Source organism: Lonchura striata, chromosome 3, assembly GCF_050655825.1.
Source record: "Lonchura striata isolate lonStrDom1 chromosome 3, ASM5065582v1, whole genome shotgun sequence".
NCBI lineage: Eukaryota > Metazoa > Chordata > Aves > Passeriformes > Estrildidae > Lonchura > Lonchura striata.
In genome coordinates, this window is record NC_140705.1 from 92,192,909 (window position 1) to 92,337,087 (window position 144,179).

The 144,179-nt window shown below is 43.2% G+C and overlaps 2 protein-coding genes and 1 long non-coding RNA gene across 5 annotated transcripts in view; 1 reads left to right on the top strand and 2 right to left on the bottom strand.

The window, feature by feature from the left end:
- Positions 1–18,250: 18,250 nt before the first annotated feature.
- On the bottom strand, positions 18,251–76,725 carry SYNDIG1 (synapse differentiation inducing 1). 2 transcript variants are annotated; one of them, XR_013339657.2, is made up of 5 exons: positions 76,586–76,725; positions 66,594–67,159; positions 58,742–58,879; positions 29,416–29,684; positions 18,251–21,549 (listed from the first exon to the last, which is right to left on the bottom strand). XR_013339657.2 is itself a non-coding variant. In XM_021540260.4 (4 exons), the coding sequence occupies exons 2-4, from the start codon at positions 67,071–67,073 to the stop codon at positions 29,526–29,528; spliced, it is 777 nt and encodes a 258-aa protein (XP_021395935.1). In that variant the 5' UTR covers positions 67,074–67,159; positions 76,586–76,725; the 3' UTR covers positions 27,900–29,525. The 2 variants fall into 2 exon arrangements, 1 of the variants encoding a protein (XP_021395935.1); XM_021540260.4 differs by lacking the exon at positions 18,251–21,549 and having other exon boundaries at positions 27,900–29,684.
- LOC146768013 (uncharacterized) lies at positions 73,238–88,443 on the top strand. The gene is made up of 3 exons (XM_085576225.1): positions 73,238–73,258; positions 75,742–76,930; positions 79,113–88,443. Exons 1-3 carry the CDS (start codon positions 73,238–73,240, stop codon positions 79,130–79,132), a joined length of 1,230 nt encoding a protein of 409 aa, XP_085432351.1. The 3' UTR covers positions 79,133–88,443.
- Positions 88,444–141,984: 53,541 nt separating this feature from the next.
- Positions 141,985–144,179, bottom strand: part of LOC116183463 (uncharacterized) — a 6,211-nt gene continuing 4,016 nt past the window's right edge. For both annotated transcript variants that reach the window (XR_014953954.1, XR_013339588.2), the window contains exons 2-3: positions 144,089–144,179; positions 141,985–143,882 (exon numbers count right to left, since the gene is read on the bottom strand). The exon at positions 144,089–144,179 is cut by the window's right edge and continues 28 nt beyond it. This is a non-coding gene — a long non-coding RNA (uncharacterized LOC116183463). The remainder of the gene's footprint in view (positions 143,883–144,088) is intronic.

The window sequence follows — 144,179 nt, forward strand, 5'->3', positions numbered from 1 at the left end:
ACTTTTCTTTGTGTATCTAAGGTATATATTTCTGTGAGATGAACAAACCTGGTTTTTCCCACTGAGTCCTGTTTCATTTACTTTTATGAAGTACAGAACACTGTAGGACTGAATTTTACCTGAGGCTCAATTAATGCATTGATTTTTACTCTGTTATTCTCTTCTGCAGCTCAGTATTTGGCTGCAGAATGTGTTATCAAAGCTGTAAGAAAATCTCCTTACATTGTCCTTTCTTCCAGTGACCACAGGCCTGAAAGAAGACTACTCAAAAAAAAAGAGCAAATTTAGAAGGTGCCTGAAATGCAAGAAGGGATGGGAAAGCTGGAAAAATTGCTGATTTTATTTTTGACACAATGAAGACAACTTTTTAATAGACCTGCTTTTATACTAATGTTCATTAATACTGTCTATGCTGGAAAGACTGCTTTGATGAAAAGACTTAAAACTTAGTGCAGCAATTTTCATGCTCACATACAGGAAAATGAGCTATGCTTTGTGTTTCACTGAGAAAACTTGCATGAAAAGGTTCTGTTAGAAAAGCTCCTTTCTTCAAGCTTCACTTGTACAATAAAAAAAAAAAGCCTTCTAAGGAGAGGTGCAGAGCAGCATAGGGGTGCTAGAGAACAGACTGCCAGTGCTGAATTTTTCTGTTGAGACACATTTATGGGGCTGGAGCACAATGTGAAGGTTTGGTGTACGAAGAGAGGCTGGAAAGAACAGCAGCTGTAAGTGTGAGACACAACAAGCAAAGCCAAGAAACCCATCTCCTAGTGACTGTCCAGAACTTAGCTGGAAGTGGGATATACACGAGTGTGAAAGGGCAGAACTGTAGCCCTTAAATCAAAGATGTCAGCATAAGGGAGACTGGCTTCAGAAAAGCCATGGACAAAACCTCCCAAAATCACTCCCCATCAATCTGTTGCTGCCAGGGGTGGATCATAGATGTTGTGCTAAGCTGTTGTCCCTTTCAAGCCTCTGTCTTTAAGACCTTCTGTACTTTGCTAACTCTGCTCCTTCAACAATCATCTAGCATTGCTCTCTCTTCTCCCTCAGGATTTGTTTCACTGGTCACCTCCATTGTTTCTGTGTCTGAGAGTTATTTCCTTTACCTTATATTCAGGTGATGGGGAAGATCAATGCCCTAATTTTTTCTGGCTATTTGGGCAAGTCCAGCTCGGGCGAACAGCACAGGGTGCAGGAGTTGATGGGAACTGTGGAATTACATCCTTCCAACCATCCCACAGTGACAACAGCAGTGTCTGTGAGATGCTGCTTTCCTGGTCCCTCAGCAGTAGCTCCAGTAATCTAGGAAGGTGTAGGCATGGGATAGAAATGTGATTGTTTTCTACCCATCTACCCATTCTATCCTGTACCCTGCAGCTGTTGGGAGCCACTGCAGCTTCTGCATGGAGTGAACTTTGGTTCAGCAGCTGAATGAGCTAATAACCTGGAACACAGGGCTAAGCAAGGCAGTCCAACCTCTCTTCCTCATGTTGGCACCAGACACACATTAGGCACCTTTCAGCTGCCAAATGAGTTCTCAGGACTTCTCCATTCATCCCCTTCTACGAGTGAATCCCTTTAAGTGCCTGTTGCAATCAGCTTCCTGCCCAGGCTGATTGGATTTTCCATGGTGTCAGTGGTGGGTGTGAGAGCTGTGGCAGTGCAGCTTCTTGTCCTGACAGGACAAATTGTGTCTTTGAGCTCCTGCTGAAAGCCCATCTCCTGCAGCTTTGTCAGTCTTTGGACATAATCCTATCATGTCAGGCAAGTGGGCTGTGCTCTTCCCAGGTTTCTTTGCTAAGCATGGAATCACTGCTGTGATACAGAGAGGGATGGTTTGTGGCAGCAGTGTTGGGAGGCTCAGTGGGAGTTCCTATCTGTCCCCCATTCAGTGGGGTCAGTGAGAGGGTAGGGCTTGGTCAGAGGGTAAAAGTGCAAGTTCCTATGTCTTAAAGACATGATTTGACTTTTCTGTTGAGCTGGGCACCACTGAACTTGGTGTGCCACAGGTAAAGCAGAGATGGTTTGTAATTCTTAACATGCCTCTGCAGAGCACAAATTAATGTGTGAGTGGCCCTGGGCTTTTTGTGCAAATAGAGAGCAGAAAGAGCCACCAATGATTTCTCTTATTCTCTGTGCAAGGTGTAAACCATCTTTTTGCAAAAAAAAGCTGCAAAATAATGAACCAGGTCTATGGATCCCCTTAGTAAAGCTGTGAGTGAGCAGAGTTAAGTCTTGTACATTGGTCATTCAGCTCAAGGAGAGTGTGAGGGCACTGCCTTGGGTTTCACACTTGGTTTGTGCTTGTATGGGAGCCGGGGGTGGCTTTTGTCCAGCTATTAGGATCAAAATGTACCTTGGACACGGACCTCTACAACAGCTGGGCAACGTGACAAGGTTTTCTCACTGGGGCAATCCCTCAAATGTGGCAGTGGATAACCTAATGAGCATTATTGGTTTTTTACATCGGCACTGGGAGCCAATAATTCCTCCTGAAATCTGTGCTGAGGTGGGCAGTAGGAAAGTCTGACATTTAACTTTCCCAAAAAAAGTTCATTTCAAGGAGTAATTAGCTTCAGATTAATTTTAGAGCAAGTAATCTAAGAAGCCTGAGGAGAGTGGAAATTCAGGCAGTCTGGAGGCCAGGACATCAGGGGATTGCAGTTCTGGAGAGGTGACTCAGGGTGCTAAACTCTGCACAGGAGGAATGACTTTTTGAAGCTCTTTGCTTCAGGCACATAGGTTGTTATGTGGGTGTGAAGCAAATCAACTCTACATTTTTAGATCAGAAATTGTTTTCCTGACTTATTAATGTGTCAGGCACCATAACAGCACAATATGCAGAGGTTTAGGTTTATGTTTTTTGATTGTTTGCTTGTTTTTTATCTCCAGAAACTGAATGAATGGAGGTACAGGATAAATTGCTCCTTCTACATCTTCCAGAAAGAGTCAAGGGGAGGCTATGTAGTCCTGGGTCCAGCTCTCTGCCAAGGGACCTGTTGAGTATTTCAAGATCCCCACTCACTTTTCCCTGTGCACCCACATTGCCAGCTGCCTGCTATTCTGGTCTTCAGGGATGTTTTATCTGGTAAAATAAAGGAAAGTTTTCACATCTTCTGCTCTGGATTACAGTAGGCTTCTGGAGCCTGCTTTCTCCTCTGCAGAGGCCACAACTCTCTGAGGTGATCCCTAGACAGGGATGCTTGTCAGCAGCTGGTGTAGAGGCAGGGGACAAGCTGATAACATTCAGATCCACTTGATCCTAGAGCTGCTTTTAGCCACAGTGAAAAACCGGACTGCCTCCTGAATGCAGCCCAATGCCTTGTTGATTTGTTTCAAAAAGTCTGTCCCTAACCCAACAGAGCTGTGTTTGTGCAAACTGTTTTAATTGCACTATCCAGCTCTTCTGTACTTAAATACTTTGTCAGGATGGCTGTTTAGTATGCATTTGTGGTGACCTTCTTTTTAATTGTCTAACTGCTTGCAGTTCGTTTGGATGGCTCCAGTAGGGTATGCTAGCTTTAATTAAAAATGGTTTCTTTCTAAAAGTATTAAGTTACTTGCTCTCACTTCTTTGCAAAAGTAAAGTAAGTATTTAGATGTGTACTGAGAGATCTTGAAACATTGCTGTGGAGAGCTGAGCTACTTCACATGTCACTGCTTTGGGGGACTTGGGGCAGTTGATCCCTGTCCCCACAAGTCCTTGCCATCTGATCAGAGCTCAGGGACACGTCCAGTCCACTACCCAAAGGGGGAATAGAGGAACAGGGAAGGGCCAGGACCTGCCTTGTGTCATCCAGAGGTGCAGTGGCAGAGCCTGGATGCACCCTATGCTTCCTGGGAGTTTAGCATCGGGGCTTAGGCCAGCTTAGGCATGGTGGAGGCATTCAGTTTTGGAGAGAGATGTTGGAGGAGGTGCTGATGAGAAGTTCAGTGGGACACCCCCTGCCTTTGATGGCATTTGTCCTTTAAACTGAAGATATCACTGGGTCTGTCCTGCCTGCCTTTCAAGGGTTTGTGGGATTCCATCCTTGATGGTGAATTTCACAGTGGCTGGGGCTGGATGGGCCTGCTGGAGCCATGCAAACCCCTTGCTCATGTAGGGCCACCTAGACTTGGTGGCACAGCTGCCAAGGCTGGAGACTCCACAACCTCTGCCAGGGCTTGGTCACTCCTAAGTGCTTGCTGTGTTCAGACACAATTTCCTGTGTTTCAGTTTGTGACCAGTGCCTCTTGTCCTTACACTGGATGGCACTGAGAAGTGCCAGGCACTGGTTTCTTTAGAGCCCCTCTGTCCTTGCATATCTCTGTCCTTGGATATCTGTCTGGACAAGGTCCTAATCCTGGCTGGACCCACTTTGAGCTTCAGGTTAGACTACAGACTTCCAGAGTCCTTTCCAAACTTTAATTTCATGTGATTTTTATGGGGGAGACTAAGGGTTGTAGTTAACACTGAAGTGTATTTGGTTTCGTTTGTTCAATGGTGAGTACCATTCTGTAGGTAAAACCCTTTCTCTCTTTTGTACACTCTTTGTTATTAATATTATTGTGGCTATTGCCATTTTCAGTAAATTGTTATTCCAACTCTCAATCTTCTAGTGTTTCCCCATTATTGGAAGAGGCAGGAAAAAGGGAGCAGCTTGAGTGGGTTTAATTCTCCAGCTGTGCTTCAAACCACCACACAAACTCACCCAACAGCAGCAGCACTGAGCAAAACAATACAATTATAGGCAGTTTTGCTCGGATTCCTCTTTAGTCAGAGCATACTTCTTTTTATAAGAAGCCTTTAATTTTGATTACTGCAAACACTCCAGTCAAAGGCACTCAGCAGGTAGCTATGGCAACCCTGAGATAAGTTGTCTAAAATATACCAGGTAAAATAATGAGGGGATAATAACATGGTTTTAGTTCAAATAAACTATTAAGTGTGAGTAACAGTTTTACATTTAAAAAACACAACTTATTTCTAGGCTACAAATTAGTCATGGTTCAGGGCCCATTGTTCATCTCACTGCTGTAGGTGGTCCCCAAAGAATACTGCTAATATATGCTTCCTGCATTTGTTAACCCAGCACTCAGCAGAAAAAAAAAATATCTTGTAGCTCCAAAAAATAAAACTGTTAAAGAGCAAAGAGACAGGGGAGAGAGGTCTGGTTAGAAAGATTACCCATGCAGAGAGAGCAACAGGCCCTTCTCAGAGTCTGGCCTGGCTAATTTATTATGACTGTGCCCTTATTACTTATTTTTTCCCCAAGCCCTCTCTATTGGACCCAAATCAGAACTAGCATTTAGCAGCTGGGTCATAAGCGTTGTGCATATTCAAGATGGGAAAGTCACTACACAAAGAAAACTTATTATTTAAATAGCCTTGTATGGTTTTTTAACTTGTGGTGAAGGAAAGGAGAGCTGGTCACACAGAAATAAGTAAACCTGTCCTAACATCAAGGAAGAATTTTTTCCTTCAGACCTGGCAATGGCCACAAGGATTTTGGATCATAAATCCTTCAGCAATCTTTGCAGCTTTTTTAGCTGTTTCACCTTGAAGCATCTGGCACATAAAGGATTATTATGTCATTTTTTCACAAACTACTGGCACAGTACTGTCTGAAGCAGACACCATAAACAACAAATTTTATATATATATATATATATATATATATATATGCATGTATTATGTATGTATCTCCCTCTTTTGGGTATCCTCCAATATTTCAAGATAGTTATAGAGAACATAAATAATAAGCAAAGTGCCTTTGCTGAGTTAGCTTTCCTTACCAAAACCAAAACATAATTCCGTGTGTTTTAGGCCAATAGAGTTGGTCATGTGTGGAAAAACAGTTCTCCATGGGGTTGCTTCTTGAAATGGACATTGTCATTGACATTTTGGTCTTCAGAGGCTCTTCCCAACCAATTTAAATTCCTTCTCCAGGAGCTCTAAGTATCTCTGGGTGCTTGTTTTTGTCACGTATTGGCTCTGAAAGAAGTTCTCTTTGTATCACAGCAACAGTGTCTTAAATAATGCAGTTTGCAATGTTTAATCAGCCATTACCCAGGGCAAGATTTTGCAGGTAGGAAAGGGAGGAGAAGATGGAAGTCCTTCATCCTCTTCCAGGTGAGGGCAGATATACTTCCAGCTTTCTCCAAAGCCCAGCAGTGTTTCCCTTTGGCCTGTTGGGCTCTCCTGCTCTTTACCATCAGCTGTGCTTCATTATAATCCTGCAGTGCTTCGGATTTTGCACCATTCTCCTCCCTATAAGTTGTTCCTGGAGTTTCTAAGGCATTTAGAGATGAGGGCTCCTCACAGGAGTGTTCTCAGGAAAGCAGTGTGCTCTGTTAGGCCTGGGGTAAGCTGGAGATCAGGGTTCCACATCTCTGTCAGTCTGGACTTCAGACTTCCTTTTCTCATTGACTCACACCCCTCTGTGTTTGACACAGCACAGTCTGGATGTCAGGCAAGATGATGCTCAGGAACACAAACAGTTCCTCTCCAGCTCCTGCTCTCTTTGATCATTAATTGGTTTGGTTTATTTTATTTTATTTTATTTTTATTTCCTCTGATTTCCTCCTGTTGCCTCCATGCTCCCCCTTGGACCACAGTGAGGCTTTCTCAGCCTCTGCCACCGGCTGTTGAAAGGCTGTTCATACAGTAAACAAAGAAAGGCAGAGCTGAGGTCTGCTGTTGAATTTTAATCCTCTTGTTGGCTGGTGGCAGGGAATTAGCCAGTGAAAGTTGCTGGCATTGACACTTTCCTGCTGCCCAAGTGCTTAACTGAGTGTTCTAGCAACAACTGTCCAGCCATGCACCCCAGTCTCCCAAATCTGACCGTGCTCCATCTCTTTCCCCCAGCCCTGGGATGAAAGCTGTCTTGGTGTCCCTCCTCTGCCCGTGGGTGCTGACGCTGTTGGTTGTAGTGTGTGCAGCAGGAGACTGGGCAGGCATGGCTGGCCCTGCAGAAAATGCTAACAGCAGAAATAGTCTATATTTACTGTGGCTATTATTCACAAAGACTTACTTTTGTGTTAATGTAAACAAAGAGCTACAACATAAGGGGTAAATAAAAGGAGGTCAGATGGGGTAGTTCTGGAATTTCCCATAACATTAGAATATTAAAAGCCATTGGGAACACCAGCATGGAAGGCTGAGATGGAAAATCCTACCCCTGAAGCACTGGACAACCCTGCTGTGGGACTTCTGGAGAGAGGTTGCAGGTCTGGGAGAGAGACAAGCTGCAGGATTGTCAGCGAAAGAGCTGTAAAATGCCACAAACCCTGTGTCTGCCTTGCTCATTTGTGCTCCCTCCTGCAGCTGTCAGGTTCTGAGGAGCAGCCTGATTTAATGGGGGTGCTGGGAAACTGCCATGTCCTGGTCCCTTCCCATTTCTGGACTACCAAAAGCATTGAGCTCTTGCACACTGAGAAGTGCAGGGTTTTACTCTTGCCAGGAATCTCTCCCTGCTTCTTGGCTTCTGACTTCATCTGGGTTTTGCCTGGTTTCTGTAAGCAGGGTTGTATTCTATCATCTCCTTTTTTATTTCATGGAAGGATGTTGTGTAACCAAAATCCATCTTCCTATTAACCTGTGCTAGCAAACTCAGTGCCTCCAAATTTTTCTGAAGAAGCCAGGGAATCATTCTTCTTTTCCATGACAAAATTGTGCTCATCAATACCAGCATTCACTGCAATATGCATACTTCTGAGAATATTCCTCTCCCATGGGCAGTTTTATCCAGTCATGCCATGACTTCTTACAATGTTTAACCTGGGCTTGCTCATACAAAACACCAGTGCAGCAAACAAATAAATGAAACACAGAAAGGAAGAAAAAAAATGGAGCAAACATTCTCTGCCAGCAAGCCCAAAACAGAAATGAGAAAGAGCTGAGCTGCTGGTTCCTCAAGAAGAAAGGCAAGTGAGAGATGACAGCTTGTACACTCAGATGTGGAAGTGCACATCTCTGTGGGACAGAGAAAATTGAAAATATAGGAGTGTTGAGAGACATATTGAATTTCCTAGGCTGTAGAGCAGGATATTGCACAGAGACTGTCATTACACCATAAATTGACACTAGAAGAGATCAGTGGACCAAATCCAGAGCTGCTTTGAGTGAAGATAGTGAGCCCTTCATGGGTGCTATGCCTCCACACTGTGCTTTGTGCAGCAGAGAGCTTAAAAAAGAGAGTTGAAAGAACACTGTATGCTTCATCCTTTCCTGATAAAGCACAGCTGTCCATGGCTGTTGCAATATTCCATGCAAAAGTTTATAAAAAAACAAGTTAGGTAAACACTGTTGAGTACCTGCATGAGCACTTCAGAGAGGCAAATTTGGGATTCCCTGTCACCTTGAAATAGGGCAAAGCATTTCTCAGTCCAGCTGATGAAAGGTGCAGCATTTACTGTTTTTTGTGATATTGATTTAAAGTAATCCAAGCTCTGCTTAGCAGGAGGAAATAAAACAAAGTGATAAAAGATTTTGTAAAAATATCTGAAGTTCTCTATACTGACTGAAATGTGAAATGCAGAAGAGTTTTGCCATGGTGCTGTTAATGGCCTGGGCCACTGCCAGCTGATCCAGAAAAGTTGCCCTGTTTTCTGTGGCTGGAGTGTCCACCTGGGGTTGATTGACCCAGTTGTGTGGTGGTGGGTGGTATGAACAACACTGTGACAGTAGTCTAGCAGCCCTTCAGTGTCAAGGTTTTGTGTGTTCAGAACACGTCTGTTCTTCTAAGAACCTGTCCTGGACGGAGGTGAGGTCTGTGGTTAGCCTGCAGCCTATGTAAATGTGTTTTTCAAACTCCCTTTCAGGCCTGGGTGTCAGCAGTGAGCCTGCAGCAGATGTGAGCCTTGTTGTGCTAGAGGATGCTGGATTTCCTTGCAGTGATCGTGGAGCCTGCCAAGCAAAAGCAGCATTGAATTTTAAGGTGCTTTCTGTGCTAAAAGCGATTTTTGTGGTCAGGCATTGCCTAGCATAAATCAAAGCATCACTTGTTGCTGCATTCTTCTGGTGCCCAGGACTGAGCCAAACCCGTTGCTGCCTCCTCTCCATGCTCAGCAGCTGTGGGTGCACACAAATCCACACAGACTGGGGAGCTCAGTGGAGGTGTCCAATGTCCCCATCCATCAGTGCAGTGTGAGGATTTAAAGAATGCAGTTGCACATCTCAGAGCACTGTTAAAGAAGGAAGTTCCCATAAGATAAGCCACCACCACAGGAACTTGAGGTAAGCACAGATGGCAAAACAGGAAGGCATTAATTCCAGGTCTAACATTCATGTGGTGGCAAGTGTGGGAATGGTATCTCTACTCTGTGGAAACCCAGGACTTGGACTGAATAAAAGGGATACCCTCAAAGGAACACCTCAGGAATCCCCACTACCAAAGACCAGGGTGAAGAAGGACCAGCAGGACTCTGCAGGGATCCACGTGATGGTGATATCTTTCTACTTAATCTTTCTCTGTCTCTCTCTTTCTCTTCCCTCCCCACCTCCTTCCTCCAATATCTTTCTATCTCTCCACCTCACATTTACTCTTAAATGAAATCCATACTATTGACTTTGGCATGTGGTCTCTTTTTCACCTTAATTTGGGCAGAGGCATCTCTTATGGTGGACTGTAACATGCAGGTGGACAGTGTGTACTGCACCCAGGCCAAGCAGGATCCTGGTCTAAATCAGGGTCCCAGTGCTGCTGCCCTGGTGCTTCTCAAAAAACTCAAATGTGTTCCATTCTCTAGCAGGCTGTGGGGCTTTTGACCCCTTTTGACTCTAAACTCATCTAGCAAATGGGAGAAATATTGGATCACAGAATTGTAGAGCAGTTTGCAGTAGACTCAAACTGAACATTTTAAATGTTGTCAGTCCAACTGCTTAGCAATGAGCAAGGACATCTCCAACTAGACCAGGTGGCTCAGAGCCTTGTCCAACATGACCATGAATATTTCCAATGATCTCTGGGCACTTACACTTCACTGATGTTCCAGAGTTTCACTGCCACCATTCTATAAAACTTTCTTATTCCTACTCTAATTCTGTCCTCTCAGTTTGAAACCATGGTAATATAAAAAATTTTGGAAGATATAAGAAGCAAAATGAGGAGGCATTTAATGTTTCTCAAGTGAGAAGTCTGTAGGGAAATGGGGAGAAAACTACTTGAAAATGCATGCTGAAATGTTTGTAGCCAGAGAAAAGCTTAAATCAAGGCATTCACCATTTTGGAAGTGCAATGTGGAGAAATTTCCAATATTTTAATGGAAATGAGTCTATTAGCAATAGCCTAGGTTACCAAGTGCAGTGAGATGGATAACTTTACTGTTTATACCTGACCTGATATTGCACAGAGTTCTTAGATGTAGCTCAAATATTCTTTTCTGACACAGTTCTGCTTCAGCCAGGAAGGGGCTTGTGTCTGCTGCTTTGTGCTTCCATTTCCATTCCTAGCTTGTAACAGGTTCCACCTGATACTCTGTGGATAGCAGAGTAGGCTGAGGTTCCTGGTGCACTTCATGCCCAGGAGTTACATGAGATGATAAATTAAGATGTGCTGTGAAAACTCCATCTGGATCGATGCCGGTTTCACTTGTCACATTTAAAGGTGTAAGGATTTCTATGTGAAAAAATAGCTGCTGATTTAGAGATATTCATGTTATCAAGAGTCTGGTTAATTAAGAAGGCTTTATGGTGATAGTGCGTGGAAGATTTCCTTATTTCACTCTTTTTTCTCTTTTTGTCTCTTGGCAAATGTACTTGCTCAGTGTAGAAAAGCAATGTTTCTGTGGCATATACTGTAGTGAGTCAAGTCCAAATTTTGTGTGAAAGCATCAGTTGCCACGTTTCTGTCTGTGTGGCAAGGGAGATTTTGATTGTTTGAAAGAGAACTCTGGTTAGAAAACAGCAAAGAAGTGGCTTTCAGTAAAATATCAGGACAGAAGAGAAGTGTTCCCTGTGCTGGTCTCTTTAAGACATAAAAGTAAATGAAAGCATAAATCTGACCCCATTATGGAACTAAAATAAATCTGGTGATAAATCAGAGGCAGCTGATAATGTGAGGGTAATGCCTGTTTGCAATACAATCAGCACATGATAATAAAAGATAAGTGTCCTTTTACAAAGCAATGATGAAGCAGTTCTGGATGCCTTGAAGATCACCTTGTAAAACTGCTGGGTGAAAGCAAAAAGTTCCTGGATCCAAGAGAAGTGTCAGTCACACTGGAATATGTGGAAGAAACTGAACTGCCTTGTCTTGCTCAGCAAGGCTGGCATGAGAAATGGGAAATCTAAGCTGACCTCCCCAGCTTGCAGTTCTGAATCTGCCTTTGAGATGAAGAATCCTACCAAGCAAGAAGGACAATGGGTCTTTTGCAATGCTGCCAGATGGAAACCGTGCCTAAAATGCTACTGTGAAACCCTCATAAACCAAGTAGGAAACATAAACATCAGTTGTGACTGGGAAAAGATGAAGTAAAAGCAGTAACTAACAGCCAGGGTTAACAACCAAAAATTTCCTGTCACTCTATAAACCTTGGTCTGGGCAGTGGAGCGATGAACAGGGCTGCATAATTATAGCCAAAGTGTTCTCAGCATACTCAGTGCAGCAGAGTCAGATGAATATTGCTGAGTTTGGGAAGCTGCTAATTAGCTTCATTTCTGTAAATTTCCATCCCATAAGCTGTATCCTCAGCTGGTGTTCCCACTTACTTAGCTCAGATATAGTGTGTGCAGTGGAGTTCTGAGGACTTGCATCCAAGGCATTGTCTGCTGCCAAAATAAAAGCAGGACTCCATAGTTCCTAGATCTTAAAGCTGGATCAGCTCATTATGGTTCTGTATCATCCCCTTCTATAATAAATTCAAGCCTTGAAATGCTACACAGTGGTTTCTCTATCCGGCCCCCAGCTCCTGATTTAGTTAGGATGGATCCTTTACCCAGCTGTCTGTAGACTTACAGTGAGTGATTCTGCTCTGTCCTGAGGGAAGTTCCTGAGTGATTGATTTGTATTCCTTTTAGATATGTGCAGCTTTCAGTGCTGAACTGTATTTTGCTTTTTTTTTTAAGACTGAAAAATTCACACTTCTCAGTAACTTGGATAACCTACATTGATATGATTGAATACAGGGAAGAGCTCTGGAATATGTTTTACACAATAAGACATCTGTTCCAGAACTCTGAAGGATTTTTTCTCTCTTTTCAGAACCCTTCTTTTTTCTCTATCTTGAAACATGAAGTCTGCTTTGTTTCTATCTGGTTGTCCCTATATCATGGCCAAGAACAGGATTTTTTAAAATTTATTTTAAAAATTTGTATTTATTTCTTCTCTTCTGTAGTCAAAAATTCAAATGAGGGCAGCTAATCTTTTTTTGCTGAGTTCTGTGAATCAGAAATATTCTTTATGAGCTCTTTGCTCTTCTCTATCTTCTTTTTGTCATGGTTTGCAAGCCACTGTCTGTTAGACATCTGGGTCATTGTTTCCCCTGTCCTGATCCATTCACTTTGCTATCTGTCTTTGAGGCAGGCTGGCACATCACCAATGAAGCCAAATATCTCATTAACAGCTTTGACAATACTGTGTGTGATCCCAGTGCTTGTTGTTCTTCATTCCTTTATGCCCCAGGATCACACTTAGTGGAAAGCAGCACCTAAGAGAGATGTTCTGATCAGGTAAAGGCCTTATGTCTGGGTTTCCTTTCAGAGATTGTCTTCCCTGGCCCCCAGGAGTCTTTGGCCTTGTTCTAGGGGCTCTGTTGTGGCCTAATGGTGAGCAAGTGGATGGAGAGCATCTCCAGTGCCGCTGTACCCACTCCATGATGAGCTCCATCTTGTCTTTTCTGTGGAAGGCTTATCCAGAACAGCCTGGAATTAAAAGGATTCAAAAACCCACGGAGAGAATTCGTGTTTCATTTACAACTCTGATCAGACAGTTTCTTCCAGTTCCCTCTTGTAAATAATAGGAGTAGTAGCTGTCTTCTGCTTGCAATGTACTGAGAGTGTTGGAAAAGGCTTTAGAAAACATAGCCTGCAATGCATGAGGAGTTGACAAGCATCCCTTGAACTGATTAGACAGATTTTGAGCAGATGGATGGGCTAACTGACCTCTGGAGGTCCACGCCACTAAAAATTGTTCTAAAATTCAATGAATATGAGTCATCTGAGGCTGTGTTGCTATTTTAAAGTGCTTGTATGTTTTCCTTCTGAGACTGGCACTTGTATTTGCTGGATTCACTTAAGCAACTGCATTGACTTCTTTAAGAGTTTTAACTTCTTTTTGTCCAAGTGCCAAAGCAAACCAATAAGGATCAATTTAACAAACAAACAGGTAAAATACATAGTGGGGCATTGCTGGCAGCTGATAAAAATGCCAAAGTGCTCAGTGCTCTGTGCCCTGAACCAAAGCTGTGTCAAACACTGGAGCAGAGAGAACCTTAGGGATGTAGGTTGGGATGTATCAGCCACCTCTCTTTGCACTGTCGAATGCATCCCACCATGGTTTATTTTGGCATTTTCTGACCTGATCCTCTTCCCCCTTGTTCCAGACTTTCCTGTTGGTCTCCAGGGACTGGAGAAAAAAAGAATTAAAAATTTCAAATTTTCAAAATTGAATTGTCAGAATTGAACTTTCAAAAAATTCAAAAATTTAAAATTTTTGAAATTTATCTTACTAATAAAAGCTGAAGTTAAGAAGGCATTCATTCAGCACCTCACTTTCTTCTGTGCCCTGTGTCACCAGGTCCCCTACCCCATTCAGCAGCAGGCCCACATTTCCCTTCAACTTAAACAGTTTCCATACATGAAAGGTTGCATTTCTAATTTTTTTCTTAATCCTCCAGATCCAACTATTCATATTTCATGTTCACAGTGGAAGTTAGGTGCTCACCAAGAAGAACAGCAAATTGTTATCTTGGAGTTAGTGGACTTTAAAACAAGGGACTTGAAGAAAAGAAAAACCTGGGAAGTACAGATTTGGTCATGAGATGGCAGTCCTGTTTGTGGAGAGTAATTTATGCCATTTTTAAATGGCATTTTGACTCAATTTTGCTTTTATGGTAAAATTCAAATTATTCTGGCCTTATCCTGATTTTTAACAGGGAGATAATAGTTTTGAAGGATTTAATCTTCATTTCCTGAGTTCCTGTGCACTAATGCAGTGTGCTGGCTGGGGATAGAATATTATAAAGGGGAATTCATCCTGCATGTCCAAATATCTTACTTTGAACTGTTATATGTTTTTCTTGAGAGCTTATTTAGAAGTCTGTGGGTCAATAATTTAAATGTGGATGAAGCTATCTCTTTCCAGCATGTCTGATCTCCTCTGCCTTCAGTTTTTTTTTAGCATTCAATGTCTATTACAAATTAGATTCCTCAATGAATATTTGCTTTAGCTTCACTCAGAAAACTTGCTGTTGAAAGAAAGAAACTGTAAATAACTCTCCAGCTCCAGCACCCTTGCCAAGTGCCTTATAGCATTTTTCTCTTGGAATTTAATTTGTTCTGTGATTTAAGGTGCAGCATTCACACTGAACTGAGGAGCCTCTGTGCTTCCTCTCATCACTGTCTTTATCACGGTCAAATGAGCACTTATGGTGTGCAATGAGACTTCTCTACATTATTAATAACAGCTCTGACCTATGGGGATCCTGCTTTTTTCTGGCAGGGGAAATCTGTCTGCAATGGCCTAGGAGCAATTGTAGCTCTTTGTGCTTGCAGGTGAGCATCAGTCAGTTTTATGCACTCCACAGTTCTGCACAGCCCCTGCCCCCTCGGCCAGCTAAGAACACAAAAGGCAGAAATGTATTTTCCAGCCTGGCTCAGTCTGGAGCCTTCAGGAGGTATAAGTGGGCCATTGGAGGGAAAACGCTGCAGTGCAGCTGCTTTGAGTTGTACCTGATGTTCAGAGGGATAAAAACACTTCATTAGCACTCTACTTTCTTCAGGTTTCTGTAAGAATCCTATAAACCAATTTCAAAATGAAACCTTGGGCTGGCTCACAGGCCAGCAGACTGACAAACACCTGGGGAAGATTTGAGGGGTCTTTTCACAAGTCATCAGGCTCAATCTCTAAAACTTAAGTGTGCATTCTTTTTGATGTGTGCATTTTTTCATGTTTCATTAATGCAATCTACTTGCAAGAGAAGCTTACATTTAAAAGCTATTGGAATTCAGAGGTATTTATCATGTTTTTAGGTTTGGCTTTTCTTCTTTGAAAGCTGAAAAATGATCCCAGCCTGCATGAGAGTCTACTGTTTCTACCTTTTAAGTATAGCAAAGCTTTTAGGTGTTTAAACTGAGCAAGAAATTATTAAAATGAGACCTGGGTTACAGTGATAATTATGTTCAAAATACCTACTGTAAACATTGTGATGAAATTTTAATCAGTATTTTGAAAACAGAGAACAACATCTAGCTTTAGTGTTGTGAGCAGTACATTTTAGGTTTCTGAGGGAAGATGTGTGCCATGTGTTTTAGAACTACAAGGGCTTGGCTGTAGGGCAGCTTTTTGTTCTCATGGCAAGTGCATGGACAGAAAAATAAGCTTTCAGCCCAGGGATGCTTCAGGTTTAAAGCATGCAGGTTTAGCTTGTGAAAACCCACTATTCAGCTGCCATTTCAACCCTGCTCGCCCATATACAGGAAAAGCATACTGGACAGCCTTTCCCCACCATGTGATTTAGGATTCAATTTCTGCTATATCCCACCCACCTGATGAACAGCCCTGTCACATTCCCAGTCCTGATGAAATTCTCTCCTGAATCTTCCAGTCCTTGGGTCCAAGGACAGGTTTTGCTGTCTTTGGGAAGACAGAAGAGGACCCAGTTGCATGCCAGTTTGTGAGACATATCAGTGATAAGACCTTTAGGGGCCTTTCAACATTTTTTAATAAAACCTCTTCCTTCATCTCCCACATAATGGGGAGAGCTTTCCTACATGTACCCTCAGTGGTGGTGAGGTGTTTATGTTCACCAGAAATTATTGTAATGAAGAGGTGATGCCTGATCCTGACTGTAGGGCAGGGAACCTCTTTTTTTCCTGCACATCCCACTGCAATATAGCCTTCTCTGAGACAGAAATTCTTGTCCGTGTCTGCTGGAAAGAATTTCTTCTTTTTTCCTTTCCCCCTGCCCCCACCTTTCTTTAAAAAAATAAACAACAAAACCAAACAAAAATAAAAGCAAAGAAACAACAAAATCTTCAAAATAATGCTATCTAGGTGTCTCAAGGTAGCACTGCTGATCTCACCTTGGCAAGCTCCACATGGTGTAAAAGACACTTTTGGCAGTTTCTTGCTGCTGTTCTTAAAATAAATTTAAAAAGAAAGAAAGAAAAAAAAAAGAAGAACTGCAATTTTTGGTTGGTTAAGCCCCTAAAATGCCCATGTGAGATTACAATGCTGTTTTTTAATGTTCCCAAAAGGGGCTGGTGCTATTTTTCAGGACGTGTACTGCCCATCTTGCAATTGGTAGCAGACAATTAACATTCAAATGTCTCATTTGGGAAAAATTGCAAATTACAGTGGCTAGGAAGCTGTAAATTAGAAGTAGCACAGCCCATTATTCCCAGGCCTATTTGTGTGTCAGAGTGCACTGCTAATGCTTGATTATCCTTTCCAATCTCCCCTACCTGCAGCAAGGAGCTGTGTGTGAGAGGCTGGGTCTGGTCTGGATAGTTTATGTAGCATTTTTCCTCTCTGTCTTTGACATTTCCATGATTTCTTGATCTCCAGGTTCCAGAAGATTGCATTTTATTCCTGATGATCCAGAACTGATGTCCTCATCACCGCATGAAAAGTCAGCCACGTGCCATTGATTGGTAGACAAGGATTTTTGTCTTTCTGCCAATCCTTGTTCTGTGAGGCCACATTCAGCCCTACAGCCATTGCAACTCCCATTTTGGGACACATAACTATATTCAAGCCAGTTCTGATCCCTCACCCTCAGTGACCTAGATATCTTGATATCCCTGCCTCATCTTACCAGTCTCTGCTGACCGGCTGGATTTTGCTTCATTTGTCAGTTTTATCTGCATCAACACCCAGAGCATGGCTGAAAACAGCAAAGAGTTCTGGGCATAGTCCTGCTCTTCATGCCACCTCACCAGGGCTGTTCTGGCTTCCCCAGACTGGTTTCTTCTTGATATTTGTCAGGTAGGCAGTTCTTAACCTGTTTATTTCATGCTTTATTGATGCTACATAGTACAACATTTTAAACCCAAATATCATTTCATACTAAGTCAAAAGCACTCTGATGATCTAAGCCTATTACATCTGGACAGTTCCCTTTATCAACAAAATTTGTAATCTCATCACAGAGTGAAATCAGGTTTGCTTGACAAGGCCTATTTTCCATGAAAACCAATTGATTTGCCTTGTATTCCCTTTAATTCCTCAGAGAATAGATCCTGTAGGGAGATTTCTACAGCATTGTCCTGGATTGATGTTATTTATCCCTTTCACTCTGCTTGTGGTTTTACAGTTTTGTCGAATTGCTGCTAGCCTGTACCATACTATGCTGTGCTGGGCTCTGCTATTCTGGGAAGACAGAAGCAGGAATTTCTTGGAAACCAGAGTCCCAGCTGTGCCTCAGAGCAGGGGAGCAGGGGATCCCATGGGAAGCAGTTTGAAGGGCAAAGTGGGTTAGGTAAAGCTGATGGGTCTTGAAGGACAGCAACCTCCAGGTGCAAGAATGAGCCATCCTGATGTTGATGACCCGCAGGACACCTCCAACCAAGACACTAGGAATCAGGGCAGACCTGGGAATGCTATTTCTCTTCATCCCTTAATGAGGGAGGGTTTATAGCTCTCCTCAATCTCCTGGACTGGGCAAACTAGAAAAATACAGATGAAAGCGCTCATTTTGATGGTAACCAAGGCTTTAACTACAACTTCATACTCTGTGTCACTTCACCTTGCTTTTTTTCCCCAAAAAGAAGTCAGTTTTTACCCAAATTAATTAACAGAATGGTCTTGTGTGTTATGACCCTTTCTCTTTGCTGGGGGGCTACCAGAATTTCCACAGCCTAGGGAGGGAGGATGTCCCCTCAGAGTAGAGGAGACATTAGAGGGGAATGTCTGGAGGCTGGGACTGCTACTCATGCAGGGCTCAGATGCTTCTGCTGTTCAAGCTCACGTGTGGCTTGACTGGGTGGGCTGGGTCAGACCTGGGTGCTGAGATCCAGCCAAGCTACAGAGGTGGGGACATGGTGGATGGAAGGGCTCTGCTTCCTACAGGCAGGCTCAAAGTCAAAGGAAGGATGGAGAACACGAGGGCATTAACAGTAGATTTTATTGTGGGTTTTTTTCCAGTGGAATGTGTTTGGCTGGAAATTTTCACGGCATGTTTGCTTACGTGTTGCATAGGTGTAGTAAAGCAGAGGAGGAAAACAATGACAGGTTTCACAGCACAGTCTGAGTGGCACTGGAGTCTGCATTTTCCAGGTTTTTCAGACTGAAGAGTGAAACCTTAGCATGTCTAAGTGTCAGAGGGGGTCGTTACAAACTTCTGGAAGTGCCTGCAAGAAGGTTGGCAGCCCAGCTAAGCACCTCATCCAAGCAGGCTCTTGAAGGACTTATAACTCTCACTGTTCAAAAAAGCCTGCTTGTAAGGGAAGTGCAACAGTAAATCCCCACAGCAATCAGAGCTGGTTGTTCTTCATCACAGGAATTGTGACAGAGGTGTAATTGTGTGTGGTGTGAGAAGAAATAGATAAGGATGAAAAAACTTCTCTTTTTTTTTAAATTTAAATGGTCTGTAGAAGGTAACTTCACCACTCCTTTGTCATTCTCTGCTTATTTTATTTGGCATTTGCTGTCAATTCATCTTCACTTCAAGCTTTATCCTCAAAAACTTCATTTCCCTGTGTCTTTTTTTCTTCTTTTTTTTTTTTTTTTTTTTCACCTTTGAGAAGAAAACATGACAAGTCAAGATGAAACCAAACCTTGTCTTGGTAACTTTTACAGCCACAAATTTTGGAAATCATTAGTTCTTAATATTCCCTTAGCATTTAAACATAAAATTAAAAACTAACCAAGGGAGTCCAATTTGTAGATTGAAATTAAGTTATAAAATTAAATGCAACTTTTTTGGTCTAGCTTTTCAGCTGCTCCATCAGAGTCATGTACTAATTAGCAGGAGCTGTAAAGCTCTGTTTCTGTATAAACCATATAATTCTGTTAGCTGAAGTTCTGAAGTTTTAAATTATACTTATTGCTTCATTTGCTAAAAATACATACATATATATGTACACAGATACACAGAAAGTATGACTACTTGAAGAAGATAAGAAAGCTGAAATTCTCTTCAGCTTTGTATTCCAACACAACTTATGTATCATAGGAGATAAAAAGATTTACTCCTGTGAATGGATTTTTACAAAATAATGTTGGGATAAGAATCTACTGTCTTAAAGAGTAAGAACAGTTAGCACAGGTGAATGGAAATAAATATTTTGAAGTTGTCTGCAAGTGTGAAATGTTATAATTTTGGAATTCACAGCATAAAAGGATGCTCAGAAGCTCCCTGTAGTTTTCCACACAGAACTGGTGGCTGAAGAGATCCAAGCCCACAGACCAATTGATGTTTCTTGTTTCTATCAGATTGGTGCATGCTGCTCACACAAATCAGCTTCTGCTTGTCCTCTGCCCAAAGGTCAAAGAGAGCTGGTAGCAGTGGATCCTTTTCTGTTCTGCTGTGGTTGAGTGGCTCATGGAACCCAAGGACAGCAGGAAAAACCTAAAACCTTCTCTTTGGATGAGCAGGACAGACACTGTTAAGTGTCTAAGTGGGAACCGCTCATGGAATATTCTGTTTTCATGACAGAGGGACTAAATTTTTTTTTTTTTTTTCAAAAGGACTAAAACTTTATTAAAAAAAAACAACCCAAAACCAAAACAAATACAAAAAGTGAAAACCAAAGGACAAAAGGTATCATGGTTTAAACTTCTTCTCACCAGGCACTTGTATCCTGGTTTTGTGATTTGAGTGTTTGGCTATCCAAGCTCCACACTGGTGTATTCAAAGCTTTCTTATGCTGATGGCATTCAAGGCTTTTTTGTAGGTGCAAGCCACATCAACAACAGTGGAGAAAATCAAAGGAACAGAGGAAGAAAGAAAAAAATTAATTCTGAAGAAAGACGTGTAGAAAGGAGCAGGAGATGGTGGTATTTCAGTCCCTGCCTGTAGCTGAGCATTTGAAATTCATAAGCACTCAGCTGACATTCCACAAACAGAAGTACCTTTCCTTTCACTCAATTTTTGAATTCTCCAGAGGTAACAAGTGTTACAAACAGTTCCTGGATTTAGTTCTATTATGTGTGGTGAATGCATACAGCACACCCACGATTAAGCAGAGAAATTGAAGTCAAAGCAGGATCTAGTTAGACATTCAAGATGTATCTTCTGCTCCCTCCAATATATTCATTACCTGGTATTGTTCCACAGCTGCTTTCATCAACAGACATTGTGCAATAACAGTAAATTGGCATCCACAGGGTTATGCAGAGTTTCTAAGTCCCTCAGCATTTGCTGGAAGTCTTTTGGAAGGGTGAGTTTCACCATTTCTCAGCAGACTGGGTGCAGATGGGGCCAGGGTGTGGCAAAGGCTCTTCCACTCCCAGGAGAAGATGGAAATTCGCTGTAGCTGTTGCTTTGTCCAAAAACCTGTGGTTAGAAGGGAGGCACTGAACTGTCCCACCCACCTGTGGGTGATGGCTGCTAGGCTTCGCACCTGGGTTACCACGGGAAAGGACACCTAAACCTTGGGAGAACTCAAGTCTGGGACCTCAAAGAAAAAGGATTGCCAGGGAAGATACAGAGCTTATAGAGAACAGAGCCTGCCTGGAATTTGATAATCAAAAACTTTTGCAAAAAAGATGTCTTCTGTGTGAGCACTGAAACATTGAGCTCCTGAGTCCCAGGGGAGGAACTCTGGGAGAACACTCCTGCCCTGGCTGGTTTTGGTTGGAAGGTGTGTGCCCAATTTGTAGGGTGGCTGTTTTTAGGTGTTTTAAGGGTGGTGTGTGGCCACAGCTCCACTTTGCATGGCAGAAGGTCACACAGGGTAACTCCTAGTGGGCTGGTGATAGGGGTGGGGCAGACAAACTTGGATGCACATTTGGCTTTTCCCAAGTCAAGAGCAGCAGGAGTAACCAGGCCAGGAGAGCCTGAGAGCACCTGCTCTGAGTTTCTGCAGGGTGTTTTCCCAGGAGAAACATTTCCTTACATTTGTCTCACCCCTGACCTAGCTTCCAGGCCCACATCTGCCCCAAATATCATTCAGGGGACAGGGAGCTTTGTGCCAGCTATCTGTGCAAAGCTGGGAAGTGGGAGTTAATCCTGCACCTAATCCTGCCCAGAATTATCCTCATGGAGAGAGTTGTAGAGCTTAAAATGGTGTTCAGTCACAGCTTTTTTTGTTAAAAATCTTTCCAGAAAGAATTCTTCTTACACACTGGGAACTGTCCCATTCATTAAACCGTGAGCCCCTCTCCCTGATTTTGGAGAATTCCCCATTTTCCAAAAGCTGGAGAAAGAGGTTTTTTTCTCTTCCAAGGCTGGCAGATCATACAGCTGAAAGTAGAAAATCGGTTCATATTAATATGTGAACATTTTAATTTATGCATCTGATTGATATTATTCCGTAATTAAATTATATTCCCACAGTGCATATAACATCAGGGTTGCAGTAATACAAATAATTAGTAATTAACTCTAATCAGATCAGTTAGCAAATGCCAGATTCCAGATGAATAAGCTGACCAATGGTGTCTGTGGTGAGGAAAGCCAAGAAAGAAGGAAGAAAAGATAATTTGCGTTGATGGATAAGGGAGGAAGTGAAAGTAACAGGAAATCCATTTTCAAGATAACTCCCCTGCCGAACAAAGCAAGAATGCAGCCTTTAAAGATGCTCTGGGCCATGGCCATGAGCCTGCAGCTCAGCTGTTAGAAGGCATTCCACCCTGACCTCTCACACCCTGCCCTGAGTCCCTCCCAAATGCCTCTTAAGATGTTTTGGTGTTAGACTGAAAGAGGGGCTAGTCCAGAAACAGATACAGGGCATCTCCAGCTAATGGAACATTCCTCAGCTGCCCCCAGCTGACAATTCCTTGGAGATGAGAAGTGAGGATGGCACATCAGTGTCCTCCTCAAGATGTCTCTGGCACCTTGGCCTGGGAATTTAGAAATGGGCTCCTACTGAGCTGCTACCACTACCTCCAGGCAACTGCAAGGTGGCTTAGGACAACTAACACAAAGCCATGGAGAATTTCTCTATAGAAAAATTAAATACAAAAATCTGTGAATGGGACTTCCTATCTGAGAAGTTGATATTGCAATCTGAACAGTTTTTCTTGGCTCAAACCAGAAAAATATTGTGCTTTCCCTGTTCTCTCAAAAAAATAAACAAACAAAGTGTTTTAAACAATTTCAGTTTGGATCTGTCAAACAAAGTCAGTTAGAAAATTCAAGATGTGTTTTTGCTAGTCGAACTGCACTTGGACCAGTACCAAATATTTCAGACAAATAATTTCAAAAGGAAGTACCTGGCATTGCATCTCCAAAATATCAGTGTGAAATAGTCTGTGATTGTGAAAGGGATTTGCTTTTTATTTTCTCAATTATAAAACGTCCTTGAAATGAACACTTTCCTGCAGCCAAATTTCTCTGTGTTTAAATTTTATTTTGTGATGGAAAATGCTCTTAGCAAACACAAAACAATTGCTGCTGTGTGCCAGGGTAATGCCAACAGGTTCCTCTCTTTGAGGGCAGCAGGCAAAGAAAGGTGTGGTAAATTGTCACACCTGCTACAGAGTTGGTTGAAATCAGTGATGAATTAATGATCAAAAAAAGCCTGAACAGGGCTTCCTGCTGATCCTGCACCTGTCTTGAGCGAGGGCTAACAACAAAATGATGTCTGGGGTGAACCAAAGTGATTGTTTAACCTTTTGTATCCACCATAAATGATGACCAAAAGTAACCAAGACCCTCATTAAGGATTATTTGCGTATTAACTCTCACGGCCCTTAGAATGCAAATGAAGAGAAAAGATGGCATGCCTTACATGTATGACCTCTGTCACCAACACCCAGCCTATGACATAAAGTTTTCATTCTCTATGGGAAGGACTAAAAATTGTTGTATAAAAAAGAGGGGGTTTCACAGCAAAATAAAAGAGAAGAGGAAAAAAGGAAGAATTAAACAGGAGAAAAACACCTCTGTTTTTCTCTCTCCCTCTAACAAAGGATACTTTTAGGTGAGATTTTTGCCTCCAACTGCATTGGAACAGACCCAGAAATATTTTAATGTATATATCTAATAAATCTTTATTATGATACCTTCTCTCCAGAAACACTCTGTAGTTTGTGCATTTATCACCAGCAACCTCAAACTGCTTTCCCTTTGCTTCAATAAACCACACTATTTGTGAATCTGGCTTCTGGATGTTCCTACTGAATTCAGCCAGACCTATGGTATCAGTAAATCACACTATTCATGAATCTGTCATCATGAAAGTTCTTGTTGAACAGGACCAAAATCATGGTGCTGAATTGGTAATAAATGGAAATAAGGTCCATCTGCACCCTGCTCCTCAGAGCTCTGAGTGCCACCAAGAATGTTTATTTTATCCCAAGTTTCTGTCTGCTTCACATAACAGGCTTGGACTTTTTTTTTTTTTTTTTCAATTTGATGCTTCAACAAGCCACTGGCTACTTGAAAGTTACTGGTGGGAGTTCACATTTCAGCCTGTTTTTGGAAGTGCCACTGTTAGGTGTTATCTTAAAAGTCTTCCTCTTGCATGTTCAGCCTTCAATGAGATGTTTTGGGTTACTCATGATTGAGTTTTGTGGGTTGCCACTGGTTACCAACAATTTAGTAATAATACAAGCTGTTGGTTCATTAAACTGTTTTTGAAAGAAAATCTATACTAGCTAGCCTATGTTGGCTCCTTTGAGCATTTATTTATTTGTTGTGATCACTCTTGCTTCTTGAGTATGTCTCAAATTAGTAGAAAATTATAAATACACCAGGACTATGGCAGGTCTTCTAAAAACATGATGGATAAACCATTTCTAGGATGGAGCAAAGGAATGTAGCCCCAGGTACTCTAAAGTCCTATACACAGAACACCATCTTTAATCCTGGAGATTCTATATGGCAGGATGACTCCAGGGAGGTGGTAAACATCTTAGATTAACTCTGAAGGCTTAGCAAAAGACAGAGATTAAATCCATGGCCAAGCTGGATCAAGGCCTGCTTCCCTAGGGCTGTGTCCTTTCCATTGGAAAACGATGAAGGGATGGTGCTGAGGATGTGCTACTACCACTTCCATGCACAGCCACCAGTTTGACCCCACTAAGTGGCATCAAAAGATGCACTGGGAAAAGGTAGAAGGGAGTAAAGAAGCAGCAGACAGCTGACTCAAAAATACAGCTGGGAAAGTCCAGCTCTCACAGGCTGCCATCCCCTCTGCAGGTGATTATTGAGCAGCACTGCTGTTATTTTTATTGCTGAAGTTGCAGCCTGGTCCTTGATTGAGAACAAAATTGATATCACTTTCTCTTTCAGCATTTCACATATGCCTGTATGTAAGTATGGATATGTCTGTGTACAGGTACCTGTAAATATGTATATAAATGTATGGATGTGTGTCTGCACCTATAGAGCACTAAGGAAGCAGGAGTCTGAAAGAGGAGTGTGGAACACCACTGAGTGTTCTGGAAGGACAAATTGAATGTGTATGCAAACATCTGACTTTGTTTTGGGGAGGGAGGGCTGCTGTAATCTATCTGGTGTGTTCATTTCAGATGCTTTTCCTCTGCTCAAGCTCAGTCTCTTACTTGCAAGGAAATTCTTCAGAGGGAGGGTTTTGACCAAAGAAACACCAAGTTATCAGCCAAGAGAAGGTGGCTTTCTTCCCAGCCACATGGCACTCTGGCTGTGTACACTCATAAATTGGACGTAGCAAACTACAGATTCTCTCCTACCTCCCACCTCACAACATCTCACTCACTGAGCCTTTTCCTCCCCTTTGCTTCCTCCTGCAGATCCTGAAGAGTAGATCACCTGGATATAAGTACACTTGGACATGTCCAAACAGGGAACAGTGATGGCATGAAGAAGCACCACCCACCTTCTGACAATTGCTTGGAGCAGTTTCTCCAGAGATGCCTCATGATTAGTAAACAGCAGACATATGTTGTGCTCACCACACAGGCTTAAGCTTTAACAGTGTTGGCAGCTCCTGCTCTCCTTCCTCTGGCACCGCTGTGATCCTGATGTCTGCAGCACTGAGTCATGCCACCATGTCTGGAGCAAAGCCCAACGTTCTTTTGTGCACAATGGGAGCAGGACCTTGTGCACTAGTGACCTGACTGCCTGACCATGCTTTGTTGATTGTGTAACTACAGCAGCATCTGTGAGCAAAGCCATGAAGCCAGCAAAGAGCATCCTTTGTGCTGGTGGATACTGGGAGATGCTGCTGCAGGGTGCTGAAATGGGCTGGGTTGGTTTAATCAGTAAAACTGACACTGTTCTTGTCACCCATCTCCACCTCTGCCTCCTATCTTGTATCTGAAGCTCTCTAAGCCAAAGATAGATATTTAGATTGCATCTTGTCCTGAAGAAATCTCTCAGGTGCAACCTTTCTGCAGATTCTCATCCTGTGGTCTTGCCTTACTTAGACAAGTGTAATGATCTCTGAGATTGGCTTATTGTTCCCTCTGACTGAGGTCCCAGCACTGGCTGGGGTTTTCAGCAGCCTGAGTGCATGTTCTCTGATATCTAAAACACAGGGCACTGTCTCTTTGTGCCCTTTCTCATATCCTCCTTACAGTAAAGTTCAAAGGCACTTAATTGCTTTACATTTTTGGCTGCCTTTGAATTTCCTTTGCAAGTTAACAGGTGGCATTTCCCAAATTGTGAGAGATGTGTGGCAGCCAGCCCAGAGAAAGTGGCTGTCACTTCCTCTGCTGTTCCACCCTTGGTGTACAGTGATGTTCCCAAACTATGCCCTCAGACAATCAGCAGAGATCTCTTGCAAGCTGGCTCTGTGGTGGGAATTGCCTGGATGATGGGAGAAATTAATTTCAGACTGAGCTATAAAAATGCTCGAGGTTAGGAGATTCCCAAATGAAGGCACAAAAAAATCTATGGAGGTACCAGGGAATTATGAAATCCTGTCAGATGACAGATGTAATATTAGTCTCTGACCCAGCAAATTATTTGCTGAGTGTCTCAGTTCCCTTGAACTTTGAGACTTTTACAAAGAAGGATTTTTTTTCTTCCCTCTCAGTGACTCTCCAGCACTCCTCATGTATCTTTTGAGGTTAATGCACAATGACATCCTACATTATACAATTAAGTTGAAGCTTTCTGACCCTGGACGTAACAGTTTGGGATTTTTCCTTGCATCTGCTCTTAGGTATCACAACAGCTTGTCATCTGGTTAAAGACACCAGTGCCATTTCTTTAACATCTCCTCATTGAGCCAATACGGCAAAAAAGTCTCACTTCAGAAAGGCTTCTCTCCACTCTCTCTGGGGTGGAAGAGATCCACTGTAAACTAAAGAGGATGTCCCTGTATCCAAACACAGGATCTCACTGCATATGGACCCCTCCTGCTCTTCCCCAAGGATGAGGAGAGAATGACCATGTGGGTAAACTGGTGCTGTCTCAGAGAGAGTAGGTGTTGGAAGCAGTTTCTAGTCATCATGCCACAGGCTTAGAGGATTTTAGATGTTTAAATGATTGTATCTGCTCTGTCAACCAGAGATGTTGCAGCAGGCCATGACAACATCACTTTTCTTAGGAAGACACAGGTGCCTGTTCAGCTCCTCAGTGACTCACAGCTCAGACAATCAGCAAACTGGACCCCTACTAAGGCACAAAAGCAATCACTGGGAGCTTTATCCCCACTCTCATCTGCAGTGAGGCCTGGGTACACCTCCCAAGAATGCAAGCCCCCTTTAGCTTCCTTGATCATCACCCTGGACTGCCATTCCTAGTGCCAGCTCCATGTCACACTGGGGGTTGCTTCAGGATGTGAAGCATAAAAACATCAGCTTTCAGCCAGGTGATGTTTCCAGGAGCACTCCTGCTATGCAGGTCTTTCACACAGTGCTGCTGTTCCTGTTTGCTGTTCACTGAGGGGTCCTGGGGACATGGAAAGCTGAACTCCCTGTGTTTGGAGTGCTATTTTTAAAGCTGGGCGCAAGGGGCCCTATTGTATTTTTAAGGATGCCCTTGTGGGAAAATTTTTCCTAGCTCCAGAGCTGGCTTTTGCCTCTCAGGTTAATATTCAGTCAGCACAATCACCAAAGATAATAAGGCAGAGTCCTCAACCATATGATTAGTTTTAAAATTACATTACTCTTATTGTTGTTAGGCTTGCTTAATGACCTTACAGTACCTGTATTTTCTTTCTAATTTTTTTGAACTCCAGGTATACTTCAAATCAAGGCTAGGAAATACTAGTTCCTTTCCCTTTAAGGGAATAATCTGTGTTTTTTTATTCAATACCATGTACTCCAAAGCTCAGGCTTTATGAGAAAAACTGACTGATTTCCCATGAATCATGCATAATACATATGCAGAAGAGACAATGCAGAGTACATTGCCAGTCTCCAGGTTTAGCTTGTAGCCCAACACTTCGCCATCCAGTGTGGATGGAATCCCTATCCATGGCAGGGGGGATAGAGCTAAATGATTTTTAAGCTCCCATCCCATGAAAATCATTCAATGGTTTTGTGAATTCAATGGCAAAAAACCTGTCAGTGACTACAACAATCTTTTGGGTCCAGGGACAGCATGAGATGGTCCATACAAGCACCTCTCGAGGTAGCTGGACCAGGTGTCCTAGGCTAAGTTTCACTCAGACTAAAGCTTCACATCTACCCCAAAAAAAGTGTCACACAAAGCACCAGTAGCTGTATACCATGTGTTTTAATAAACCGTATAGTTACCAGAAAAATAGGATTGCATGTGTTTGTTCTCCCCACCCTAAAAAAAAAAAGAAGTCAAATTCAGACCAAAATAATGGAAACCTAAAACAAGAGAAAAAAAAAAAAAACTGTCTCAGAGCAAAGATGATACACAATACAGACTTGGAGGAAAACATCTTTGATGACATCCTTGTTCAAAGAAACCATGTTTGTAAAACACGAGGCAGTTGAATAATAAAATGGTCATTGATTTGATTGGTTTTCCCTTCTCTGTGTCTATATATATGTAGCTACATATATATGTCTATGCTGTTACACCCTGGGGTGGGACGAAATGGTTAGACAAAAAAATAGTTGACTGCAGGGAAATCTGTAAGACAAAAAACAGTTGAGTCCAGGGAGCAAGTAAAGAAGAAAATAAATGTTCATTTCAGTCAGTGAAGGAAGGACAAGGCTAAATTCCCCTACAATTTACCACTGCTCTGCTTATTGGGGAACAGACTTGTCTCTCCATGGCTATGCTGTGTCCCTGATGCACAGCTGAGCTCTGAGCTGCTGATCTGAGTGGTATTCACTGGTCTGTGTGTGAGCAGGACCCCAGAAATGTATGAAGCATTCCTTTCTCTGGTTAATTCCCATGCTTTACCGTGATTTTTTTTTAAATTAAAAACTTACTAGTAATTCAGTTTGCGTTTTTCCCCAGGTTTCTTGCACTGACTGCTGTGCAGGTCTCCACAGTAAGGTGGAGCCCAGATGAGCAATAATGCCACAGTAAAGTGCTGTAATCACAATGTGACTGGATGGAGGAATTAATTTTACAGCGGGTCTCACGTTACTTCAAAATTGTACTCTGTCTGCAGAGCCAAGTCATGCAGTTGTGTAACCCCAGCTGTTCTTCACTGAGTGGGCCTGTGGGGCACACCTTAATCCAAAAAACAAGGAAAGGAAGTAAAAATGTTTTTAATTTCCTTTTCTCCTTCCATGGAAACCTATCCGAAACAAGAAGAGTAGGTAATACCACTCTACACTGAGGTGTCTGGTTCACCCTTAGGCAAATGAGTCCTGCATTCAAAAGACAAAAGAATCCATGTTTTTCCTCTTGTTTTTATATTGCTCTTTCAGAGAACCAGTCGTTGTCCAGGCTTTCCCAGATCTCAGTGCCGTGCTTAACAAGCAAATTAAGCACAAGCTCATGCTGGCTGCAAAGTTCAGGTGACCAAGAAGGTATTAAGAAAACAGCTCAGTTTGCCCAATGCTTGTAAACACCATATTGAAAAGAAGGCAAAGGCAAAACACCTTTCTCCACACTTCCCCCATCTTCCTTCCCTTTATTTTTTTCTTATTTTCAGTCTTTGTCTCTCTTTTGCTCTTACTTTCCCTTTTTTGTACAGGGGTTGATGAAGATAAGCAAGACTTGTGCATCACAAATGGTGAAACTTCCCCCAGCCCCTCCAGCTTCCCACCCTACAACAATGCACAAGCCCATCTCATCCTGTACCTGCCCCCAGAAAGTGTTTGTCTCTTTTTGGAAAACCACGCAGTCTGATGTGCTGGGGACTTCTGCAGCGCAGGAGCCGGGTTGGCTGGTTCTTCCCCCTTTCCTGAGGCTCATAGATGGTTGTTTTTTGACAGGTAGGCAATAAGAGCCACAGCTACCCCAACATAGATGCCAGTTCCGATTGTGATGGACAGGACAGCCAGGAAGAGAGCTCGCCGGGAGCTGGAGCTTGCGTGGTGGAAATCCCCCTTGGCTACTGCTTTGTTTGTCTGCAAGAGATAGAACAATGCCAGATATTTATTTGTTTCACCTGGAAATAAATGTGTGACTCTAATTTCTTGGCTGAAACAGGATCCTGGGATGTGACAGGTTAAACTGGTCAGCAATCAGACATGTTTTAGTCACGTGAGGTCGTTTGCACAATTGAGACAGTGATGGAAGCAACAGCATCTCAAAGGAGGGTGTCATTTTTATAGACCATTGTGTAGTATCAAGCAGGGACACCTGGCAGGCAGTAAGAAGTCTGTCAGCTACAAGACAGGTCTTGTATAAGCAAATGAGCTCCTTAAGTTCTGAGACAGTCTTTCTTCCCTCATTAGAGTGAGGAATCCTCAATCCACTTTAATTGTATATCTCCACAGATGATTGATGTGCTGGGACACTTTCTTTTTCAGAGACATCTACCACTCTATTTTTGTCTTTGTTTTTTTTGTCTGGTTTGTTTGGTTTTTTTTGTTTGGGTTTTTTAATTTTATTTTTTTGCTACTCAGACCAATTTGCAGCAGCCAAATGACAAGCTTCCACACACTAAAAAAAAAAAACCCAAAAATTCTTTGGCCTTTCTGTCAATGACTTTATTAGGAGAACTGTCTCTTCTTATTCATCAACCTAATTTTTTAAGCATAATGCTTTATGAATATTTTAGGCAGAAACAATATCAAACAACACAGGCGAGGCTGTAGGCTGGAGGGAGCTGTTTCAAAAAAACAGGATAGAAATAACACAGGTTTACACACCTGCTGTTGTGTCCTTTGGTTTAGGTGGTGAAGGATCCTACTCACTCTACAAAGCCTCTCAGCAGGGTAACCAAAGATTTCATTATCTCCCTGTCTGGAACCACCAAAGACTCAAAAGATCACTTTAAAAGATGCCAGGGCTTTTTGGGATCATGTTAGGGTCTCTTAAAAATGTTGGCAAGGAAAGCAGAGAAAGCTTTAGAAAGAGGTGGTCATTCAGTTCCCCTCAGAGACTTTCCTCATGCACCTGCTGCCTACCACAGAACCAGTCTGGATCTGGAAGGTTCCTGTCTACTGAAGTTGGACTGAGGTAAATGCCCAGCAATGAACATAACAGGACTTTTGGATAGACCAAGGTTCAACCCCTCAAATGAAGGGAAAGTTTAAAAAATGATAGAACATTTTCAAATTGGCCTTTCTGAAATGTCACTTCATGTAACGGAAAAATCTGCAACATTTTAGTTGACCTCTTTTAAATGAAGCTTTATAAAGTTTTAAACCAGCATTTCTATACCTAAAAATAGATAGCAAGTCAAAGCCAAAAGAAACCATTAGTCAAAATGTCAAATAATCTGAAAACTTGACAGTATATCTTGATTGCTTCAATAGAAGAGGTTGGATTTACCAAAATTAATGAGTTGAAAGATCCAAAAGGATTCAGAAAGCTGATTTTTCAAATACTAGTAGCCCTTTTCCTGGTAAGATCTCCAGTGTAGCAATAACCCTGCTCAAAAACAACAGTTTTTTTTCCTTGATGACCTCTTTGCAGGACAGCCCTGACCTTTGTGAAAGGATTGGCTATATGGTGAAAATCCAGTTTCTTGTTAAAATGTTCACCCAGCCAAAACCAGGTATCTTGTATTAGTCATGTGCTGCCATGAAGATTTTGAATTATGCAGCTCCAGACATTATGATAAATGAGAGATTTTGCTTGGGGAACACACCTGCGCCTTCACAGAAATTCTAGTTTCCAATAAATTACCTAATCTGAGTGCAGATTTTCCTCTTAACTCAATGCATATTTTGTGATTTAGGAAAATTAAATCCCTCCTGTACGGGATTTTAACTGTAGACTGCATTGGTAAGGGCACATGGAAAGGACAATCCTATAGCTCCCCTTTATTCCGGTAAAAAATATTTACATTGAGATGGAGAAACCAACCACACAGAAGCCAACTTTCATCTGTAACAGAGTAATCTGGAGGAATTTGCTTAGTGATAAGAAAATTCTTTGATGCTTTTTCCTAATTAGTAAAACCCTCACATTGCTACTCAACGTCATTATATGAAAATTATAGCATTTCTGCAGGTTTAAGCTAAAAGGATCTGAAAATACTTACCAAAAAAAATGCAAATAAGGCCAAAAGGAATAGTTTATTGTCTAGCAAATAATGAACAATTTTTCTTTTTTTTCTTTTTTTTTTCTTCTTTTTTTTTTTTTTTTTTTTTTTTTACAGGGAACAGCTCTTTGGTGGTTTTGATCACTTTGAGAAAGTCCCTTGGTTTTGGGACAAATCCAACCCTCCCATTTCATATCTGACACAAAGAAATTACATAATTACATCCTGCTGAGTTTTCCATGAGAGATCCCTGTGCTTTGACAAAATCCATGAGGTCAAGAAATGTTTTGTGTAGATCAGAAAGCCACATCACACCCAGATATACCATCTTTTCCATGGCTTTTTCAGCAACATCTGTTTCAGAGAACAGTGTAGCCAAGACTGGTTCAAGAATGAAGACTCAAATGCTCTACCTGCAAGAGTTTGATTCACTACAGACTCATCAAGCTACACCAGGTGTCTTAACCTTTTCTAACATGCTTGAAAGTCGCTGCAAAAGTTAGTGTTCTTTATGAACAAAATTGTGTTTTCTCTGGAGTTTTATAGTACTTCTGTCCACTCACTTCTTCCCTTCCTTGCAAGGCTGTGGCTGGCAGCCAGATGATGGATATAAAAATTTAATGCAGCCTTTGGATAGGAGCAGGGAGCACAGGCTGTGATGAAGGTTGGGTGCTACAAGGCTGAAACAGGGATTTTTGCAAATACCAGCCACCAATCAATCTTCTCTTTAGAGGCTTTGGAAGTAAGCCAGAAAAGTGAGGAGGGGTAGGGGAAGAAGGGGTAAGGAGATCTGGAAAGATTATCTTCTTTTGTTTCACTAAAATAATGAATGTCTTTTTAAGAAACACTTTCAAGGAACTTCCCTGAAGGTTCAAGTTGAGCTTCTGCAGACCAGAGTCAGGGTGTCTCTGGGCTGCAGGTTTTACAGGCCAAGAGAAGATGAATAATGTACCTCCAAGCTGCAAGGCTAAAACATTCTGCTGCATCCCACAGTGACTCATATATCATACTCTCAAAATACCTTCTGGTATGAGTATCTGGAAACAAGAAACACACTGATCACAATTATTAATCATGCCTCATCTCCCTGAGGCTGAAGAGCAGGATTGGTTCCATGCAGGAGAAGAGATTATCCTGACCCCTTTGGTCAGGTGGTGAAAGGATTTCTTTTCACTTCATGGGAACAAAGAGCCAGAAAGGCCAGGGATACACAGGCTCCATGCAGCCACTAGACAGATTCTGAGTTTTACTTCTTCAAGTAACATTAAAAAAAAAACAAACAAAAAAAAAAAAAACCCACAAAAAAAAAAAAAAGGCACAGAATGAGAAGCATACTGATGTTGCTTCTGCTCCTGTATCTTCTATCTTTCTTCTAGTCAAACACTCTGTCTCCTCTTTTTAACTTGCCTAAACTTGAACTTCTGCATATCTCCAATATTTGGGCAGTAATTCCACCTTCAGGCTTACACCATTTATTTCCACTGACAGTGAGAAAAAGACACCAGAGCCTTTGCTAAAGACATGGATGGGTAAAAGGTGAAGTCAGGATCTGGCTCTGGACCTTGACAATGCCAGCAGGGAGGTGCCAGTCAGCTGGGGAAAGAGTGGGGCTGACAGACACTAGGCACAGGGACTGGGACATGGCAGGATGGTTTTCAGTCCTGAGGAGAGCATCAAAGGGTCTATGCAGTCCAACCAAACAGTTCCACAGGCAGAAATTATGAACTAAATAAAGGACAAATTGCTCTTTGCTCTGCCAGGCATTTGAAAATTGCATTATGCCTGCCATATAATGGAAAGGTCAGCCTGTGGTGGCAAAGAGCTCTTCCAAAGTTCCTGTAATTTCAGCTGGAAGAATGGTCTGAGGAATGGACATGAGTCTCAAACAGACCTCCTCCATCTGGAACTTACTGAGGAAACAATGGGGAGTGAGTGTCACCTGAAGTGCAGGTACTTCCAAACAGATCCAAACAGTTTAAGTCCTTCTGTAGTTTAATTTGACCTTTCTTTATCCAGCCTTTCAAGTGGTATTTCCTGCATTGTGAGCACCTCCTTCTTTTTCCTGCAATACAATGTTAAACTTCCAGCCTTTACAATTTCCTGCCAAGCTCCTGAACAGTGATGTGGCAGGTGAAAAGCAGTGGCCTGAGAAATGGTATTTCTACTGCCACCAAATTAAATTATGCTGAGTTGGTAGAAGGAGAACACTGGGAACAATATTTATTTCTGGAAATCCATGAAAGGTTCAAGAGAATAGAGTGTGAATGGGGAAGGGTGAGGGTGTAAATGAAGACCAGCATGAGTCTGTCTCTTTTCCATGTTCAACTTTTATAAAATCTGTATTTCAGCAATTGGTCCATTTTGGTATCAAAGTATTTCACTGGAATTTGAAAATATTGCATAGGCAAAGACATGATTCAGCCCCTGGCTGGTATTGCCTGTGGCATTTGACTGTGTCTCTGAGTAAAGATAAAACTACAAATGCTGGGGACAGCAGGCATAAAAGACCATAAATGAGCAGAATGCAGAGAGATGTTTTTAGACAAGCTCCACAGCAACAGCTGTTCATTTGATTGCAGTGGAGAGAATGAGACCTCAGCCAGAGACACAAAGGCAGTTCTCTTTTCCTGCCATATACAGGAATTTAGATGTTTATGGTAAAGAAGATTATTTTTCCCTTCCACTTTGCTTCTAGCTCTCAAGCAGATGTTTTGTAATGAAAGAGAAGAAAATTTGAAAAATATGACAGGTGGGAAGCCCAGTTTATACATACAAATTCAGAGACTTACAAGTCCTTGCAGCTGTACAAAGGTTTGCAAGGTGTTATTCACCAACTGCTTATACACAAATATGCTTGGAGAAAGTCTTCTCTCCATTTCACAAGGAAAAGCAGGGCTTTTAGAACCCTGTGATGATCTGGTGAAGGCCCTGCTAGAGGGAGGTTCTGGGGAAAGCTGCATTCATCTTTGTACCTCTAAATTGTTATGTAAAGTTGGTGTAAAGAGCAGATTCTCTTTGTCCCAATCCAAACCTGCTGCTCCTGCCTGCAGTATGTCCACAGGACCAAATGAGAGGGAACCAGCCCTGTGGGGTTTTTTCGGGGTTGGGTTTTTGGTTTTTGGGGTTGGTTTTGGTGGGTTTTTTTTTTTCGTTTTGATTTGGTTTGGGTTGGGGTTTTTTCAGGTTTGTTTGGTTGGTTTGGTTGTTTGTTTTTTCTTTTGGTTACAATTTTTTATCTTTTTCTTTCACTGTGGTTGCTTCTATCTGTCTCTGGTCCTCTTCCTCATTTGCGATGTCAAATGTGTGTGTGCTTTACATTCCTAACAATGTCTCTTCCCTCCAGCATGAGTCACACAGCACGGGAAAGGGTGGAGGATGCTGCTCAGTGCAGCCAGAGAAGATCTCAGTCCTCAGTCCTCACCTCCCACTCTTGGAACAGGCAAGAATGATGGGAGTTTCTGCCTTGGGCACTTTGAGCCACATTTTGGGGAAAAACAAGGGAAAGACAACAGGCACAGTTTTAAAACAGTCTCTGGGGTGGTTTCTCCTCCTGACACAAAGAGATTTGATCAGACACTTAGTTCATCAATTTCCTCACTCACAGGTGTCCCTCCAGAGCTCTAACTAAATCTCTGGGAATTATAAAGTCCCCTAGCATATTAATGATTTTTGAGATAAGATTAATAACTCTGGAGGTAAGGTTCACTCATTTGTTGATCACAGTACCTTTCCCAGCTTTTTTTTTTTTTTTTTGGTATTACAACCACCCATGATTTTCCTATCTGTGATCTGTGTCACACTGTTTATCTCGTCCCAATTTCATGTGTTGAACACTTTCAGAACAGCACTTTCTGAACTGTTATTGGCAGAACCTGGTTTCCTTAGGAAAGTTTGTTTTTTCCCAGAACAAGTTGGGAGTTCCACACCAGTTATATGGAATTGTCCCTGGAGGGCTGCTCCTGGGAGACCAGCCTGCAAAGTCTGCAGTTCCTCTGCTCCTCACTGATGCAGTTTCATTTTTCTGGGGCAGAGATCCATCCCAAGCTATTTCCTGAGAAAAATTTTGCAATTTGATGTGTTACCTATAAGGGTAAGAAGTTATCAGGCACTGTGGACTCTGCAGCACCTGACAGTGAATGTGAGGTAACTTATTCAACTTCCTTTCTGTTTACCTTGTATGAACTCAGCTTTTCAAGAGTCACTGAAGATTAAATGATTCAGATTATCTCTTTCATAGGAAAGCCTTTTCCCCTTTTCCATTCCTCTACTTTCTCAAAGTCCACCAAAAAACCCAACAATGGGGGAAAAAAATATTTTTTTTATTTACATTTTTGTTTTCTTTAAAACTTAATCCTCTTTTCTCCCTCTCTCCTGGAGACACAGCACAAGTGATGCAACTGGGTCCAGCAGGCAGGCACAAGGAGCTTCATGACCAGAGGGGTGATTAACAGGGAACAGTAATTATGGTTTAATAACTCCATGGATTGTGTGATTGGGATATGAAAAAAAATGCCTGACAAAAAAAACCACTGAAAATAAGTTGTTCTTGTGTTCCCAGCACTTTTAATCCATCAGAAAAAATTCTAAGGGCAAGAAGAGCCACAGGCTGTGAGTGTTTTAACCATCTCTTCACTAGGCCAGAATGTTTAGTCAATTTGCTTTATAACTGGAGAGAACACCAGCTAATTAAGAGCCTGATGATCCTGCAGCACTCTTGCCAGGCAAACAACTTCAGCAGGGATACATCCCACTTAGACTCCTGTCTGAATTAACATTAGCAGGCTGCCTTCGATTTCCCGGTGGCCAGGTGTAAGGACATAACACAGTTCCCTGTCTCCCAACACTGTCAAGGCCATGGAAGGAACTTGCCATAAGATAAGTCACCACAGTGGCAACTTGAAATAAGCAGGGGTGGCAGAAATTTATCCCAGAAAGGTGCTAATTCCAGGCCTGAGGGTGTGTCTGACTGGGACAAAACTTCCTCCTGTGGCATGATGTCAGAAAGGAAGCAATTGCTGATACACATATCACCTTAAATGATGGGAATGGCATCTGTGCTCCGTGGATACACAGAACTTGGATTGTACAAAGGTGGAATCCCCAGAAAAACAACTCTCTGGGTCCTGCCCCCCACCAAGAAGGGTGAAGAAAGACCATCAGGATACTTCTGGATCCACAGGTGGTGGTTACCTTTTGCTTGATCTCTCTCACCCTCTCATCTGTTCTATTTCTTTCTACCTCTCTACCTCACATTTACTATTAATTAAAACCTGCATTCTTGACTTTGGCATGTGGTATTATCTGCACATTAATTTGAGCAGGAGCATCTCTCACCCACTGGATCACAACACCAGGAAAAGCTGGAAACTTTCTCCAAAGGTCTGAGACCAAATTCTCCTTTGGATACAATGGAAGAATTAATGTTTTTTCAAAGTGGCTACAAAATGGGGCTCAAAATCACATTGTTTCTGAGCTTACAAGATCCTCTAGAGATAGATCTTTGTCTTTATACACTTCTCACTGGAAAAATCCTGCAAGGAAAGGTGGAGGCTTCAGCAAACTCAGGCTTTGGCAATGTATGCAGATTCCACTAAATGCCTATTTCAACATCAACTGGAGAGAAATCTAACTATATCACAGGGTCACTAGGATACAGAAAGTGTCTACACAGAATATTTGCTGGTTTAATTGTATTGATTTAAGATGAAAATCAGTTTGCACTGAGCTTTTTGTAACGTCCAGCTCTGCAATACATCACTTTGCAGGGTATGAACAAGATTCTTTTTCCTTGTAGAGAAAGACTTTGGTTTTGAAAAGATGCAAGGAGCCTTACTAATGTGTGTCAAGAAGAAAATTACTCAGTTACTCTGGATCTGGTGTTAGAAGGATGCATTTGACATAGCAGGAAACACTGAAGATTGATGATGATAGAGAGGAGACAGAGAAATAGCAGGGAGCCCTAAATTCAACTTCAAAAAACTCCTGGTGGTCTAAAGCCCCCAGGGCAAGTAGGAAGCACCAAGCCTGGCACCACAAAGCCCAGTCCACAAAAAAAAGTAGGGCTGCAGGAGCTTCAGTTCCTTCTGCTCATATCCACAGCCATTTCCCAATAGGAGCAGCACCTGCCTGCTCTCAGTCAGCATTTTCCTGCCTCCTGGCTTTGCTCCCAGCCAGACAACAGCAGCAAACACAGCTGAGTGTCTGGAAATCCATGTTTCAGGTGTCCCAGAGCTCTGGGATTCCTTCTGAGCAGCAACAGAAAACAACCCTGGAAAAAACTGTCTCTTTCTTGCAGACACTTAAGTGGTTGGGTTTTGTTAATTTCAAAAATGTATTGTGTTATATTTCTCTTCTAATTAAAATGATTAACATTTCCCTCCCATATAAAACAAAATGTCTGGATTTTGTCAATTAATTTAATTGCATTAGAAATACTACTGTGACATTCCAGAAAAGAAAAACACAGAAGAAAAGTTTTAAAATTTCTAGAGGAGAAGAAAAGAAAAAGAAGGAGATCTTCTAATAATTTTTTAAAAGTCTAACTCTATTGAAGATTAATCAGAGATAAAGGCAAGGAACTGATGAAAATCTTCATTTCTTTCTGACCAAAAGCAAAAAACACTGTAAAAAATATATTGAATAGAAATGTATGACATCAAAATTATTTTTTTAATTATGGAAATTAATTTTAGGAGTTTCTATACATAATTTGGAACTATTTTTACTGCTTCTGAGCTTTCCTGTGTGTTTATAAAGTTTGCAGATGAAAAGTTTATTTACAATTGAAAAAAAGAATTCATTTTGTTCTGCTTGAAAATGTATTGATATGGTATGCTAAAATATTTCAAAAATATTTTAGGACACCTTCTGATACAATAAATTCCTCAAAGAAACTCTTTTCTGGAACGGTATATATATATAGACACAAAGTCTTAACAAATCAACAAATCTGGTGCATAAATTCCTATCTGCGTGTTTAAGCATTCAGTTTTTAATTGCTTTTCAGTAGTCAACACAGGTTTCTTCTGCATAAATGTGATCTTACTGAGGAATCAACTCCTCTTGTTGAGACTGGCAGGTTTAAGAGAATAAACTCCTGGGAAGAGACGTTCTGGACCTAGGGGATATTTTGTCTCTGCTGCTGACTGCAGACTTGAGGATGTATTTTGGAAAACACAGAGCTGAGAAGGGAGACACTAAGGAAATTATTCCTGTCCAGGATGTTCATTCTGTGGGAGAGACCTGGTAATTGCATTACTTAGTGTGATCACTGCAGTACAAAGAAAACATCTGGCATCCTTCCTGCCTAGTCTCCAAAACTATCCTTGAATGAGGAAAAAAAAAATTAGGAGAAAAAAATGTTCAGTAAGACAGGCACCATACCCAGAGACCCACAAGCACCTGCCAGTGCCAGCAGCACAGGCTGCAGAAACTGGAGCACGTGTTCTGGAATCTCTGGGTTCAACTCCCTGCTCAGCACAGGAAGACTCAACAAGATCCCATTTTTCACAATGGGAAAATTTCACCAGCTGACCTGGAGCAATTAATTGCCATGCATCACCACCGGCCGTTGGCATGGAAATTGAAGGTCGAACCTTGTGTTAAGCTGTCAGCACCCTGAAATTACTGCTCTGCCTTTCCTATGACTCAGCAACTGCAAGACAAGAACTCCATGTTCTCCAGCAGAAACACATCCCAGAGTTGTCATGCCAGCTGATATCAGCCGCTCATCTCTTGTAAACAAAAGCCCTCCCTCATACAACTGCAGCACTAAGAGACAGGCGCTGCTGGGTTTCAATGGGCAGGGTTTGCCCCAGTGTGGGTGTCATTCAAGGAGATCTATCTCTTCCCCCACAGAAGAGCTGAGTTGTAGGTGTGCAGAAGACAGTCAGGTGTGTAGCTGCAAGGAGCCCAGTAGCACCAAGAGCCAGCCAGGAAGGCTTTGCTCTTCCTTCCACTGAGCAGAGAGCAGGGCAGAGAGCTGGTGATAAGTCAGGGCAGTTCTCCAGAAACGATGCTGTTGAAGAGTGAGTCACCTGCCCGAGTACAAAGAACAGCTTCTCCCAACATTTGTCTGCCTGCATCACAGGGAGAGCAGAGACACCCCTCCAACAGCAGGGCAATGAGAAAAAGAGTAAGTGAGGGAGCCCTGCAGGTCTTGTAGCACAGAGCTGCTGGTTTAAGTTCTATGATTTCATGAACATCCTTCTAACATGCCTCCATCATGCCTGAGTCAGCTTCTGTTCTTGACCTCAGGAAGAAAGCAAACTGCCTTGAGGCACAGGATCTCCAAGGATTCTCTGACTCTGGTGCTCTTTTCATCCAGCACCTCAGTAATGCCTGCTGTAGCCACCTCATATATTGTTTTCTCCATGCAGCCTTGCTCCCTGAATCTCCTGTCGCTGTACTAAGAGAAAGGAGTACAATGAAGCAGTGCTGCAGCACTTCCTATGTTGGCACTCTGGGATCGCTTCATTTCTGTTTTCCAGGATATTTGCTGCTTTGATCGTTGCTGGTGGAAGAAAGAGACCATCCCCAGAGTCTCTTCTCCCTTTAACAAACTGCTCCACAGGAGCAGGGGTTTTCCTCAGTGGAAGCCCATTAGTACACAAACATAAGTCCTCATTGCCCAACAGGGAGGGCAGAGATTGCTAACAAGGATATTTCTTCATGTTTTCACTAGTCATTAACAACCTGCTCAAGTTTTTTAATATAAAATTATTCCAGTGTATATAAACAAAACCTCTCATTCTTTTGCAAACATATAGGAATTATCTCCTCATCTGTGATTTAACTGGCCTGGCTGTTTATGCCAAGAGAAGTGAATAACAGGAATGAAGGGCTCTGCTCTCCAGCCTGTTGGCTTGTCTAGCAGCAGGTGGGTCAAGCCTGAGCAGCAGCTGCTGCAGCTCCCTGTGTGCAGGGCTGTTTGTCTGCGTCCCTGCCTGCACGTCCTGCATGGAGGGGATGGCTAGGCAGAGGCAAGAATGCACAAACACGTTCCCTGCAGGAGCAGCACATCCATATGGTGCTTGTGTGAAGAGGGATAAAAGCCTCAGCAGGACACCCTGGCTGAGCAGAGGACTCATCCTGTCAAATTCAAAGCTCAGGAATCAGTGCAGGCCTCGTCCTCATGGTGAAAGGATTTTGTTTCTTGTTACCCTGTCCCTTTCTTTTAAGGTATGGGGAGCAGGGTGGACTACCCTGGGCATCTGGCAGGATGGCAGCATCTAGAAAGGAAATATCCTTCCACACATCAGTAAGTTCCTTTATTTGGGCCGTCTCGTGTCCAAGATCACTCCGTCACACACAGTCAGGAAGAGGAGTGCTTCAAGTTTGCTTTTGTTCTTCCTGCAAAACCCAGCTGAAGACTCTCCTTCCTTGTTAAATACAGGATGCCACTTTTCCTGGCAGTGATCACATGCCAGACTGCCACAGCAAAAATGTCCATCTACCAGCTGAGACACTGAGAGTGCACGAGTCATGGGCTTCAGCTCAGCCTGGGGAAGGCTGGGAACCACTGTGCCTTAGGATCTGACAGCTCACAGGATACATATCTTGGATTTGCTTGTTGCCAGGGTTTTCCCAAGACCTCAGCCAGCTGGGAACAGATGGAAGGGGCAGTCAATGATAAGTATTTTTTAAAATCCACCTCCTGTGTGGGTTCCTAAGCAAGAGCAGAGTAGTGAAGGAATATCTGCTCTGCCTCTGGGGACCAATTTCTCAGAAGTTGTTCAGAGTGATTCTTACCTATTGTGGTGATAAACAGACCTGTCTGATTCACTCAGTTGCAGTTTTACACAAAAGGCTATGGAATATGGTGGGCCCCATCCAAGGCAGCAGCAAGTTGAGCAAGGTGAGAGTCTGGATGCAAAGATACAAACAGTGTGGATGCTTAACCTTCCACAGTGCAGATGTGGAGCTACAAAAGGAGAGTTACTCAGTGAGGCCCAAAACCTATCCTAGTCTGATGTAACTGTTGCATTCATCCATCAGAGGATTCCAGCAGGAAGTCATGCAAGTGGAAAAGGATTTGACGATTAATTATTTCAGAGTTTGCTTGTTTGCTTCTCCTTCCTCTTCCCTCTGTCTTTCCCTGTCATGTCTCCGCCTCACTGAGCTAATACATGTTTCATGACTGAAATACATTGTCTCTGAAAATTTGCCACTGAAATATTCATGAACAACAGTTTTAATTATTTGCTCAGTGCTTAATGACTTCATGGCAGCTACTCTGCCAGAGGCTTAAAACCACTGCCTGCCTTGGTGACCAGTACTTTCCTATTGTTGCCTTCTCCTTCTCTGTGTCTCACTTTTTTTAAACTGTAAGTCCTCAGGGATGTGTTGAAGCATTTTTCTTAATATTTCCAAGGTTTTTGATTTGTAGAACTCCTAGGAAAATAGGGACCCTTTTCCTGGACAAATGCTGGTGGCAGTAAAAGAGACACAAATGTAATCAAGAGCATCTTAGTGACACAAAGACAACTGTTCACACTTCTCTCTTCCACTGAAAAATAGCAGAAGGCCCCAACATTTCTTGGAACAAGATACAAATATTATTACAGTGTGGCCCTTTGAGGCCCTCTGTTGCCCTTCACTTCAGAGAGGAGGTTCTCACAGCAGCAAGGATGCCAACTCCAAAAACACTCTAAGGTAAAGATATATTGCACTTGTAATTACATTTCTGTCTCCCTCTACAGAAAAGCTGTCTGTTGCTGGAGGAGATATTTCCTTGTTGCAAAAGTAATTGTTCCTGCTCATTCGAGTGATTTGTTGATTATTGTGCCAACAGCAGCATCATAAGTACAACGTGCAGAGATAGGAAATCACCCTCCCAGGGCACAGCTCCGCCACTCCTGATGGCACTCCTGCAGGACTCTGTCCTTGACTCCCTCAGCAAACATCTCAGTGACATTTCCAACCTGCTGCTGAGACAGATGTAAAATGTGCTCTGTGATGCCTGCATGCTGGGGGCTGAAGAAGAGTATCCACCTGATGATACCCGTTCAGGGAATGTCAGCAAATACGTCCCACAGGCAAGCACCAGCCAGAAAGGGGGCCTTCAAATGTCCAGAGACATCTGGGATGATGGGGAAGGAGGGGAGCCCAGGAAAGGGGAAGTTTTGATGCCAGAAGGCTTCCTGACATCCCTGGGAGGTGGTGTGGAACAGCCACAACTGCTGGTGATTTTGACAGCCCTGGGCAGCAGGACAGATTGGCAGTGGTGTGCACTGAATTCTGCGTGCGACTCCAGAGCGGGCTGGATGTGGTGCTTGATCTCTTCTCTGTGCCATCTCCCCTCTTGGGCAGATTGATACTTCCTTCTCCAGCTCAGTGTTAGGCAACATGCCAAAGAGCACTGGGAAGGGGAAAGAGGATGATAAGGAGAAAGGTAAGAGACCCTGGTGCAATGAAGAGTCAAGAATAAATAGCTGGAGAACTCAAGCAGCAATCTTTAGTGACCTTTCACTTCTGTGGAATTTGAAATTTATTGCCATTTGTGTGTTTTATTCAAAAATCTCCTCTTGGCAAATTCAACAGAACATGAAGGCCTTCATAACACAGAGTGAGCTGGCAAGGGTGCTTTGATTCAGAAAAGCATTGAAAACTTGGTCAGATCTGACTTTTACCCCATTCTTACAGCAACCTTCCTAAAACCATGATAATTCCTTTCTCTGTAGCTCCAGAGGCCAGTGGTAGAAGTGTTATCCTGCCCTTGCCTTAATACTGATTAATTGACCTATGTGTTGAGCTAAATAATTTCTGTGAAGAACTGAAGAAATTGCAAGAAGTGGCACTGTGTCTGCCAGTGTCAGCTGATCCCCATGCGGAGCGGAGGTGGCATTCGTGTTTTGCAAATGGGCCTGAGCTGCAGCTCTTCTCACTGCTAAGCTTCTTTTGAAACTTTCTGCAACAGCTTTTTTACACCCACCCACGCAGAGAATGACATGCTCCCAGGGCTGCACGGGGAACTTAGCAACATTCTCCTGCTAAAAAGACACACAGGTAGCAACAGCAGTCAGATCTGAGGCACCTCTCAGTGCCTGCACCTCCTCTCCTCCCTGCCTGCCACTCCACAACTACAAGAACACTTTCATACCTTGTCAGGGGTCTTGCTTCAAAGAACACAATCCACCCTTTGCATCCATCATCTCAGAGTGCAAGCTAAGGGGCAAAGCAAGATCTCAGGCCACGCAGCAGGGCCAAGGACTGCTTTGGGTCCCCCAGCTCCAGACTCGAGCCTGGGTGACCTGCTCTTCCTGTGGTTGGTATTCCACCATAAATGGGTGGAAATTAAGTTCTCAAGAGCAAAAACACTTGGTGACAAGGCACAACTGCAGCTGGGAGAGCATAGAGATGCAGTAAAGCATCAGCCTAACCTGCACTGAGGTTTGTCCCTGTCCTTAGAGTGCAGTGGCATAGAGAGGCTTTCTCAAGTTCCTCCCATAAACACAGAGGTGAGGACATCCTCCCGCAGCAGACAAAGAGAGAGAAAGGATCAACGCACACCAACTCTCTTAAGAGGTCTGGACAAATGTGGCTCAAAAACCCATAGAATTCCCCATTGCAGACCCTTCTGAGAGACAGCAGGAGTGAGATATCCTTGTGGGATAACAAAAAAATTGCAAGAAGTTTGAGGAAGAGGACAGGAAGGCAGACTTTGCATTTGTGGTAGATATTACTGACCTCAGTGGGACAGACCTGAGGTGGTCCAAGGACAAGCTCCAGACAAGTTTGCTTCTGTGGTTCCCTTCTATGAAACAAGATCCAGTGCTCACGCTACTTTGTTCGTACTGAAGTAAAGGATTGACTAGAGTATTCTCATGACAGATATCTTGCTATGAATCCTTGGAAATCTCATCTCTAATGCTGCCAGGCTTGGAGGAGAGACCACTCTTTGGGATCCAAAAATGCTGAAGATCACTGCTTGCTCCATTAGCAGTACTGCTGTTCCTCAGCAAGTCTGAGGCTGGAAAAATGAGCTGCATAACATCAAAGAACGGACTCTTGAAGGGACAGTAAGTTTTCAGCAGTGGGAAACACCCCAGAAAGTGTAAAAAGGCTGGGAAAGTGCACTAAGCTATTTCCTCTAAACAGCCTTCTAGTCTTCAAGGAAGGTTGCCATGGAAAAAGAACAATTTAGAGATCTCAGATCCCCTTTGTTTGTTTTGTTACTTTGTTCATTCCTTTGTGCAGTGAAGATCCCAGCAGAACTATCAGGCTGGCTGACATAGTCAGTGACAGATCTTATATATTAATAAACAGATCTGCCTTCTGTAGTTTGGAGCAACCTTCCAGAGAGGGGTGCTCTGAAAGCAGCTGTTTGCTTGTATGATCTGGTTGAAGAGGATGTCAAAACGATGTGCAGGATCCAGAATTGGCACAAGAGGGTGATGAAAATAGCTGTGACTGCTGGCAGAGCACAGATTAAGAGTGCTCGGGTTCTAAGTGGATAAGTTTCAATGGAGGAAATAGCTGTCAGCTGACACAGACATAGAGCCCCAGCATCCCAGGAATACTGAACCCAGGGGGAATTTTTCACAACCCTTTCTTCACCAGTAAACTTGCAAGGCAGAACCTGAGCTTTACAGAAACAACCAGCAGGGTCTGGCTGGGAAATTTTTCTCTGTGTGTTTTCTGTTTGTTTGCCTGTATTATGACATTTGAGAGAATGGGACTCCCTGTGAAAATTTTCTTGGGGAAACGTAAAACTGTTCTGTGAAAAGGGAAATATTTTTGTTCCAATTCTCTGCTGTGGCTCAAAGGCAGCTCACCAGGATGCTCCTGCAGGGACTCCTACCACCACTAAAGAATACAAATAAAAACCAGGGTTGCAATTCTGTATGTTCTATTTAAGTTCTTTTTTTCTGCAGGGAACGGAAATAAAAGGAAACAGTCTGCTTTTGGACCAGCTGTCAACCCCTTTTGGTGGGGTTGACAGCCTCTTAGAATGAATTTGTAACTATTCTTAGATAAATGTAACTATATTAAAAATGTACCTATTTTTAGATATTTACTTTAGATTTACTGAGTATTAAGAAACACCTGAAATTCTTCTTCCTGCTGGTGGAGACTACTGATTATTTTCAAAGTGTAGAGGAGTTAACAAAATAAACCAGAAAATAACTAAATATTAGTCTAAAAATATGCAGACTTAATCTCTGCAATCCTAAAAAGCAGTAGGGTCACCATCTAGGAAACTCACCAAAATATTTTAAATGTGACATCAGACCAAGCGAACACAAACACAAGACAAATTGTTGTGACAGAGATCTCATATGACTTCACCAGCTGAAGGACACAAAAGTTGCATGAAGAAGTGAGAAATCATACAAAATGGACATTATACCTGAAAGCAAAGGAAGCATGCAATGTTTCATGGATATCAAGCATAATTCAGAAGGAACCAGCCAGGAGTCTTGATATGTCCCATTACTCAGAAACAAAGTATAGACCTTAAGTAGAAAATTAAATCCTAGAGCATTAAATGCACCCATTTATGGGAAATGGAGACCTCTTATCTCATAATGCAGGTTTTCCAGAGCTGCAAAGTGATTTCTAATAATCAGTCCCACCTCTCTCCCATTTCTTCAAGAAAAAGCATAGAAATGTCAGAGCTGGAATTTGATCCCAAGGAAGATTTTTGAAGTCTGGAAAGACCTCTTAGGTTGAAAAATTAGAGTTTGGTTGTTTTTTGGTTTTTTGTTTTCTCCTGTTGAAGGAGAAATTAATGGTGGGAGGAAAGAGGCTCCAGGTATTTGCTGCCAACACTTTTCTACTCTTTGAAGAAATGAGCTACCTTTCAAAGTCAGGCCTACTCACCTGCCTCGGTACCTTTGAAAGAATGTTGGCATTACATTTTCTAATAAAGTTGGCTAGGAGACACAGACAGGACAGTACTCACCAACCCCAAGTCTGTAAATAAGATCATTGGGAAAAGACTGCAAATGCACTAGATATCAAAGTAGCCAGTAAACTAATTTAAGAAGAAGATTGATTGCTGCTGTGTGAAGTTAAAAATTACTATGCTTTTTTTTCCCCACTGAAATTAGTCACAGAGAAGAGGCATGTTAATAAATCAGTTCTGGTGCGTAGCAAACAGGCATAAGGAAAAGTAATTAAAAGCTTGTAGAGATCTTAATCTGTGTCTATAAATGCTGCAAAGCCATTCCTGACTGCTCATCTAAACCTTTTGCCCATCTCTGCCCAGGTGAAGTGATACTGCATTTCACTTTTTTTACCTCTAGAAAGGTTTTTCTGAAATCAAACACATCTCACTGGACTGAGAGTGTTTTAGTCATCCTGAAGAGTGTGTGGAGAAGAACAGAAATACTTCCTGCCTTTCCCATGCTTGGAGAGCATTCCTGACTTTGTCCTTGTTCAGCTCTTCTCCACACTTTTTCCCTGCTCTGCTCTGCAGCACCGAGGAGCCTTAGCTGGCCTTCAGACATTGAATTTAATGATCCTGGTAACTGTGCCACACAATAGAAGTGCAGACAAAAGGAAGAAGGAAGAGCTGGCACAGGCAGAGATGTATTGTGCTGAATTTTACGTCAGGACCAGAAGGGTTTTTATTATATGATTCTCTTCTTTACAGCTCCCAGCAGAGCAGCAAGTGCACAGATAGGCTGTAAACCCATACAGTGCAGGCTGCATAAATCACAAATATAAAGCCATGTAATATTCCCTCCTGGTGATCCAGCCCCATCAGCCCTGTCAAAACCAGGGGGGCCCATTATTGCTTTTGGTGGCATGTCTCTGACATGCAGAGATAAGAGAAGAATCAAGAGGGGGCACAACTAGTGGAAGAAACCAAGGGTACTGGGGATTCCCAAAACAAGATCAATATATCCCAAATATAAGGAGACTTACTCAAGAAATTTTATGAGGCCATGAAAAAACAGATTTAAGACCTCAAGACCTTTATTCCTAGCTGAGATTTTGCACCAGAAATGAGATCCCTACCCTTCACTGTACAAAAATGCCCCTTCCACATACATCCCGACACTCAAGGAAGCAGATGGAATGGCTGTGAAAGATGCTGTTTGAAGATGTTTCACTAGGGGATAAAAAACCCCAACTGTTTTGTGAACTAATGAGCAGCCCTGGCAGCTGAAATGATCAGTGGCACATAATTTCATGTCAAGAAACATTTGCCTCCTGACAGCCATATTAATAGTGTCCAAATGGGTGTTGATATGGTAATCTTTTTCGGGTAGGTATAGAGATATTTCCACAGGCAGACAGGTTGCAGGCTAATAATGATCCTTCCTTGCTGGGGCTCAGAGGCAGCGAGCTCTCCCAGAGATCCCCATCACAGACAACTAATCAGAGAAGTCAGGCATCCATGTGGAGAGGGAGCAGCAGAATCCCAGTCACTTGTGCTCCAGAGGAAAGGATTAGCCCATGTCCACAAGCTGCTGAGGACACAGTGAAAATGTTCCTGGGAGCTGAGCAGACAGATGCCATGGGAGATGGATTGGGTCTTCACGTGATGCCCTGAGGATAATGATTTCCTGCGGCTTCTCACCATGTTAGAGAACACAGGTGCCATAAAATAAGTTGAAAAAGTAGCTGTCCAGCAGTGTAGGTGATGGTGTTTGCTCATGCAGAGCTACACTGCCAGCTCTGACAAGAGCTGCTCTAGGACAGCCAGAGCACATACGGTTTTCAGTCAGCAGCCACAGCAGAGACATCACAACAGCAGCAATGAAAGTGCAAGGAGAGGCAGAGAGGATGGCTGCCTTGTGTGTGACTGCAGCTCCTGAGAAGTCGCTGGTGTGTGTTCCTCAGCCTTTTACTTAGCTGTTTCAGGGTTGGAGGATGCCAGGTTGTGTAAAAGCACGTGATAACTTCTCTTCCACCAGCATTTGTTCTAAGGCCTGCCTTTCATGCTCCGTATTTCCAGCAGATCACCTTTATTTCCAGCAGACGTATTTTTTACCCTCCAACCTGATCCCCAGTCACAGATGTCACCCATCAGGGATACTCTAAGGCTTTATTGGTCACAGTGACTCATGAAAGACATTAGCTTTGAAAAGTAGCCCACTAAATGTAAAAGGAAATCAGCAAAACAACACATGACAAAGCAGCTGTGAGAAGTGATGTAAGCCTTACTTAGTGCTACATGGCATTGCATTCATTCACATCGATTTCATGGGCTCTGCTTTCACACCTGGGTGATGTACAAATATGAGTAAAGAATATTTTAGTATTCCCTACTCTTTAAGAGGACATTGTGTCTGTCTCTAATGTAGTTTCCCTGTTTACCATTCTGAATAAGAACACGGTCGTGACAGACAGATGGACAAGATGAACTTAAAAGTCCTTGCCATGTACAGTGTCTATGATTTCATGAGTCATTTCAGTCAGAAAGGGAGGTAATGAAACATTCAAATGGAGCTAAGAAGACATGACATCATGGTTCTCTTTTCTCTCTTTGAAATTAGTAGTAAATTAAATTAACCTTAGCTATTTATCATTAACAAAATCTTTATTTTGCTTTCTACTAAATACATGTCCCCTCTGTCTTAAATCAATTCACAAGAGAAAAGTGAGATGCTTTCTCCTGCGTATGCAAAGAAGAACAACGTGGTCTTTGAGCCACTTATAGAACTTCCATCATTACAAACAAATCAGCAATAGCTCCACCACATCTACATCCAAACACCAACTAAAATACTTAACTGCAGCCTTTAGCAGCAGTTCTTGTTCTGGCTGCTTAACTGAGCATCCTTTCCATCTGCGTTGGTTGAAATGGCCTGGTGAGATTCCCTGGGCACAACTGTTTATGCCTTTCAGAGCGCTGCTGTCTCTGGCTTGTTTCTTTTTCCCGGAAGAAGTCAGGATTTTCCTTGGGACATCGTAACTCACAGTGACACAGTTTTACAGTATTCACCAAAGATGCCTTGAGCTGACTAAAGGACTCCCAATGATTTGGGAGGGTTACACAGACAAGGTTCAAGTCCCCTCCCTGCAGGTCTCTCCTTTTCCCACTTTTGATTTTTCTCCTCTCTTTTCTCCTAAAACAGACTCCATGATTCTGCTATGCATGTGGTGAAAAAGAGAAGTAGAAAGTCACCTTGCCAGAGTTTACAAATTGTGGTATTTCTATATTTTACCATTCATCCTTGGGTTGCAAATTGCTAGGAAGAATGGTCTTACTTGACACAATTAGAATCGCAATATCTGAAGCTTTGGAACAAGGTTGATTGAGGAAAAATTGCTCAGATTTCGACAGAACAAAGTCAGATATGGTAAAAATAATAGACAATGCCCTTGAGATTTAAATATGGATTTTGACAGTGGAGGATACTGAATGTGCTGGGGGAAACAAGAAATTTGTGCTCTCAACTAGAGAGCACACTAGAGAGAGCCACTGAATGTCACAGGACAAAGTGGTCTGCACCACATTTAACAAAGTGAATCTTTCAAATACATGTGACATCCTGAGGACACATCAGGAAAGGCCCAGCTGGTTCTCAGGTCAGTCAAACTAAGACTGGGTGAACACACTGAATCTTTAGCACATATAATTTGGACAGTCTTGGGACCAGCACTTTGACAAGACCCATGAGGTCACAGAAGTTATTGCTTTACAACAACTTTTGTGTAAACCAGGGCTCCTAATTAATTGCTTAATTAGTTACAGCCTGTAGAAACCTGTTCAGAACAATGCCATCTGTGCAACAAGGTGAAGGAATGAGGACACTTTTGGAACAATGACTGAGTGTGGTGTCTTGAATTAAATTCAGAAATTTCAGGCTGGGACAGTTACTGTTTAAATTAGTTCAAGGTCCCACATGTCTCTGGAGCAAATCCCACTTCCTCTGGATCATCACACCTGTGAGGATTTGGAGTGTGTTCTCGGCCATTATCAGCCCAAGGACCACTGCCAGCTTTTGCAGCACATCCTTGTCAGAGCAAAGGGAAATGCTGGGAGAAGCTACTTGCTTTGGATCTGTGGAAAATTAATTATCCACAATTCCTTCTACAGATTCCCCATCAGATGAATGAGTCACAGAAGGTCCAAATGCAAGCCAGACAAGGCTCTCTGAACAGAACTGGGAAGAAAAATTGCCTTTCTTGCTCCCACCACTACATTTCTACCCCTCTTGGTAGAGACAGTAGTAGTAAGTAAAGATTCTGGGACAGACAGACACATCCACTGGCCAACACTGGGAATGGGAATTCCAGGTAATGTCTGGTTAAAATTGCACCCTTTCTCCTGGACTTCATGATGATATCAGGATGAAGAATGGGGTCAAGCAGAGGCTGACAAGCCCGTCTTTCCCAGAGGATGCTGTAAGACCTCTTCTTTTGCCCCTAGTCTTGCCCATTCTCTTGGAGGAAGCTGAGTCCTCCTGCAAACACATTTGGACTGGCAGGAGCACCCCTGACCCTTCCACGCCACTTGGAAATAATGCAAGAAATGGCAATAATGCAATATGTGGATATGCCATTGATAACTTCTTGTTCATCACAACTCATTATGAGTGTATTTAATACCAAACTGGCTAGGGGATGTGAAGAAGCTGACTTTTTTTCACCCCAAGCAGATAAAATTGCAGACTGGTTTTATTTCCAAGAGTAACGATTTTATTGCCAACATGACAAAAATGTATTGATAGGTATATTTGAATGTTTTAGATGCAAACTGCACAGATGCAGGTAGATCCTAGTCAATTTCTTTTTAGCTGGTTCTTGTAGATTTTCCCAAAATAAATATATAAAAAACTTGATCTCTTTCCTACGGCTAGGAAATCAGTCAATTCAATGAAGAATTACCATTGTCTGAGAAGCATCTTTGGTTGCCTAGCTCACTAGATGCAAATCTTCAGAGAGATACTCTGCAGCCTGTTTGAAAGAGATGTGTAGATTGAAATCAGAAGTAATCAATTTCCTTTGCTGTGCATTCAAACAAAGTAGTAATTCAGAAGCCCTCACCAAAAAAGATGCTGAGAGATAGCAAGCTGTATATTCAAGATTAGAATATAGCCCTGAGTCTCTGGTACATGATGTTAATCTTTGATAAGAATATTAAAAACTCTGTGTATGTTGCAGACTGATAAAATATTAACCTTAGGCCTCGAAAACATCCCCATCCATTTACTGCTGCATACATTGAACTTCAAGTGAGAGGGGCCTCCTTTTTAAAGGGTGCTGCCACAGCACTAGATGAAAGAAAGGTGTCTTCTATAAACAGCACCCAATGAACTGCTCCAGGTGAACATGCTGCTCTCCATGCCACAGCAGACTTCAATGCAGATCATTCTCCACCTTGTGTGTGAAGATCTTCAGCACATCACAAAGCAGCCAAAACCTTTTGGCCTTCCTTGACAATGGAAATAGACATTGGGATGGCCAGAAGGAAGGGGCCATGTTCCATTCCCAGACCTGCAAAAAGGTCTCTTCTTTTTTTTTCTCATGCCTCTTTCAGTGGGGCAGACATTGGGAGGTGCAAAATACTGTGCCCTGTTTCTGCCCTCAGACTGTGAACATGCCTCTTCTGTTTCCTCTCCTGAAATATAATTCTTCCTGGAAAATCTACCTTTGCAGATGGAAAAAAAAATTGAAGTATTTAGCAGAGATAAGTGAGGATTACTAAAAAAAAAAAAAGGCAAAACACTAAAACCCCACTGCCTAAGACTAGAAAGTTATTTAAACTTAGTCAGAATTGCCTAAATGTCACGGAGGCTGAACCCCTGATCAGCTCCTGTGGAATATTTATTGCCCTATTCTTCAGATGACTCCACCAGAGAGGCCTCTAGTGAATCTGTGAATACTACAGGCACTTCCAGCTTAGTGGTAGCTGTGGACTGAAATAACCCTCACATTCTCATAAAACTGTGACATAACAAGTCAATTGCAATGCAACAAAAAGTAACAGCAGGATGAAGAGGGTGCCTTCCTGGCATCAGAATATTTTATGTCCTTGTAGTATGACTATATTGACAAGTCTCTGGAGTTGAATCTGGCTTAGCAGAATGTGTGAGGCATAAATAAAGAAAAATTCATGTACAATACTTGCTATTGTGCAGGTTGCTCTTGAAAATAAGAAAAAAGGTCCCTCATCTCCTCAAATACTTCAAGTTGGTCTCTCTCCTGTCTCAAAACTTCCTTGTAATTAAACACCTGCATAATGAATTAAACTCTCCAGGGAATGTTATTTGCCAGCTACTTTTTCAATTATTTAAAATTAGCTTAAGGGCTAAAGCAATCAGGTCATTCATTAATTTAATTCCTTTTTGTAGCTGTACTTCGTGACTTGGAAATAAAACTACAAGATCAAAAGGACAAAGAGGAATGAAAAGGAAATTATACAAGACACTCATAAAGTTCCCTGGCCCATGACCTCACCCAGGATGCAGAGTCTCTGCTGGTACACAGCACACTCTAAATGGCCATTTTCCTGTGCAGACAAACACTTCTCTGGAGACATCTTCCCAAAGGGAAAAGTTGGCAGGAGCAGCGTTCATGCACACGCAGAGCACTGGCTGGCAGCCAGCTCCCACTTGGAAAGATGAGGATTGGAGATGCTGGTAATTCATCAGCCCCACTTCAGAGCAGCTATCTTTGTCTGCAGAACTGCCTGGGGGAAGAGGGGAAGAGATCCTCTTTTACCCAATCCAGGATGAAGCTTTCCTCTCTTCTCCCAAAGGACAAGAAGTTGCAAACTTCTTGAATGTATTAAACCACACCACAAGCTTTTTGCAGAGGCAAAGGATGTCACCCCAAATACCCCTACCCAGGGGCAGGGTCATTTATTTCTGAGCAGCTTTTCCAAGCACAGGAAAGCCAGCACTCTCTGATGATGACATGTGCACCTGGCTGCTTCAGCAGGCAGCTTCTCCCAGTGTCGTGGCTGGGTACAGAAGCCTTGCTATTTTATTCCCCTCTGCCTGGCAAATCTCTCACCTGCCTGATGGGAGTAAGGGGAGGAGTGTGGGCCAGCAGCCAGCTGTGACCTTCTGCAAGAAGTCCATGGCCAGGTGACCTCCCAGGACCAGGGCTCTTGCATGAGCACAGTGGCCACACCATCAGCGCTGTGCCATCTCAGCAAGACAGCAGCACAGAGCTCCTCTAGGACAACTTCTGCCACAAAAGACCTTTGCAGCTCCTTGTGAGGAGGAACTCTTTTTTAACTATTTTCATTCATTCCTAGTACAATTTGGTTTAATTGTTTTACATATCACCTTTTGCAGCAGCAAAACTGCAACAGTTCAGAAGGGTAAAAGGGCACCTGGGTGTGCTGACCAGCCTGTACTCACATGCACAGAGCTGGACAAAAAACTCAGGGATTTGCTTTCTGAGTGAGCAGCACAGAGAGCTCAAACCTTTGTGTGACAGTCAGCAGAGACTGGGCTGGGCATCCCCAGAGTACACCCAGTGCCCTTTACCCAATCTGTGTGACTCAAAGCAACAACCCTGCTTAAGAAAAAGAATTGTGTGACTTGGTATCTGGTCCAAGACAGCAAAACAAAGTCCTTTTATTTCCATTAAAGCTCATCATCTTTAGACAGTTCTTTTGTCCAAGCATTACTTGGACCAAGAAATAAAGCAGTGTTGAAAAATCTCTTGAAAATGCAAAAGCCTCCTGTCTGCTTTGCTAGCATTGCTTCAGCTATGCTGACCAGCATATCCTGCAAGTATAGATCTTGGCATGTCACTGCCAAGTAAAGAAAAACACCACATTTTTTGTTCTTCTTTTGCCTTTTCTTCTTTGATATAAGAGGTTGCTGCATCCCCTATACATGCTGCTGGCTGTGTGTCAAGCTCTTTATAACAGACCATATTCATTTTTTTATGGAGTAAAGTGGGACAGATAAGAAAAAAAGCAGGGTGGATGGATAAGAGCAGGGCATCACCAGCCAGTCTGGTGGAGTGTGGTACATCATACTGCTGTTCTGTCTCATTGTTCTCCCTGTTGATATGGGGACTACAAGCCACCTTTCTATGGAATAAACAGCAGATAGCAGCTGGATGCTATTTCTGTGTCCACTTCTTTTGCAGTTGGATGTCAAAACCTTATGTCAGAAAAGCAAGGACAGTGAAATCCATACATGTATGCTGAGCACTGAAACTCGGAAAAAATCTAGAATTCATATTATTTTCTACCTTCCAGTGGGAATATGAACATTCTTTCCTTCTTCTCCCCAGTGACTACTGAAATATGTCAGAATACAGATATTTTTCTAACACTCCTGTCTCTGAAAACTGGATGAAAAGTAACCAAATACTTCAGAAGTTATCACAAAGAAAGACAAGCTACTCTTTTCTTCTGGTCACGTATGCCTTGTTTCCGTGTGAAAACTGTAGAAAATCCTTTACCCAGCGAGACAATGCGAGCAAATAATTCCAAAGCTTTGCATCCCTGCGTGCCCCTGCGAGGGAGGTAATTACAGCAGGGAAGTGATTGCTCCCTTGTGCTCCCAGTGCAGTCTGCTGCCTGGCAGGGCTCACCTGCTGCTGGCGAGGAGGGAGGCTGTGGGCGCTGTTTGACAACCTAAGCACGTGGAGAAGTGTCAGAGGGATTATTTTCCAGGTGTGTGTCCAGGTCAGTGACACAGATCCACAGAGGGCTCATGGGAGCGGGGTGGAGGTGCTGTGCACGCTCTTGTTTCTGCCTGTAAGGGAGCAGGCACGAAGTGAAGCTCATTCATAGCATCAAAGGCTCAGCTCTCTCATAATGAATTTCTGTTTACAGTAGGGAGGGAAATGTGTGGCATGGTATTGCTCTCTTTCCTAAATATAAAAGCAGGGAGAAAAAGAGGATTCATGCAAAAAGACCTCTCAGGATTGTTACCACTACTCCCCAGCCCAAGCAGAAAGCCTGACAGCCCCTGAGAAATCATCTGACAAGTTCAATGGTAAACTTGACAAGACAAAAAAGAAAGATTTTTAAAGTTCTTTCTTTGATTTATGAGGCTTCACACTTGCCTACAATCTACAATGCTAAAAATATCTTTGGAAATAAAAACTGAGGAACCTGCAAGACTCCAGAGGGTAAAGATTTATGAAAAAATAAACATAATGAGGTGGGTTTTTGATCACACAGTCTTTGTGGGGAAGAATTTTTGGTGAAAGACATAATTTCCTTTCCTCTTTCCAAAAGTTTCCTTGCAAAATGCACAAAAACTCGTTTGATTGAGCCCTTCAGCTGTTGACTAATGAGACAATCCAAAAAATGGCAAGCTTAAAAACTCACATGCTCCATTCTGGAGAAGAAAATGTGAAAGAAGACAGGATACAGGGTCCCATCCTGAGAGTGGAACTGAGAGGAGCACAGGACTGGGCAGCTAGAGGAAGTGGGGGCAAGACTCTTCTGGGAAGGAAAACCCAAATAAAACCAGAAGGAAATAACTGAAAAAGTGGACAGCACAGTGATGGCCAGAAAGCTCTGCGTTTTAATGAGGTAAGATGAAAAGCAGCAAGGCCCAGCTTTGCTTGGGGTAAGATCACCAGGTGACATCAGGATTGGAAAACTGGATATCCCAATGGGGAAAAAAAACATGTAGAGTTTTCATAAAGCGCATTTCTCAATCCACTGCTCCTCTCTGCTGGCTCACCTGTGGAAGCACATCCTCATTTCCACCACAGAGGCACACCCTGCACAGCTGCACCCCTTGATACAGAGGCTCTGCAAGAAGCCTCAAGTCAGCAGCACATTGGCAAGAGCCTTGGTGGAGACAGTAAGTCCCATACAGAGCAGAAACATCACCTGCAGGAAAAACTTGGCTTTCGTGGAGCACAAACCCCCCAAAATTCAGTCATTCTGTTGGTAAGGAGCACCTCTGCTGTCTTACAGCATCCAACCCTGTGTAATTGTTTTGCAGCATGACACAGGCTTATGCATCATAAATGTGCTGGCAGGTAACGCAGGAATAAACAGAGCACCTATGCCTTTGGAATGAGCTGTACTGCAGATACATCTTCTGCAAACAAAGGCTTCATCTTCAAATGCATCCCACACCAGAGCAGATCAGATTTTTAAAACAAAATTCACTGCCAGTGCTGTATACTGCATCAAAGAATCCATCCCCCTTCTCTGAATTTCCTGCATGTTATGATTTATTCCCAGATGGCCTTTTTGGTACAACTGCTCAGGAAACTTTGGAAAACACAAAATTTTCAAGAGCTCAAGCAACTGCAAAAAAAGAGGTTTGATCGGGAGTAGCAAGAGTTGATTTTTAGCTATACCTCTGGCTTTTGATAAAGAAGGGGGAATGTTAAACTATTCTTTTGAATTAACAAGTGATCTCAAATGTTATGAAGGAGTTTCAGTTGAACAACCTACATAAACAAAAATCACATATATGGTTTATGTGTCAAAGCATGAGGTGACATCACTGTCAATATTAGTTTAGCAAGGAGCAGGATTTTGATGGTTTGTTCTCAGCCACAGGAGGTTTGGGCTTAACATTGGTTTCATTTTTCCCCCAGAAAATTCCAGTTTGTTGGATGTGGGGTTTTGCAGAAGAATCACTTTTCCATGTTTTCTCAGGGCTGTGATGGACCTGCTGAATGGAAAGGCAGGGAGAGAAAGGAGCTCCCTGGGAGATTGAGGAGAGGACAGAGAGATGTGTCTCTGATGGACTGGAACAAGCTGGACCATCTTTCTACAAGAGATTTGGAAACTGAGTTTAGGCAGCCACATTCAGCTATTCTTCATCATTATACTAAAAAAAAAATTCATGTTTTCATTTTCAAATGCCTAAATCCTTCAGCATAGTACCAACATTTTTCCCTTTATTCCTGCTTTTTCCATCCTCAGTATTCTCCCATGAAAGACAGAAATCCCTACAGACTCATGCTGGCCCCTGGGATCCATTCACAGCTGGATGTCCTGGCCTTTGCACACTGGTTCTCAGCACATTTATCTTCTCAGCCATATTGTTTTTTATTATTAATTACACTGTGGGGGTTTTGTATTTATTAGACCATACTGTGCTTTCTTTCCTCAGATAAAACTATCTCACAAACAACCAAAACTCTCACAAACAATCAGAACTTGTTATTTTCCACAGGAAAAACACTAATTGTCTCGGAAGCTTCCCAATGCAAAGACAGAGTCTTGCTTGAAGTTAAAAAAAATATAGTTCTCTATTTTTTGGGTTTTTTTTTTTATCTTGAAGAGTAGGATTCTTCAGATCTGAAGAGCCTGCTCTTGTTTGAGAAATCAGCAGGGCTGGTAGATGTTTAGCATAAGATTAGAAAGGCAGCTGAGAGGGTGAATGTGAAGGGTGCCATGGAGCAGAGGCTGTAGTTTGCAATAGGCACTAGAGAGGAATATAATCAAATGTTTCCTCGCAGTCACTGATGAGGCTGCCAGTGTGATGCCTTCTCTGTCACCTCACATTATCTGCCATGCTGGGAAACTCAGTAATTACATTGCAGACACTTATGAAGACATACTTGTCGAAACAAATGATGGGCATGAGGTGATTGCAAGTTAAGCAATGTTAAGACTGCCTCGTGAAGAAAACAAACCAAAACACAGTCACTTTGGTAAAAAAGATATTTGCATATTAAAATTTGAAAGGAAGAACTGTCTGAGCATTTTTTTTTTCCATGGAAAAGGAAATGGTTTCTGGAAAGCAAATTCACATCTGCAGAACAGAAATTATTTTTCTACTCCTGAAAGGATATTCTAGATTATCAGCTTGGGACAAGTAGATCTGTTTTCCCAATGGGAAAGCCAAGCACTTGAGCTATCAAGGGTGTTTTCTATTCAAAAGCTGTGTCCACAGAAGATTCTTAGCTGAACATATTACCTGACATGGAACCTGACCACTGCCAACTAAAAGCTAAACTAATTTGTAGACGCCTCCCTCAGCAAAGTATCTCAAAAGGCAGCCACGACTACCACAGAGACATATCCAGGTGGGGAAGATGCCATCCCCTTGAGCTGCCTTCCACTGCCCTCGAGAACATCTGGCATCCTCGAGGCAGGAGATGCTTTAACATTACCTCATGGGACAGGTAAAAGGCAGCAATTCCCAGTGGCCAGAAGCAACAGAGCATGGAGAACACAGTGAGGCCAAGATGGTCCCTTGGTGGCATCATCAGGAAGTTGTCTTCACTCTCGGTGTCGCTCGAGTAATCGCTCTGGAATAGCAAAAGAGAGAAATGAAGATGTGGTGGTTAATGACATCATTGCTTGTCCTCTGCCATCAGCCAATTCCCTGATCATTTGCCCATTTCTCCCACTCCACCACAAGCAGTGGCCAGCAGGTCTCCTCTTCCTCACCCACTGTGCCACAGACTCCAGCACTGTTGCATGAGCTTGAAAGCAAGAAATGACAAACGTAAAGTTATCACTGCAGAGAGCTGAAAAAGAAGCCCATTATAGGAAGGGGCTCTCTAGTCAGATGAACCACGATGAATATTTCCTTTCAAAACATAAAGGAGGAGAAGGAGAGCGAGAAAATCCACAGTAGTGCTGAAAACACCCGTTGAAATTGTGCACTCACCTGAACAGGTGAGATACAAAACAAAAAATGCTTTTGATTTTGCAGGTTTTTGATTTTCAGGTTTTTGTGTGCTGGCATAGTATCTGTGGAGACGACCTTCCTGATATTTCAAATTGCCTTTTCTTTCACATAAAGATGAAATGGGGAAAAGATTTCTCAGGTAACTTTGGCTATGGGCTGAATCACAAAATCATCAGTTCTGCTGCTTCCCAAAGGCCAAACTGACCTGCCTATGAATTACCAAGGGGGAGAGAATAATTCTAATCGTAAAGTCCTGACCATGCAGACCAGCTGTGAACCAGAAGGGTGAAAAAAAGTCAATAATCCAACAGCAGAAGGTACCTCAACTCTTCCAGTTAAACACTCCTTTCCCCAAGCAAACCTTCCTTCCCAACATTCTCTCTTACAACAGGACACCTCATCCTGAGCTTACCAAGAAATCTTCTCCCTTCAGAACCCCCACTGACACTGGGATTATTGATAATTTGGCTACCTAACTCTGTCTTCACTTATTCCTGGACCTGCAAGAGCTGCATACTGACACTGAAGAAGCTTGATAGTGTTGCTGAGAAGTCAGAATTATATTCATCAGTTAGGCTTCCCTTCCCTTCCCTTCCCTTCCCTTCCCTTCCCTTCCCTTCCCTTCCCTTCCCTTCCCTTCCCTTTCCCCTTCCCTTCCCTTCCCTTTCCCCTTCCCCTTCTCCTTCCCTCCCCTTCCCCTTCCCTTCCCCTTCCTCTTCCCCTTCCCCTTCCCCTTCCCCTTCCTCTTCCCCTTCCCCTTCCCCTTCCCCTTCCCCTGGCACTATTTCCCAAGTTTGATGGAGAAATCAGGCACTGGAATGCCACAAAAAACATCTACACAAGAAAGAAGAAAGAAGAGAAGCCAACTCCACTTTTAAGATGCATTTAAGATGCAGTTTCATCCCAGCCTGTAAGTGCCTGAGCAGATAATTTCTGATCAGAGGCAGCTCTTTCATTCCATAGAAAAGCTGAAGTGACTGAAAGAAGAATAGAGGAAGAGCAGACACAAGGTGCAGATTTTTAACAGAGATCATTATGAACACTTTTCTGCAGTTGTAATAGATTTTCTATTAAAAAAAAGACTTTTCTTAAATCAAAGCTGGCTACCCCTAAAAGCTATGAACTTTACCTCAACCAAGATATTACAATTGCTCTGTGGACAGCCTGCCAAGCACACTGGAGATGTCAGACAGCAGGGTCTGCTCTGAACTACAGCTGCCAGCAACCTCTGATGGATATTCAGGAAACAGCCCTTTTCCTTTTTTCCTTTAAAGCAAGGAAATTCAGCAACATGCACACGCTGCATGCAAAACTAATTCCTTATGTGGCCCTGTGGGATCTGCCTTCAAATCCAGATGGTCCAGTGGTCTGTCTTGACAAAGAGAAACACAATGCTGCTCCAAGTTAATATGTGCTCTGTTTTCCTCCACACAATGCCTGTTCCAGTAATGTAGTTAAACATGATGACCTGTTCTGACCAGTGCTCGGCATCCTTCTGCTCTCCTGCAAGTGTTTCGAACTCACCTCCATGCAACAGATGCTGAAGGCAGCAGCAGGATGGAAGCTCTTCTGCCAAAGGCTGTAGATTATCACTGCTCTGCCTCCACACACTCACTCATCCCTGAGCAGCATCTTGCTGATAATTTCTTAAGATGTGTTGTCTCTAAAGCCTGCTATTTATTTAAATTTACCTGTCTATCTATTTCTTTATACAACTTCGAGTTTTGCAGTTGATTGCCTTTCAGTTTTAAAGGCATTTAAAGGTGCCATAATTCCCTAACACTGACCTGCTTCAGATCCTCTTGTTTCCCCAACTCCCAGTCTAAAAATTGCCCTGTCAGTCAGGCAGCCAATCTTGCAGAATGGGCTCACAGAGTTCTCTCCCTGCTTGGAAAACTTTTCACATGTAATAGCAACACCAAAACACAACGGGCAAAAACTCCTGGATGTAGTTGCCCAAACCTATTCTTCCTCCTTGAGCCCTGGACATCCACAGGCCAGCCTGCCCATAGATCCTCAGGAACTGGCATCCAGCACATTGCCACTGGAAGGGGATCACTGCAGACAGCCATGAACAGATCTGCACTAAAACAAGCTGGGGTGAGTGCTGTGACCCTTCATGATTGTCCCCTTTTTGCTTCTCAGCTGACACAGCAGTCCTCAAAGTCGTATGCCAAGTATCCACCCTCCACAAATGACAGCAGGCAGCTCATCCAGGGCTCCTGCCACTCACAGGCTGCATCCCAGAGACATCACTGCAGAGCTTCAGCCTGAAAACTCAGGGAAGTGATGATGAGAAAGGGAATTGCTACGATTAACAAGATTCATATGAGGGCACTTGGACACTGCTGAAGGTGACTTCCCAGCCATGGTTCCTTCATCTGAAGCTGGCTAATAGAGGTTAATATCCCTTGGCAGGGCTCAGTATCTCTAGACTTGAGTGGTTTCTCCTTCTAAGGAGAAAAATAAGTCAAATGCAAAATGTATTCACTCTTGTAATCTGTTAACAATGTGCCTTTGAAGGAACTCAGAGATATAAAGTGTGTCCTATGCATAGGATGACTCAGTGTCATGCCTGCATACCTGAGTGCCACACCTCTTAGGAGCTCATGCCTGGGCCTCTGACAGCACACCTGTGCTCTTCTGAGCATATGCCATGGGACAAAACCACTGAAAATTACATTCCCATATTCTCAACACAGATCTAGTTGAGCTTGGGCAAGGTATTTATGGTGCTCTTTTCCTCCATTGCTCAGGTGCAGAACAGGAAAAATACTGTACACCTAATTCAGAGGAGAGCTGTGACAGCCAGTGAATCCATCAGTAAAAACAGGCTCCAAGACCCTGTTACCCATGTTGCAGAGCTCTCTGAAAAGGGAACTCTGCCATACACAGCCCCCAGGGGGTGTTCAAACATGCTTTCTGGATACCTACAGCCAGGGGAGGCTGAGGACAAAGTCCAGTGCAGGAACACAGGCTGGAAGCACTGACAGAAAGCATGTGTGATTTCATGGGGCTCGATGGGCATAAATTTCCTCAGGATCTTCTCTTCATATTGCAGAAAAAATGTGCCAGGAGGTGCTTGGGAATGTTGAGAAGAGTGATTGGATGGAACAGGATCCAAAGTCCATCTCTACAATTTCATGCTTAGGTCCAAAGGATGAGTTTTCACCACAGAACCCAGCAACTTCTAGTGGAAAAAAAAGAAGAAATGTATACCTTGAAAGCACTACATTTCTTTTCTTCTTTCACTCCCAGAATATTCTATTTGTTTTGCTTTTAGAGATTGTTTCAGACATTGCTGGGTGCTGGGAAAAAGTAAGAGGGTTTTAAGAGACAGCTCCAAGGTATTCTTTTATGCGACGTATATGAATAATTTAATTTGCTGCCACAAATAGCTTGGGTTTCTCTAAATAAGCAATCTACCTAGTGGCTAGGAGGGAAATTAGCAGGAGTATAATATGACAAATGCTATTTTTGGATAAAAGATGGTACATGAACTCTAACAGGAGGGTATTTCATCTTGTAACTCATTTCATATTTCACTGCTGCCACATTTGACAAGTTGTCTGTCTATTAGTTGTGGTGTAAAAAACTCATAAGATATTTATAAATTTTCCAGAGATACCTAAATAGGGAATCATTTGATTTCAGGGATGGGCATGGAAGAGAGAAGTTTAAATCCTGACAGAATGTGCAGCCTTCTGTTTTCATGCCTGGTAATTGCTGGAGCAAAGTGGGGCTCTATATGCTAATGAGAGCTGTTTCTGAGATGTTTTTCCCTCCAGACAATTATGATTTTCTTAGGCAGGCTGAACAACACTCCACCAGGACTTGAGAAGCACTGCTACTAAAAAATCCCTACAAATAAGTTGGTTAAACATTGCTGCAGGGTACAACCCATGATCAGGATGTCTCCTGCTCCTCTGTTGCACATCCCATGTTCTTCAGAGTCCCCAGGCTTGGGAAGTCAAGAAGGTGTCTCCTTCCCAGCAACTTGTCCAAGACATGCTGAGCTGGATAGACCCATCCTGAGGAGGCTGACAGCTAACAGAGAAGCAAACCTACAGCTTGACTTGGTCAATTCTTCAAACTAAAACCAAATTTATCAAAATGGCTGTGTTTTTTCCAGAACCTTTCTCTACTGCAAAGTAGAGAAAGGTTCTGGAAAAACCTGCCAGAGAACAGCAATTTTTCCAGTTATCAAGAGACCAACTCTTTTCAAAAAGGCAATCACATCAGAAGCAGTCTGACCTGCAATAAAATTATTTTCTCCATGTGTAGCTCCTGAGAGCATTGCATTGAGGTGGGGGGACACTACAAAGGAGAAGATTGATTTTTTGGCATTTCTAAGAAATTAAATATCCATCCAGAAAAACACTAGGCAGGCATTCTGGTATAATGCAGTGCCAGGGAGACATGGGGAAAGAGCAATGACTCACAACCCTATGGCTGGTGTGTCTTCCAGAAGGCATTTTACAGGGATGCTCAAGCTGGGACTCCCCTTGCCTTGCACTGACGTGGAGAACAGGAGGCAGCCCTCAGTTTTCAAGAGAAAGGAGCTCTTCTGCACAAAGCTGCCCTCTTTGACAGTGTTTCCAAAAAGGGGCTAGCTCATAGAGTTTTCTCCCAGATATAAGTGCCAAAGCAGACATGAACCTTGGTCTGCTCTGACACTCTGCATCTTCCTTGCCTTGATGAGTTGTGGCTTGACAGACAACATGACAAGATACACAGCAATGTCCTGTGCCACCCTCAGTGGCAGACTCAAACCTTTCAGGACTCTCACAGTGGGGAAGCAAAATTTGTTCCTCTGTTGTGTCACCCTCTTCCTCTAACTTCTGCTCCCAGTCATGGTACTCACTCTTTCCCATCCCATCTATTAATAACCTAAAAAAGCATTTTCTTCTTGTCAGTGACTGGCAGGGAAAAAATTCTTTCTAGTGTGACATTCTTGTGCTGTGTGATTCAGGTGCTGTTTTTGTGTAGCTAGCAACCTGGCATGGTTCATCATCTTACTCAGTGACTGCTTGTCCTTAAATAGTGCTCTTCCATTCCCAGCGTCTCCACATATGAAGTTAGGTCTCTAATGAAGCTGTGCTCTAGCCAAGCCCAGGAGGCTCTCATACATCTGGCCACACAGACACAGCCTCTGTCCACCAGCCTCTGTGAACCAGAAGAGCACAGCACAGCAGACATGTTTTATTCTGGTCTGGTGCTATCAAATTCATCTCTCCTGCATGACCAGCTGCATCTGCAGAATTTCGACCTTCCTGGAATTGAAGCTACTTGCCACGCTGAGCTACTTCTTGCTGCAAACAGCCACTCAGCAGGTTGATCCTTTGGGATCATGGAAAAGTTCATGCAAGAGTGTGAAAATTTCAGTGCTGCACAGGGTTGGTCAGGGAACACAGCAATGGAGACAGACCCTGGTCTCAAAGCAGAGGCTTCTAGCAAAGCAAGTGTTTCCAGCTAACCAGGTCCTTATCCAAACCATGCCTGGCCTTCTCCCCTGTTCCTAGCAGAGGAGAAATTTTGATGGAGAGAACAATCCATGGGTGGTGTGTACTTTGTGAACGTCTTCTTATCCTAAGCACTTTGTGCACGTAGGCCAAGATGGTTGTCCATGCACCTGTGTTAGCACAGTGTCACCCCAAAGGGTCAAATGAGACAGGGACTCTAAGATTCTACGTGCTCTACACCCATTCAAGAGCTGCCACGTTTCCACAGAAACAGTTCAGAAAGAAGAAGGAGTCAGGGAAAAGGATGCACACACTCTCAGAGCATGTTACCAAAATTTACGGCCTCATTTCTCCCCTTAAGATCAGGGGAGGATTAAGTTCTACAGCTGGTTTCTAAGACACAAATGTTCTCTGTGAAAAGCTGATCAAGTTCCTCCAGTACCACTTTGAAGAGGTTTTTTCCTTATGCTGATCATTTTCCCAGCCTTTTTTTATCTCATTCTCCAAAAGTTGACTCAAGAACGTCTTCTTGACTTGAACTGACGATAGGGAGATTTTTTTTTTTTTTTGCTGCCTGAATGTCAGGCCAGATGTGTCAATAACACCATGTGTGCTGCAGTCACTTATGTCACCACTGCATGAGAGAAACTGGGGCAAAAAGAGAGCAACCAGGAATTTTGTTTTGATTTAGAAAATTATACTTCCCACAGTCAATTCTGAAATTCTGTGGAAGGGTGTGATTTGAGCTAATACTCACACATGCTTCAGAGAGAAGCTTTCTGTCTCCCTGTGGAGGCATTGAATACTGCATTAATGGCACGCACTGGGAAAAACACTTCCCTCTTCCCACCTTATCAATACAGAGAGAAAAGAGAATAAAAGGGAAGTCAGGCTCTTGCTGGATTTCCCCTGTGCTGATCACAGGGTGAGACACTGGTATTACAGGAGGTGAAAATATAAATTTTAAGGCTTGTCAGATCTCAGTCCTAACTGAAAATTACAGCAATAGAGAAACATGACCAGTGTCCCTATCTCAGCTTGAAGGCATCGCTTTGCTCTAGACTGCCAGAAGGTCTTTGCTAGGTTAGAAGTCCCTGACCAATGGTGGAAGAAGTTTTCAGATCAGCATTATGTTCACCCCCCATTCTCACAAATGCTGGCAAATACAAATCCCTGCCAGACTTGTGCCTCTGGTTAAAATAAAAAAAATATATTTATATCATTTAAGAAAGAATGAAGTTGTTTCCATAGTCTTTGTACACACAGTCCCTGTTACTTTACAGTGAGCAATCAATGAAGCACAGGACTCCAGAAGAAAATGTTCTATTTGGGTCTAAAAAGTGTTTAGCTCCATCGGAAAAATATAATTTATTTCAGAGACATGGATTCACTGCAGCTTGAAACCCAAAGACTTCTGTTTCTGCATTCATTCTGAGACAGAAACATGTTGTGTCTGAGGCAATAATTCAAAACATTCTGCTCAAGTCAGGTGAAGGCAAGAGATTATGCTGGCCTGCTGAGTAAGATGGGCTCCATGCAGATAGACAGATGCTCCCAGCCCCAGCCTTACACAGCATTTAAGCACACGGATCTTCTGTTTCTGACCAGCCGCTTCAGAGGCAGAAGGGAAATGCTGATCTCCATTAGGGCCAGTGGGAATTTTGCCATCGGTATCCACAGATCTGGGACCTTACCCAACAAATAAAGATGAGCAATCATTCATTGTCCTAGTTGGAGGAGAAAGTGAAACAGCTGACCCAAAAAGCAGCTGATACCCTGCGGTTCAGCTCTAGGGGGTTATACACTTAATTTCAAACATGCCCTCCTCCTCCCAGCCTTCCCCACTTATCCCAAGTGACATCTGACCTCTAGTTCCTGGAAATCCTCCTCTTCCTCCACCTCATAGGAGAGGGTGTGGATCTTGATGTCATCCGCAGAGAGGTCGATGAATTTGCTGTCGGGGTACTCCAGGCTGTCTTTGGTGGGCGAGCGCTCCTCAATGAAGGTGGTCTCACAGCACTCCGAGCCCAGGCTCTCGCCCCACGAGCGCAGCACGTTCTCGGAGTAGAGGATGATGTTGGGCCTGTAGTGAGACTCCACTGTCTGCTGCAACATGCTGGGGTCCAGGAGCTGCTGCACGGGGTCACTCCTGCCATTCTCCGGGCGTCTCGGAGAGGACAGGCTGCCCGCTCTGTGGCTCTGGTACTGAGGGGTGGGGTACACAGAGACCAGACCATCTCGGCTCTCTGCCACTAAGTTCCTTGTGTTAATTAAACCATTCCTTTTCCCAGCCTCAGTGATCTTACTGTGCATCAGCACGCTGTTCTGCTCAACCAAGCCATCCATGCTGGGAGGTGTCCGAGGCAGCGGGACTGGTGGCCCTTATTTTGCTGTGCCTTAGAGCTCACACTGGGTGAGTGGCTCCCATTTTCCTGATGAAGAGAGGGAACAGAACCGAAGGTGAGGACAAAGACAATGAATTGAGGGACGCAAGTTAGCTTGCCTTCCATAAAGACTCAATAGAAAACAGAGCCCTGTATATGTGCACACCCTGATTTAGTTCTCCTATTATAGCCCCACTCAGGGAGGCAAAGAACACCTGCCCCACATCCATGGGACACAGAGAAGCAGATGAGGTGAGATGTCTTGATAGTGATGGACCCCATCAAAGAAGCACTTTGGTGCCTGCTCCAGCCTCCCACAGGTACACAGCTGTCATCCTGGGAGAAGCATCCCTTTCCTTTAAACATTTTCTATAAGAGATGGGAAAAAAAAACAAAAAATATCAAAACAACAACAAAAAATCTCCTAAAAGAACCATTTTTAGTTCTCAGAAATCTGAAATTGCAAAAGATGGGCAGGTGCTGTGTTCACCTGTCAGTGCCTGCAGCCACCCTTTGCCTTTCGCATGTGCTTTACTATCCTTTGAAAACCCATTTTTTCCAGCTCAAACACTTTCTCACCAGGCTGCTCATTTTCCTCAGGCATTTTCAAAGGAAAATGCCATTTGAAATACTTAAGTATTGGCCACAGGAACTGTAAATTCAGGGGTTTGTTTCTGGGCATGAGCATAAAAATTATAGACATGCTACTGGCTTCAAAGTTCTTCATATTAGATCCTCTAAGACCAAGTTATTAATGTAGGATTACCTGTCCCCATTGTGCCATCTGGAGGAAACCAAGAATGAAATACACAAACATATAAACATATGTAATTTTTTTACTCAATGCTTTCTCTCTATTTCCCTTTTATGTCAGACAACCTCTAACAGAGCAATGTCTACCAAAAGCCCAGTATTATTTCCTCTTAACTCCAGACTCCAAATACCTTCAGTCTCTCTTTTGGATGCAAAAGGTATTTAAACCACTTCTAAGAGCTGTTCTAACACTACCAATTAAGCAAGAAACTTGTTAAACATACATGAGAGCTTGACCCAGAGTGCCAACATGTTTACATTCACAGCACTTGGTTTAACACACAGAAGCCCCATTTTATTGTGTTGTCAAGTAGTTCAGTGCTTCTCTTAAGTGAACCAGCAGGAAAGCTACAGAAGAGAAAATCCACCGTGGTGTGATCCCATAGAAGTTACATGTGCAATCCAGGTAGCAGAAGCATCCTACTGGGCCTCCAGCTGCTTGACCACAAACCTCCCTGCCCCCACCTCCCCCAAAGAAATTATATGAAAGTACATCCCCACAGGCAGAAGATGATAAATACTCATCAACTAAAGAGTAAATTCTCAGACTTTGCTCAGTTTCTCCTGAGCTGGCTTGGAAAATGTAAGAGGCTCCCTGATGTGTACCATCAACCATCAATCCCGCTGAAGTTTTTGGGTTTTTGGACTTTACCCAAAAACTGTAAACCGTCTTGCAAACATTCTTATCCCTGCCACCTGTCAAGCAAAATGAAAGGGTCAGGAGGAATATGCCACAGATGTAGCAGAAATTAGAGAAAGATTCAGAAATCAAGCAAATGTCCTCCTAGAGAAATGTATGAAGAGGTCAACACTTCGTCACTGCATCAATGGCTAGAAAACTTGGGTCAGGCCTTGCACCTGCCTGTGGTCACATCATTTCAGCAAAGTCTGGCTTAAGTAGCACTCAGGAAAATGCCATTTTAGGGCAGTTTTACGGCATGCCTTGGAGCTGCATTGTTGTTCAGTCCTATCATGGATTGAGACATCTATATGGCAGGTCCTTGCCTTCTGTGCATTTAAACCAGTCTTGTAAACCAATATTGCAGATTCTGAGTGACACTTTCCCCTTGGTAACGGGAAAAACTGGGAAAAAACATCCAAAATGAGGCAAGGACAAGACAGGGAGCATGCTTCCCTCACAGAGCTCCTCTGATAACAGGGTAGTCCATGGCTCAGGACATCCTCCCTGGAGTCCCACACAGCAGGGCAGGCAGCATGCCTCAGGGAAGGTCGGCAGGGAGACGTGGATGGCAGCATGCAATCAGGGTAAATGCTTTGACCCCAGGTGCTTTTTAATCTGTAGCTGGCTGCCTGCCTTACCAGAGCCTGACCCAATGTTCTTGGCCCTGCAAGAGTATTGCTTAATGGGAAGAGGCTGATGGGACTTGGGTCTTTTCAGGATAATATATTAAGAGGGGAAAAAAAAAAAAAAAAAAAAAGGAAGAAATAATGCTGTTAGTATTACTCCTGAAATGGGATCCCCCAGGTTGGAGATGGAGGTGGTCACTTAGAGTGATGCTTATGGGCAAAAGGTACCTGTGCTTCTGCAGTGGCTGAGAGCCTTTGTCCTGCCTGCAGGAACCCCTTGGGCATGGATCCAGCCACTCCACTTTCACTAGGGCCTTTCATGGACTGGGCCAGGCTCACAGGCACGTCCTAAAATTAAGATTGCCCCAGTTTCCAGGTTTCTTGCAACCCCTGGATGGCAGTGCCAGAGCAGATAATGTCTGACAGACCACCTGAGGAAACTGGAGGGTGCCTTCTCTGCAGGAAGCCAACATTCAAAGCAGAAAAAAGCTCTCATTACCTATGACCACAGTGAGGTTTCAGAATGATGTTGACAGGAAAATGAAATTCATCAGAGCTCTTGAAATAAGAAAGCTTTTCAGTCTGCTCCAAGATGCAGAGTTAATTTTAATTGGCTGGATTCAGATTTCTTCTGTCTTTGCATGGTTTTAATTGTCCCACAAATCACTCACTGGCACTGAGGCCAACCAGAAATAATTCTGCATTTTCATACTTGAGACTGGAACCAGAAGGAAAAGCCAAGTTCAAGTTATTAACAGATAGATATATAATCAATATATCAACTTTCAATCTACTGTTTACCTTGGGGGTTAGACATTTTTACCCCAGTCTACTATAAAAAGTGAGTCTATTAATTATTTTACCCTTCACTCTTTTTCAATTTCTTGGATTCTCCCCTCCTCCTTTCTTATTTTAATAAGAAGCTGCAGGCAGTGCCAAGATCTTTAGTCTGCAATGCTGTGGTTTATTAAGCTATCACTTGTGCTACAGCAGAGCCCAGCTACAATGGAGAGCTGCACCAAGAGCCAAGCTCTGCTGGGTGTTCTGCAGCCTCCTGCTACGACGACAGTGCCTGACAAACTAATTAAGCAGAGGGTGTGAGACAGAGAAATGCCAGCTGCAGGGAGGGCAAGAAGAGAACAGCTAAATGCTGCCCCAGGCTCCAGCAGATAAGGAGCAGAAGCCAGCTCTGTTACTGCCCACTGTCCCAAACCCCCTTTGCTCTCCCAGGACCTGGTAGGATGCTGTTTTTCTCCTCTCTCCACGGGACTTTGCACAGCTTAAGGGCTCTTCAGCCTTCTGGAGACCCTTGCCAGGCACCCAATGTCCTGTGTTGAATAAGCAGTTGGGAAATTCCAAATACAAACCCCTGCATTCTGAACAAGCCATAGAGTTGTAACATTGGGCTATGACTAAAAAGCCCAGCCACCTCCTCACAGCAGACCAGAAGGACATTCATCCACATAGACCAAGCATCACCTGCCCAGCAGACTGGTTTATTGGCAAGAAAACTGGAAGAAGAAGGCAAGTGGGGCTGAAGGCAGAGTTCCCATCTGCTGTCAAATCCTGAGGCTGTACCCTCTGCCATTCCCTGCAGATTTGGCAGGTTATCAGCCAGGAAAAAAAGCATCAAAAACTCGTGTATTTCTGCATGGGGGTTCTGGATTTCAGTGGAAGTCTTTTCCCCATTAAGACAGTCAAGCACAGGAACAAGCTGCTCAATGAGGATTTGCAATCTCCATCCTTGCAGGTTTTGAAGTCCTAACTGAATGAAGCTCTGAGGATCCTGGTGTGATCCCAGAGTTGACCTCTCTGAGCATGAAATAGAATTGCAGACCTCCTGAGATTCCTTCAACTTGATTATCCCATGATTTGAATCCCTCTGATCCTTACAGATTCCCACCTCTTTCCCAGGCTACCCAAATGTACTGCTCCCAAATCCCTCAGTCATTTTGTATCACCAGAATGGCAAGAATTGAAAATAGTGACCTTTTGTGCCACCAGCAGAAGATGATTCAGCCCCAGGATTATCAGATTCAACAAAATGTTCTGGGTTTGAAGCTGGTTTCCCCTCTGCCAGAAGCAGAGGGGAGAAAGCTCTCTTGAAGAGCAGTCAAACCCCACCTAAGTTGCAGAATTCCTGGCATGAGCTGTCAGGTAAGAGGGAGTTTCTAAAGCACAATGCAATAGGCTTCAGCATGGTTTGAGGCATTCCAGACAAATAGAAACTGCAACAACAAATACAGGCCTTATGCATGAGAGAAATCACAGGCAATGTATGGATCTGGAGTGCTGATTACAAAGTGAAATATTTAACAAAATGAAGGAAAAAACCTCTTTCCCACTTGTATTTTTCTTCTTTGATTTAGCTGGGCTTATTAAAGTAGGTTTTGTTTCAAGGGAATGCTGTATTTCAGCAGCTGGAATTCCTTTTACTCTATTAAGTAAACTACAGGGAGTTTCGTAAGGCAGTGCAACTAACTCACACTGGGAAAATTAGGAATGCATGCATTAGTGATAGCTAAATGTTTCATTGCTAACAGTGGAATTAAAAAGACCTCCATGCTATTTTAGTACTACCCATATGCAGCAAATCTGCTGTTAGATGTGATCTGTCCTGCTAAAAACAAGGAACTTGGACAATGGTGAAATGCCCAAGGTCATGTCAAGACAGAGCTGGAAATAAAATCCAGGTCTCTTGATTGCCTGTGCAGAGATGTATGTTAAAACAATTACCATCTGCATATCGGCCTGAATAATTGATTGTTTAATTCAGTATCTGAATTAAAGAATGGAGTGGGAAAGAAAGGAGGAATTGCCTTCCGTTAACCTAATATATAATAATGTTTTTCCTGCAATAAAGTGTTTCCTTTTGAGCAGATGGAGGTATTTTGCCTGAGCTAAAATGAAATTCAATGTTTCATTTATTTATTTTTAATTGAATGAGCTGGCTTTTAATTCACTATGCCTCAAGTTGCCTCCAATAAAAAAAAAACAAAAAAAAACACATTCAGACTTTTCTAGCAATTCTCCTTCACTACTCAAAATTTTCAGCCTTAATTGTTAGTGAGGTTCAGTCTGAACTCAAAACTTTTTTCATTCACTGCACTTTCCAGATAATAAATAACTGGCCTGACTAAGAACATCTTGCTCTGGTGTAAATAATCCTGGCTGTTGTGGAAGGCACCAGTGTAAAAATGCCTTGACACCTGTACCACTTCTGGCAATTACTCTGCAGAGTGAAAGTAGTCAGAAAATCTGACTGAGTTTTTCCTGCTGTGTTTTCAAGAGGCTCCCCAGTACTGCAGAGCAGGAGTATCATATTCAAACTCCCCATTTCAAACTGGGGAGATTGAGCCATGAGGAGGAACTCTTACTTTCCAAAAGAGAAGCTGGAAGTCTCTCCCACGAATACCAACATCACAGCATCCCCTGGCCCTCTTGGTCTGTCTGCTGCCTGAATCCTGTGCGTCCCCTTGGACTTAAAATCCCTGTTTTAACTATGCTTGTGACACAGACAGGAACACCCAAATGTGGATCCAGGACTGGCCCCACTCACTTGCTCCAGTCTCATTCCGGATGGGCAGCCAAGCCCCAGAGAGCCCAGTTCCTGCACACACCCTGCTCATCAGGCTGCACTTGCTTTCCCACACTGCATGGAGGAAGCAAAGCAGGACAAGACTCTGCCTCACACTCGCTCTGCATGTAAACCCCCAGTGCTGTGCTCCAGGCTTGAGGTATTCCTGAAGCACAGATGGAAAATAAAGAGCTGACAGAACAGGAAGACAGTGTGGTGGTGCAGACTTGGTGCAAAATGGAAGTTTCTGTACCTCTTGTCCCAAGAAAAGTGCCCCAGGTCTGTAAGTCACTTTGCTAGAAAAACACTGTAAAATTACTCGAGTCAGTTCTTCTGGGCAAGAATGATTAGAGTAAACAGACGCTTCTGGGGCCATAAAATCAGCTGTGCTCCATAAGACAGAAAAATTGCAGAGCCAGGACTATACCATGGGACAAAAGCCTCACAGAGTAAGTGATTTTGCCATGACGAGAGTGGTAGCTGGAGGCAGATAGGGCAGGCAAGGGAAAATGAAGCAGGAGCATCAGTGGGGCATAGTCTGACCTTTACAGACCTTTCTTAACCCTACACTCACCCCTCCCTGCAGAAACAAAAATGGAAATGAGTAATGCTGATGCCTATTAGAGTTGGAGCATTGTCTGAACGAAGAAAAGTCCTGTCTTCTCTGTTCTCTGGTAGGAGAAGGGGTAAAGGGGTATAGGACCTCAGGGACTTCGGTATGGCAGGCACAGGCTTTGGGCTGGCAGCATATCCCCATCACAACCTTGCCTTCAAGATTTTGTGAGCCACATGCAGCTGAAAGATGGGAGGTTGTTCTGCTGCAAAGAGCACAAGGACAGGAGCTGGAAGCTGGGTGGGTGACACAGGGACCCCACCCGCTGGGAGAGGACTGGATAAGTCATTGCATGTAAGGGCAGCTGCTGTGGGAGATGTCCTGAAGCAGCACACTGAGCAGAGCTGTCCTGCAGGACCTGACACCAGGCTAGATGCCTTTCCTAGGTCCTTTCTCTAGAAGCTGAACTATTTGATTATGCCCCATCCCTGGAAGTTTTCCAGTTGAATGGGCCTTGAGCAACCTGGGCTAGTGGAATGTATCCCTGTCCATGGCAGGGGGTTTGGAACTAAACAACCTTAATATCCCTTGCAACCCAAACCATTTTATGATTCTGTCCTTTAGCAAATACCATTTTAGAGTTCTTTGTTCTCCCTGGGGATTTTTAAGGTATCTGAGCAGTCAATCAGAGCACAAAACCCCCATCAAAATTCAGCCAGAATTATGCCAACTTGGTGTGAACGGTCAGTTCATTCTTCTCATGCCTCGGTGAAGCCTCAAAGTGTAAGGACAGAAATGCAGCAGGGATTTGGAGAGTTATTAGTAAATGAGGGAACTTTGCACATTCAGGTTTTATAGACACACATATAGATACACATTCATAGGGATGCCAGGTATAAAATTGGCACTGCTAAAGGCATGCATGGACTCACACCACTCATGCACTGCACCACTGCTTCAAAATGCAGTCTTTGCTTGTGCAGTGAAAACAACCAGTTTGTCACTCTTCTGATTTTACAGCACCAAACTGAAATCACAGAATCTTTTGATTTTTAGGTGCTACAGGTTAGACCAGCTCCATGTGAATCCTCAGGGTCACAGGGATCTACATCTGAAGAGGAACATTTTGCAGCGACCTATTACTCAAAGTAGTTTCTAGCTTTTTTGCCAGAAAAAGGGCATTCAGAAAAAACTGACATGACAGCTGGAGGATGTGTACTCGGACACTTACACACAGCCACTATTCATGTTTGTCAAAGCAAAGCCAGTGAACACGCAGAGTATTTTTCTCCTGTGTGCACCTCTGCAGTTATTTTCCATTTTTTCCCCCAATTGCACCATAAAAACTATAACCTGCAAAAATTCGAGTCTCCAAAGTGAAGATGACAAAATTTGGATTCTTAGCAACCACATATGTAATCCGCAACATTAATAGCCACATGGACAGTATCAAATAACTCTACTTGGAAGCATTTTACAGCTGTCTGCAGATATGAATCTGTTGTAGAGAGAAAGAAAGAAAAAAAAAACCTTATCCAAACATGTTGCACATTTTCTCTAATACTGTCCTCAGAAGCAAAAGCATTTTAAATCCTGAGAGCATCCTTCCTTAAGTTAAACGTGTTGTGGTGGTGCCTGTGTACACCAGTACTGCATTACATCTGCATTTGTATAAGGAAGAGCCCTCCTCTGCGTGTGAGATTTATTCCAGAGTGTGTGGCACCAGTGGTGTGAGATATCTGCTTGCCCAACTAATGAGAGGAGACTTCATTTAATTCCTACAAATGAGTTTATCCTACACAGACCCTGACATGATCTGTAGTTACCAAAACTGCCAATAAAATGTAACCTTGTGCTGTAAAATCAGTCTTTGTCTTAGGAGCAAGGTAATTTGAAATTAATACAGACCATCTACTTGCAGCTACTTTAAAGATGACAGTTAATTAACTAGAATTAAAACTAAGTCATTTAAATACATTAATGTAAGAAAGTGTATTCTCTGTTCTGATTGCTTTTTAGAATACACAAATATCCCCCTCAATGTGCCAGTTAATGCATCATCTTCAGTTTAAGACCATCAAAGCCTCTTTTAATTGTTGCTAATGTTCTGTTTACACCAGATTAATATCTAATTAATTGTAATTTGAATATTTAATCTATCTGAAAAGTTTAGATGATTTTTTTTTTTTTTCTATCAGAGGCTACAGCTTCCCTCCAGTGGTATTGAAGGCACAGTTCAACAGATTGCTCTCTGGAGCAACTCCTGCCACTCCTGCTCCAAATTCTATCCAGGGGGGGTTATACCCCACCATCACGGCCGGTCCCAAACAGATCCTTTTGCCTCTCCCCTGCAGCACACTCCTGACTGGGGAGTGCTAGCAATCCTGTTCCAGGAAGGATTGTGCTCCTGGAGTGTCAGTTCCAGAAAGGTCTCAGTGCATTGCCAGCCTCTTCCTACTGAAGAACTGGTCCCTTGCGGGATGCTTTAGTGATACCCGAATACCCCATCCAGAAGGACGTGGCAAGTACAGGGGACTTCCCCAATGTCATCCCCCTGCCACCGATAGCAGGGACCACTGCCGCCTCTTTGCCTCAGCCATCCCTTTCCCCAACTTAGCTGTCGCTGCTCTCAAACTAGAGGATGGGAAGGAAAAGAAATTCAGTCCGGTGGCTCTCCGGAGCAGGATAACGAGGGGAACGGGCAGCTGCGGCTGCCAGGAGCTCAGCATCCCGCTGCCTGCCCCCGGCTCGGGCTCTGCCCCCGCAGCCCCCTGCACAACCCCTCTTCCCCTTCCCTGGGCTGGCAGAGCGGACGGGAGCTGGGAGAGAAAGCTGGTCTGCCACAGTGCGCTAGATGGGATTCCTCACGGGGAAGTGGAGGGAAAGGGAAAAGGAGAAACCCGCGCGCACTTTCCCTTCCAGTGTTCCCCATCTGCCGCGCACTGGAAAAGCCTCTTCTCCCCCAGACCCCACCGGGCAAGACCGGGCACGGTAATTTGTGCTCTCCGCAGGGCATTGGGAAAGCACCTCTGCGGGCAGCCCCGCTCCCCCCGCGCTTCCCTGCGCTCCCCCCGGGGTCCCTCCGCCGCGGCGGCTGCGGGAGCCGAGGTGCCCCCGCCTCCGCTCCGCGCTCCGGAGGATGCTCCGGAAGATGCGGCGGAGCGGGCATTTGGTGCATCGCTGCCCGGAGGGGGTCGGACAGGGTGGGCTGGGGGTCACTCACCTCCCTGCAAGGTGACCCGCGGCGCGGTGCTCCCGCTGCGCGGCCCGAGGGCGGCTCAGCGCCCCGGCGCTCCGCCCGGCAGCATCCCCGCGGCGGGGGCGGCGGCGGGGACCGGGCCCGGGGCTGCTCAGCGCCAGCGGAGAAGGGGCTGCGCCGCCTGCACCGCCTCGGCGGCACTGTGGGCTCGGGAGGAGGAGGAGGAAAAGGAGGAGGGAGGGAGGGAGAGAGAGGCAGGCGGAGGGAGAGAGGCAGGAGAACAAGCCCTGCGCGGCAGCGCGGCCAACTTTCCTTCTGCAGCGCAGCAGGAACAGCCTCCCATCCCTCGGTGTGTAACCCCCGCCCCGGGTGAGTATGGCAAAACCCTCCCCTCTCTGAGCCCCCTCTCCTCCTCTTCATCGTCCTCCTCCTCTCCAGGCCTTCTTCCCAGCCAGGTCTCCTCTGCCCCCGCACACCGGAGCGCAGCGAACCTTGGCGGGCACCGCGCCCCCGCTCCAGCCCGGCTGCGCCCACAGCTTGCCCTGCTGCGAGGGACTCCAGCACTGCTCCCAGCCGCCAGGGCACTGCCAGCACCCCGGGACAGCACCCCAAACCATAGGGAAGCTCCAGCACGTCTGGAGAACTTTCAATGTTTGTGGTTTATTTTTCAGCGTAATGACGAGCGCAATGTGCTGCAGCCCACGGCATTGAGGGGTGTTCCCTGTTTCCTAACAATTCTGCGTAACAGGGGCGAGCCGTACTCATTCATTCCTCTTTTCATTCCCAACAGGCCTGCTCGCCAAGTCATTTGCCTAAAAGCTTCTCTGCCACCACTTCTTTCTAGATACTTCGACATCCACAGCTCAAAATGCTGTTGGGAAATCACATGTTCTATTTAGATCACTGCTTCCCTTTGCGCCTACAGGGACAGGGACACGAGGATGTAAAGCCCTGGTGCATTTTTACTGCCTCCACCTCTCCGGGTTACAGCCTTTGCCTCTCACTGCCTGCTTATCATTTGTTATTCACAGTCCCAAAAGAAGGCATGCCAAATCTTTGATGAAGGAGAAAGTTCAAGAATGAAAACACACGTTAACTAACTTCAGCCCACCTTCGGGCTTTTCTCCAGCCCTGTTTTCTGCTCTTCAACAAAATTTTATTGGTGTTCCAAACTCACATTGTGTTTAGTATATCCTAGTGGTATTCATGGACGATTTTTCTCTCCTTCTAAATATCTGGTCCCTTGTTCATTCCTGAGTTGATCCAGACTGCAGGGAGGTTTTGTATCTCAGAGAAAACAGTTTCTTCCATAATGTAATAGGCACTGGGAGACAATTCATACATATCCAGCAGAAAGAAATAGCCCCAAATTATGATCACCCTGATTCTCCAGAGTGTTTTTCACCTTTACTTTCTTGTGAATAGAAGTCTCTAAATCACCATCATTATGCCTTTACCAAGTAACAGTTTCAGGCTTTTCCATCCTGCTTGTACAGGGACATAACTTTAAGGGGGATTGGTTTGCAGCCAAAGGTATTTCAGCTCCTACAGTGCAAATTCATCAGTCATCACTGCTATTGATTGGAGATACCAGCTGGTTTGAATGGATGGTGAACTCCTGATGAAATACATTTTTTTAATGACCAAATGTGTTTTTGAAATAGGGAGAAATCCAAACAGGTTTGTAGGGATTTTTTTTTTTTTAAGGAAAAAAACTCATTTATGCAGAATGGACTGAGGAAGAGATTTCTGGATCATCAAGTCGAATTTTCTTGCTTCCAGGATGTTTGTTTTCTTCTGATACTTCCAGAATATGTTGGGGTTTTTTCCATAATGTTTTCAAAGTGAGATTCAGTGACATCAGGGAAGTAATAATTTCCTCTAACACTGTTCTTCTATGTTTGCCAGTCTTCCTGAACCAAACTAAGCACGTATTTCCTTCAGTCTAGGATGATCATGAGACTTTGTATCCATGAGGAAATCTGGTTTCATTTGTTTTACTTGAATTCTGCAGCAGAACTAAGAAAATCTAAGTAGAGGAGCAATCCCAATCCAACAATGACAGGAGTTGCAACCATTGCTACAAACCAGGGCATACTTCTCCCTTTTTTTTAGTCCCCTTCTCTTGACCCAAACCATCAAAGAATTTACCAATAATTAACTCATAATTAACTGAAGTTAATTATGCCACTTTCCTATTGCACTACATTTGCCATAAATTGTCCTGTTCTTTTTGCTTGAAAGCTGATGGCTGTGCTTGGTTTGGTTTTGATATTTGCAGCTCACTGGTGCCCTGCAGATTTTTGGAGAAAGTTCTTCAAATAGTAACAGAAAAGGCCTTGTGGTGGGGCAGGTGAACTGCAGCAGGCTCGTTTGTGATTTCGTGGTTTCTTTTCAGGTGCAGCAGCGTCACTGAGAGTCCTCCTCAATTCCAGGTTGTGCAATGCATCCTTAATGCATTGTGCCAGCACATTTCACAGCTTCTTGTGACAAGAAACTGGGGGTCTCGTGTCTAGCAGCGGTAACTAACCCTTTATTTTTGTTTCTAAAGGTGCTTTCCTCCACAGCTGATGGAGATGGACCTCAGCAGGAAAGTTCCTGTGCAGACAGAAGCACAAAGTGCTGCGCTGACAGGGATCAACATAAAGGGATATCTGAAAGGGGCAAAGATGGGGAGGAAGAAAGTCCATCTCCCTGGCTCTGATGGCTGTTGGAGCAGGGCAGCCCATGATGGCTTGTGAGCCTTCATGGTCCTTCAGTTTCTGTCTGTGAGGAGCTAGGGACTGGGAGCCATCAAGGCAGGATGTCAAAAAATATGCCACCTGGAAGCAGAAATGACCAGATACATACAAACAGCTTTTCTTACAGAATGGAGGTTTATAGGAGTCAAGGAAGGGATGAGACTTTGCAGGCATATATCATTATAGCTTCAGGGAAATCATTTCACCACGAGTCACTGTGAGCAGGGCTGTTAAAGGGCTAGTGCTGACCCAACAATTGGCCACTGCCTTCAGTGGAAGCAGCCTAAGGAACAGCACCTGGCTGGGGAGTCACACAGTCCTGATCTTTGCTCCCCTGGGTGCTCTGCACCACAGTCTGGGAGAGCCCTTGGAGACACAGCTGCTCTGAAAGCCTCAGCACCAAACCACGCGGGAAGCAGCACAGCGTGAGAGCAGGAGAGAGTCCTGGTCTGGGAGCCACACATCCAGTGCTGCAGGAACAGCTCCGTGGTGGCCAACATTCCAGGATTTCAGCAAAATCATTAACTGGTGCATCCACTGATGTGCTAAATGCTCGTGGGAGTGTCACGTTACGCTGTGCTCCTCAGCTGTCCAAAGCCAGAATCTGGGTGTGATGCACGCTCGGCACATCGCGGTAAGAAGGTGGAGAGGCAGTGCCTGGCGAGTGCTTGGTGGTCTGTAGGAAGAGCAGCAGCACCACCTATCACTGGAGAGGGAAGGACAGAGGACACACCAGGTGCTGCTCCTCCTGCCTCTTCTCAGGACAAGACTAGAGCCTAGATTTTCGGGATCACCACAGAGAAACTTCCTTCTAGCAGAAGAACTCGGCTTAAATCTTTCACTGTACTCCTGCTAAATCTTCCTGTAGTGCACAGCTAGCAGAAGGAGATTGAGGGGATAAAAAGGTGAAGGTTTTGGAGAATGGCTGAGAGCTGGAATTTACAGTGGTAATGAACCAGAATAAAAATAATAACCTTCAGGTCTACAATACCCAAAGAATTGCTCATCCCTCAGAGGGTACAACTAGGCCCCAGGATACTGTGCTCCAAGTTGTGCAGGGCTTTTGTCTCATGGGTTCTGTCAGTCAAAAATCCTGGCACCAGAATTATTAGTTTGGTCTGAACCATATGTAGCTTGATTATAATTCAGAGTGATGGAACAGAGCAATCAGGAAGTAGCCCAAAATCTGTAATTTCTTCTTGCCAAAGGCAAAAAGAATCTTTCCATGTAATTGGATCCAACCCCAAAGGCGTAGCCAGGAGTGCTTTTAACTTTCTGAGAAATAAAAATTGGTTAGCTGGAATGGCTGAGCTGTGTGGGTGCCGAGGTTCATGTTGATTTGTTTGCTGGTAGTTCTGAAACCAGAATAAAAATGAGAGTTTGGATTAAGCCAAGCTGAGCACGTTTTATACGTACTCTGTATTCACAGCAAATCGACAAGCAAAAGATACAATTTTTTGGCTGAGTGAATGATGTAGCTTAGCTCAAGATCAAATGTTTCATTGCTTTGAACTCTTTATAAACTGAATATGCATACTTACTTGCAACAGAGGAAAAATCTAAACACAATCACTGTCTGCCTAATTAAACCAGAAGTGGCAGCTAGATATCATCTGCCAGGAGGATGAAGGAGGTCTTTGCATCGGGTGCTAAATTAATTTGGAGGGACCTGTTAGGAAAAGTGGGACAGCACTAATCTTTTATATATCCCAGTCTCTAGGAAGGGTTGTCTGTGTCTCCTTTGCTTTAGACAAGTTGCTTGAATTCAGCCAAAGCAGCCCAGTTTCTCATATGTCCAGGAGCTGAGAGACACAGAGGCTCAGAAAAAAAACTGCACTGCTTTTCTTTTGCCATCTGTGCCTTGCCTCACTGCATACAGTGCTCGTGTTTGAACTTCTTGGGATTCTTCCAGGAAGCCTTACAGCAAGATCTGGCACCAATGCTTTCCTGTCCAAAAGATGCTTTTTGACCAGTATGGGCACCTCCAAGGGAGAGGGAACTGTGTCATTTTTGTGTTGCCTTGCACTGGCCTTTGGAGGTAGAGAGGAAAGGCACAGGTTAGTGCTAATTGAGATGTGGCCATCTGTCAGACAGAAAACGTGCCAAGGCCACCTTGTGACTTTTTTATAAAGGAAGGAACAAGCCGCTGGTGAAATATTTAGATTAGACATTGAAATGAGTCAACAAAATATCTGAGATTATAAAGTTCCTCTTGGATGTGATTAAGGATCTTTGAGTTATCTAGCATCTCACATTTAATGCCTTTTCATCCACAGTGAAACTGCTTTGTTGAAATCAGACACTTTTTTGGAGCTGAGTGCCATGAAATTTGACCCATTATGAATTGCTCAGGCACCCAGTATGTAGGAACCTGTGTATAAACTTGGTAAGAGACAGTACTTTCCCCAAAAATCAGATACTTTTTGTAGCCAGGACAGTAAAAGGAGTTGGAGGCATCTAGTCACACAGGGGATCTCAAACCTGGATTTATATCTGGGCATGCGGATGGGTTAAATTAATTGCTGATGGGTAAAGTTAAATTAAATGGATTTCAGATTGTCACATTGAGTTGGTTCCCCTCCTTAAAGAAAGATTATTGGGCATGTGGAGGAGCCCTGGATCATCTGAGGGACTCAGCACAAGTCATCTGTGGGATTAGCAACACCCTGATGTAGCAGCTGGAAGCAGAAGGATGCTGAGCTGAGTCTTCTGAGGGTGATTCCCAGTGTGGCAATTATGATTTAAGGAGAATGCCAGGATATTTTCTTGCTGCCTGCAGCCTACACAGTGTAGGTGAAGCCCCATACTTAGAAGCCTCAACAGCAGCTGTGAACAAAGGACATGACGGGTTCCAAATTCTCCATCATCCTGAAAAATACCTATCTGCCAGGAAGGCTCATTGAATTAACTGATTGAATTGCAGAGGGGAACATAAATTTATTTTTATTATTAATTTCCCTGTGCTTACCTGTCTTTTAGATATGATGAATGCGGGTTTTTTTTCACATGGAGTAACTTCTTAAGAGAGAGGACAGGTTTTTTCCAAAGCAAATGTCCTAACAAATACCCTAGAGGTATTCTGGAGATTCTCTGCATGTCCTGAGTGATGGAGAAAGCCTAGGAGCTTGTGTTCCTAGTGCCTTAGCTCCCTGCTCTGACTATGGAGATGTTTTGAGGCAAGAATGCTCCTCATGTCCTACCCTAGCCAGAACTTCCAGGCTCAGAGCACCAGGGCATCAGTTGGGATGAGTACAGGAAAGTTCCTCAGGAAGTCTGGAGCCTCAAAGACCCTTATCATTCTAGGGAGATAATTTCTTTTTTTTTTTTTTTTTAAAGCATGGTCTTGACTAGAAGGCAGCTTTTTGTCTCTTGTCCTTCCTGTTCATGGGAAGAGGTCTGGATCCCAAACTCCTTTTCCTTTTCACCTTACTCATCAGTGTCGAAAAATTCAGATCTTTTTTTCCTTACAACAAAGGGATCACCTGTAGTTTGTGGTTCTCTGGTGGTCTCTTTGTATATTACAATATATGTTTGCATATATAGCAGAATTTTGGGATGTCTTCTCAGGAAAGAGATCTGTAGTGGAAAAGGAAGACATTTTCCATCTAGAGACAATATTAAAGGTGGACAGGGATATGTCAGGGCTCTGGTGTTCAAGAAAAATCTCCCAACTGAAATCAGTCAAGGGTTGTGCTTCCAAATTAATTGCATGCTTCTGTCCTTAGCATCTGGGCATGGAATCAAAACTGATGAGCCAACAAAGCAGCACTGAGCTGCTCCTCAGAGTAGTCACCATCAATAACGACAAATACTAGGAGAAGTACTCTTTGAAATTCAAATCACAAGGAGCATCATTTAAAATGGAACGCGGGGGGAGCAGAAATACCATGCACCATACATTAATTGTCAGGCATGTGACAAAATCTTCAGTGTTGCTGTTACTTAGCATCATAAAATTTATTCCCAGATTATTAATACCATACCAGGGATGAAGTAATTAAACTGGCAGTCCATTCCCTCCGAACTGGAGGCCAGGCCTTCAGCTGGTGTAAATCAGAACAGCTACACTGCAGCCACTTGGTTTTACAACCAGTTGGGAAACAGAGCCATTTATTCTACAAAAGGAGAGCTGAAAAAGAACTCACCACTCCATGTTGTCCCTTCTGCCCCAGAGTGAGGGTGAGCAAGCAGGGATAAAGTCACTGCTCACCTGGAACCGCTCCCAGAGCACACTGCAAACAATCTGGAAACAGCTCCCAGCGGATTTAACAAATTAAATTTGGAAGGTTAAATATTTAATAACATGCTAGTGGTTTCTTCCAAATTGGCACACCATGTATCCTATTCGTTTTATACCCAAACCTACCAGAAATACTCACAGATCTCTTATGGCAGAAATGCTGTGTTATGTGGGTAGGAAAAAAGCTGATTTAGAATTCATCACCCTGCCCTCCCCTTTCAAGCCCTCTTGCTTTCTGCCTGCCTTTCTGGATACATTTGGAGTCATTCCTTCAGTCTGACCCAAATTCTTAACCTCCTGTGGCATCCCAAACTGCCAGAGGTACCAGACATGCGTCATCTTATTGTATAGTTGCACAAAATGTGTACATGTTCAACAACCACTTCTTCCAGATGAACTTCTTTGGACTTGCTTTTTTTTTATTATTTTTTTTTATTATTATTATTATTATTATTTCTAAGATAGAGTTTTACACTCTTCTGTAGTCAAGGCTGAGTTTTTCAGGCACCATCTGGCCCTGAAATTTTCCATTAAAATTGCTTTTCAGCATAAATTCTTTGAGGTTTTGGGGTGTTTTGTGGTTTTGTTCTCTCTTTCTTTCCAGCAGGTGTTTGTTCTCATTGAGAACTTGGCATCTTCCAAAATGAAAATTTAACCTTTCTCCACAATGTTTAGGTGTTGCAACTCCTCATTTTTTCATTTATGGAAAACTGCAGTGTTTAAGGGCATGTTTTGTTTTGGGCCATCTTTTTGGAAGAAATATCACAATTTCTGATTAAGAACCTCTCCATATTTCACAGCTCTTTCCACATTCCACAGGGGGCTAACCAGTTAAAGACACTTTCAATGAATATCCCAATACTTTTGAAGTCCAAGTATCTGTATTTTTGGTGCTAGATCACTGCCAATCTTTTTCTTGTTCTTTCTTTTACTACTGCCAAAATATCACTATGTTACACCAGTTTTTATGGGTGTCTTGGAAATTTTTCTTTGCTTGATTAGTACAGATTCTCTCTTTCACAATAACTTGTCTCCATTTTAAATGCCTCTTACCTGCAAGCAATGAGTCTGCCAGCTTCAGCCACCTCTTGTAATCTACCTGTTCTATAAATTACTGGAATCACTGGGACAGGAGCCCTCCTCTTTCTTACATTTCTGTGTAATATTTACAATGGAGGCAGAGACAATCTAAGACTTTGGGATTTACAACAGCCACTGCTTCATAATTAATGAATGATAACAATATTGAAAAAAGTGGCTTTTCCCTCCTTTTTTCAGTCCAAAATTTTCATTTTCTCCAGGGAAATAGATGTCAGGGTCCCACTGGGGAATTGTCTACTGATCACCAAGAGTGACCATCAAAACTTAAGCAAATGTTGCTGAGCAGAAATCAGTCCAGGCTGCTCAAGACAGTTGACAAGGCAGAGCTGCCAGACCTGAATTGCCATGTCCAGCACAGTTTAACCTCAGAGGTGGTCAGTCAAAGCTTTGTCACCTCCAACTATTGGAATGTCCAGCTACAACATGCCTCCAGAGAAGGCAAGGAAGGAGACATCTGCATTTTGTGTAAAACAGCTTCGGCTGGGGTGAATTGGCATGGCTGATGTGATTTGACTGATATTCATTAGGTAACACCCTAAGGATCCTATGGCCCATGACCCTATCCTAACTCTACTCTTTCAAAAGTATAAAACATATGAACAGTTGGCTTTACACTTAACAAAAATGGAAGTGTGCCTATAATCTCAGTTTTTCATGCGCCAGAAGACTTGCATGCAGGCTGCAGAGGCTGTGACTTCAGGTGGTTTAGTAAGGGTTTATGTTTGGTCCATCTTTCTTCTCTGTCTGAACACATCATTATCATTGCTTCATATTTTTGTGGACAAAGCTAAGGAGTTTCACTGGAATCATTCTCTGGGCTGCACTGAAACTGTAATGTCTCATTTTTAGGGCCAGTTAAGTGGGATCAGAAAGTATTCAAGCATCTTGGAAAAATCTTGAGGAGATTGTTGACTTTGATCCCTGAAATCTGAACCTTCAAGGAAAATGTTTGCTGCAAAGCAAATTTAAAGACTGCTGAGGTGCTTTGATGGAGTGTGTGCCTTGGCTTTTCTCCTCCTGCCACTGCTTTGCTGCTAGACAATGTTATGCCTTGGCTTTTTCAAACACAGATTTTCCAATTGTCTCAAGTATCACCTGGAGTATTCCCCTAAAATCATTCCTAACACTCCTGTCCTGGGTAGGACACAATACTTCTCCCATTGAAGGATCATGAATTTCTCTAATTCCCTTGGACTTGGGGGTCTGCAGTTTGCTCCACAATGACCCTTGAGCATCGTTTTTTCTCCAAATGTAGTCATTGTAGAAGACTTGTGTCCATTTTCATCTTAACCCAGCTGGTTCTCTGGCATTTCAGTGTCAAAGCAAACTTCAGTGACGGAAGTAAGTTAATTTTCAACTGTATGTTTCAGTATTTCCAGCTCTTGGTTGAAGTCAGAATTTTAAAGACTCACAGAATCACAGAATATCTGTCTCTGAAGGGACCCATAAAGGCCATCTCGTCCAACCCCCTGCAGTAAGCAGAGACATCTTCCACTAGACCAGGTTGCTCAGAGCCCCTTCCAACCTGACCTTCAAAGTTTTCAGGGATAGGGCACTTATCACCTCTCTGAGCAACCTGTTCCAGTGGTTCAACAATTTCACCATCAAAAATTTCATCCTTATACCTAATCAGAATATCTCTTCTTTTAGGGCAGGTTTCTTCAGAGCTTTTTATTTCCTAAGGGAGAATAAAAATCACCTCAGTGACAGCACAGGCTTGATGTGGAGAGGCTTCAAAGGAGCCTCAGGTCCAGCTGAGATGCTGCCCATGGACATCAGAGGTAAAGGCATCACTCCAGGAATTAATGTGGCCCCTGACCAGACTGTCGGATCCTGGCACCAACCCACTCCAGGCTGGGAGATGATTTCCACTGGGACACTGAGAGCTGTAGTTTCCAGCTGACCCCAGATTTGGGCCCAGCAAGAAATGCAGTGCCTCAGAGAAGCAGCAACTAGAGCTCTGTAACCAGAATCTCAGCAGTTTGTCCTCACTGCTGGGTGAAGTTGAGTGGAAGCTGAGGCTGAGAGCCCAGTTGTTCTGTGGAGCTGGGACAGCCCTGGCCAAGTATGGGAGGCTGCGCCAGAGCAGTTGCTTTGTCTCCCTCGCCCTTCCCACAGGTCCTGTGTCTGTCCCAGCACGGATGCTGAGCAGGGGCCAGTGGAAACCCTCAGCCAAGCACTGAGCAGTTCACGCTGTTGCCTGATAGATTTTAAGCTGTGCTTACTTGGCAGCCCCCTCAGGACCGGTTACATAAGACTGGACATGTTTGTTCCTAACGCGGCGCTGGGGCTGGTAAATCCCTCGTGTGCTGGGAACAGCTGAAGAGCCTGCATTTAAACCTGGAGCTGCAGCACTGCTTGGCTCACACTGCCAGCTCTGCCCTCCACTCCCAGGGCCCATGGTGGGTGGGACAGCAGTGTCACTGTCCCCAGCAGTGAGACACTGTGGTGAGCAGTGGCCAAGTCTCAACTGCTCAGCTGCTGTGAAAAATGCATATTTTAGGATTGGCTTTTCACAAATATTAAAATGAATATTATATGTGTAATGTTAGAAAGTTATGCTGTGTTAATTCTCTTAAGTAGTATGTTAAATATAGTCTTAGGTTACAACATAATGTTAAAATAGAAACTCTGTGATGCAGAATTTTTTTACTAGCTCAAGCAAAGGATAAGATAATCAAGAAACTCTTCACACAGAGATAACAGCAACAGGACAAAGAGTTACTGCCTCCTTATTGGAAAAGGCAAACATTCTTCTACCTTCTCTCCATCTTTATGGAACCACCAGGATTAAGGGGAAGGAGTTGACAAAAACCAGAGAAATTCTTAATTTGCAAGGAATTTATGCATCATGTATGAGATATATGAATATGCAACAGGCTATTGCTTTTAAGGTTATTCCTTTGTTCACAAGGCATACTTGTTGTGGCTTAAGTGCCCGAGAACATCCAGATGTCCGTAAGTCTTTGCTTTTTATTGTCTTGTAATTGTCCTAACTCTAAATTTTTATTACTCTAATTGTGTTACTATTTTTACAACCATTCTATTATTATTAAACTTTTAAAATTTTAAAAACCAAGTGATTGGCATTTTTCAGAGCTGCCATCTTTTCCCCACGAGGGTGGCTCGAGCAAGGGACATCTGTGTCTCCATACTTGTGTTTGTGGCCTCTCAATGTCTTCTTGGGTGTTTCCCCACTTCAGGGAGCTGGTGCTTGCTTGCTTTTCAAGTGGCAGGTACTCCATCCACTAGGACTGGGTAAGAAAACGCATTGCAGAGTCCTCTTGGGATTTGTCCTAGATTGCAAATTAAGATGCATTCTATTTGCCGTCTGTTAGAGGTGTGGCAGTTATCTGCTGTTCACTGGCCAGTTTTCTTCATCTCTCCCACAAACCAGTCCTCCCCCTGAGGAGACATCTGCTGTTAATGGCCTATTGAATGTCACTGCATGGCTGATAAAAGTTACAGCATCCCATTGTGAGATGCTCCTAACTGGATAGAATCTGAGTTTTTGGGACACCAGACTCAGCCTTTCCACTGGATTCCCAGAGGAACAACTGGGTTTTTCTACTGGCTCTTTAGAGGAAGATTACACCCTTCCACAGGATCACTGTTCTGATAGAAGCACATCTGCCACTCCAGGAGGACTGCAGCCATTCCAATTTGGACTGCTATCAACACGCTGACCAACAGGGTGTCAGGTTGTATTCTGACTCTGTCAGTGTATTTTCTTTTGTATTATTGTATGTATTTTGTTTGTTTGGGTTTTTTTCCCTTTTCCTAATAAATTGTGTTTCTGACTTGGAGTCTCTCACTGGTTTTGTTTTCAAACTAGAAAAAGGATTGCACAGACCTGATGCTGCAGGAATCTTTAAAATCACCTTCACATGGGATGAGGAGTGTTTCAAACCTGTTTGCACTCAAAATTATGTTCAGTTGGAAAAAAAAGGCCAGGTAGAGGAAAAAACCTTCAAAGATCCCTTGTCAATACCACACAACCTCATTGTTTTAAGTTTTGCCTAATTATCTACAATAACACAGAAGGAGAGAGGCAAACTATGCCACCCTGGTGAGATCAGTTGTTGTCTTGCCAGATTTTCAGAACGAGCCTCTGAGGAGTCTCAGAAAAGAGAAAGGATGGCACAGCAAACATGGCTGAGTTGCAAAACAGCAGCTTTGATGTGTGAGATGGGAAAAGCTTCTTTTTGGAGGGAAAACAGTGTATTTTACTGCAGTTTTTCACAGTCCATTCAGTAAGTGAAGGACCAACCACTACAGCCAGCAGCATGGGCCAGCATCTCAGCTGCAATGGGTGACAGAGTTTGTCAATCACTCCTCGGGGTATCGCTGCTTGCTCTTCCCAGCATCCTGCCAGAAGTGCCCTGGCCAGACAGAGATGTTGGCAGCCCTCAGCCCTTTGCACAGCTGCAAGGAGAAAACAACAGAGCTTTCCCAGCCCCTGCAGCAGCCTACAGCACCCTCTGTGCATTTCTTTGAGGTTTCTAGTCACAGTCCCATCAGAGCTATGGAGAAACCTGAAGCTGCTGTGGGGCAGTGGAAGTTTTGCTCCTGACCTGCCGATCTCCCTTTTGTCATTACTGGTCTGCTTGGACCCTGGCAAAAAGAACTCCAAAGAACAACTGTTTCCTGCTGGTGATGTGAGATGCTATTAATCTGTGCCATGCTGGAGTTGGAAGCTCCCTGTCACACTGTAAATTTGTAATTGGCTGCTATCCCTAAGGAGAACCTGACTGGGCAGCTGCAATCTGATGGCACTACCCAAAGGGAGATGAGGAAGGGCCATATCTTTCCCTTGGGGAGAGAGCTTTGACTGTTTAGAGGATGATGAGGAGGATGGGGAGGCTTCTTAAACTTTTCTCAATAGCTCATTTCAGTAATTGAGACTCATACTAGATGCATGCTTAAGCAGCCCATCAATCTCAGCTCTATATGCCACCAAATTACTGACAAAAGGATGGGCTAGGCTTGAATAATAAATCTGCCCTAATCATCACATTAAGGGTTATCTTCATGGGTCTGCTGTTATAAATCTGGTTATAAAGAAGATACTAAATAAGGAACATTGAGGGGAGTTTTATCCATGTCAGAAAGTATTTTCTGAGTTGTCTCAGTATGCAAAGAAAGGCTGGGATACATGTATCTGTTGAAACATTTCAGTCAATTTATTTCCAGATTAGTTCTTTCTAACTTTTGGTCCTTGTGGGGCTCAGTCTTTCAGCTCTCTTGTTCCCCAGCTCGTGGCTGAGGGTCAAGGGATAGCAGAGTCCTCAGCACTTCTCCAGGAGATGATTAACCCCATGCCAAAAAAAAAAAAAAAAAAAAAAAAAAAACCAAAAAAAGCAACAAACAAACAAATTGTTTAGAAGTAAGAGGGACCCCAGAATAAAAAGAATTAATATTTAAACATCTGAGTTGTATGGACTGGATGATCGGGTGATGCCTTCTGCTTCCCAGGGGCCACATTAGAGATCTGGCCATGTCCATCTCTGTGTGGTAGTCCAGTGAGCAGAACCCAAGATGTCTCTTGGGTTCTGGGGCCTGCAGACATGGGATGGCAACTACTGTCAGCCCAAAACTTACTCTGAATAATCTTCCAGGTCCACTGAGCTGGGTCTGGCTTGGATCCCTCAGTCCCAGCCTAGGAAGGTTCTTCCAGCTCTTTTCCAACTCCTGCTCTTCCTGCTCTCTGGAGTGAGTTGGAGGAGTAATGAGAAAAAGCTATTAGCTTCATAAAGCTCTTCTCTTCACATTCATTTTTTTAGACATACACTGTTGGATTTTTGCATTAAGGAGGTTTGAAAAGCTATTCACACAAAAGAAAGAATCTGGAATAAAACCATCTCCACAGAATGCCTTTTGCATTCATTCTTTCCACTAAGACAGAAGGGTTTGTACTTAGCTGCAGGACCTCTCTGGCATTGCCTCCAGCAGCATCTGCCCCAGGTAGATGCCTGGAGCAAAAGCTGCAGACTGACAAGAGCAGCCAGGAGAGCTGGAGAGGGTGCTGTGACTGCAGGGCTGCTGGGTAGGGCTGATGAGAGTTACCTCATAGAGGGGTCAAATAGATAAATAGTCAAATTTGATTCATATTCTATTTGATTAGTAATCAAATAGATTAGCTATTTCCATTGAGTATGAAGAGGCAACTTACTTTTTAAATTATTTTAATACCTTAGACAATAGATATGCCAGGAAAAGTAGCCTGATTGCATGAACTGGACTACCCCAGGAATGGAAAGGGTAAAAGAGGTTTGCTGTATTGGGAGATGGAAGCAGTAAACACAAGGGCAAGTGGGATATGTCAGAGAAAAATCTACAGAACGTCATAAAGTAATGTTCTTGGGAGGATTCTGGGTAACAGGGAGTTTTACTTGGTCTATGTTATTTTGGAAATATAGTAAACAAGGTCCCTCATAAAATCAAAAAATGTTTTGACTCCCTAGCACAAAATTCCAGACGCTTCCCCTTACCATGGCTTTGACATATTCCCAAGCAACAGCATGAGGGATGAAAAGAGAATTTAGTGGGGCCAGAGCAGTGCCATTTACCCTTTGAGCATAGCCCCTGCTTAGTTATTGTCCTCATGCCTTTATGAATATCTTTGCATCTCCTAAAATTGTTCAGATTTGCTAATTTTTTCTTACAACCCTGTGTGCCCCAAAGGACAGGCTCTTCAAAAGGCAAAGACCAGAGGTAAGCAGCATCCTGCCTTTTATCAAAACCTTTCTTTTATGTGGAATTCTTGTATACACCTCCTAAACAGTGTGGAATTAAACATCCCATCTTACAGGTTGGCTTTAATTTTCATTTAATTTACTTGTGATCCTACAACTTCTCTTTTATTTCCAGTGCAGTGTGTCCTGAACGCATCAGTTTTATTAATATGGCCTGCTCACATGACCCCACAGTCTGCTGATCATCTTTGCCCTAAAGAATTTCATGTTCACAGCCTGTTTCTTGTGGTATCAATAAAAAACCCTCTTCTTCTTTTCTCAGAGAAAGGATGCTTTGTTTTCCACCTTCTTCTTAAGAATTAAAGAAAAAGAAAAGGGAGAAAGTAGGGAAAATCCAAATTCTCCTTTTGCCATTCTCTTTTTCCAGCAGTTCAGTCACTGTGTGCCACATTTGTTGTCTTTCTAATGTATCCCTACAGCAGGTTTCTGCTTCTCCACCAAAGTTTTGGCCTGTCAGCTCCCCACTGTTTATGCAGTTATCATTAAACGTTCCTGTCATATCCAAACCTTGTTGTTTTTTTCTCTTCATCTTTGCCACCACTCTGTAACCTGTTCTCACCTCAGCACAGGGTCATTAACATACAGAGCACGGCAGCTGCTGTTGTTCTTCTCATTATTACCATAATGGCTCAGGCCAGAGGAGAGAAGCAGCTTTAGGCACTGTGCAAATAACAGACAATCCCTGACAAAAAGAGAATGTTCAAAATAATCATTAAATCATTCCTGTGAGTATCCCCACTCTTCCTTTAAAATATTCATTTCTAGCCATTGGAAAGCTACTATTAAATGCAATGTGTTATCCTTCTGGCTTTTTGACAGTGTCTTGGGTACAGAGACAAAGGGGTGGAGCTTTTAGCCCTGTCTATTCTATACCACACACTCTCTTCAGAAAGTGGTTTTATTTGTTTGTGGTGAATACCCATCTTATGTGGGTAAAAATCTCTCTCTCTCTCTTTTCTACACTCTTTTATTTGAATATTATAAGAATATTCAAACTCTTTGTTTGAATATTCTTGTGGTTATTGTGATTTTTCAGTAAATTTGGGTTCCAACGTATAATTTCTCCCAGTGTTCCTCCATTATCAGAAGAGGTGGGGGGGAAGGGGGAGCAGCCTTGAGTGGGTTTAATTTCTCAGGTGGGTTTTAAACCAGCCCACAGAGCTGACTGTTGTGCACTATTCTTTCCTCAACACCTCACTTTCCAGCTACTTTTAGTAATGGCATTGGAGTTGGGGGTAGGTGAATCCCCACAACTCTTCCCTTGCACTGTTTCCCTTTCTCCTTAATTAATCTGGGGGATTGTCCATATTGAGCCACTCTACAGAAGTTTGGATTGACCAACGTGGCATAGAAGAGCAAGATTTGTGGCCTTGGATCGTAGTGTAACATTGGGCTGGCACTCAGGACAGACCTAGAGGATCAGTAATAAATCATGAAATAGGAGGGAGCATGGCAGGGGGGTGGAATCAGATACTCTTTATGGTCCTTTCCAGCCCAGACCATTTTGTACAATGGTTCTATGATTTCTCAGTGTGGGAGCTGGAGGACAGAAGTGGAGGTGAGACCTCCCTGGCTCTCAGAGCTGCAGACACCAGAGGAGGATCTCCTGGTCTTGGACAGGAATTTGCTCCCTCCATGCCTCCCCACATCCCTGCTTCATCCTCCTTCTGCAGCACATCACCCACCTATGGAGCAGCCAAAGTCCTAAGAGTCTTTTCCACCCTAAAAAAATCCCATTATTCTGTGATTGTATGATAATGGACATCCAGGAAGGTCCCCAGTGTCTCCTTTCCCCTGGTAATAATTCTGGGAGATTATTGCATCAAAGCTGTTTCAGTTCATTGCCTTACAATGCAATATTTCTTTGAATAGGGATGGAAGAAAGGGAGGGACACCATGGTGAGGGAACTTCAGGATGTGGAATTTTCAAAAACTGGGCTCTGTCCCTGGTTCAGGAGGTATTCTGTGGCCAAGACAGCATTCTTCACATCTTTAGGACAACCATAATATTTCTGGCTGGTAGAGGAACCCTTAATTGATCAATATATGGAAGACACTACATTAATGCAGTTATTGTCCCCAGAAAATAAAGAAAAGCTAAGAATAGCATAGTACATTTTGACAGAGCTTTTGTTTTTGTTTTTGTTTTTGTTTTTTTTAGGTTCAGTTCCTTCCAGTTTGTCTTTTTTCTCATCAGGAAAGCTTAATTGCCATTTTCACTTTCATTTCATTGCCGGGGCCAGGTTTTGGTGCTCTGTAGGCAGCCACTAATTGTTCAGTCCCCACATGAGATGAAGGTTTCTTGGTGCAAGGAGCACTGCAGGTATGGGTGGCACAGACCCTGCTCTGGATGGAGGCAGGGAATTTGAAAATTTTCATGGCAAAGGAGAGCTCTAGGATCCCAGCCATAAAGAAAGGCAAAGGCTTGATGGGGTAGCTTTCCCCACTTTTTAATGCTGTCAATTTGAACTGAAGCTCTTAAACTGCTTTGGTTTTCTATTGAAGTAATCCTGGGAGTGAAGACATGTCCTTAGGTCTGTGTCCCCAAGCTGCTGGATGCCCATTTCCATAGGTTCCCATTGGTGTGCCCAGCAGAGAGGCTGCACAGAGACAGGGAAGAAGATGACTAGGGAAGTTCAACCTCCAGGCACTCTTCAGTGGAGCACAAGAATGACCAGCTGTAGAGGGTAAACAGAAAACATCAAGTTCTCCATCCTGCCTCCCACTTGTTTTTAAAAAAGTATATTAATATTATATAAAATTATATCTAAATAAATTTTGTATAGTTAATATCAAAATTATACAGATACATTTTAACATATTTTTATAATGTTACATGAATTTTACACACAAAATTCCTGAATGTCTGTGAAGATTTTAGTAGCAGAGGAGGTATTTGGGGAACCGGACTGGAGGAGGAAGAGGAGGAACAGAAACAGGAGCAGGAAGAGCAGAAGGTCTACCCCTTCCTCCTGCCAGCCTGCTTTCCATGTTCCTTCTCACCAGATAGGCTGCAAGTCTGGGGCACACCTGGTACCTTGCTAACACTGCCTCTATCAGCAGCAGATTCAGAAGTAAGGTAAAATACTTGAAATTTATGAGGTTGAACATGTAGCTTGGCTCCCCTTCTCTGGATGGGAAGGGAAGTCCAGCCTGATGGGTGGAGTTACCTGTTAAATCTAAATAAGTAACGCTGGGAGGGAAGCTCGAGCTCTACACACTGGATATCAGCATTAACACTTCCCCCTATCATGGCCCATATTCCCAAGCAGAAGCATGAAAGAGGAAAAGAGAATTTAGTGGGGCCAGGGCAGTGCCATTTACCCTTTGTGCATGGCCCCTGCTTATTTACACAGTGCTAGGGGCTGCCAGGAGCATGAAGGTGGTGAGACACAGCAGACAGTCTTTATTTCAGCATCTGAGACAACTTCTCCATGTTTGTTGCAGCAAGCACCTTTGACTTGTAAGTACCAAACAGCTTTGGCAAAGATTTGAGATCAAGAAGCTTTTGGGGGTGGGATGTGCCTTCCCTTCATTTTCTTGTCAACATTGCCCCACAGCAGTGTTGGCAGTGGGATGAACGACCTGTCTGCATCTGGCAGACAACACCATGAAAGTTTTAACAGTACAATTAACAATTATGCATGGGCCGATTACTGGGTGCTGAAGAAGCTGTGTGGAGCAGGATTGTCTGCATGTGAATCTCTGTGATTGAGCATTGTTCTGCACACAGAAAAGCTGGAAACTTTGCTCCCTCCAAGCTCCTGCAACTGTTTGGTGATAGTGGAGCATATTAATGCTGCCACCTGGTATTCCTGACACATTTGAGGGCTCATATTGCAGTACAAAACTCCCTGGGGAGGGAATGGATGAATGGGCAGGTAAAAATGATCAAGGAATCTGTAGTTCACATGTTTGAAACAGGGTTCTCATTTTGCTCGCTTTGTTCTCTGCTAGACATTTGTAAAGATAATTCTTTCTGAAAATTGAACCTCCTTTGACATTTCTGAGAGCCCCCACACCCAGAGCTTGCTCTATTCCTTGGCTTTTGGAGGCAACCACAGCAATGCTACAAATGACTGAAACCCCACAGATCTTTAGATCTCTCTAGTGACCAGAACTTTAAACCTAAAAGCCCCTTGGACTAGATATAAATGCTTTTGCCTTATCCCAAAATTGGCTTCTACAGGAGCAGAAGATGAAGTGTTTGTCCAATCGTGGCTGCCTCTCACAGTGATGATATAAATTATTAGTTTGATGATATAAATTAGTTTCTAGCATGTGTGTGCCTCTGATACCCACTGAAGCTCCAACAGAGGCTGGGTGCATCCTACCTGAAACAGATGGAGAATTTCAGCTCCTAACTCCAGAGACAAGTAACAGTGCTTCTCTCAGTGCCTTTAGCTGTGTGACTCCCAGTATGAGGCTTGAGTCTGACTCTTTCCCTCAGCTTGGGGGTGAAACCAGCTAAACTGCTCAGTATTTCCAGAAGATAAATCCAGAAGCATGGTTGGGAACACCTCTGTGATTTCAGTGTCAGTTTTAGAAAAGAAGAAATTCTTCTGGTGGGTTTTTTCTTTTCTGCCTATGTGTTTTGTTTGCTGTTTGTTTGGGGTTTTGCTTTGTTTTCTAATTTATTTTTTTTTTTCTATTAAGATAGCTAAGGAACTCTTGGAACTACTGCCCTCAATATGGCTTTCCAAAACTGAAGCATGGACAAAGTTCTGGAGTGTGATTTTCACCCTCGACTCTCAGAGCTGTTCTTAACCACCTCTGGCAGAGTTTGCTTTGACTTTTCTATGTTCAGGATCAAACCCAGAAGCAAGATGAAGAAGATGTAGACTATATTTTTGGAAGTAGAGCCTTCTAGAACACCTCCCTCCCAATAGCCTGGGTGTTATAAAATAGAATTGAACCGAAGTAGGACTGAAGTAGGAATTGGAGGAAGTGAATGTAGATTTTCCAAGCCTCTGACTGTGGAAGCAGCAGGTTCTCCATATTTATTGATTACCATGTGCTGTACATCCTAGGAGGGGGGATTCAGAGCTTAAGGTGGGCATATTTATTGTGTCTGGTTCAGAAGTCAGCATGAATAAATATGAAGCAGTGGAATGCAATTGGACTGCTGACGAGTTATTTTGAACTTGCTTACATGCAAGAGGAGGGAGAGAAGGGAGGGAGGGAGAGAGGAGGGGAGGGAGTGAGCCAGGCTGGTCTGTGAGCTCTGCACAGGGACAGAGGGGCTGAGGGCTTGGTGAAGAGCACATTGGAAGGGACACAGAAGGATCTTAAAGTTCAACTCTTAAGTGAATGGCCCATATGGGATTGAACCCACAATCTTGGCATTACTAGCACCCTGCTCTGACCAGCTGAGCCAATTTGAGGGTCATTTGTCACTCTAATGGAGAAATCAGGGTCTGGATCCATGGGAAGCCTTGGTAATTATTTTTACTAGTTTTCGTTTGTTTTCTTTTGGTATATATTTGGCATGAAAATAAATTATAAAACATCTATCAATACAAGAAAGTTGTAAAGGAGTCAATTTTTTTTTTAATATTTTGTCTAACATGAAGAAAAAGAGGCCTTCCATTTGGATTACATACACAATGTATGGTCTTTCATTCTGCTCTGGAAGGATTTGCTTGGGGAATACAAAATAGTACATACCAATTGCTTGTGATAAATTTAATCCTGTCCCCAGCAGCAGCATTAGGGGCCTAATTTGGATTTACAGCAAAGCCTAGATAGCAATTTTTTTTTAGTGCAGCAGCATAAAGCGTTCCTCATGTGAGTGAGAATCAGGACAATTGTGTCCCCAAAAGTATCAGAGGACATTTGTGAGAGCTAAGAATTAATTCACTAACATCTTCATTTTCTTAATGATGTGTGGGGGTGTTCTTGTCAGATCTGAAACTGGACAAAAGAGCCCAGAACACTTCAAATCAGTGACTGGGAAGATGAGTGGGGGTGTCTGGAGTACTAAGGCTCTTCCAGGCAATAGGAGGCAGTGGCTTTTCTCCAGGATCACTGCCCTGTGCCCAACTACCTTTAGTGGATCCCTAAGACAAGGTCTGTGGGAAGCTGCAGCTTCCAGGGGAAAAGGAACTTCTGTGCAATCTGTGACCCCAGCTTAGGGAAGAAATGATGATGTCTGGTTTTAGATCAGAAGGCTGAAGGATAGTTTTATTAAAATTATACTATATGACATTAATATATTATTTAAAGAGATACTATCCTATGCTACGTACTTACTTACCTAACTCAAACTTGTGACTCTGTGCTGAGAGTCCAAGGCACAGGTGGATCCAACTGGGCATTGAACACAAGCAAACTTCACCAGAATCCAATCCAGCAATCACTTCAGGTAAACAATCCCCACCACATGGGGAAAACAAAGGAGCAGAGATAAAGATTTTCTCTTCTTCTCTCTGTACTTCTCCAAGAAATCCTGAGAGACAGAATTATGTCTCTCTGTCCAGAGAATGTGAATGTCACACAACTTCTCCATGGGATTTGTCACTTCCTCTCTAAATATGTGTGCAAACCCCACAGGCCATCTCCCTGATCCTATGGCAGGCTCCAGTGCCTGCAGGTCCAAGCCATGAGCTCTGCTCTGCTGTGCTGGGAGTAGCCAGGCTCTGAGGATGTTCTGGAGGCAGGACTTGTCAGGAAAGGTAATATTTTTTATGGGAGCAATTCACAGAGGTGAATAAAAGGGACAAGCTTTTAGAGCTCCCAGGTCCTTCTTCATGTCTGAAATAGGAGCAGCAAGAAACAAGCCAGGAAGTGCAACACATAACTCTGGACACTGAACATCAGGGCCTCAATAGAGATGTTGTTTTTACAGCCCTTTATAATTCTTATCCCCTCCTCTCAGCTTACAGCTTCTTGTTAAACCAGTAATAAATTACCTGCTGCTCTCATTTTCTCTCCCTCTCTTTCCCAGAGGACTGAATGACTTCTTTACTTCTCCTCGTGCTAAAAATGTTCCTCCTCCACTTCCTGGGTACCAAATACCCTTCCTCACCCAAGGTGTCACCAAGTTAATGAATCAAATTAAAGCCTAAAATTAAATTGAGCAGTTATTTTCAGTTTGTACTTAGTGCTGCAGCTTGCATTTATAACCTAGACCTAAAGACAGGGAGGTGTGTGTGCCTGAAAATCAGCTTGTTTCATAGAGAATGCATCAATTGCACTGTGCTTGGATTGACTTTGTGCCACCCAAATAAGGCAGGCAGAATTCCCATGGTGATGGAGAATTGGCAGCCACATTTGGAACTTTTCCTGGCATGCAGAGCTGCTCTGTGATTTTTGGGTCTATGGGGTTTTGGTGAGGCTGATCGGTCTCTGGGGGGCTGTGAGTTAGTCCTGCACTGCCAACAACATGTACAGAGGGTCTGATTTCCAAACTTGGTCACTTTTTACCAGAAATTTTAACACCCAGCACTGGATCCATCCCACGGTCTCTTCAGAGGCTTAATCACTGGGCAGATGTGATGAAGTGCAGAGCATCCCTTGGCTCTCCCCACAGATGAGCCTGGCAATGGCAGAGGGAGGCTCAGGTTTGACCCAACCCACCTGGAAGGATCTGTTTCTCTTCATTAGGCCAGAACTGTTAATTTGGATACTTCCTTAAGGAGACCTGTTTTGATTTTTTTTTTTCTTTCCTTCGGAACAACTTTTTAGGGACAAATTTAGCTCTGTGTATTTAAAATAAATAAAGAGCACTTAATGTGAAGAGTTACCACCTTATTTCAGTTAAATCAAATTTCTCTGCTCACTGACAATACTTGAGGGAGCCTGAAGTTTCATTTCAGAAATCTTAAAAATATTTCTACAATAATTATTTTGGTTTAGCTACTGAACTGGAAAAAGTATTTTTTTGTACAGCTCTGATGAAGGCAGAAAGAAACTTATTATGCTTTTTGATTAATTATGCCTCTATTCCCAGCTGAACAGAAGTGGGAATTCCAAGTCAAAGGAAAGTATTGCTTCTCTTTTCTTCACCACTTTGGTAAATGCATGTATTCCCTTCCCTAGGGTAAGGCTTCTGCATCCTGCTCGGAGTTCTTCATGACATTAAAGTCATTTACATTTTGTCTGTCCCATGCCTACTAGCCAGGTTTCAGTGGTATATTAATATTAAACAAAAATAATTGCACTGCTTTTCCACCTTCACCCTGTGGTTTTGCAGACCTCTTCACCTCATTCCTAAATATTTCATTGGTGTTGGCCTGCCTGGGAGTCTGGTACAAGAGAGAGGGAAATGAAGGGTGCAGATTTGAATACTGATGACAGTTCAGCTGAAAATTGCAATGTTTTGGTTAATAACAGAAGTGATTCTACTTGGAAAGGTGCCCTGTGCTGCTCTTTTCCCTGCCTGGTGGCGGAGCCCCTGCTGCACTCTCCTCTCCCCTGTGCCAGAGGGGCAGCAGGGAATCTCAGAGATATGCAGCACACCTGGGATGGGGACACGGGAGCAGGGGTGCCAGGGTCAAGGAAGTTTCTGGAAGCTTTTTGGGGACTGCAGGAGGAATAAAAATTCAAGAAATGAAGAGAGAAGAGCTCTGCCCAGCTGTTGGCACATCTGGCTGTGCTCCCATCAGTTGGCCTGCAGGCACTGGGGCTGTCAGGGAAGCCAGAGTCCATCTCTCATGCAGGAATGCTAAAGCTCTGCTTGCCTCCTCAACTTGCTTTAAAACACATCTCAAATGACAAATGGCCAATCGATACAGGTATGGCTTTCTTTCTTTTTTTTTTTTTTTTTTGCCTAAAACATTGATCAATAGATGTTGCAGCTGTCTGCTGTCAAAGATGTGATTCACTGTGCCTCCTACAAAAGCTGAACGATTCTGAACCATTTCTGTTCTCCTTATAGAGCATTTGAATTTCCCCTGAAGCAGCTGGTCGATGCTTGACCATTTCTCACAATTGGAGTTTTTTCACACAGAAAGGTGTCTTAAAGCCCTGCACTCCTTTCTGGCCCCAATTTCAGTGATATTTCTGCATGTGCACAATTCTACAGTTTTAGTAGACTGGATCCAGAGGAGCAGGCTGTTGTCACAGAGGTCTGAGAGAAAGCAGAGAGCTGTCATGGAAAGAAACACATTATTAAGGCTTTTGTTTTCAGCATTGACCAGCCAAAACTCTTTGGATGGCATGAATGTGCATCACCAGCTGCTTACACCCCTCAGTGCCTGTGGAATCTTGCCAGGAGAGCAAATTCCCTGCTTTCTGTCAGGCAGTTCTGCTGCTTTAACACTTACAAGAGCAGAATTGCATCATTTTCTTTGAGATGTTTTAAAATATGCATTGATAAGTACCTGGCAAGAAAAATGCCACTTTATTTTCTGGACATGATTGATAGAGGGTGACTACAATAAGCCTTGGCTCTCCTCAAAGAGAGATGTCCCTCCACAACAGAAATGCAGTGAAACAGAGGTAACAGAATGACAGACAGAGGTGGATGTCCTGTGTGAGCAGCTCACAAGTCCTCCTGATCCATCCTTTTCACCTGCCAGACAAATTGCAATTGTCAGGCACCAGGCAAAAATGACATTTAATGATACTGAGCACCTGTAGCCCCCCTCTCACATAAGAGGAGACAAGAAAACCACAGACTTGCAGTGGTTCCTTGCACCCCTTGCAGGGATTTGGCCCCACACTCCTGTCTTCCTTTCCAGAAAAAAAAAAATAACCACAAACATGAGGTGCTATGATTTTATTTGAGAAGTCCAAGAAACAGGCCACTAATAAATATCCCATAGGTAAAGAGGATCTCTTATGCACAATAAAAAACATCACTAATCCCATGCCCTTTCCTCACCACTCCCTCAGGGATAGGGAGGCACATCAGGAAACTCTGATGGGATCAGATGAGTGAATGACTGGGTTTAAATGCACAAATCCTTTAAATGGTCGAGGAAATGGTACTTTTTTTAAATATGTGGTGGTCCTGCACATCATTGTAATTTCATTGTAAATTTTGAAGGCTCCAACAACTACAACTCCAATAATTGCTAGCATTTTGCATCACTCAGGAGCAGGCTGACCCAGCCTGGGATGTACTTCATGTTTCTGCTGGTCTGCTTCCCATCTCAGAGCTGAGAAAGTAAACAGGCTGAAGAGTGAATAGACAAATAATTCTGAATTTGATAGTGATCCCTCTGGGTCTTTGTGCTGGTGAGGCACAGATGGGCTGACAGACAATTTCAGGTTCAGCACTGATCTCTGCAGACCTCCATAAGCCAGGCAGATAAATAAATAATTTCAGTTTCTCTGCTGATAACCCTGAGTAAACAGATAGATTCACTTTCTGGCCCAGTCCCTCTAGCAGGCCAGGGGATAAGCAAACAGAGGGACAATTCAGGTCCTCCTGTGAACTGGCACGTTCTTCCAAATCAGATTTTGGATGTGAGCAGATCTTGCTCTTCACCTGCTCCCTTTGCTGAAGTGGAGTTACAACTTCAGCTGTCAAGTTTGATTTTAAAAAACAAACTTTGTCCCATCTTGTAAATCAACCATGCTGAGAATGATTATCTTTATTTTAAGAACTGCTAGTTTTTTGAAAGGTCTGGTTGGAAATGGAACCACATCTCCTCTATTAGTTCTGGTTCTCATTTAAGAATGCTTAGACACAATAAAATTGTGTACTTGCAGCAATTCCCTCTTTAATTTAACACCCAAATATAGTGATGCTAATAATACAAGACATCAGATTCAGTTTCCTATTTTGGCATTTCTTTGTGTTTTTTTTTTTTTTATTATCCTCTCCCCTTTGGTGCTGGGGAGGAAATCCCTGACATTTACTCCAGCCTCAGCCCATCTTTACAGTCCTACATGTGAAGTCCCAGATGTGAATCTGCCTCTTTGTCCCTCAGAGCTTGGCTCAGGACAGCTGACAACTGAGGAGTTCCAACAGCCTCCCAGGAGCTGTAATCTGCTCCTACTGCCCCATTCTTTTTTCTTTTATGTTTTCTTGTGGAATATCTGTTCCCTTTTAAAATAGCTAGTGAAAAAAAACATTTCATGAAATTAAAAAAAAAAATCAAGATTATTTTGGCCTAGGACTGTGGGATCTGTGGTGACAACTGCAAACTACAATTTGACCTCATGTCCCTTTTTTCTTTTCTTTTCTTTTTCTTTTTTTTTTTTTTTTTTTTTTTCTGGAAAGAATTCCCTGTGTACATTTATCACTCTCTCTTTTGGGAGAGAGTAATAAACATGACAGAGTTGAAGTACACAGTACTTTTTTGAATGTTTCCTGAGATCCTGACTCAGGTGATCTTGATTCAAGAGCTTAATTTATCATTATAAGTTATTAATATATTTATTAAATACTGGTTGTTATTATTAATAATAATAATAACGGGTTATTTATTAGCCAGTTATTAATTAATATATTGGTTTATCCAGTTCTGAATTTAAAAATAAATATCTAGAAGAGGTGAGGTCTTTTCTGTATCTTCTGGATTTGTAGCATCCAAGGAACCTCCTTTTCCTGCCTGATTCCCAAGGCTTAGCTCTGTCTCATCTTGACTCTAGGGACTGGGTCTTTATGAGAGAGACTAACAATCAGATGAGCTTATTACATGCCAGTGATGCAGTGAAATTCAATTAATTTGTTTGCTCGGCTTCCCAGAATGAGAACTAGACATGGCATAAATGTGAATGATGCCACCACTCTGCTTCCCTGTCAGCAGATAAATGCAATCTAAGGAGCTTTCCAAGTCACACCTTGCACACCCCTGGGTTGTGTGGTGCTGCAGAGGGTGGGAGGACACTCCCAAAAAGAGAGGGAGGACACTGCACCTTCCCTGGCAGAGTGCTGTGGGCTTTGCACAGCTTGGAAGGAGAGGTTCCCTTTGTGTCCTGAGGGAACCTGCAGGAGGGACCAAGAATGGAAGGTCAGAAAGCTGCTGTGTCCTTGGCTGAGGATTCTGGCAACTTTAGCAGGATGAGACCCTGGTGTGTTACTGATGTGAGGAGGCAGGGCAGTGGGAACTTCAAAAAGAAAATCCCAGGAAGAGTCAGGTGGGAAAGGTCATCATTGAAATGGTTTTACTCCAGCTGTCACATTCTCCTCAATAAAGAGTATCTAATAGCTTTTTCCCAGAGGAGTGGAAATCTCTGTCCTTATATTCATCCTAAAGAGAACAACTTGATAGCTCTGAGAATTGGCAGGCTGTGAGTTGAAGGTATTTGGTACAATTGAAACATGAAGTCCATCTGCAGTCCATTAAGTACCACAAATGCTGGAAGTCAGTCCAAGGTAAAAGTTCTTTTTCTCTTTTTTTCAAGTTATTTTGTAAGAGAAGCAGTGGTAGTGGCACCAGGAATTTCCTCCAGTTCTCTTGCCTTCCATTACGTTTGCTGTTTTGTCTGCTGTTTGTTCCTTCTCTTTCTCTGTCCCACATATCACAGACCTTTTCCTGCTCATCACTGTTCCCTCATCCTTCTCCCTGGCCCCTAGGCATAACTTTCTCCTCATAACTGGGCATACCCACTGTGATTTATGTCTGACCTCACTTTTTGGACTGTCCACAGCACTTGGGATCTCCCATCTGTATTAAACAGGACACACAGTAATGATTTTCCAGTGGCTCATCCATTGAAGGGATGTTTATCTGTGCATCAGCGGATTGCTCCTCCACTTTTTCACCTGAAATAGCAATAACACTACAGACTCTGGAGGTTTTGGAGCAGAGTGTGAGATTTGGTGGTTGGGAAAGAGGGCAGAGAGAGCGAGAGATGACTCACTCCATGGCAGGTCATGGAAATGTGGATAGGGATTGCCTGAATTTCCCTTCATTTTGAAATTGCAAAAGAAGCAACAAATGGAGCCAAAAGGAGTTGGATGCAAAAAACTATCAGGATATAAACATCATCCAACATGGATGGTGAAGCTCCAGGTGCAGAATATTGTGAAAGCCATGTGCTTGTATGGTTTCAAGGAAAGAAGGGAATGGATGGAGGAGAAATCCTTTCAGGGTAAGGAAATGTACAGAAAGCATTTATGGGCCAGGAGCCAGGCTTAAGGGGGCCTGAGACAGAGCCCCAGTAAAACTACAGCAGTTTGGAATATAATGAAATCTTTGGTGTTTTCTGCTGTACAGGGCTCACCTCCCAGGAGAGGAAAAAAGTTTGCAGGAAAATGGGTGGTTCCTGAAAGATATTCCAGTACTGGCTCCAGACAAGCCTTTTGTGGCTGTTGGACCATAGCAAAAATTCAAGAGTGAAATAGTAGTGGGGAAAAGAAGTGAACTGCTGTGATTTCAGCTGTCCAAGAAATTAACTTAGCGTAGACACTACAGTTCCAGGAAAGCTGTCAGCAAGCAATGAAAGCAAATAGGGATTTTCTTTTTTAAAAAAGTTCTGTGTTATCTGAGAGAGGAAAAGCAATCAGTTTAGAAGAGAATGACAGAAGATCTTTTTTATACCTGACCTCTAAAAACCCTGGAGTCTATTGGCTAAGGAAGATTTCATTGTGTGCCAGCAGCACTGCTGGTAGAGAGTCAAGAAATTTCACCTGGAGTTGGGAGAACTTCTATAGCAGATTAAAGATAAAGGGATGGGGGGGGGGAGGGGGGGGGGGGGGAAGAAAACAAGAAAACAAGGAAGCCAAAAAATCCATCAACTAAATCACCAAGAAAAAAAAAAAAAAAACCCAAAAAAAAAAAACAAAACAAAAAAAAAAAAAACCCCACACTTTTCTGACACTGTGTTTCTGGAACAGATTTTAACACCATCATAACAGAAAATAAAGCACCTCCACAAACCTCCTGTACTTTAATGAAATTACAAGAAATGGTAATTGTGGTATAGAGTAAATAGATAGGAGTGGGGATTGCCTAAACTGCTGGAGCTAGAAAGCTATATTTTATTGCTCATGAACAGAGTATAAACTATCAGTAATGACAATCCAAAGAGCAGCATGAATAATGAAATTTGCTTGAATTAATTTCAAGGAATCTTGATTGAAATTAAACCCCAAAGTCCTGTGAGCAAGCTGTTGTGCTAGCCCAGGAAGCAGAATAGTTTTGTGTTTTAAAACTGATGAGTGAGTGTGAGAGGATGCTTCAAACCAAAGGCCTTCTGCAAGCTGTAACCCAGCAGTGTATTTTAGACTGAATCTTGGGCATTACTGAGAGAGGGAAAACTGATATGGATTTGTTGATGCCAAGATACATTTTGAGGTCTTTGTTTCACAAGACACATAGCTGAATGCTGGCATCCATTCTCCAGAAGACTGCAAGCAGCAGCTTCCTGCCCAAAGTTCTTGATTTGGGGTAGAAAGTAGTACCTACAAAAAAAAAAAAAAAAAAAAGAAAGAAAGAAAAAAAGAAAAAAAATTATCTGTTACTGAATTGATGAGATGGAGGAACAATCTCTGTATGGGGAGGAAATGCTGGTTGGATGATGATGCTGAACTTTCTTGCAAAGCAACCACCCTTAAAGAAAATCCAGTGAAGAGATGGCATGGGGACAAAAGGCCATCCAACTCTGGTGCAATTACAGGTGCAAAATCATGACTTGGCCCATTAAAAGCATGCTAGGACCACACAGGTATCCCAGGCAGTGATAATGATGTGAGGCACCTGGAGTGGGGCAACCACAGAGAGCAGAGTGTGAAATGTGCATGAGGTCTGCTGATGGTGGCATTTGTGAAAATGGCCTTGGGTGTGAGCAGGGAAGATCCCAGCAGTTCCACCAGCATGGAGAAGGAAAAGGGAAAGCTGGGAGCTCTGCAAATGCTGTGCTGGTTTTTGTCATTTGAACAGGAAATAAGAGTGGGTAACTTAGTTGGGAAAAGCAGTTTGGCATTCTGTTTTCTCAGTAAAATAAAAGCTTACAGCTTTCCATCTACAAAGCACTGTAGCAAGGGGCTTCGTGGTCTTTAATCATAGTATTCATTTGCCAACAGGGGCAGTTTTAGGGAATAAAGGATGTGCTTGATCTTAGAGCTGTCACTGAAATGCAAACCCCTTGGCAGAGGATGGAGGAGAGTCCAGGTTCCAGTAAATAAAAATGGTGATGTCTTGGATGTTCCCATATCAATGCAGCCTTGTAAAGAACTGGATCATTAGCTGTGATATTACTGAGGAAAGCTGAACACCACTGTAGTGCTCTCTTTTAAGGAAGGTGATATTTCAGTTCATTTAACAGGGGGATGTGTAGTTTTCATTACACTGTTGTGACAAAAGTGGAAGTGCTCATTAACTTTTCTGGGAATCAGATGCTTCTTCTGGATAAATATGCTTGTCACAGCTTTACCAGATCATTATGAGGGGATGAGCTGTCCTGGAAAATTTGCAGCAGGTTAAGTTTGAAATTCAACTGGATAATCAAGAGATAAAACCTTAAAAAGTTAAAGAATTGTAGAAAGCAAGGAACAGAGGCTGAAGGTTCACAGACAGAATGGGATCTGTGAGCAAAAGGAATGTTCTGCATGTCTTGGGGCCAAGATGAACCATTTGTCAAACAAAGGAGGGCACCTGGCAGGCACACAGAAGATGGAAATGTAGAACAGATCTCTCATCTGCAGATGTTTTTTTAGCAAAACAGACCAAAATATTTTTTAGCAGTCAATCCAGACCAAAATGTTGGCATCTTAATATTAAAATCTTCACAGAGAGAGGAATAGAAATTACCTACAGTTTACAAACACTGCACGAGTGGTTGACAGAGCTGAGATCTCTATAAAGCAAATTGTCTTAGGAAGGAGCAGCAGTCTGCATCCAGACACAGAACTGGGGGAAAATGGAGGAAGAATTCTGAGCAGCAGCTGTTCCTGGATTCTGAGTAATCCAGAGGGTTTGGGTTTCTACCCTTAGAGGAGAGGGAGCTGCTGCTATGCTGGGGCCATGGCTGAAGGCAGTTGCAGCATTCCATGAGTGTGTCATGAGATTCTTACAGCTGGGTCACTTTGTTAGGTTTGGGAGGGTTCTGTGGAGAAACCTGGAGGAAGCTGGAGGCAGCTGGAGATACCAGCAGAGAGAAAGAGAGAAGGAAATGCAGCTCTGGGAGAAAACTATTCATCCTTCTGCAAAGAAACCACAGAGTTCTAGTGGGTAACCTGGCTCTGTCTGCTTGAATTTCCTGTGTCTGGGGCTTCCCTGAAATCACAGGGTCATTCTCTGAAGGAATGACTGACAATAGCAAATGGATATATTGGATTTCAGAAAATAAAATCAAAAGGTGGGGTCAGGACTCTGGGCAGATAGCATTTTAAGAGTTGGTTATTTTTTGTGATGCTGTTAGATGTCTTTGGCAAGCTCATGACCTCCAGGTAGAGTCACAAATCAGAATTAATTTGTTTCCTCCTTCCCTTTCCATTTATTGTGTATGTAAATCTCCTGTTAAGAGACAAGGCTTATTTTTGTACCCAGTGAAAAATATGAAAATTGTAGCAGCTAATAAGTTGTGAAGAGTCCAGTCCCTGTAAGCATTCCTGGCATTGCTCAGAAAAGTGGAGTTTTTAGCTTTGAAGGGACTATAATTGGCAGAATGTCATGATTAATTTTGTTTAGTGGAATCCTTTGTGCTTTGTAGGTATTTCAGTGTATGAACTGGTGCCTTCGAGTCTGCAGAGGCTGATGTCATAGTGCACTGCAATTAACTGATGTTTTTAAAAGGAATAAACTTCCATTTAAAGAAAATGGAAGTGGAGGTGGAAGAAGTGGAGGTGGAAGAAGTGGAAGTGTGAGTTACTTAGAATACTTATCATAAAACAGCAGAATTAACTGAACTTCATCAAGACACCTTTACAAAATCACTTTATAGGGTCCGTTAGCTTTGAAAAGGGGCAGCAAAGATATTATAAGAGTAGCTATTGACCTCAAATCTTTGACCATGTGGACATGAAATGTAAAGCTTTTTTCTTGACAAAAGTCATCCATATATAAAAAAAAATCTTACAATTAAATTATTTCTTTAAGGGCTACACAAAAATTTAAAGCAATACAGGTTTTTTCTTCGGTTAATACACCAGCTCAAATGCAATTATCATGATTTAATAAAAATACAAGTCAAGGCTTTGTCTCAAAATATCCAGAAATGTGCCAGGTAAGAGCTATATGAAGAGATGGGAGGTGAAATCTTGAAGGCACTGCAGCGGCCATTGCGGATTTTCCGTAGGGAAACGGGACTGCTTCATCTCCAGCTCTGTTGAGTTTTTACAGAATATCCCTGCCAGAGTTTGCCTTGTCCAAGCTGGCTCCTGATCTGCGGGGAATGTCTGTGCCCGTGCCAGGCCCAGCAGGTTCCCACTGCTCTGTGCATCCTGGCACGGGCAGCTGTGGGTCCGTCGCTGTGAGCACCCACTCCCTGTCTCTGCAGGAGAAGGCACCTCTTGAGCTGGGGCAGAAAACACCAACTCCTTCCCGAGCAGGGTGGCAGCTTGCTCATGTTTTTTCTCAGGTGAAACACTGGTTTTGACAAAGGTGTTCTTGTTGTTTACAACAATGGCTCTGCGCAGAGAATCTCTGCTGCTGCCTGAATCCCACTGGAGGATGCAGAGGAGCCCGTTCATCCCGTTCCTATGGAAACTCATGGAGGGGGTGGGGGCTGCGGGACGACAGGGGAGGAACAGGGAGAAGCAAAACAAAAACTAGAACAAGTCGCTGACAAAGTACTCTCATTCTGTGCCGTTTGTTGACATTTGTCATTGAAGATTTTTTTATCACTGAGATGAGTGCAAGGCAGTGTCCCTAAATCCAGAGGCAAAGAAGATTTTAACAATGCAATAGTGGGCTCGCAGAGACAGCTTAGTGCTAATTGTCCTTTCTCCAGTGACTTCAGGAGCACTGGATTGGAGCCTATAATTTCTGACATGCCCATAAGAATAAATGTTATTAAATTTCTGGGATGGAGTCTGCTACCAAGTGCAACTTCACTTTTTCTTGGCTCTGCTGGGGAGATCTTTGTAGCTGAGCACTTCTGAGAAATGATGCAAGGATCTGGAACTGTAAATATGTATTTTTGAACCTCTGCATCTTGTGTAGAAGTCCTGGTTTGCAGAGCAGCTTTATCATCAGATCTGAAGATGGCTAAACCTCTATTTCAGGAATTTGCTAAGGCTCTGGTCAGCTGGAGTTTGAATCATTAAGAATGCTGTAAGATGCAGGAAAACTTTTGAGATATCCAAAAGGCACCCATAGATTAGATACCAATTGGTTCATCTGATCCTTCTGGGCATCCCAAAAGCCTAAGGATGCAGATCTACCTGCACCTTTAGATATCTACAAAATCTTTTCAGCTTTGTTCACAGGTCAGTTCAAAAATGGGATTTGGACAATAATATCCCATTTCAAAAATATTGCAGGCTCTCCTAGGCAAACCAGGCAGGAGAAGAGCAAAAAAAAAATCCCACATATTTTTTTCCATCTCCTGGTTAAATGCCCACTGCAGCACATTGTGCTCTGCCTGTGGTCCCTGTGATGAAATAAAGCAATCAAAAGCAATGTATAATAATGATAGCTGTTTCCAGAACTGTCAGAGCTCTGCAGTGTCCAGGCCAAACATCCCCAAAAACCTTTATTCAGCTATTTTTTCCCCATACGCTGCACAGATTTATTACCTTTGTTGACTTTCCAAATGTTTATACTTGGAACATTCATTTGTCAGGGCTGCTTGCTGCATCTGCAATCAATCTCAGTGGTTTCAGTGCCACGGACGGCAGTATGAAAGCCTTGTTTTAAAGATGACCTAAACCTTGCATTAGTCATTGTTGCAGAGTAAAGGAAGCTGGAATAATCTACCCCAAGTGGTTGTTCAGAATTGTGTCAAAGAACTTGATTTGTATAAGTTGTTGTCACAGCAGCTCAGGCTTTCTGCACAGATAAGTTTCTCTGCACCTTTATTCAGACATGGTAAATTGCTGACACAAAGGACAGATGCAACTTTGCTTCCCACAGTGCCTCCAACGAGGCTTGAAACTCTTCAGAGTAGGGAAACTGAGACTCAGTTTGCTGAGTATTTCCTCAGATCATCTACCAGTCCCATCAGCACTTCTCCTACAGGATCGTTCCCAACGTCTTGGCAAATTTCCACAAGTCTTAAAACCCAAACTGCAAGGCAATTGATCCATGGCTGAGAGAAGGCAGGCCCCCTTTTCCCTGTGAGTGCCTCTGGAAATAAGCCAGTTTACCTGGCTATTCAGCTGTACTGAGGGGCTCTGACCTGGATGGATGGGCCAGCAGACATTGTCTTTCCCAGGAGTTCACAAGCTGCAAACCCATCTGCAGAAAAATCCATTCTGCATTCCTGGTGAGCTTAAGTGAAGTCTGCTTGTTTATGTTTTGGAAAGCCTCTGGGCTATTTTTGGCAATCTCATGCATTTATATATCTCTCTTCCCCGAGTGCCAGAGAAGCTCCCAACTTCCTGCAAATCTCCTCTCAGAAATCCTTTCAAGGAGCAGCATAAGCAGCTTTGACTTATGGATGGCCCAGACTCAGGCTATCAAATTTCCATCAGTATTTCAGGTGTTTTGTTTCCTGCTGGCTGTTTCCAGGACACCACACTGTAATGAGAAGCACCAGGGCTTTGGGTGGATTTTAGGTTTTGTGGTTCCTTCAGCCCTTAATCATGGCCCATCTCATCCCCAGGGTTTATAGCCTTCATGTCCAGGCTGCCAGGTGACCTCTGAGCCTGCTTTGCACAAGTGGCAGAGCAAGGAATTGGACTGATATCCAGATGGAAGATGGCCATCTGCCATCCATTTCAACAGCAAGAAATCCAGGGGTTGACAGATCCTCTGCATCCTCAGCCTGACAACCCCTCCCTGCTAGAACAGGAAATTCTGACTTCCTGCTTCATCCAGCCAGAGGTACAGCACACCCTGGGTTTGCTGCTCTTTGGGGTTATAGATTAAAGCTATTTCTTTCCCACTAAACCCACTCAGTTGTGATGAAGAAATGTCTCAAATCTGCCCATGCCCTGTTCCATGGTTCATATCTATTTATGCATTTTGCATTAACACTCCCACCCTGTGCTTTTGGGGCACTCTGAGGAGAAGTTTCCATGGATAAACCACGTGCACTAGTATGGGACTAGCATGGCTTTGCCCATCCCTCTATCCATCCACCTGCTCACTTATCCCCTGTTTCTGTTATATTTTTACATATCTGAGGATCTTCAGCCCCAGATATCCCAGCAGGTGACTGGAAAAGAGACAGAATGAAAGGGCATTACCAAACAATTTTCCTCCCCATTACCTCACTTTCCAAGGAATTTGTCACTCTGGCTGCTGTTCAGCTGGCCTTTCTTGGGTATTTTTGGTGTGAGATGCTGTTCCAAGCACTTTGTGAATGTCCAGCATCCTCGTGCTGCTTCTTTCTCTAAGGAAGAAGAACAGAGAACCACACTCACAGCAAGAAAGGTGGGTGCCAAAAGGGTAAAAATAGACTTGGAAAAACTTTTCCTGCCCACTCCACACCACCCAAGCTTTAGTTCATTTTTCACCTTCAGCTTTGCTCCCTTCTGTATCTGAGCCAAAGAAAACCTGCGCTATCTAATGCCAAGCTTCTTTTGGGAAAAGAAGGTTCTTCCTTTCTTTGGAAAAATAAAGTTCCTGCATTGGTTCTACCACCCACAGAACCATGGAAAAAGGTAACTTCTGCAACCAGCTACCTAATCCTGAGCACTGTAGGAAAAAACGTCCAGAATTGTTCACTTGAACCCCAGGCTGAGCCCTGTCTTTGTCACCAGACTTTGCAACAGAGATATTTACTTTTCTCTCAGAGAAAACACCTGCAGCCTGGATTTCTTCATGCTCCCCCTACAGCTGAATTGTGACCCAGGTGTTCCTGGTGTATGGCCCAGAGGTGCTTCTCCTGCCTGTGGGACTGATTTCTGAAGACACCTCCTGACTGCCAGGAGAGTTCAGAGCCAGTTCTTTCTGGAGCTCTAGGAGACCTTTATATAAAAGCTCAAGCCAAATTTTAACCTTTTTCTCAGTGGACAACCTGAGACAAAGCAGAACAGCACCAAATTTACAAAAACTAGAAATTTTATCCTTACCCCTCTCTCTTCCCCATCAAAAAACCTTTGAAACTGGCCATTAGGAGATACCATTAATGCCAACAATGTAATTAGGAGACAAGCCCACATTAGCTGTTTTTATTGTTAAGGAGAAAGTGCTGACTTTCAGCAAAGAAAATTTAGGTAACAACTCTTTGGAAGGAGTTGGAAGGAAGGAACACTCTTTAGAAATCCACAGCTCTGTGCCTTGCAGCATCTACTCGTTGGTGAAAGTCAGGAAATCATTTTGTTTTGGACAGATTGCTGTTTCCTAGGAGGGGTTTATGCCTTCCCAGTTATGAGCAGCTATTCAATCCTGTCTAGCAATTCTGCTTTCATTAGCATTTTATGCTCTGCTCTGATTTCCTGCTGCAATCACCTGTGTCCTGGGGACTCGTGCTGCTTAATCACTTGGCATTATGCTAAAGGTCCTATTTTGATCAAGCAGGTACCTTATACAATACCAAAAATAATTTCTGTTTCCAGGACCTTTACTAATTCTTTCAGTGGTGTTGGTGACTTGAGCAGTTCCAGTCTCTCTGTCCCTCTTTGGTGACAAACTCTGGGAGGAGCAGTGGCTCCTCATGGCCAGAATAAATTCATTTTTCTTCAGCTGCTATTCACAGAGTGCTCTGAATGGCAGGCAGCTTGGAGAAGAGTTATTTGGCTTGAACTAATGAATCTTTGCTTTAGATCCCATGGGATATGTTTTCATGGATGCTTTGTTTTGTAGTGTAATTAATGTTATCAGTGTTAATGGATTCTTCAAATCCCTGTGTATCCTGCTGCTGCTGTCCCCCCAGCATGTCTTACATGGAATATGTACATGAGGAAAGGAATAATCAGAGAGAGGCAAAGCAGAGGCCATGAGGTGTGGGATCAAAGGCATTGTACTGAGGGAAATCCCTGCACAGGGAGATCCCTGCTCTGAGGGGGGACTCACTTGGGGAAACCTTACTGGAAGACCCAAGGATTTATTCCTAAATGTGGTTGCATCCATCAGGAAAAGCTTTCTTCTGGAAGGTGTGAATATGGAGACAAGGAGGTGGTCAGCTCTTGATTGTTGTGTTCAATATTTCACATTATAAATGCTTTCATCCATCAGCCATACTTTTTCAAAGTTAGTAAATAATCATACTTGGACATATTATCTTTTTCAGAACAGAAGTTTTCTTAAGGCTTCTCTCCAAGTGTTAATTTAGGAATAAATAAACATTTCTACGGACATGATAAGTAAAATGTTGGTGTTCCTAAGGTTCATCCTTGCAGATATAATAAATTATTTCATAGGTATTGCAACATGTAGCCAATAAAGAACATATTGCTTAAATTCACCATAATAATCATGTTTGGCAGTGCAACAGAAATTAAACAGTACAGAAAACATCAAAACTCACTGGCTTTTCCCTGTCCTCCCTCAGGTATGGTGTATATTTTTTCGAGAAAGCAGGAGATGTTTTGGGAATCTCCTAGCTGCTGAGGTGAAGATAGTGGGGGAAAAAGGCTTATCACAAGGTGTTTGTGGATCCAGTTCTTTCCACCAGAGATGATTTGATAAGCCAAACAGTAAATTGTGAGCTGTCTTGTCACTGTCTGCCAGCACGGCACATCTCCAGGCAGCTGCAAGCTTTGAGGTTTGGAATCAGCATAATTTTCACTGTAAATCTTCCCTCACCTCGATGTCCATGAGTGAGACAGCCCTGGCACTGTGGCAGCCCTTCCTTCACTGTCGCTGTCGAGGCAGGATGGGGATGAAGAGAACTCTGATTCAGAAGGCTGTGAGAGTAAAACTCCGATTTATTCAAAATACACTGCTCTTTTATACAGAGCTCCTCAAGGACCAACTCCATTGGTTCTGAAGTGAAAACAACCTACAGCATTGGTGCAGAGTGCTTGACGCACAGTGATAGAACTTAACTATAAAAAATGTGAATAACAAGAGAGATAAAGAATTATTTACATTCTTTCCCAGCAGTTTCCCAGGCCTCTGCCTGGATAGAAACTCTCATTTTCTTTCTTTGACTGAATCTGAGACCCACACTTCACCTCCTGGGTCCAGCACTCAGCTCTTCCTGCATTCCCAGAACCTTCTAAGGGTGCTATTTTGCATCCCATGGATCTGCCCTCACCATGCTTCCCGTTCCCATTGAGCTCACCAAGAGCTGCCAGAGCTGGAGCAGCAGGAGCACCCAGAATCACAATGCACAGGGTGGGCTTGGCACACTCTGGGGCCTCTTCCTGCTGCTTTTCCCCCTGCCTGAGTCTCTTAGGCATTTCTGGAACATGGCTCCAGAGATGGCCTGATGGCGTCAGAACCTTCGTGTCACATCCCTAAGTGTGCATCCAGCACATCTTTGCCTTAGACCCCTCCCCTCCTGGCACTGCCAGCCCCATGTGGGATGGCACACGTCGATGTGTTTTTGGAGGAGTTGGGATGTGGGGCTGAGTGCTTCCACAAGCAGCTCCACCAGGCCTGCTCAGATCGAGCAGGACAGCATCAGCACATGGCCTGAAGCCCCTCTGTACTCTGCTGGACACAGCACAGAGCTCATCCTGCCCGAGGGCCACAGGAGCTCATTTTTAGAATTGTCCCCTTGTTCAGAGCTGATTTTTAGGATTCCTGTACCTCTGAGTCTCGCTCTTGCTGTCCAACTCCAACACACACCTGCAGGGAACATCAGATGAAAGGCAAGCAAAAATTCCCTAACTTGTGTACAGACCTATTTCTTATGATTAATTGAAGAAAGAAGCTGTCCTGTATGAAAAAGAGACATTCAGCTTAGTTGCTGAAACAAAAGATGCACAAAATAATTAAGCTTATCTTGAATTTATTTTGCTTGATCTCAGATGGAAGGGCTTACTTAACAGCTTTTCAGCGCAGCTCATTTCTCCTCTGTTCTTTTTATTTCCTTCCTCAAAGACAATTCTAAACTACAAATGCAATTCAGAAATTATCAGCATTTGATACAGCTGAAATGATACTGTGAAATGAAAGTGATTTCATGCCTTAAAATATTTTCTCACATTTTCTGCTGAAGTAAATTCATAAACAGATATTTTTCATCCTCTCAAATCTCCATCTTTTTGTTCAATTTTTTTTTTTTTTTTTCAGAAAACAAAACAAAAGCTCCTCTGCCATCTTACCATCTCACTTAGTTCTGGTTCGGTGGGTGTGCTGCTTGTTGGGAGCGTAGGGAATGTCACAACAAATTTGTTCATTTGAGATTTTTTAGAACAAACATACAGAGGAAGCTGAAAACTCTAAGTGGGTATCTGCATTAAAAAGCCCACCCAGTTAAATATCGAGGAAAATGAGCTTGCTTAGCAAAAGGACATATCTCATAAAGCCAGCACTTGCTCTTCCCAGAGGGAAATGCATTGGTACATGAATAGGAACCCATGTGGGAAAACGTATTTATTTATGTGAAAGCAGGAGAAAATTGTTTCTCAATTAAAACCTCCCAGCTTACATATTCAAACATTCACAAACCTTATCTTTTACCTTCAGGAAATCCTTACCACAGCATCAGATCAGGAGCAGCATTACCAAGTCAGCCCCACTCTGCATTAACCTCTGCAGGAAAGGTTTGTGTAAGGCAAACCCTGACTGGCTCCAGAGAGAAACCCAGCAGCTCTCTCCAGGGAGGAGCATGCAATAGCTGGAAGCCCTGGGGCTTGCAAAGCAATTTCCATCATAGCCTGGAGCAAATCAGGGATTGACTCACCTCCAAGGCTGTCCCCACCAAGCTGCAAGTTGAAGGGATAAGTTTTGATAGAAACTAAATCCCTACTATCCCTCTGTTTTTAAGGGCCAGGAGGAAATTTGCTGCTCCTGGAAGGATGTGACTCACATGGCTCTCCTCACCCCACACCTTGCACCTGGGTGACTGCCAAAATATTTCCAGCTCTATCTATTACCGTGCCAGCTGGCCAAGAAGCAAAAGTAATGGTCCCTGCTCTGGCCAGAAGGGAGGCAAATCCAGTCCAATGAGCTGACCAAGAGTACAGATCATTCAAGTTGCATTTTCAGCACATGCCTCTGGGTTTTGGGTTGGAAAATGACAGTTTTGCCTTCTGAGAACCTCTTCAAGTTCAAAAATACCCTTTTTTTTTTTTTTTTTTTTTCACAGAAAAGTGCAAAGATAACTCAGTTATTTGAAACTCTGCACCCATTCCTTAGAAGGAGAGGAGCAGGTGCTTTTATGAGAAATAAGTGTCTCACTGCCATCAGCACAGACATTTTACAAGAGGGGCTTGCATAAAAAAGTTAATTTGCTGGTCTTAAAATGCAGGCAACTTATCACAGCCAGCTGTGCAGTAAGCACTGAGCAGGGAAGATAAATTTCTTCATTTTTACAGAGTTAAATCTTGCTAATTAAGACCACATGGCTGCTTGCTAGACAAAATTTGCATTGATATCTAATATTTCCCACATGTACTAACCAGAAATGGATGTCTCAGCCTGTCTAAAGCACAGGCAATAACTTCCTCTGCTTCCCCAGAGCATTGGTTTGGAGGAAAGGGCCCTTTATTAGTGCGAAGGGCTGTGCCTCTGTAGATCTTTTTGGAGGAATACCCCTCCAGTGGTGTTATTTGTAGGCATTAAGACTTGTACCCACCATCCCCATCTGAGAGTGAGGATTTCATGGGAGTCAGGAAAGAGAAGATAGGAGTCTTTTTCCAATACCATTTTTCCATTTAACTAATGCCTACATGGGATTAAATCCTCTTGTCCAGCTAGTCCACAAGGAGCAGAGATGCTTTCCAGTGCAGAGACTTAGAAAGGCCAAGGGTGGGATTGCACATTTCCTTCTGTACCCACTGTGTGACACCTCCCTAGGTGGTGTTTCAGAAGAGCTTTGTACCTGATACTTTGGTTGTGAGAACCTTTCTAACAGTATGGAGCTGGAGACTCAGTGTCGGAACCCAGGCCTGGTTCAGGGGTTCCGTGTGGTGGTAAAGTCTCTCCTCCAACCCGTGCTTCCAAAGAAAAACTCCGCAGGCTCTTGTTGTTCGGTCTCATGGTTGTTTATTGCAAGCTATCTAAAACATTGTCTTCTCTGGCTACTGCAGTTTGCTCAGCAACTCAGGCAGAGGCACACACACACCCTGACATCCTCTCTGTCTGCTGTCGTCTTCTTCTCTCCCCCTTCCCAGGGCTGCTGCTATCTTTTATATGGTACATTACATGTTACATATTTACAGTTTTTCCCCAGTACCTACTACCTATGTTACAAGGTGCTTTTCTACTCTAAACCAATCCATAAGTGCCAGCATCACCAAGAACATGGAGGTAAGGAAGAAGAAAGAGGAGGAACAGGACCGGCCTACATTCCTCCATCTTAAAACCACTGACCCCCATGTACAAAGTAAAAACCCCCCTGTACAGGTGTTAAAACCCCCCTGTACAATACTAAAAAATTCTTCCCTCTACTTTGTAACTACTTCTACTACAATATCTAAACTTTTGTGACTTCTTGTTCTTCCTGCAAAATTGGTAACTCATTCCATGGCTCAAACTCAAAATCACAGCTGTTTCCAGCTGCCTGCCAGGGTCTCAAATGCTTCTGACCAAGGCCTGGAACCTCCAAAAATGTCTGAGGGACATTTTGAGTTCCAACAACTCAGCACAGGGCTTGGCAAAGGGAAGAGAGGGAAGAAAGGGAAAATGCTCTCCCCTGAATGACCCACTGAGCTGGACATCCTGGTCATGGAGCAAGGTGGGTCATGTACTGCCCAAGTGCCACTTTCCAGCTGGCCAGGAGGCAGATATAGAGAAAGGCAGGGTCCAGGGAGCTGTGAAGAAGGGAGGTGACCTCACCAGACTGAAGGAGCTGAGGAATGAAACATGGCTCTGGGAGCAGTACTCACCTTAGCAGTGGGCTCAGGCTGAAGGAGGCAAAGGAAGGCTTGGACAGCAGAACTGGGACAGTTCTGGGCTAAAAATCTTTGTTAAATTAGCACCAATATGCTAATTTGTTGAAGACTTTTGAATGCCAAACCACTTGCCAGTGTTTGCAGCTGTAGGGACATGAAAAAAGGATCTTCCATCACACTGCAGGTTCTGTTGTTTCCAAGCTCTCTTTAATCCATAAATGGAACAAACTGTCAAAAAGCTTGAGATTTTATTGCAAAATCCCTCTTTTACAAACTCTCAGTACAGTCCAGCCCAATGCTGGACAAACATGTTTCACAAATTTGGTGATAATATTTATGGTTGTTTGCATCCAATAATGCCTAAGTAACCCTTAGCAAAGTAGACAGCACACATTTGGCTCTAAAAATGTTGAAGCCAAAACAATAATGCTGCAAATTGCAAGGTCCATTTAAATGAAAATGAATGTTAATATGTTTGTGTAAAGCCAAAATGGAATTTAACAGAGAAAGCTGTGAAGCAGGATATTTTGTCACTGGAACAAATCATCAGGAGGACTGAAACGCACTGGCTTGACATTATCAGAACAACCTGGGCAAGGTGAAAAGATTTGTCTTGACATTTATTCGTGGATGGATAATTTTGCTGAACGGATTTTTCTAAGGGGAAACCATTTTTGACTGTTTTGTGAGAGGTCTGCCTAATGAGCCAGCAGGAAAGACCAGTGAAGGGCACTAGAGCAAGCCCTGAGCTGCTGAACCTTCCCTACTCTGCTGTCACTGGCAGCAACACTGATATTATTGCTAATTCTTTCCATTCAATTATGAGCCTTGTTGGTTTTCAGCTTGGGTTGCTTTTCATTTTTTTTTTTTTTCCTTAAATTAACTGGCTGGGGAGTTTTCATGGGCCAGGCCAGGAGAGATCCAAGATGCTGCTGCAGACAAAAAAAATCCGTGATTAAAAGCAGATAACTGGCTCCTTCCTCAAAGCATTCCAGCTTTTTCCACAGAAGGTGAATTTCCCTGCAACAGTATGCATGGTTTTCCATCTTCTGGGATATTCTCTAATTATTAATAAATTTGATAATTACAGTGTTGGGCTGGACTCCTGCAGAGACAGGTGGTTAATAGCCCTGTAGCCACAAGTGATGGCAAGTAGCCCCTTCCATGTGTAGTTCTGCACAAATTGGTCCCAAGAGCTGCTGCATCCAGACCAGGGACAGGTGGGTCCAAACCTGGTGTCTGCAAGCAGGCCAGTGCTGGATAAATGTGCTTTTCTTTCTCCTGGGAGAGAGTGCTTACTGGTGACCTGTGTGAGACAAGTCACATCCTAAATGGCAGGTACCACCAGGTCACAGCCCTCAGAGGGGGCTGGCAAAGGGGAAAAAAAGGGCAACCAGAGAGCAGAGTGTGGAAATGAACAGGAGTAAAGGATCCTAGAGAAGGCAGAGAAAATAAACCTGGAGGTGAGCCTGGACAAATGATGAAATACATATCCTCCAAGCAGGCAATTAGCAACAAATCTTCAGGTTGATGAGTTTTTCAGCCTTGCTCAGTACAGCTGTGGTGAGGAGTGAACCAGGGTGCTGTAATTGCTCTGGGAGGCAGGTGATGAACTGACCCTCTTCTGGAAGAATGTGCACCATAACTCCTGTGTCTCAGGGCCTTGCACCTACTTGGAGCTGTGGATAAATCACCCTGGAGAAGGTCAGGACCACATCATCACTGCAGTGGTGAAGGACAGAAAAGGAGTTTTGTGTCAGTCACCCTCAGAATCCAACACTTTTGGACTTCTGCCCTGAACTTTGGACTAAGCATGAGCAATAAATAAAACCAGAAGATAAATGTAGACCTTGTTTTGTTTAGAGACAAGATAATTAATGAAGTAAGATTGCAGCTGCACTCTTTCAGCAGAGCTGAGGGTAGACAAATCTGTGCTGGACTCCTCCTCCAAAATAAGTCTGCCAAGTATCTCTCAGGGGCCACTGCAACCTGGCAGCAGGAAAACAGGTGGGATCCCTGAAAGGGGATCTCAGAGAAATCTCCTCTCAGCCTCTCCAGAGATCTTTGCTTCCTGCTTCCTCTGCTCCACATTTACCAGCAGACTTTCCCAGGTGGTGTCTCACCTGCTCAGCTCTTTTGTACCTCTGGCCCCTGCAGGGGAACTCAGCTCTTGCAGAAAATCTGCAATGAAAAGAGTGGAATGAAAGCCTGTTGACTCCCATGGGAAGGTCCTTGCTGTTTCCAGCAAGCTTTGGCTCGTGCCGATTCATTTCTCTTCCCTATTCTCAGAAAATAAGAGAGGTTGAAAAAATCAGGGTGAAACAGGGTTATGTACTTCACTACTGATGTAGCACAAGGAAAATCCATGCTGTCCAAAGAATAAATGAAGTCACACTCTCGGTTCTTAACTTACTTTAATTGAGTGTATAAAAGAAGACTAAATTTCATTATCAGACTCAGCAGGAAAAGCTAAGCTGAAGGGAAGCAGTTCTTTATTAATTCACAGGGCTGTACATCACACATTATGTCTGGCAGAAAATAAAGTGTTTTAACTTGAGGGGAAATAGTAATTTTAGATGGAAAGAAACAGTGTCTAATATGAACACACCGACCTTTCTTCAGCAATAGGGATTACAGTCTTAAGGTAAATGCTCTAATTGTCAGCTTTCTCTCTGTAATGCCCTGATGTTTTCATTCCCACGACTGACAGTGGCACGAAGCTCCACAGTGCAGCCACATGCTCTGTGAGAAGGCAGTAGAAGCAGGGTTTCTTGGTGTCCTTCTTTTTTTGTCTCTCCACCCAAAAAGCATCTTTTGAAGTGGAAAAAGCTTTCAGGTGTTGAACTCCAGCTGGAAGCCAGAAACTCTCCTTTCTCTCACTGTCCTGGTGCACCAGTGGTGCTGCTGCAATTCAAAGTAACCTTCCAACACCTGTGAATTATCTTATTCTTCCTACTTTTGGGGTTTTTTTCTCACTTTCTCATTTCTCTATTTCCTCTTGCAAGAGAAGGACTGGCAGGCTCTACCTGGACTGCCACCATGTGTTAGCAAAGTGACTGGTTAGAGGCATCAGAGCTATAATGCAATTTGTATTCATTATGCCTCTCCAACCAAAGCAGGTAATTTGAGGGAAGATTGAGGCTGTGGACAATTCATTAAATGCTCATCTCAAAGGGAAGTGTGTCAGACAAGAGAATCTGATATGCTCCTGAATACCTGGAATTGATGCAATGTTCCATATTAAAAATACCTCTCAGTTATGTATTGTGGAAAATTTGCCTTTGACTGTGGGGAATTGTCAGCTTGTCAGAATCATGGTGGATCTGAGCTTCACACAGATGAGTTAGCATGGATGCATTAGGAAATGACAATCAAAGCCCTGTTCCCACCAAAGCATGCCATGAAACTTGGAATAAATCTTCTAATTGAAAACTAGTTGGTGTTATACTGAGGAATGTCAACCAAGGTGGTGCCAGTTCAGATCATTTCCTTTCTCAAGCACCAAGGACAAATTAAGGCTCCCCACAGTGTTACACAGTGAGATGTGTTTGCATCTGGCACTGAGAAAAGAATGCCCACTCTGGGAGCTGTGTAGGCAGCTTCTCTTCAAGGCTGTTCCACCACTTCTTGCAACAGCAGACACAGAGTTCCACAAAGACTGAGAACTCTGAGGTGTCCTCACCCCCCTCACACATTGCAGCAGCTCCCTGGTGCCCATCTTTACAGAGACTCCTGGCAGACCAGGCCAAACTTGTCACCCCCAGGTAATGTGGCACTCTGAAACACACTCAGCTCCCACAGTGACCCCACAGGAATGTGAACAGGAAGGAAACCAGAATTGCATTGCTGCAGATTAATGAAGGTAACCCACACTGGTGGGATCAGCACCCCTCTTTGAGGTCAGCTGGTTAGAATGAGAGAAAGTGCAAGACATTCTGGTGAAAAATAGAAGTTTCTGCTGTTTTTTCCATTTTACCTGTCCTAGGCCAAACAAAGAGAGCAATTAGCCTCTTATGTCTTCACTACCACGTTTTACCTACTAAAAAATAATTGGAAGTCTCTTATTTTCTCAGAGAACCAGTTCTTTCCTCTCATACTCTGTGTTACAGATGACCCCTCTGTCTTGATCTTGGTCCTTTCTCTGCACTGGCATTTTGGCAATTCCCCTGCATCACTCTTGGATCACAGCTTCACTATCAGGCACAACCCTTGATTCAAGACCCTCCCATCCCAGAGGGGACCAGAACAAAAGCTCTGTATTTCCAGCTGCATTCCCATTTTCACTGTTCCAAATCAGCTCTGCCTTTTTGTTAGAGCATCCTGCAACCCCAAGAGTGTCTGACCTTTGCATCTCGCTTCCTCTCAGTGCCATAATCCATATGCCATCATCTCAGACTGCTGAATTCTCCTACACCAAGTGTGTCTTTAGCCCATGCCACCTGAGAGGCTGCAGACCATCTTCCTACTTCACCCAGGCAAGTCTCACCAAATCCTGTCCCTCAGAGTCACCCCAAATCTCTCAGACTTTGTTTGGGACATGTCAGTTAAACATTTCTGTATTTAATAAATCTATTGACTGGAATTGTTTGCACCTCCTAGTGACTTCATCCACACTGTGTATTAACTTACTTTGCTGGAGGCAGCATAACAAGACCTCACTCATGTTAGCTGATACACTCACTGATATCCACCACTTTCCCCTTCCCCTTCAGGCAGACCACCCAGGAAAACAAATGCCATCACTGGCACTGCCATTGCTCTGGCATGACCTGATAAATGCAAGTTGACTGCTTTTAACCCTCTAATTTGTCTTTGTTAAGGACTTCGGAGAGAAATGAGTGGATGTCAGTGTCATTCTGGGCATCACAACTAGACTGATGACTTTATGAGTGTCTACCTCCTTCCTTTCAAAAAAAAAAAAAAGCACCATCTCTGGCGCTGTGGGCTTGCAGCCATGCCCTAGGAGATCTCAGAGATAACAAGTTTAGAAAGGAATATTTGAACTCTTTTTTCCAGCCTCATTTCTAAAAAGAAACTTTCTTTTATATTACTGCATTCGGAATTAGCCTATTATGATGAAAAGTCATCTTCAAGGAGAAATACATTCTGTCACACACTTTTTAATCAGCTCTCTCCCTAACTCATTTGAGGAATAATGCAATATTTTTCATCTTGTGTTGTTTGGTAAAGCTGAGGTGAAGAAGATTGCTTGTATTTCCCCTAATTATGCTGTCTGGTTTGCTGATGAAGTTCTGTTCTCTGTGAAAGAGTTTGGGCTCAATACATCTTAAAATATGAAATACGGGAACCTTAACTGATCTTGGGTAGAACTAAACATCTAAACGTAAGGATGATTTCATCACTGTCTTTGCTGAGAGCAGTTAAACTAGAAAATGTTTGAACTTGTCACAAATCAAGTGAGTCAAGAGGCTTTCAATACTGGGTGATAAAATCTGAATACATGATCAGCACAGAAAGCCTCAGCTGTGCCATCTCCTTCCAGGGGCTGGGCCTCAGATGTTTAATGCAAAAAAGTCCTTTTTAGGTGGCAGCCTGTGGGTCAGTGCTCAGGTTGGGTTAATCAACAGAGCTGGCTGGTGTTTGCCATCTCAGCTCTCGTGCTGATGATCTCTGGGTGATGAACCAGATCTTCAGGGAAGTGTTTGCCTGCCCACACTCCATGGCTGTGACAATTTTTATAACAATTTTTTCTTGTTTTTTCCTGTCAGTTTTTACAGTGCCAAAGCACCAGGGCTGCCCCTGCCAAGCCAAAGAGCACACTCAATGTCAGGGCACACACCCATTGCAGCAAAGATGGGGAAGGTCTGCCCTTCTGCCTGACCCCTGCAGAGGAAGCCTTGCCCAAGTTTTTTAGCTTGGATAGATGTGTGTCTGTCTCTCTCTCCCAGCTCCTTGTGCTGTGACCCAGAGTTTCCCATCCTTTTGACCCGTTGCAAATACCATTTTCATCAATGCCATTCCACAGAGACACAGAGCTTCCAGCTGGAGGATGGCATTGCAGCCTGGCTGCTGCTGGAGTGGGAGGGATCCTTTACCACACTGAAGCTCCTCTGCACAGCTTTCTAGGACAAGGTCCCTGGTCACAGCTCCTCAGACACAGCTTTCAGGGAAAAAGACAATTAGATCTGTGCTAGGTGAGCTGCTGTATGAAGTTGTGTGAACTGCTTCCTGTACAGAAGAAACATCAGTCTGTAGAGTTTCCCCATGTGGAGGGCTTTTTGCAAGGATTTTTCACAGAATCACAGAAGGGACCCCCAAGGAACACTGACCCCAACTCCTGGCCCTGCACAGGACCATGCCCAAGGGTCACACCAAGTGCCTGAGAGTGAAGTTATCTGAGAAGTGTTATCCAAACACTTTTTGGATTGTCAGGCTTGGTGCTGTGACCACTGCCCTGGGGAGCCTGTTCAGTGTCCCACCATGCTCTGGGTGAAGAATATTCCCTGATATACAACCTAAACCTCCCCTGACATTCAACCTAAACCTCCCCTGACACACATCACAGGATGTGTTCATCCATCTGGGGGTTGGACATTTTGCACAGAAGGATCCTGTGAGAGACAGTACAGAAAGTGGCATTGAAATTCAAAAAGATCACATCCACTGGCTTCCTCTTCTGTCTACCCAGCAGATCGGTCTACTAAAAAATCCTGAAAACAATTTCTCAGCAGATTCAGCCTAACAGGCCCCCAGGACCTAAACACCCAGGCACTCTGCTTTTATGGGAAAAGCCCAGGGTGTTAGGACCTGTCATATTGACATGCTCCAACTCTCTACATTCCTACTACATGGAGTTCTGAAAACTAGAAAGTATTCCAGACATCAAAATAAAATATTTACATTCCCCTTCCTTATTGGAGACTGTTTGCTGGCCCAGCCTGTTGTCAGACTCTTTTATCTGCTTCAGTTCACTTTACTGCTCACTGTGACTTACATAGGATTTATGATTCAAGTCAAGAGCTTGATTGCATTTATTTTGCTGGTGACAGAATCAATTCATTCCAGGTAGGAAGAGTGATGCATTGCTTGCCAGCCCCTCACTGGCCCACAGATTATTAAGAAGCTTAGTAAGTGCCTTTTTATGTTTTGGAGTCATGGAGGTTTTTTCTCTTAAATAACTTCATAATTACTGAAATTCAATATAATTCTCCTCAATGGATGTTATGGAACAAGAAAAGCCCTGGAAGAAGCTCTTGGCAAGTTTCTTTTGATACCAAATGGTCTCATCCTGGTGAAGTAAATAAATTCCTATTTCAATTCACTCATTTCCATTAATTTCACTTGAACTTTTAGGATAATATGAAACATTAATTGTAATATAATATTTCCTGTTGTGTTATTAGTACTATTAATATTTGTTGGTGTAATACTTATTATTATAGAATGACAATGTGTGTACCTTATGGAAATGGAGCATTTAGATATTGTTGAAACAAAATTATTTTATGCTTTCAAGACCATTTAATTTGATTATTCTCATTAGTAATTTCTGGAGGAGGGAGAAGGAAGAGCATTTTTTGTTGAAATTTGATTTAAAACAAAAATGACTTCTGAAATGTTGGGATTTTATCACTGGCTAAAACTGCTGGTATCTGGAAGGCATTTCTGCCAAGAAAAAGCTGACAAAATTAGACACAAAATGAACAAGGAAAGGGTGGTTGCTGATGGTCCTGTCTGGGGGCTGCAGAGGTTTCCTTGCAGGTCAATAGATGAAGCAGAGCTGCTGTAGCACATTAGAAAACAAGGGTACTCAGCTCTACAAATTAAATGTCTCCATTTCTCTCTCAACATCTTATTGCCTTTTTTTGTCCCTCCCTGTGCTGATGGTGTTGTTTGAGTTCTTGCTTCCCCGAGAGAGAGACTGAGAGAACGTCCTCTCTTTCATGCTTGCTACAGGGCTCTCCAACATTTTGCAGACTGGTGAGCAGGTCAAGGTGAAACACAGGCTTGTGCAGCCCATCCTCGTGTCCCCATAAACAGCCAAATTCACTGGGCATGCAGGACTGAGACATCAGGCTGGAACTGAGGAGGCCTGAGGTGCTTCCTGGAGTCCTTTAAATAACCCAAGGCTGTCTGACCTCAGGCTGCTCTTGCCAAGTTACCTGCCAGAGAAAGTTAATTCCTGTGTTGTCTGTCTTTCTGGCACAACTCTCTTATATATGCCCAGTGAAGACACAACCCAAAAGAAATGTAACTTAAAAGTGCCTTGAAGAGGAGAGCTGGATGCAATTAACACGTGGGTGAGGGGAGCTGGATGACCTTCACTCCCTGATGGATTCACTCCTGAGCTAAACACATCTAAGGCTCTGGCTGTATCTATTCATCAAACTAATGGTGTGTTGGTAGTTGTGCATATTGGATTAAATCCTCACTGAGCCATGGGTTCAAGCTAACAAACAGCAAGCTCCTCCAAGTCCTTGGAGTGGGTGATGTGTGCTGTTCTCCAAACACATTGGACACTGTATCAGAAGATGCACCACAGAGTGTTGTAAGGACTTTTTAACATATTGTAAAGAAGCCATATCAAAAGTTTACCAATGCTGGCCATGTCTGAGTAAATGCATGCCAAAGTCTCAGATGTGATGGCTCCTTGCTCCCCAGGAGATCCCATAAGCTGTAGGTCTGTTGGTGTGGCAGCATTTTACACTGGCCTGCTCAAGTCCACTCTTTTTCTTCCAGTGGTGGGAAAGAGCAGGGGGGGAAATGGATAAGTGATAAGTGTGGCATTTTGCAAATCCTTCGATGACAATTGCTCAAACCATCCTGGTGCTTGAGTGTCACTATTTTCTTAACAGAAGTTTGGGCTGAGGCACTCCCAGGCATTATTGTCCATTAAATTTTGCCTCCCCAAAAAGTTCCCCCAAAGGTTCTTCTTTCTTATTCTTTATTAGTGACATCTAGTGACCAGCCAGAGACATGCAGCAAATTAATAAAATCATAACTAATAAGTTAGACTGAACCTACATGACAAGAAACTAGTTGGACTATTAGTTTAACAAGTATTTCTCACTGATGCCAGTAGAGAAATCAGTCAGGCTCTTGTGCTTGAAATTATCCTTTGCTCCTCAGCCTTTTGCAGAATGCCAAGGGCTGCCCTAGCTCCTGCAGAAGGTCCTATGAAGATGGTCCTCAGCTGAGAATTTCCAGAATGTTTTATGATCCACACAACAGTCCTGGGGTTTTGAATTTTGATGTGCTTTAAAGGTTCTGATTTTCAGGCATCAAATTTTCATCTTTTCTCATAAATCATGTTTCCTCAGGACATCTCAGTTGGGTGTCCAAAAGACTTGGCAATTTGTAACACCTCCTTTCAACCTGCTCTCCTGCTAAAAGAATATTTTATTGCATTGCCACTATCTAAATGAGTCTCTACTCCCTATCACCTTGCAGCCCAAGCAACACAGTAGCAGATATCTCTGAGGTCATGGTGCTCCTCGAGCTTTGTGCAAGTAGGAAACCATGCAAAGTGCCTGAGATGACTGTACAAGTATTGAAATCCTAAGTAAACTAAAGGAATTAATTTGGGGAAGGAGGCAAGTAGGAGAGACACTTTATAGTGCAGCTACAGCAAAAAAAACTTGATGTTCTTGTTTTCTAGCATACAAATCTGATTTGAGATGTAAATCTAGGGGGAAATGGGCTTGTCTTGGTCTGGTGTTTGCTACTGCAAGATTAATCTGTAAAAATAACCTGAGAAAGAAGCCTCCTTTTCCAAAATAATGCTGCACTGGGTGAACAACAGTGCCAAAGTGCAGGGCAGCCCAGGTGTGAGGCTGTTGGCGTCCATGGAAGATGCCTCTGCCCAAACCCAAATTCAGATGTAAATCAAACCATAGGCCAAACTCAATTGCATGGATTTTATTTAGCACTAAATGTGAGTTAGAGAGATAGAAAAGAGGAGAGGGAAGGAGAGAGAGAGAGAGAAAGAAAGATCACTGATAAGATAACCACCACCCCTGGAGCCAGTGGCATCCCACTGGTCCTTCTTCACCCTGGGCTTCTGGGCAATGGGGATCCTAGAGCCCTTCTGGAAGTGCTCCCTTTTTACAGCCTTAGTTCAGGGTATCCACAAGGGTGTCACAAACATTCCCAAAACCTTGAGGTGGCATGTGCATAAGCAGTTTGCCTCCTTTCCCACAGTTTGACACAGTGGTAGTTTTGTCTGGATGCATTAGCCAGGATGAGCTCAGCAGACCCCAGCTCAGCTAGGCCTGGAATTAGCACCTTCTTGCTGTGAATTTCTGCCATCTGTACTCAATCCAAGGTGCCTCTGTGGTGGCTTATTTTATGGCAAGTTCCTTCTGTGGCTTTGACAGTGTTCTCAGACAGGCAGCTCTATTTTTTAAGTCTTTTTAAGAGGCACAACAGGGAGACAGAGATGTGAATGCCCCAGAGTTTCTATTTTTTCTTGCCTCTTGGGGAGATGGGGAAATACCAGTCTGGTCCTTGCCAAGTGGTCCAGATGAGGAATCCAGCTCCCCAGCAAGATTTCAGAAAGGTTTCTCAGCAACCAAGCCTCCAAACTGAGTGGAGATTATGCCTCACATAACAGGCATTTAAAAGGAGCTGAATGCACACTGGGATTTGCCATGTACACTCACCAGGGCAGGACAAAAACTCTGTGCCATGCCTGGCCTGCTCCTGATACTGCCACAGTAAATGGTGTGGGATGGGATGGCAGAACTGGTGTGGGATGGGATGGGATGGGATGGGATGGGATGGGATGGGATGGGATGGGATGGGATGGGATGGGATGGGATGGGATGGGATGGGATGGGATGGGATGGGATGGGATGGCAGAACTGGAGACACACCCAGCTCTCCATCCTGGGCACACTGCTGGTGCACCTCTGCTGCTGAGAGAATCTGAGGGTGAAATGCCAGCTCAGCATAAGGGAATCTGCAGGGCTGACCTGAGCTACAAGCAAAGCACAGCAAGGTAGGGGAGAAGGAGACTCAAAGCCCTCTCTGTGTCAGTCCAGTCCTGGGTCCACACAGGTTCCCAGGGGTGGCTCAGGCTCTGGGCTCTGCAGGCTGAGCATGCTCCAGCCCACAGGCTGGGGAGGGGAATGTTTGAGCATCATTTCCTCTGAGAGATGCTGCAAATGATAGGACTGGTGGCAGACTGAATACAAAAAGTGTTGCAGCCTTGGGCAAACCCACAGCCAAAAGGGCCACACCATTACGCCATTAGTCAGAGCAGATGCTTTTGATAGTGGCAGTGACCTGAAACTGCTCATCTTGTTACTCAGGGAGGGCTTCAGCCATGGGGCTGGCAAGTGTGGAACAAATAAACCAGGCTCTTCTTTCCTTCCTGAGCTGCCTGCCACACTCAGATCTCACTTAAGGCAAAGAGAACAGTGAAGCAATGGTGACAGCTGACACAACACTCTTTACAGCCAAACCACTGCTGGAAACAGCTGCTGAAACAAATTTTGGACAAAGATGACTTAGTCAAGGTCTTGTAACTTTTATCTCCTTTACTCAGACTCTATCCCTCTGCCTTTTTCTGAGGTTTCGTTACACCACCAAGCACCTCGGGGCAGCAACCCCAGGTTGCCACTGGCACGTCCACCCTCAGGTGCACTTGCACAAGAAGTCAACACCTTTCCTCCTAGGTCCCCAGCACACTGACTCATGGGACAAGCATCCCATAGGAGTCATGTTCTTTCCTTTAGGGCCCCTCTCTGCTCCAGGGCTGACACATCTGCTGGAGTAGGTGCAAACATCTGGAACAGCTGCTGTGAAAATAGGCTCAGAGAAAGAGCAGCTGGAGAAGTTTTGCTTTCTCTCCTTGAAGAGGACATGGAGAAAGGGGTGGGATCTACAGCTTGGGCAGTAAAGAAGGGTCCAGTATGGAAATTCTCAAACCCCCTCTCCAGGCCATCCATCTTGTCTTGCATAGGACACACCAGAGTCTCCTGTTTAATATAAATTGTTCCCATCTCCTAGGAGGTGACTCTCCCTCTCACAGTCCCACCCTTCACAGTGAGTGTCATTCAGGGCAGAATTTGAAAGACCTACTACAGCCTTCTTGAAAAACAAGACATCTGCCATTGGTGTTTTGCTGGGTACAAAAATGTTTGATGAGTGATGGAATTTAAGAATGTGGAAGGCCTCAGACAGCACCAGGCTTTGCTTTCTGCCCTCAAGATGACTGAGAAATGTACTGTGAGAATTGTCTCTTCAGCAGCACACCAGGCTAAATGCCATGGTCAATACCAGGGCAAGAAGAGACATGGGGATTTAATTTTTATATAGTTTATCTTTAAAACTCACACTTTTGATTTAGAGCATTTCCTTATCTTCAAGAAGCAAAGTAGCAAGCAAACTGTGTAGAAACTTCCAACAGTTCTCAAAGGAAATTACACTACCTGCAATCACAGTATGCCTCTGCCTTTGGAAAGTGTATAGACAACTGTAGGCACTAAGAAAAATCATCTTGGATGAAAATTGCATTTATTTTTTTTTTTTTTACCATCACCTCCCTGCCTCTCAGGCAATGTTTCAGGCAGTAATTTACTGGAAGCTCTGAGTAAATCCATGAAACACTTGGCTGCAGCAGTCTGCATCAGAATGCCTTTGCAATTTTCATTTAATCAGCTGGCAGCTGTAATGAGAGAGATGGGTCTGCAAAGGCATCTCTGTCTGGGGAGCTCTGACACACAGGTCCTGGCAGGCACAGGTGCCTTGCTCCCAGACAAACTACAACAGGAGGTGTGGCTGGGAAGGGCTGGAAAGGCTTTGGCAGCACCTGGTGCACAAACCTGAGGCAGGAGAAGTTGCTAGGAGATGTTCAAGAAGACAAATGCTCCACAGACCTGTCACCTTATTGTGGAAGTCTCTATCCATGACCACCTCCCTCCTGGTCCCTGCTGGCTCATGTTGATAATAGTCCCCCCTTGCCTTCCTGTCTGTAACTTGGCTCCACTTTAAAATCCTAATGAAAACAGGCAAACTTTTCAAAGCTGCTGCTGCAACCATGTCAAACTGCACAGTGTTTATCACTAGCTTAATTATTCTTAATTGCTTTACTTACTATGGCAGGATCTCATTAACATGGCTAAAAAAGCAGTCAGACAAAAAGCTCCCTGTATTTTACTGGGTATCTCAAGAACATAACACAGAATGCATGAGGGCAGACTTTTGCCCAGTTTTCTCAAGGAAACGTTTTTGTGTCTGTCAGCAGCTGCTGTTGAGCCATTTTCCCTCCTTTAACATTTTTCCAGTGTTGTGTCTCAAGCTGGTTTGATATGAAAGATACAAAAATGCTGATTTCTGTCAAACACCATGAATATACGTGGGTGGATAGAGAGGAGAAAATACAACATGGCAAACATTACTAGCAATGATTTCATATTCACTTTAGCCCTTTAGTGAGAATATAAAAGTGTTTTGAGCATCAGATTGATCCTCTAAGCTATTTTATGGCATGCAACACCACATTCCTCTAAGATATTCTAATTCAGGTCAGAGTGTACTTTTTTGTCCATGTGGTTCCTTTGCTCTGCTTTACTCAGAAGCCCATATGAAGAGGAAAACAGCATTTCTATGACAAGACCTAGTTTCCATAAGACCATAGTGGCTGTCATTAAACCTTATTTGCATTCTATCATTATTTATCCCCTCAATGCTGCATTGACTTTCTTCTACATTGCTTTATGCTGGGGGGTTCAGTAGTACTTGGATCACCAACAGCATCATTGGGAATTGTTCTGGGTACCCTGAGCTGAGTGAAACTCCTTTCCTGCCAGTTTTTCCATCCTGGGACTCCTCAACCTGGCAAGACCAGACAGTGGCAGGAAAGACTCAGGAGAGGTTCATAAACAGCCTCTTCTTTTCTGCAAGGAAGGAGATATTCCTTCCCACCTTACAGCCTTTACAGCAAACAAAATGTGTGCTCTCCCTCTGGCTTTTCTCAGCAATTGCTGATCCCTCTCGATGGGAGATCCCTTCACCCACTGTGTTTTATTCCTCTCCTCAAATGACTTGCAATACTGCCTGGAGCAGGGCAGATACAAAACTGCCCACTTGTAAAGAAAGGTGTGAAAAAGACCCAAAAAAATTTGCCTTCCTTTACAAATCACAGGTGAAAATCTCTGTCCTCTTCCCAGAAATGGAGATGTTTCCTGTGGAGAGCAGCTGGATGGTCAGCAGGGAAAATCCTCACCAATTTCTACCCGTCCAGATGCCAACATCAATTGCACCATGCACATGAATTTCTAGTTTGGCATTTTCTACAATCTGGATCTACCTTCAGGAACTACTAAAAAACCTTTTTGTTCCTCAACCTGAGAGATCCAGCTGGAGCATCTGGAGAGCTCCAAAAATGTTTTTAGAAACACTAGGCAAGAGGAGTCAAATTCTCAGTCAGATAAGCATTATGTCCCCATTGGCATCAACAGGCTCTGGCCATTCACAGCAGCTGATGCCAGGTCTGGCACCAGAAATTCTCCAGCTTTACTTTTATGAGGTCTTGAGATGTACTTATGGCTCACAGCAGAGCTTTGTGCCAATGTTGCCTTGCAAAAAAAAAAAAAACCCAATGTGTTAGTTTAACATTATTAGTAAATATTTAGCTCTGCTGCAGCAGCACTTTGTGGTTATTTAATACCTCCAGGGACAACTTCCTTGAAATAATAGGTGAAGTGCTGGGATTTGAGAGAGCTGAGTGTAATTCTCTGCTGTTGCAGACTCAGATCTTTGGCAGATCAAAGAGCAATGCTGTGCTGTGATAGGGCATCTGTGTACATCCCAAACCCTTGGGAGAGGGGGTACAGAGTAATGGAATTATGGCTACACAGTTATTTTGTAGTGAAAGTTATTTTGTATGAAAGTGTAGTTATTTTGTGTGAAAGCATAGAAAGCAGTTCAAATGTTAAGTGGGTGATAAAACCTAAGAGTTTCCAGGAAAGCCCAGTCAACCCCAAAATGCAAAAAATTGCCTTGTCTCAAATATGAACACAATATTTTTCCAATCAGCAAAAACAGTTATCCCAGCACTTAAGTGAGGCCTGTGTGGTTGTAAAGAAGGAGTCAAGATTTGGGTTCTAAGGAGAAATATATTTGTGTCGTGCTGTGCAGATTTTAAAGGTCTATGAGCAAATAACCTGTCATTCCCACAGGTGTGGAGTTATCTGGCTTGTAAATGTATATACCTTATAAAAAGCTGGATTTGTTTCATGTCTTATGCTATCACAAATCCCCTAGGGAATATTTATCCTGCCTTTTCATGGAGATAGTGAGAAGAACAAACTTTTAATTTTAGAATGTCACCATGGGTTGGGCTTTGTGCAGACAAAAATGTCAGGTCTAGAAACAAAACATGGTGTCCTGATGCAGTATTTGAATCCATCTCCAGCCTTGTAGAGAGGTATCCAAGAAAATTTCTGTCTTCTCTAAGAACCATTTAATCAGAGCTGATGGTGACATGGTTTGGGTGGTAAGTAACTGAACCAGGAATGTCACTTTTCAGCCTGACTTCTCCAGTACTCCCAGCTTTCATGTTTAGCCGGCAAAACAAAGCAAATAAAAACACCACAAACAGTCAAACAGCTACCTTAAGATAATATATGACAGGAGAAGAAACTAGGTTGGTGATGAGTGGTCCATGAGAGTAAGAACATACCCAACCCCACTGCAGTGCCATGGTTCCTTCAGCTGTGCATGCAGAGCTTCTCTCCTTGGCAGGAAAAGGGATTGATTATTTAGTTAATTAGTTAACGTGTAGCAATGTGAGAGTGGGGAAAGGCTGCAAGATAATTGTTACCATTATTATCATAACCACACAGGAGCTTCTCATAAATGCCTTCTTTATTTCTCATGTAAATGATGTTGTCAGTACCAGAAGAATTCTTCATCTCAAAAGTTTCTATTAAACAACTTTGTACTGGGCTCCAATTTTAAACCTATTCTAACTAGCAGACAATATGAAACAATGCCTAAATTATTTACCACAAAGATTTAAAGCACAAAAACTGTGACAAACCCATCTGAATTTAATGGATGGATGCAGAATACACTGCACCCGATTTCATAAATACCTTTGTATCCAAGCCTTTTTTTGCCCTTCCTATAAAATGTTTTTATGATGACAACTTTATTGGTGCTGAAATTGCTCCTTTCCTGATGTTCAGATCACAAGAACTTTGTTTGCCTTTCTTGCATTACCCATTATTATTTTGTCTCCTTATTGTAATGCTATCCATTATTTCCCTTTTTCTATATAGATTATTTTCCCACAGTCATGTCTTTCCTGTCCAGTGGAGGGGCATGGATGGGCTGCTTGTGCAGCAGCAAATGTAAGACCAACAGAGCCTCATCCCTGAGGGAGAGGTGATGAGCTGCAGGGACCATCCCTTCCAGGACCTTTGTCTCATATCAGTTGATAAAAAAGGTCTGTTTGTATTGGGGCAGCTCCATAGGTGCCACCAGCATACATCAATGAAGCTGGTTTTTGGTCCAATGTGTTTGTTTTTTCCTTCCTGACCTTTCCTTTGGAACTGTTGTATTGGAAATCAATGGCAAGTTTTATGTTCTAGTTTTTTAGCTTTGCTGTCACAGCCCAAAATTGGCAAGAGAGAGAGAACAGACAAAAGCCTTAAGAGGCATTTGGCAGGCAAAACAAAAAAATTATCCCACATGCTGTTTCTTAAAAAACCTTACAAGCCATTCTGTGGCAGAAGCCTGGGCTCACATTACAGGTCCAGGAGTTCACTAAATTGCTCCTGTAAGCAGCGTGCATCCCTCTGCATTTAGTGTGACATGGCTGAAATCACAGAACAGGAATCAAGCAGATTGATGCTCCAGACCTTTGTAAGGAAATGTGTATGTGCCTCTAATACCACTTCTAAGATATTGGACATGGCTCATGTTTGGCAAGTAAGCAGAAAAGCACTGCCTGAGCCATTATCTGCCAAGCTGCTGGGTTCACACAAACCAATTTTCTGTAGCTACATCTGAGAGCAGTTCTGGCACCTCTTCCCTGTCTCCAACATATCTCCTTGATCACTTCTTTAAGAGAGCCAAGGAATGCTTAAAAAGGGAACGCGACTTTGTCTCATCTCAGATTTTGAGCATTTTTGTGTTCAAACCATTAGCAGATAAGAAAGATGTTTGCAAGCCCTTTGGCAGTGAGGGGTAAGTCTTTTCCAACAGCTCCTTTTTGAGTGTCCTAGTTGAAAGTTTGGAAGAGAATTATTCCTATTTAGGGCAATATAGGTGTTTTGTGCACATTATCCTAAGAAATAGCACTGCAAACCAAAAGTGGAAAAGACCTGGTTAAAGAATATTTAGAGAAGTTATGACATCCTGAGGAACAGCTAAAGCTTTTCCTCCTGCACTTCATAGTCAGGTGAGAATATCCCTATACATTTAGAGGTTATCTCTGTAATTTTTCTGTGCCTGAGGAATCGAGGAAGGCAAGCAGAGGAGTTCATCTTTCATGACAGAATGAAAAACCAAGGAAATTGCAGTAATCTAATACCCAGAAAGGCAGAATATAAAATTATTAAACAACATCTTAGTAGTCATCTAGGGAATAAACTGATAAAAACAGGCTGCATAGATTATTCAAGAACCTACTTTCTCAAACTATTTCTAATTTCATTCCTTGTCAGAGCAACCAGCCAAGTGGATAAAGAGGAGGCAGCAGATGAGATATGTCTTGAATTTATTAAGAGTATGACATTGTCTTGCATGACATTCTCTTAAGCAAAGAGAGAAATATGGCCCAGGGGTACACTCATAAAACTTGTGGATGGCTCTGTGCTGAGAACAGCACCAAGAGCTTTGGAGGGTAGGATTAGCAAATGCTGGATTAGACGGAAAATTAGCAGAAATCAGCGTTGGTGACTTCAGTAAAGATAAGAGCAAAGGAATTCCGGCAGCTGTGAATGATTTCTCCTGGGTATCTGCCACCACAACATGAGAGTTTTTTGCCTTAGGAGTTCTTTAGAAAATGTTTGCCACTCATTAAAATGAGTGGTGTACTTTCTTTTCATGAAGGGTCACTGGAAAAGTACAAGACTACCACACTTCATTTCTCAAAAAAAATCCAAAATTTTCCATGCAGGTTTGCTCTTCATTTATTCCAGCCCAATTCTTAGTTCAGATGGTGTATTCAAGCATCTAGGGCTGTTATTTTTCAGCTAGACAGACCTCATGGAAAAGAGCATCACTAATAAAACACACATTTCCTGTGGCAGAGGAAAAGATGCTCCCTTGGGATGAATCTTTTGGAGTAATTAATTAATTAACCATGGCTTTCTTAGGTTCTGATTGAAAAGCATAGGAAAGAGCACTGCTGTGGAGGTAAATGCTTTGGCTTTGTATTGCAGTGGATATTACTTTTACCCTTTTCAGTTTTGGAGAATGCAGCTGAACTGTACTGCTGGAATGAAGGATGTTGAGCAAATAAATAGATCAGACAGTAACAAATTGCTTGGATAAAGTGATATGTGACAAAGCATATGCCAGAAACTTTTCATGCCAAGAACATGAAGCTGCTACCAAAGCTGTATAAACCCTTATTAAAACATGTTGTAAGAGTTTAGGATATCTGAAAAAAGCCCAAAGCCAATCTGCTAGATTTGGTTATCAGTAATATTAGGACCTGCTTGGCCTGTTCCAACAGCAGGAGTCACCACAGCACCAAGTGAGACCAGGGTCAGGAACAGGGGACAATAATCATAGACATATCCTTTTCTTCACTTTATATGTATGTGACATAGCTCACACAGAAATACACCACCTATGTTTACAGAGATAGAAGACAAAAAATATAATTGATTGGAGAATTTTTGAAGAAATTTTTAGGTCGAAAACATTTTTCCACTACATGTTGAGCACAGCAAGAAGAAGGGAAGAGAAGGAGCATTGGAAAAAACCTACATGAAAACTCTTTGTTTGGTGTTCAGTACACATTCATTCATTGACATTAAAAAAATTTTTTAAAACCCACACATAAGTGTTGTTTTGTTCTTTTGAGAGTTTTAAAGTTCTTCTAAAAGTTTTTTATGCCTTCTGATGTTAATATATTTCTACTGAATCTTTTTACTCTGTTTATGTAAATAATGATTGTTTTACATTCTTCTTTGTGGGTGGAGAGAAATGATAGACTGTTAATTTAACCGGTGTAGGTAGAGAGGTGACAATTTCACCCTCCAATCCACTGTCACTTTTAAGTTGCTATATATTGCGGAGTCAGAAAATAAAGTTCTCTCTTTTAGCTCTTTTCTTCCCCTCTTTTACATCTATGTACTTGTGTAAGTTATTTCATGTCATAGTGTAACAAGAAAGAAAGTCTAATGAAATCAAAACCCATCTTCCACTAAAAAATACCAAGTAATACTTCAAGGGAGTCTCAAGCCTTAACTGAAGGGTTTTCCTGTGAGCTCTGCAGGGTTCATTACAATGTTATCCAATGTAGACATAGATTTTTGGTCACTGCACTACAACCTGCTCTTAGCTTTTCTTTTGCAGGGAAGATAAAAGCTCTGAAAATTCATAGTACAGCAGTAGAGACACCCTTTGCAATCCAAGGCAGAGATGTCCTGTGTTAATCACTTACAAACAGTCTGAAAAGCATGAAAATCAAGTTGTGTTTCAAAAAAATATGTTTAGATATAAAATCTGGGGAGCACATTTATGTATTTCCAAGAAATGTATATCCTGGAGCTCAGGTTAAACACACACAGACTTTGCCTGTTATTTCTAGTATAAATTATAAACTTGCTTTTGTCTTTTTCCCTTGAGGGCCCTTGCAAAGTTAATTGTCCCTGACTCCTTGCCAGTATTACCTCAGTAAACACAATATATGTGCATTGGCAAATGCCTTGCACTGTGCACATGTCAATTTCAATAGATCAATAAATTATTTTCCTGCAATCTCCAACCTAAGATACATTCTACAGAGATTGCAGAGAGCATATCACTCTGTGGAAGTGCTGGTGTAGAACCACACCTAAAAACATATTAAAATATTTGGAAATATGTAAAAATATTTTTAGCTGGATAAACTTCTGTATTGGGTATTTCTGGCAAAGCTGGATTACTTCTTTCCACAGAATCTCTGTCCCAGGCATGGCTAATTATGCCTAGAGGTGGGCTTTCCAAATGTAGGAAGAAAAGCACAACGTCATAAGCTTAGTGCAGTTGTTTCCTCTGGATCTTGAGATGCCCTGGCTCTCCCAGGCAGAAATTCCACTGCTTAGCCCAAGCTTCACAGCCACTTGTTTCTGGACTTCCAGTGGGTGCCCATATCATCACACTCCACAACCTGTCAGGAGTGTCCTGGCATCTCCATCCAGTTGCTTTCCCACAGTAGGTTAGAGCAGTAACACCCTTCCAGTCTTTAATCTCAGTGCCTGCACCATCACAGGCTCACTCCAATGTAAGTCAGAGGATCATTTGATCCATTGCAAAATGATGGCTGAGTTAGATCATCATTTCCCCCTTTCACAGCTGCATTCATTGCTCCTTCCCATTTGTCAGTTTTGCAATTTCTTTGTCAAAATTCTCCTCTACCCATTTCGAGGTCAAAAGTTTCCCAGCACTGTGGCAGGTTTTTTTTGGGTCCAATTAGAGATGGATTGCTCATCAGAAAGATGTCAGAATTACTGCAGCACAATTAACCCTTATTGTTTCCAGTGGCAGGACAAATCTAAGCAGCCCCAGGTGAAATCCCTTTGCTCTATAAATCCCAGTTATGCTCGCATTTGCTGTTACCAATATGTGCAGCCTGACAGATGCATTTTTCTTAGCCTGTGTGCAATCTCCATTTGCATGGTAATGAGGCTTTCCAAAGGCATTCAGCAGGTGAGAGGGAGATGAACTCCTTCCATCAGCATCAGAACTCACCATCAGCTGTGGTTTTCAGGAACAGGAAAAGCTCCAAGGGCTCCCTGCCTGAGCTTAAAGCTAAAAGCCACCACTAGTGATGGGACAAGCTGCTGCCAAATCGGCTTGTGACATAACCAGCCATATTTTAAGATGCACTGATTTATATACACCCTTACCATAATGTTGGATTAGAAGAGCGGTCAAGAGACAAGGAATAATAATTTGACCAAGGTCTGGTGGGCTTTAACCCCAGTTCCCTATTGAGGGTTGTTCCCAACCCTGCACTGCACCATTCATCTTCCTCCCTAGCTTTTGTTGACTAACACTGAAGCTGCTGTCCAATTTAAACCTCATCAGACTCCACTTGAGCTCTGGAAGATAATTAAATTCCCTAGGTACCGCCCCATCTCCAGCTGTTTTCTCCTGGTGTATCCTTGCCATAGTTCACCTTGTGCATTTATGTGAGCCTCTCTTCTCCAGCCCTCCCTGAACTCCTAAGTTTTCTCCCTCACTGTATTTCCAGGCTGATCAGTCCTAATCTGCTCGTCCAAAGTTTCCTTGTCCAAAAGCTGTGACAGACTCCCACTGTCCCCACTGGAATTTGTTGAAGCATCTCCTAAAGACCCTCCTGAGGTGAGCAGACAGGAGACAGGTTTGTTCCACCTGGTCCAAGGTGTGGGCTGAGAGTAGCCTCCTCCCACAGCCACAACAATGATCCAACCCTTCTCTAAAGCGTCCAAACAACAGAGTTTTTTCCAGCACAGGTGGTATTTTCCAGGCACCCACCATCTGTTTTCACAACTTTCCTATCACCTATCCTGGTGAGCTGTTTCCTCCTGCTGGGATGGTGCAGAAAACCAGGTCCCAGCTGTTTTCTTCCTGGTGCCTGGTAGTTCACCTGAACTCACTATTCCCATGCATTCCCACTATTTCATTGCATTATCTCATGAGTTATGTAAAGGTAATATTGTATAGAAACCTCTTTCTCCAGACAGTGATTGAATTTTTCTTATGTCATTAAAGGATTTGTTCCTCTGTTGTTTTCTGTAACAGCGAGTAATTCCCATTAAATATTAAGTAATTGATTTGCCATATTTGTCTGGGGGCGCTTTTTTTTTAAGTAATTGATTTATTTAGTCATTGTGATTACAGTAAATCAGCTAACTAAAAATAATGCCAAATAATTAATTTACTTAGTATTTAAATATTACAGATTGCCATAAATGACTGCAAATTACTTGCACACAGGGTAAATTTTCTTATCACTTGCAGGAAATGGAAAGATTAATTTCCAAATGTTATTTATGTGTGCTGTTTTTTGGTGCTTTGCCATTCCACCTAGTGAGCAATGCACAGGAAAATCCAGTTATTGAGGCTGATCCCAAAGTACTGAGATCCCTGACTTTCCTCTTCTCAGCTAAATGAGGCAGTGTAAAGAGAGGTAAAAAAAAACCTTAATGACACTTATGTGGGAGTCTGATCACCTTGTTAACAGGTTTAATCTCTCATCTGAGGATTTTATGTTGTCTAATAAGGTTTAAATTCACATTTCTGTTGTTTCACTCACATGAAACATGAACATTCTGGCAATGCCTCCCCTATGTGGCCACCTCTTTGAGGAGGAAGGAAACCCAGTATGAATTTATAATCTTTGCAATGTCTCAGCTACTGGTGGAAACTATCAAAAACAGCAAAAAGGGATGGAGGGAAGAGTAAGGGAGACAGGTACTGATTAAAAGAAAAAAAATCACAGTCCTCTTGTTTCTGTAGGAAACTAGGTGGATAAATAGGTTTCATGCCTTTCATCAGCTGAGATGCCAAAGTGTCTCTGTGCTGCTGAAGATGGGATTAAGCCAGACCCCCTCCAGACTCTGCTGCAACAGAGATTTTTTTCCCTCTGAAAAGGATGCTGAGGATGGTAAAAATTCAGCCTAATTAGATTCAAAAGAAACAAAACAGTGAGCTATCTTGGGAGTCCCACTTCTACCTTCTCACTCCTTTATGTGTTTATTTTGAAGCATTAGTGGAATGTCCTTGTCTTCTTGTCACAGTCCCTGTGGGAGCAATGTAAGTATAGAGAGGAAGAGGCTTGGGAGAACCCCAGATCAGATTTTATGAGCCCATCCCTAAAAAGCACTCAGGAATTTGCTCAATTATAAAATATGTGATCAAAGAATCACAGAATCCTGGAATTGTTTGGGTTGGAAAGAACTTTAAAGATCTGTGGGGAGGGATGGCACTCACTAGGTCAGGTTGCTGAGGACCCCATCCATCCTGCCTTGAACACTTCCTGAGCTGATTTTTAACATGCACACAGGGATTATAATGCAAGGCAGGACTCCACATCTGATAAAATCCCCCTACTGCCCCTCTCACTGAGCTTTAGGGCACATTTGGAGCCTGCAAGAGAGCTGCTTTTCATACAAACCTGGACAGAAGATGAGCTCCAGAAGAACTCATGGGGTGTCATGTTTTGACACTGGTACAATGCCAGTGCCCCCATTAAAATGTAATTTCTTAAATGAATGCTGTGAAATTCAATTTAGAGCAGAGCAAAGTAGGCCTAAGCTTAATAATAGAGAGAAAAAAAAACTTTATTAAACTACTACTATAAAAGAAAGAAAGGAAGGAAAAAGAAACACACAAAGATTAAAATGAAAACTTTGTAAAGCATTCTTCCTCCCACCACCTAACTCTAATAAACTACAGTGAGACACAGTCTGGACCCCAATCAGGTTTTCACCCTCCAGACAATCAATACTCAGTCCATCGAGGGAGGCAGAGTCTCTCCTGTGCCAGACCCCCTAAGAAACACAGCTGGAACATCCTGTGTTTCCATGTCACACATGACACCGCCCAGAGAAAAAGTTTGCAATGGTGACCCTTCTCCTTTCCATGCACAGTGCTCTCACCACCAATGCATGGATGGACAGACTGCTTTTAGGATTTTTCCTTTTAAGGATGTCTTGCCAAGAGGGGAGAAAACAACAGTTCAGTTTTTCATTTTTTGGGACTACAGTCCCCCCCATTTTTTTTTTTTCTGGGGCCAGGGATCTAAGAACAGAGATCTTCTCTTTTCCTTCTTTGAGGACAGGGGCACCACTATAAACCCCTTAAATATTTCTTCTGTTTGCTCTACTTCTGTTTTTTCCCAGCTGAAGCAGGTCTCTTGGCTCATTGTCATCCTCCTAAAATACAATCTCTCTTGGAGGAGAAGATTGATTCAGTCGGTGGCTATTAAGGAAAAAGTCTAGCTAAAAGCTACTCCTTGTCCCCCTCTCATCTAAAATTTCTCTTTCTAACATCCCAGGGTCTAAGGTGTCCTTCTTCCTCTCTTTTCAAACTGAGGAGGGGAAAAAAATTTATAAAGCTTTCATTTTTTAAGGGTTAAAAGTCCCGACTCCCTGGCTGGCTCTCTGCCCAGGCTCCAGCCCCCACGGCAGTGGCTGGGCACCTTGCAGCCCCCTCACTCACTCTTCTCCTTCCCCGAGGTGAAATTACTAACAAGCCACCGCTGCCAAGAAACTCTTGAGAGAAAAACAGAAACATCCCAAATTTTCTCCACCCTTCTATTTACAAAAAGTTCCAGTCCCCTCTACCCTTCGGCCTACCTCAGTCAAGCCATAAGCCTTCCCCTCCCCAACCCAGCTCGTCACCGAGCAAGAAAGAAGCTGCACTGCGCGCTAACTAAAACTAAAGACAGCAAATTTTCCTAAAAATTTTACTTTTAACTCCTCTGTGTTCTCAGAGGCATATCTACCTTTAATTAATCAATATTTAAATTGACCTCTTCCTTCTAAAAAAATTCTTTTTCCATATCAAACCACAACATGGGGACATCATTCTGTCAAGGACTTGAAGTCCTCACTGCCAACTGCTTCACACCACAGGACCAGAATCTTGTTTGTATCTCATTTTCTTCTTCTGTTAGACTGTTTTTTCATTCAGACAAGGAAATATTAAAAACCTGAACAGATTTAACCATGAGCAACCTGCTCCTCCTGGCCTTGCTCTGAGCACAGGGAACAGACCAGGGTCCCCCAGAGGTCCTCTCCAGTCTGAATTCAGTGTTTCCCTTGCTTGTGTCACATATTAAATACATTTTGTCTGAAAAGGCCTGTATTCAGTGTCTTAGTGATGTCTCTCAAAACTTCCTATCACACACAAGACAGATCTGCAGGATTTCTTCCTCTTTAATTTCACCCTTGGTGTGCTTATGTGGGTGTTGAAAATTGCTTCAGAATGTTTAACTAATTCTAATTGAACCATTCTCATTTTCTCCCTGGTCTCACTCACTGCATAAATTTGCCATCCCTGAAGTTTTGCTTTCAGGCCCAGTCTCAGGTTTGAGAGGGATTTCCAGAGTGGAAACAAATAACAAATAATGACATAATACTTACTTACTCTGGTATTGCTGGCACTTGAAATTTAGAAGTGCATTCATACCCCTCTTTATTCACAATATTCTTAATATTTCCAACAAATACCAAAATGTTTCTCTAAGTTTAGTGAAACACTGAAGAAATGGGCAACTGATGATTTATTTTTCCCAATCATTTTTTCACATTTTTTTATTAAAAAGGAACAATGTTTGCAATGAATCTTTTATTTCCAAATACCAATAGGGAAATTCTCTTCTTGACTGTTTTGCTTTTGATATAGTTAATTTGGCAGAAGCAAAAGGAGTTCCTCAAGTATGGCAGCATTGAGGAATTTACTTTTCACCCTGGAGGAAAAAAGTTTGAGCTGCAAAGATGTGGCAGAGTTTTACTCCAAAAAGCCCCGGGTGGCTTCTGTTGCCTTTGCTTTGTACCTACTTCCCCTGCATCCCTCTACTTCATTTATAATCCACAGGACACTCCTCCAAAAGCTTCCCAGACCATCTTCCATCTCTCTTCTCACCAGGTGGTCATAAATCGGCTGCTTCCTTACCTTCTTCTTGGCATTCCCTGCTCCAGTGAGTTTCTCCATCACCATGCTTGCCATATTCCTCTGCTCCTCCTTGGCTTGCCTTCAAGTAAAT

What these genes read in the sequence shown, in the direction of transcription:
- SYNDIG1 (XM_021540260.4), bottom strand. Translation starts at nt 67,073, where the DNA reads ATGGATGGCTTGGTTGAGCAGAACAGCGTGCTGATGCACAGTAAGATC. An exon ending in AGGATTTCCAGGAACTAGAG is followed by an intron (nt 58,880 to 66,593) that starts GTCAGATGTCAC and finishes TTGCTATTCCAG; the next exon opens with AGCGATTACTCGAGCGACAC. An exon ending in CCTTTTACCTGTCCCATGAG is followed by an intron (nt 29,685 to 58,741) that starts GTAATGTTAAAG and finishes TATCTCTTGCAG; the next exon opens with ACAAACAAAGCAGTAGCCAA.
- LOC146768013 (XM_085576225.1), top strand. Translation starts at nt 73,238, where the DNA reads ATGGGACAAAAGCCTCACAGA. An exon ending in TGGGACAAAAGCCTCACAGA is followed by an intron (nt 73,259 to 75,741) that starts GTAAGTGATTTT and finishes GGGGAGTGCTAG; the next exon opens with CAATCCTGTTCCAGGAAGGA. An exon ending in GTGTGTAACCCCCGCCCCGG is followed by an intron (nt 76,931 to 79,112) that starts GTGAGTATGGCA and finishes TTGTTTCTAAAG; the next exon opens with GTGCTTTCCTCCACAGCTGA.